The sequence below is a fragment of the Lutra lutra genome, chromosome 5, assembly GCF_902655055.1.
Source record: "Lutra lutra chromosome 5, mLutLut1.2, whole genome shotgun sequence".
NCBI lineage: Eukaryota > Metazoa > Chordata > Mammalia > Carnivora > Mustelidae > Lutra > Lutra lutra.
This window is the reverse complement of record NC_062282.1, coordinates 152,125,552-152,244,880: the sequence shown is the minus strand read 5'-3', so window position 1 is coordinate 152,244,880 and position 119,329 is coordinate 152,125,552. Positions and strand designations below refer to the sequence as shown.

The following is a 119,329-nucleotide window of genomic DNA, read 5'->3' as shown; positions in this document are numbered from 1 at the left end:
TGAACCCCCTGCCCTCACACAAGTACAGCCTGTCCACTATCAACAACTTACACCATCCTACAATTCATGAACCCAAACTGACCCATTTTTCTCCCTCCATGTCCATAGTTTACATTGGGTTCCCTCTTGGTGTTGCATATTCTATGAGATTAGACAAAAATATAATTTATCCACCATTATCATATCACACAGAGTGGTTTCACTGCTCTAAATGGCCTCTGTGCTCCACTGGGTTGTCCCTCCCTGCCCTGAACCCTTAAGAACCACTGATCTTTTTCTCATTTCTACAGTTTTGCCTTAGTTGGAATGTTACATATTTGGAATTGCACAGTATTTAGCCTTTCCAAATTGATTTCTCTCACTTGGTAATATGCGTTTCCATTTCATCCATGTCTTTTCACATCAGCTGTCACTTAAGGAGGCTTCTGAATGCTGAGTGTTGATGGAGGTCCTTCAGGTCACTAGTCCCCTGGTGACACTTCTGACATAGTCCCCAGGGATGACAACAACCGGGTGACCATTTAAGGAATGGAATGGAATTGGCATTGGGCTTTATACTGGCAACATGACATGCTAGGAGGAGATAGATCTTCAGAGTCCTAAGAGAAAATGATGTTGTTTCCTATACTCAAACTATTTATTTTTTTTCTTCTTTTTTTTAAATTTTATTTTTTTATAAACATATAATATATTTTTATCCCCAGGGGTACAGGTCTGCGAATCGCCAGGTTTACACACTTCACAGCACTCACCATAGCACATACCCTCCCCAATGTCCATAACCCCACCCCCCCTCTCCCAAACCCCCTCGACCCATCCACCCTCAGTTTGTTTTGTGAGATTAAGAGTCACTTATGGTTTGTCTCCCTCCCAATCCCATCTTGTTTCATTTACTCTTCTCCTACCCCCTCAACCCCCATGTTGCATCTCCTCTCCCTCATATCAGGGAGATCATATGATAGTTGTCTTTCTCTGATTGACTTATTTCGCTAAGCATGATACCCTCTAGTTCCATCCACGTCGTTGCAAATGGCAAGATTTCATTTCTTTTGATGGCTGCATAGTATTCCATTGTGTATATATACCACTTCTTCTTTATCCATTCGTCTGTGGATGGACATCTAGGTTCTTTCCATAGTTTGGCTATTGTAGACATTGCTGCTATAAACATTCGAGCGCACGTGCCCCTTCGGATCACTACGTTTGTATCTTTAGGGTAAATACCCAGCAGTGCAATTGCTGGGTCATAGGGTAGTTCTATTTTCAACATTTTGAGGAACCTCCATGCTGTTTTCCAGAGTGGTTGCACCAGCTTGCATTCCCACCAACAGTGTAGGAGGGTTCCCCTTTCTCCGCATCCTCGCCAGCATCTGTCATTTCCTGACTTGTTAATTTTAGCCATTCTGACTGGTGTGAGGTGATATCTCATGGTGGTTTTGATTTGTATTTCCCTGATGCCGAGGGATATGGAGCACTTTTTCATGTGTCTGTTGGCCATCTGGATGTCTTCTTTGCAGAAATGTCTGTTCATGTCCTCTGCCCATTTCTTGATTGGATTATTTGTTCTTTGGGTGTTGAGTTTGCTAAGTTCTTTATAGATTTTGGACACTAGCCCTTTATCTGATATGTCATTTGCAAATATCTTCTCCCATTCTGTCAGTTGTCTTTTGGTTTTGTTCACTGTTTCCTTTGCTGTGCAAAAGCTTTTGATCTTGATAAAATCCCAATAGTTCATTTTTGCCCTTGCTTCCCTTGCCTTTGGCGATGTTCCTAGGAAGATGTTGCTGCGGCTGAGGTCGAAGAGGTTGCTGCCTGTGTTCTCCTCAAGGATTTTGATGGATTCCTTTCTCACATTGAGATCCTTCATCCATTTTGAGTCTATTTTCGTGTGTGGTGTAAGGAAATGATCCAATTTCATTTTTCTGCATGTGGCTGTGCTACCTAAAGCAATCTACACATTTAATGCAATTCCTATCAAAGTACCATCCATTTTTTTCAAAGAAATGGAACAAATAATCCTAAAATTTTTATGGAACCAGAAAAGACCTCAAATAGCCAAAGGAATATTGAAAAAGAAAGCCAAAGTTGGTGGCATCACAATTCCGGACTTCAAGCTCTATTACAAAGCTGTCATCATCAAGACAGCATGGTACTGGCACAAAAACAGACACATAGATCAATGGAACAGAATAGAGAGCCCAGAAATAGACCCTCAACTCTATGGTCAACTCATCTTCGACAAAGCAGGAAAGAATGTCCAATGGAAAAAAGACAGCCTCTTCAATAAATGGTTTTGGGAAAATTGGACAGCCACATGCAGAAAAATATACTCAAACTATTTATTAAAAGTGACCACAAAACAAAGTCCTTAAATGGAATAGCAAAGACTCGGAAAGTACCTCAAGGGAACTTTTTTTTCTCACTTTGTTAGAGAATGGACCTAATGTGAATGAACAGGGAATCCAAGAAGCACCAGCACCACCAAGGTAATGGATGGATGTGAGCAAGGCCTGTGCTCCAGGCTGGGAGAGCAACTAGTCCAACTGAGAGTAAGAAATAGAAGAGTTGCATGGGACCCTTTCAGGGAGAAAGGATTTTCTGGAGTAATGTCATCATTACTATGCAGAGTCATCTGAGGTTAAGGGAATGGCATAGTATTATTATGAAAAAACCATATCGTGCCACTTCCTCATCCCCTTCTTACATTGTCCCCAGATTTGTTTAATTATCTTATACCTTCGGTTACAAAGATTTGGTGGCCCAAATTTTATACATTGGTCCAATTCAGATATGTCCAACAAATTTAGATTGGGTTCCATACTGGGTGTGATCTTCCCAGGTAAATAGTGTAAGGTCATGTGGTTGATGGAGAATGTTGCTAGGAAGGATGGTTGCTCTTGTGAGGAATGAATGATTCCCACAGTGGTAAGACCCAGATTATGTTACTTCTGGTATGGAGAGTGAGGTTTCAAACATCATTGAAAAAAAGCTATTATAAAAAACAATTTTTGTTATACACACACACACACACGGTAAAGGGGAAAATCTAGAACCAGGGTCTAAAATGGTTTCCAATTAGGAGAATTTCCATAGAGTCTATATATGTTGGGTTAACTGTATAGACAGTGAGGTCATAGGCAGTATTTAGTTTCCTCAATGTTGACAATCAGATTAAATTCCTTTGACCAACATAGGAGATAACTTTGGCAAAGAACACAACATAGAAGGTAACTTTAAGTAAACAAACACTTCTCTAAAGGAAACAATCTAACAGGTACTATTTCCTATGATAGGCCCACCATGAGCTGTGCATGTGAAGAGCATGAACTCGTGGAGGGGTGGCAGTCAGTGTTACTACTTACAATAGTCAGATTTGCTTATACATTCAACAGTTTTCTATTCCCGGTAACAATGGCCCTTGTGTCCATTTCCTGTATCCCTTTTTTTTTCCCCTATATAAATGTTTTTGTGCAATCAGTGAGGGGAGGTATAAGGGCAGAACTTTGCAGAATACCAGAATGGTCTTGTAAACTTCCAAAGAATAGCCAAACATACATTCTCCATCATATTTCCCCAAAGGGAACATCCCAAAGGATGTTCTCCCCTCTGCATCTGAATGCCTTTGTAAGTCCAGAGGTGAAAAGTGAAGGAACATGAGAAACCAAGAGGGTCTGGAGAATGGATGTTAATGTTAAGTGATAAGGGGATGTCAGAATGAGACTGTATGTCACAGAGCAAATCTTTTCATTCACCTTTGGATCCAGGCTCATTTAATAAGTGATCAGAAGTAGAACAAATTTTAGAGTTTCCCAACAGGGATTCAAAATGAGAAAATCAGCTCATTTGTCTTGAAGAACTTAGAGCCAATGAAAGTGGAAATATTGAGCTTGATTGAGAATTCAGGAAGGGTACAGTGTGAAAAGAGGACCCCAGATGTCCTGACTTCCCTCCAGAGGAAACCACAGCTCTTCAGATGATTGAGTCTGTGAGGATTTTCTTCATGATGGTCCTGGTGTCCTTGGCAACTATTTCAAGGAAGTGTCTGTGTTTCCACACTCTCAGGTAGTTGAGAACTGTATCACCTAAGAACGGGATGTGTCTCGGAATTGAATATAAGTAAGAAGCCATATTACAATTCATGAAAGATAATATCCTGTCCCCAGTGAGGACAGTGTGCAGATCCTGAGACTTCATAATAGCCTTGTACTCCTCCATAGGTTTCCCCATACTCTGGGCCATCAGCTGGAGAGACTCATCATCCACACCAAAAAACAAGTGGTAGGCCATCAGACACTCTGCCAGATCATCTGCATTCTGGATGCCAAGGACGTCCTGGAAAGAATTTGAAGCTATTTGCCCCCGCAAAGAGGTCACTTTGTCATTAATGACCTTCTCACAGGTGTCAGACAGTTTCTCTAGAGGACAATGATACCTGATATCAAAGATGTCCCTGTGCAAGGTATCCCTAAGCTCTGGGAAGTCATTCAATAAAGGGTCAAAGCTGGAGACCAGGAATATGATGGGTTTGTGCATTTCCTCCTTTTGGAGTGTTTTCCAAATATTCTCTCAGATATTCTGCAGGAGTCGTTCCTCTGAGAGGGTACGTGTGATGATGTCCCTGTCCAGCTTGGTCCAGACAATGTAGGACTTCTTTCCCTGTCCCTGGATGGCTTTGGCAAGCTCCACGAGATTCCTGCTGAGCTGTTCTGATGCAAAGATGATGAAGAGGTCATACAGACTAAACTGCATCTCTGTGAAATAGTTCCCCAGGGTTTGGGTACCTGCCCCTCTTCCAGGTAGGTCCCACAACTCCACATTGGGAAAGTGGGAGGAAAAGTAGCAAGTGGGAATCTGGGTGGTCCCCACCACCCCAGTGGGAGCTGAGTCCTCCTGTTCATGCCCAATTCCCCTCAGTGCATTGATGAAGGAAGACATGCCATTGCCAGAGTCCCCAGTGACAGCAATAGATGCTATCTCCAGGGTTTCCCTGGCCACAGAGACCACCCCCAGCAACTTCGCTTCTACCAGCGCCTTCTCAATGTTTGGGGCAGTTGCCTTAGGTAAGACTGTCCATCCTGTATTGTACTGCAGAGCTGGGGTGAAGGATGTAGACAATGGAGTGTGAAGGGACTGATTGGGCTGTGTCATGTCTCTGATCAGTGGAGTGACCTGTCAAAATAAGAAAAGCAGGAGAGTTAGGAGGGCCAAGTGCACAAGGTGGCTGAGGATCATCAGATTTGTTATATCAAACTGAGGGTATCAGATCCAGTCCCAACTCACTGCAAAGGTATTTAGATTAGAAACACCAAGCCTTGGGGCAACTGGCTGGCTCAGTTAGTAGAGAGTGGGACTCTTAATCTTGGGGTTGTGAGTTTGAGCCCCATGTTGGGTGTGGAGATTACTTAAAAATAAAATCTTACAAAAAAAAAAGAAAAGAAACAGCAAGCCGCTGAAAAACTGTTTAATAGTTTGTCAAAACTTTGAACATATTATTCAACCATAGAAAATGAGGAAAACCTATCATTTGTGACAACATGAATGTACCTTGAAAGCATTATGCTCAGTAAAATAAATCAGGCAGAGCGAGACAAATACTGTATGATCTAACTGACGTGTGGATCTAAAACTAAAATGAAATAATTCATTGAAAATCAGATCAGGCTTGTGAAGAGGCAGAAACAGATGATGAGAGGAGGGTGAATTGGAGGAAGTGGTCAAAAAAGTACAAGATTTCAGCTATCAGTTAGGTAAGTACTATAGGAGGAGGAGCTAAGATGGTGGTATCAGAGAAGGACCCTAAGTTGGTCCCCTCCCTCAAAGACAGCTGGATAACTGTCAAATCATTCTGAACACCCAAGAAATTGACCTGAAACTGACAGAACAGAGTCCACAACTAGAAGGAGAGAAGAGACCACATTGAGGAAGATAGGAAGCATGGAGATGTGATTTGGAGGGGAAATGGATCATGGGTTCCAGAGAGAGGAGGAAGCCCTGGTCATGGAGAAAAGCACACAGGGGAGAGATAGTTCACTCTTCTTGGAGTGCATCCTCTGTGAGAGGTGAGTTCACAGAGATGCCTCTCAGGGGATAAAAGTGTGAATGGGCCCCATTTCCCTCCCTCACCCCTCAGGACAGGCACAGAGCCACCTGCTCAGGGGGGATTCCCCCTGACCCTGGCTGCCTAGTCACCTTGCTCCAAGTCCCAAGCCCCTGCACTCTGGTATGACTGCCCATCTCAGTCAAACCTGCCTGCATCAGTCCCAGTGAGACAAAACCCTCCACTAGAGGACCAGCACAGGCTCCCAGCTGCAAAATGTCCCTAAAGTTTGGAGTTTTAAAGGTCAGCAGCCTTGGCTGGGCTAGAGTCCAGAGTACACAGTGCAGTTCCTGGAGAGAAGGCAAACAACCCAGAGACAGAGATCATGAAAACAGCAATCTGAAAAACTCCTGAGACACACAGAAGGGAGATTATTAGCACTTCTGGCAGTGTTTCCCTGCAAGCAGCAAGCAAAGAGACTCCTCCCTGTGGACAAAGTGGGGACTGAGGCCATTCCCTCCCCCACCCCTCAACAATAATACCTTCGGTAATACCTTCGGTAAACAGCACCACACCAACACTGCTTGCCTAAACTGCTTACTCCAAGCCTCACACTAATGTACTCTGCTGGTATTGCTGTTCTTTTTTTTTTTTTTTTTTTAATTTTTTTTTCAGCATAACAGTATTCCTTGTTTTTGCACCACACCCAGTGCTCCATGCAATCCGTGCTTTCTCCAATACCCACCACCTGGTTCCCCCAACCTCCCACCCCCCCCCGCCCCTTCAAAACCCTCAGATTGTTTTTCAGAGTCCATAGTCTCTCATGGTTTACCTCCCCTTCCAATTTCCCCCAACTCCCTTCTCCTTTCTAACTCCCCTTGTCCTCCATGCTATTTGTTATGCTCCACAAATAAGTGAAACCATATGAAAATTGACTCTCTCTGCTTGACTTATTTCACTCAGCATAATCTCTTCCAGTCCCGTCCAGGCTGCTACAAAAGTTGGTATTGCTGTTCTTGACCAAGTTTGCCTCAGTACCAGTGCAGTGAACCTCAGAGCATAAAAGGGCAAACCTGGCTACAAGCCAGAAAGATGGAGCTCTGGGCTGGCTCAGGCTGAGGGAAAATTTTGAAAAATGAAGATTACTTTTGGATTGAGACTACCTCCCTTTCCTTTGTACTCAAAACCTTCTTTAATACCTTTCTTGACCTTTCCCAACAATAGCCCAAGTTCTTGTTTAGGGGGGAACATGGAGGTTTCTGATGGTCTTACCAGCCACCCTGACTCCAGGGAGACAATCTCCTGGGTGAGTTCCAGGCTTACTGACTTGGTTGTATGAAGGGGTTTCTTCTGCCCTTGAGCATGTTATGTATTCTGGTTGCCTTTACGTTTGCCCCTGGTATGGGATGGGGAAGGCTGGATGTCCTGTGGGGCCCAGGCCAGTCAGAACATAGGATCTAGGCTAAAACCCTTGAATCCTTTTCCGGGTTTATGTAAATCCCATCACAACCTCCATGAGTACTAACTCACCTTGACTTCCCATGTGCTAGATCAATTGAAAAAAAAAAATCCTGTCTTTTCAAAAGGTGAAAAGGTCCCAGAAAGTATCATAAAAACACATATACAGGCCTTGGCACCTAGAGTAAATAATTCCCTAGACTCTCTCTGTGCTGGCCTTAGTGCTCAGCAGATATGGGACATATTTCTGTTAGAGGAATGAAGCACAAAGCATCATTGCATATCTTTCACTCCTTGGTTGACAAATTAATTAACTTTTCTTCCTAAATCTGTCATCTGAAATGTGGAAATGTGGAAGTTACTCCAGAGTCCACTGAAAGGCAAGTAGGGGCTAGGACAGAGTATGACACCTCCCCCTCAATGTGGGTGTGGGAGGTGAGCACAAACCTATGCTTTCCAGAACATTTCTGTGACCATGTCTGACCTAGCCATGGACTTTGCAAAGTCTGCTCATCAGATCATCTATGTTGGGCCCTACTGGAGCGGGTAACTGGGGCCCTGCAGCACCAGCCACAGCTCCATATCCTCCACTACCTTCTCATCTGGTCCCTGCCCTGAGCCTCATGCTAGACAACCCTGCACATGGGACCCTCTCGGGATCCTTTAAAACCGTACTCGCCTCATGTGACACTGCCAGGCCAGGCTGGAACAAGGGTAATTACATGAGAGGTTGCAGGGTCTTCCAGGAATCTTCAGTGTGCAATTTTTGGCATGTGTGAACCTGTAGGACCTTGTGACTCAGATTACTGGCTCAGAAGTTGAGTAGAGGACCTCAGCCCAGAAAGCAGGTGACCCATCAGCTCCCAACTTACTGATCTTACTTCTGGTCTCCCCTCTTCCCCAACAGACTTTGAGGTCTTTGAATAAGGAAACCTAGGCCTTTATGGAAAGAGTCCAGGGAGCAGATTCAACTAGAGAGGGCAGTTGAGCTTACAAGAGAACAAGAAACTGTGAGTAGATCTTTCATCTTCTGATGGACAGCAGCAGTAAAATGCACACATGCATTCACACACATGCATACACTTGAGGAAAGATTTACCAATAATTTCCCTACCCTCCATTTTGATTTCTGCATCTATTCCAATGGGTAGCTTTTCTGAACTCTTGTTATAATGTACCAGATAGATTTCATGATCTAAGAAACAGAATGAAAAACACTCATTAGTACATTTTCCATGCAGGATCCTGTTTAGTTCATGTCATGCCCAATTAATTATCTTGAGTCATGTAGCAGGACCTAGCGTTGGACCAGACTAGAGTTCTGAGGCATCAGGAATTTTTGTGAGCATGAACTCAGTGTAGACCAAACCCTACATTTCTCCCCATTTTATCACCACAAGGAAAAGGTGAGGAAAAAAAAATCAACATATTGATTTATTCTAGGGAAGTATAATAAACATCTGCATCATCAATGGGCATGAAGCTCTAAAGGACATGGTCTGGGGAAATAGTGTTTGAAAAGCCCACCTCACCAATATATCTATAAAGGATGGATTTGGTGTCCAGCAATAGGGGCAGTTTCTTCAATGCAGTTAAATATTAGCATTCTGGGTAGAAATAACTGCAAGTAAAAAATGCAAGCTTACAAACGAACTTGAAAACTAGCTGTGGATGCCAATGAACACAAACAGACAGCCAACAATAGCCCTTGGTAGTATGGTAAGAACTACCTCTGAAACTCAGGTACCCTTGCAGTGATGGGGCTGTTTGTAATGGATGATAGAAAGCTCCCACTCAGTATTTCTTGAGGGCTGGGCTGCTCCCCAGCAGTGTGTGAGTATCTGTCTGGGGCATGTGCCCTGTTTGTTTGGTTCTGGTCTGCTGTGACTATGAAAACTCTCCTAATTTGAACCATTTCACACCCTCAATCTACATTTTTCTCCTGGGTGGGTGTATATGTAATGAAAAAATTTTTAAGAGTTTTTTTCAGATAAAATTTGAAAACTCACTCTCCACCACCAGAAGTATCCTAACTTGGTTCTCACCACTGTGGGAATCATTCAGTCCTACCAAGAGCATCCCTCCTTCTCTGCATCATTCTCCATCAACCTCATCACCTTAATCTACTTACCTGGGAAGATATTCTCCAATATGGAATCCAATCTGAATTTGGTGGATGTACCTAAACTGGACCAATGTGTATAATTTTGACCCATCTTCAGGCTTCTGCTCAAAGAGGAGGGTTTTTCAGAGGTTATCATAAATACTAACTGAGATGGAAAGTGAAGTTAATATTGAATGAAAGTGAAATGAAAGAGGCATAATAAAGTGATAAAGAATCCTATGGTTAAATCCTGGCTCCAGTATACCTCTGCCATGAGACCTTGGACACATTCCACTATCTTAGTTTTCCAATAGTTAAAATGGTGATGGTAATAATATTACATCCTAGGGGGTCCATCCGAGTCCAGGTAATGTGAGGATTTAATGAGTTAAAGCACATAAAGCACTTAGAATAGGGTCACGTATGGACTTCAGTAAATGTTTGGTATTATCATTATCATTCCTTCTCTTCATGGCCAAGAAGGGACAACATAAGATCACATTAAAAGACAGTTTCACCAAAAAGTGAGTGTCCTACTCAGATTCTCCATCCAGTGGAGTGAGAAGAGTCTGCTGGAGAGTCCTGCAATCACATGGAAGCCTTCAAAGAATAGTTACATCTTATCTTATTCCCAACGAGCTTGTTAAGTTTCCTTCTTGGAGAGTTCAGGAAGCAAAAGACAGTCCCATGTAGAGCACTGTTCTGCATTGTGAGATCCTCAGAGAATGAGGGAAGAGAGAGAAAACTGAGATGAGTGGTTAAAGGGCTTTAAAGGTCAGAATGGCTATAGGTGCAGAGTTCTTGGAGTAAACCTAACCCTAGACAGCCTATCCTGGGTGATCGTGATGAGGGAGGGTAAATAAGAGGCCACACCAACTGGAACCTCCCATAGCACAGGCAAGGAGAAAACCAGGTCCCACTGAACACCAGGAAGCCTGACCACTGCAGGGGTCTACTGGAGGGGTTGAGGCCACCAAGTTTACCACACAGGAAGTCAGCTAGAAATGCACTCAGACAAAAGAAGACAGATCAACAAATGAGACAAACCAGAAGACAAGGTGATCAGAACCTCTGATTAAAGCTTCCTCCTCAGTGCCACAGGGAATCCCAGCAGGGGTAAAGCCAAAGAGGAATGGAAAATACAATCTTGACCAGCTGCAGGTCAGTGGTGAATGTTCAATGGAAGGTAGATTTAATATGGCTTCTAACAATATTTCCTATATTCATGGCTTCATTTATTCCTGTACTGTGGAATGACTAGTGAAAAATGGCATCAAGAATGGAATGTCCAAGCACCTGGGGGACTCAGTCAGTTAAGTGTTCACCTTCAGCTTGGGTTGTGGTCTCAGGGTCCTGGAATCAAGTCCCCCATCAGGCTTCTTGCTCAGCGGGAAGGCTGCTTCTCCCTCTGCCTGCTGCTCCCCCTGCTTGTACTCTCTCTCTCTAGCTCTCTCTCTCTAAAAAAAAAAAGAAAAGAAAAGAAAAGAAAGGAAAAGGAAATAAAAAGAAAGAAAGAAAGAAAGAAAGAAAGGCCCAAGATTCCAAAATTTTGTCATGAAAAGTCTCAGCTTCTGACTTACAAATCCTCTGTTCACTGGCTCATTCTTGTTCTCTTTCATGCTCTCTCTCTCTCTTTCTCTCTGTCTCTTCCACCTCTCTCTCTCTCTCTCTCTGTCTCTCAGCCTAATAAAAATAGAATATTTAAGCTAACCTGTTGGAGAGGCCCTGAAGAATTACAGGCCCTATGGAGGAGAACAGAGGCAGCCAGCATTAACTGTTAGGCATTTAAGTGTGTCATCTTGGGAGCAAACCCTCCAGCCTCAGGCACGGCATCAAAAGATGGAGCCAAGTTGATAACTTGACTGCCACCTCAGGAGAGACCCTTATTCAGAATCACACAACTAAAACTGCTCCTATATTTCTGACCCTTGGAAACTATAAGCAAATAAATGCTTGTTTTTCATTTCATTTTATTTTATTTTATTTGTTTTATTTTTTCAAATAAGTGCTTGTTTTAAGCCACTAAGTTTCAGGGTAATTTGATCCACAGCAACAGATAACAGATAATACCATCAAGAAGCTCCACACAGTACTGGCAATTGTGAATGACCTCTTCCCTCAATATAACACTCACTCCTGCATGGACCCAGCATGTAGGAGCTGCACCCTCTTCAATCACAGCCTTTCCCTCCCTGGCCCCTCGGCATGTCCTTCCCTGCTGTCTAGTGAAGGATCAGCCTCTGCTAACATTCTCAGGTCATTTCATCCAGCTTCAGGCCACATAGACTTACCCAGTTGGAGGCTCTATGTTTAAGAAGAAAAAATAGGGAGGGGCAGAAAGAAAGAATGAAAGGAAAGAAAGAAAGAAAGAAAGAAAGAAAGAAAGAAAGAAAGAAAGAAAGAAAGAAAGGCATGCTCAGTAGTGAGAGGAAGAGTAAATGTAGGTAGATAATAAATAAATTCATTCCACGGGAGGTAATAGTGAGGGGAGTAGGGAGATAAACTTTCTGAGTCTCTGCAGTTCCAATTAATGCCTTCATTTTCTGGTCACTTTTAATAAATAGTGTGACTACAGAATTCTGCTTTTTACATCATTCCATCTTAGAATTCTGAAGATCTATCTCCTTGCCATCTTAACTGGTATAAGGTTAGATTGTATCGTGGTTTTGATTTGTATTTCCCTGATGGCTAGTGATGGTGAACATTTTTTCATGTGTCTGTTAGCTATTTGTATGTCTTCTTTGGAGACATGTCTGTTCATGCCTTTTGCCCATTTATTGACTACAATATTTTTTTTTAGGAGTTGAGTTTGGTAAGATCTTTATAGATCTTGGATACCAGCTCTTTATCTATAGTGTCATTTGCAAATATCTTCTCCCATTCTATGGGTTGCCTCTTAGTTTTATTGACTCTTTCCTTTGCTGTACAAAAGCTTTCTATCTTGATGAAGTCCCAAAAGTTCATTTTTGCTTTTGTTTCCCTTGCCTTTGGAGACGCGTCTTGAAAGAAGTTTCTGTGGCCAATATCAAAAAGGTTACTGCCTATTCTGCTAAAAATATCTTACACATGTTTCTGGTACACCTGTGTAGAACCTTCTCCAGAAATAGGTGTGGAATTGCTGGGTCATAACACACAGATTCTTACACATTAATGAAAGGAAGACAAGGCATTGCCCCCTTAAAAAGTCTGAGATCTCCCATCTCTCATATATATTCTGTATTTCTATTACTATTGGTCAGTCGAGAAGTCTCTCTTACACTTATATCTCAAATGTAGACTATAGTTGTAATTTGGTGCCTGTGATGACCCATTTCTCTCTCGAGAAGGTTACATGGTATCAGACCACATCTGCATCTGAAGCAGCTTCCTGAGTCATGTCCTTTAAGCTTTGCGAATCTACTGGCTCATCCTCCTGGGTCTTCCTCTGAATGGAATTCACCAGGGGTACTGGGGTTCTCAGACTCCCCCACACTATTCTCTCATTCAACTGTAACATTACACAAGGAGTACTGCTAATAAACACTTTTTTATACCTAGGCTTCATTCTGGAATAAAGTCTACACCCACAAGTTCCTGTGTTGAGCCCTAATCCTCATTATGATTGCATTTCTAGGAGATTTTTCAAGGAGATAATGAATTTAACTGAGCTCAGATCTGTGGGACCCTGTCTAATAGGACTGATCTCCTTAGAAGATGGGGAAGAGACACCAGGGATGCACACAGAGAGAAAGGCCATGTGAGGACACAGGAGAAAGGAGCCAAGGAAAGAGGTTTCAGAAGAAGCAAAACCTACAGGCACCTTGATCTAAGATGTCCAGCCTCTGTTGTTTAAGTGTCCCAGCCCATGATATTTTTTTATGGCAACCATAGCAAACCAACCTCCAGAATCTAGGAGCAATTTCCAATATATATATATATGAAATATATATATATTTATAGAATATATTATTATATAGAATATAAATATATATTCTAGTTAATATTTATATATATGTATATACATATATATATATAAAATGTGTGTGTATGTATATATATATATACACATATATACACATTAGAATAGTATTCAGCCTGAAAAAAGAAAGAAATCTTGCCATTTTCAATGAGATGGATGGACCTGAAGACTATAATTCTATAGCTTCAGATATAGCTGAAGACTGTAATGTTATGGGAAACAAGTCAGTAAGTGATAGACAAATACCATATGATTTCACGCATATGTGGAATTTTAGAAACAAAATAAGTAAACAAAGGGAATGAAAAAGAGAAAAAACACAAAACAAGGAACAGACTCTTATCTAGAGAGAATGAACTGCTGAATATACCGAGGGGAGGTGAGTAGAGGGATAGGTGTAGTACGTGAAGGGGATTAAGGGTACATTCATCATGATGAGCCCTGAGTAATGTATACAATTGTTGGATCACCATGTTGCACACCTGAACTAATATAACACTGTATGTTAACTGTACTGGAGTTAAAAATATGATAAAACATAATAAATTAAAAATAAAATAAAAATAAAAATAGCTTGGGAGAATAATTGACTTTGATGTGTCATGTAATCTAGCCACAATTGTTAAGAACAAGGAAATTAAATAGATAATAATTTAACTTTAAAAAATTGAGGTAAACTTTTAAATCATTTCCAAAATCCTTTTGATAAACTAAAACCTTAAAATTTCACCGAGATAGATTCAGTAGTGATTTAAGTTAAATTCATTAAGTGTCTAGATTATTTCCAAATAAGATGAAATAATGAAACATTAACTACTAATCACGTTTCTCTAATTTTGGCTTCTTTATTACTGAGAAACTAAAGATAAATGTAGGCTGTTGGCAAACATTTTTTGGCATATTATATTGAAAGATCGTATATAAAGATACAACGTATATTTGTATATTTATAAATTTGTAAATTTGCCAATCTAAAGAACACTACTCTAGCAAACAGTTAACTCATGCTTACTACTTAATGTTTGCTTGAAATTAATGTTTCCATGGGTTAAGAACTCTAATGTATGTGGTCAAAGGAACTAAAAATAGAAAAAAGGAGCATCTCTAAATGAAAGTAAAATAGGACATGCATTTTTGGTAATATATATATATATATATATATATATATATATATATATATATGGGTGCCTGGTTAGCTCAGTCCAAATACCGTAAGTGTCTTGGTCTCAGGGTGGTGAGATCAGACCCCATGTTCAATATGGAATCTACTTAAAAAAACAAATATATATATATATATATATGACTAGCGATGCACTTTATTTCTTAAGGCAAAAGAAAATTGTATAAAAATTGTGAAAAGGGAAACTCTGGAAAGGAACTTTATGCATGGTCAGGACAACTCACTTTGGAATGAATACGTTTTAATAGAAATATAAACTGGTTTCCTAGATAGAATAGGTTTCTAGAATAGAATTTGGTTTCCAATCTGTTAAAAGGACAAAGTGCTGTTTATTTGTTTTTCTAACATTGATCTACTTTTGGTAATAGGTTGTGAAACTTCCCTTACCATTTAAGTGATCTTCCTAGAAAACAAAGATCCTGTGGTTTATGTTCTATTTGTATAGGTACGTAAGTATTCTAGAAATTGTGTGAAATTCCTGGAAATTTGATACATCCTAGTATGTTATTGCTTGTAATTACTCTCTTACCTTCTGAAACTGCTGTCGTCAAAACTGAGGCTCACACTAAAAGGACTGAAACTGAGTAACAGGAAAATGCCCCCAATGACTCTCATGCAAAGGCAGCCGGCAAAAGAATCTATAAAGAATGTGGCACATGTGGTTAAAATCCATTCTGCCTCTGCAAAATGTCCCCTCGTTGTGAGATTTCTGCCATTCTGACATCAGGGTAACATGGCAACATTCTGAACCAGAGAAAATAAGATGGATAAAGAATGGCTGTAAGTTGAACAGTCGGGGATTTACAAAACACAAGACAGCTGCTGGATTCTTCCTGGCTCCCTGTCAAACCCCATCCCCTGCCCCCCCCCATTCCTTCACCCATCATAGTGCATTTAAGATAACTCAGGCTTTGACTAAACATTTGAGGGGAGATTTATATAAATGTGAAAAAGCTCTGCCATCCATGTCTGACTTGTCAGACCCATTATCCCGCAAAAATTACTTTTGCCCCCAGAGGCCTCACGACTCCTCCTTTGAAAAGACTTTTGAACACCCACAGCTTGTCTTTATTCAATTGCCACAAGGTACGTGTTATCAATATGTTCTATTTACGTATGTGTGTTTTCCAGTTAGGTTGGAGCTTTCCTGTGCTGAAAGGCTGATGTCCTCGGGGTGGCAAAGGACTTGTTTGCGTTTCCCATGAGGGGTATATTTCCACGATCTTTGGTAAACTGACAGCCATTTCATTGGAGAAATGCGTTTCCCATGAAGGGTATATTTCCACGATCTTTGGTAAACTGACAGCCATTTCATTGGAGAAATCATACCAGCTTTAACAACAAACTTGCAAACTTCTTGGAATTATCTCTGGCCCTATCACCCTCAATCTTCAGGCAAGGTTGAAAGATCTAATGGAATCCTCGAACTTAAAATTTTTAAGTTAGCCAAAAATAGCAGACTTCCCTGCCCTGAGATATTGCCTTTGGACTTGCTGACTGTTTGCTGTATTGTCTTTGGGTAATGTAAACTCACCCCATGCAACACCGTCAATGGCAGACCAATGTCTATTGGTATAAAGTTTCTGCTGATCTCTTGTTGTCTCATGCTAGTATGACCAACTATGGGAAAATATCTAATGTTTTACCATCAAGCCTGTCATCAACAGGTTAAAGATATCTTCCCAGATCGCAGTTCAAAGGAGCCTGTTGTTTATAGTCTAGAACCTAGTGACCAGATATTCTGTAATCGTCATCAGAAGAATACAGCTTTTGAACCCCATTGAAAGGAATCTTACTAAATGCTGCCAACCACTGACATTATTATAAAACTAGAAGGTGCACATTTCAGAGCTAAAGAAAGCTTTACCTGACACCTGGCCCTATGCAGATGCTAGAGACCTCTAAATGAAATTGATGTGGAAGATAAGTAACTGACATCAAGGCAGACTGCTTTCACACAAGACAACAGATCAAGTCTTCACACATTAACTACATGTGAAACCCTTTCTCCTTTTTCTTTGCTTTGCTCTGGGGTAATTCTGGAAATTGAATGCCCTCAGCTGAATGCCCAAAGGGGGCATAAACTCCAGAATTCAGGCTAAGAGAAAAGTCTAATCTTGTCCCTAACATTTCCTAACCAAAATAAGAGATCTCATTTGTTGAATCCCTTGGATTTACATAAATGAATTAAAATGGACCAATTATGGTCCATTCATGACTTGGGATTTTATTCCTTTTCAGGACCAAGCTTCCCTAGTTAAGAGTAAATTTACAGGGGCACCTGGGTGGCTCAGTGGGTTAAAGCCTCTGCCTTCAGCTCAGGTCATGATCCCAGGGTCCTGGGATCAAGCAGCATCTTGCTCTCTGCTCAGCGGGAAGCCTGCTTCCTCCCTTCCTCCTCTCTCTCTGCCTGCTTCTCTGCCTACTTGTGATCTCTGTCAAGTAAATAAATTCTTTAAAAAAAAAAAGAGAGTAAATTTACATGACAATTTAATGGAGAAACTTCCTTTACTTCTGAAAGATCTTTCAGAATCCATTCCTAAAACAATAGGTGCCCAACAAATGTGCTTAGTTTCTGGCCAAAGATTCTCTTGACCATAAGACAAACTTTGATTCTCTTTCAGCCTAGCAGGAGCTGTCTATACTGTGATCAACACCACCTGGTGCATCCAGATGGACACTTCTGGGGAAGTAGAAACACAGCTACATAAAATCACTGAGCAAACCACGTGGCTTAAAAAGATGATTCCTTCAGCGGGGTCTTTCTTTGACTTATTTGATTTGGAGGGTTTGGGTTTGGGGTACCATGGCTTCAATGTGCACTCCAGCCATTGAAATTATCCTGATAATCTGCCAGGTACATTGTATGCTTTCAAAAATTTTAAATGCATGTTCACAGATGCTAACTATCAAGCAAGTAATCTCTCTGAGACTGGAACATCAGAAAAATGTACCAAAATTGTCCATCTGAAGTCATCACCTGTGACTATCATAGAGATTAAGCAAAAACATCATGACATGTGAATACCAGGAAAAGGAACAGCAAAAGCTGAGAAAACCACTGAAGAGTAGCTCGAGTTGGCACCAATGCCTTCCGTTTTGATCACATCTCTACATGAAGCTAAGAGTCTGATCAAAGTAGCAGAATTGTGAAAAAGAAGTTCCACAGGGTCACAGGGCCCTAGAAGCCACTTAAGTTAAGGCCTGACCAAGACTAACTGCAGTTTTACTCCCCTGGGCATGTATAATTTAACGAGTCAGCCTAGGAATTTTCAGGTCAGCACTAGGAAATTTTCTAATAGACCCTTTTCCTTCTCTTTAGGAAAGTGATCTTGACTAAAACAGTGCATTCTTTGCTAATGATTTTTCTTTTTTTCTTCTTCTCTTCCTTTAAAAAAGGGTTTTTTTTTGGGGGGGGGGTTTGTGTGTGTGTGTGTGTGTGTGTGTGTGTGTGTGTTTTCCGTACAGGACAATGGAGCTCTTTTCTATTTGCTAGATAAGATGTTGCCTAACTCATGAATCATTAAACAAAAAAAGAATCAGCTCTAAAATTTTCAGTTGAATTTTGTTTTTTAATAGATAATATATGCATTGTCTCCCCAGGGAAAGGTAGTTAGACATGAGGTATGGTAGGGCCAGGGGTGTCTGATCAGGAAGTTCTTGGGGAAAGACCCTATCCACTGACAGCCATGACATTCACATGATCCTTCTGCAGTTCACAGGCATAAAGTCTGTTCTCCAACTGCCCTCTGAAAAAGCCCCAAAGAGTTAAATTCTCTAACTGGCTTACAGTCATCCAGCAGAGATCCTTCCCCTCAGCCTTTCAAGTCCACAGCACCCAAAATCAAGCATCCAGGCTCTCCAAACCTCAGGCCTACAAAGCTGTAATTCTATTTTTAGATCTCAACTCAATCCATGGTGGTTTCTTGCTTACCAGCTCCTGGAGGAAAAGAAACTTCTGGTGTCAGAATTGAGTCTAAATGTGTTCCCAGCCAGCTCAGAAAATGCTGAGCCTGGTTGAAGTTTTCCCTGCAGCCTAAAACAGGAACACTCCCCTGCTCAGACTGGCCTTGCACTGGAATAGGTCCCGCGTGCTGGTGTGGTCACTGAAGAGAGAAAGAGCTGATGGTCACCCCAAATGTCTACACTGCCTGTGAGGAGCTGGCAGGACTTAAATCATCTCTGGCCTCTACTCCACCCTCATGGGAATCTGGCCAGTAGTAAAGCAGCAGCCATCACATTGCAGAGCTCTGCATTCACAAGAACAAAGAATGAAACAAAGTTCTGAGAGCTCCTTTCTGAGAAACACAGCCATTGTCAGGAAGGGAAAGTGAAAGCCACCATGGTCATTGATGTGGTGTGTTTTTTGGCATAAGAGTGAGAGGAGGACGTAAGATCCCAGGTTGGAGGCTTCTCAGTGACATCTGAGAGATCACACTAAACAAGCGTCAGGCTCCAGGCCAGTCAGAATCTGAATCTAGAATCAAAGAACACAGGCCTGAGCCCTGGAAAAATGACACTCGGGCCCCCCCCTGTTAACCTTGGACAGACCATACTTTGCGGGGAGTGAGTCTAGTAAAGAGGGTATCTAGTCCTTGTCCCTGGTTCCTGGCACGGAGCTTCAGAATCCTGGGAATTTCTTGAGTGACAGGAGCTGACTTTGTTGTGCCAACGAAGTGATTCCAGGCAGGATCCTAGATAGCTTCATGTCAGTGGCTGGTCACTAGAAAGACCAACCATGTGAATAGAGGGTGGGGTCTTTGGTTCAGTTGGATCCCTGGGGGGAGAGTGGGTGGAGGAGTTTGGAGATTGTGTTTAATCAAGTAGCCAAAGATTTGATCCATCATGTCTATGTAATAAAATCCCCATAAAAACCTAGACACCAATGCCCAAGTGGGCTTTTTAGTTGATATTTACATTGTTGTTCTGGGAGGATGGTGCACCCTGATTCCATGGGGAAAGGCATGGAAGCTGTGTCCTCCCTCCCAGACCTCACCCTATGTTTATCCCTATATCCCAAATACAATGAAACTATATTTATACATAAAAGCTTTCCTGACTTCTGTGAATCATTCTAATCAACTATCAAGCCTGAGGGGGTTATAGGAACCCTCACATTTGTAGACATTCAGCGGGAGGTCCGGGTGACCTAGGGAACCTCCCCAAGTGCAACTGGTGTCTGAAGTGATGATAGTCTTTCCAAGGACTAAACTCTTAAACCCAGAGTCTTTGTTAACTCTTGATGGCTAGTATAGGAATTTATAGACTTTATACCTCATTGGAGTGGAAACAGAATGGAGCAGCCCTGTGTCATCAGTAGCCATATTCTGCCTTTATTTGGTTTTATTTACTTTTGAAGTAGAAATCCTCTATATAGTTTACAATTCAAGAGGTGTAAGATGTATACAATAATATGTCCCTCCACACAAAATGGGCAATCATCAAGTGTCTGAACTAGAGGGACCATGCCATCCTTACAGGTCCATTTTTGAACCTATGAACCAATATGCACCCCTATTTCCTCCTTTTTACAAAAATGGCAGCATTTCGTACACAACGTCCTGCACCATGAGTTCTTCATTTGCTATTTGGTAATTGTTCTAGATGAGCACACTCAAAGCTCCTCCTGTTAAAAATATTTTTATTAATGTCTTTTGAAACGAGTGTCTGTTTTACTGACAAGTAGCTGAAGGAATAAGACCTATGTGTACTATAGCTCAAAAAAGCTGTCATTTTGGGGCACCTAGGTGGCTCAGTCAGTTAAGCATCTGCCTTCAACTCAGATCATGATCTCAGGGTTCTGGGATTGAGTCCCGAGTAGGGCTTCCTGCTCGGCGGGGAGTCTGCTTCTCCCACTCCCTTGGCCCCCCACTTGTGTTTGTGCTCTCTAGTGCTATCTCTCTCTCTCTCTCAAATAAATAAATTATTTAAAAAAAAAAACAGCTGTCATTTTTAAAAAGTGGAAAAAGAAATTGGACCTGCCATCAACCCAGTAAACTCTGGTGGTACCCTGTGAATAGCAACCCCTCCTCCAATATGGAGGTTACACCCTCACAAACACAAGTTTTTGATTGAAGAATGATTAACGTAAGACATTATATTAGTTTTAGATGCACAACATTGATTCGACAACTCTGTACATTACTCAAATCTTTCCACAAGTAAGTGCAGTCGCCATTTGTCACCTTCCAACATTGTTACAATATTATTGACTACATTCCCCATGTTATACTATTCATCTCTTTGACTTATTATTATAATTGGAAGTTTGTACCTCTTAATCTACTTATTTTACCTTCCCCCCCCACCTCTCCTCTGGCAACTGCCAGTTTCTTCTCTGTATTTAACAATCTGTTTTGTTATTTGTTTGTTTAGATTCCACATATAAGTAAAATTATATATTTGTCTTTCTCTTTCTTTTTTGACTTTGTATAATATCTTCTATTTCTATCCATTTTGTCACAAAGGGAAAGCTATCTTTTTATGGGTAAGTAATATTCTGTGTGTGTGTGTGTGTGTGTGTGTGTATATATATCCATAAATATATGTACATCCTCTATATCTATATGGAATTTGTGTGTGTGTGTATATATATATATGTAATATATATGTGTGTGTATATATATGTATATATAATATGTATTATATATATGTAATATTCCACATGTGTGTGTATATATCCATGTACATATATTCATCCTATATATCTATTCATCTAGTAATGCACACTTGAATTTTCACCATTGTAAATAATGCTGCAATAAACATAGAGGTGAAGATACCTTTTGAATTTGTATTTTTGTTTTCTTTAGGTCAATGTCCAATAATGGAATTACTAGATTTTAAAGTATTTCTATTTTTAATCTTTTGAGGAAACTCCATAAAATTTTCCACAGTGGTTGCACTAATTTACATTCCTGCAACAGGAATGTAATTCCAGTTTTTTTGTAGAGTCTTTAGGGTTTCTATATATAGTATCATGTCATCTGCATATAATGAAATCTTTACTTCTTCCAGATAATTCCCTTCATTCCACATCCTCACCAACACTTGTTTTTTATCTTTTTGATATTAGCTTTTCTGACCAATGTGAGATGATAATCTCATTGTGTTTTCTTATATACATTTCTCCCATGAGTAGTAATGTTGAAGGTATATTCACATCTGTTCATCTTCTGCATGTTTTGTTAGTCTCTATGTTTTTGAGTTATGTCTATTGAGGTCCTCTGCCCATTTTTCAATTTTGTTTTCTTTATTGGTGTTGAGGTGTATAAGTTTTTTTTTAATATTTTATTTTTTTTATTTTTTTTAATTTTTATTAATTTTATTTTTTATAAACATATAATATATTTTTATCCCCAGGGGTATAGGTCTGTGAATCACCAGGTTTACACACTTCACAACACTCACCATAGCACATACCCTCCCCAGTGTCCATAATCCCGCCCCCCTCCAAACACCCCTCCCCCCATCAACCCTCAGTTTGTTTTGTGAGATTAAGAGTCACTTATGGTTTGTCTCCTCCCAATTCCATCTTGTTTCATTTACTCTTCTCCTACCCCCTTAACCCCCCATGTTGCATCTCCTCTCCCTCATATCAGGGAGATCATATGATAGTTGTCTTTCTCTGATTGACTTATTTCGCTAAGCATGATACCCTCTAGTTCCGTCCACGTCGTCGCAAATGGCAAGATTTCATTTCTTTTGAAGGCTGAATATTATTCCATTGTGTATATATACCACTTCTTCTTTATCCATTCGTCTGTTGATGGACATCTAGGTTCTTTCCATAGTTTGGCTATTGTAGACATTGCTGCTATAAACATTCGGGTGCACGTGCCCCTTCGGATCACTACGTTTGTATCTTTAGGGTAAATACCCAGCAGTGCAATTGCTGGGTCATAGGGTAGTTCTATTTTCAACATTTTGAGGAACCTCCATGCTGTTTTCCAGAGTGGTTGCACCAGCTTGGATTCCCACCAACAGTGTAGGAGGGTTCCCCTTTCTCCGCATCCTTGCCAGCATCTGTCATTTCCTGACTTGTTCATTTTGGCCATTCTGACTGGTGTGAGGTGATATCTCATTGTGGTTTTGATTTGTATTTCCCTGATGCCTAGTGATGTGGAGCACTTTTTCATGTGTCTGTTGGCCATCTGGATGTCTTCTTTGCAGAAATGTCTGTTCATGTCCTCTGCCCATTTCTTGATTAGATTATTTGTTCTTTGGGTGTTGAGTTTGCTAAGTTCTTTATAGATTTTGGACACTAGCCCTTTATCTGATATGTCATTTGCAAATATCTTCTCCCATTCTGTCAGTTGTCTTTTGGTTTTGTTCACTGTTTCCTTTGCTGTGCAAAAGCTTTTGATCTTGATAAAATCCCAATAGTTCATTTTTGCCCTTGCTTCCCTTGCCTTTGGCGATGTTCCTAGGAAGATGTTGCTGTGGCTGAGGTCGAAGAGGTTGTTGCCTGTGTTCTCCTCAAGGATTTTGATGGATTCCTTTCTCACATTGAGATCCTTCATCCATTTTGAGTCTATTTTCGTGTGTGGTGTAAGGAAATGATCCAATTTCATTTTTCTGCATGTGGCTGTCCAATTTTCCCAAAACCATTTATTGAAGAGGCTGTCTTTTTTCCATTGGACATTCTTTCCTGCTTTGTCGAAGATGAGTTGTCCATAGAGTTGAGGGTCCATTTCTGGGCTCTCTATTCTGTTCCATTGATCTATGTGTCTGTTTTTGTGCCAGTACCATGCTGTCTTGATGATGACAGCTTTGTAATAGAGCTTGAAGTCTGGAATTGTGATGCCACCAACTTTGGCTTTCTTTTTCAATATTCCTTTGGCTATTCGAGGTCTTTTCTGGTTCCATATAAATTTTAGGATTCTTTGTTCCATTTCTTTGAAAAAAATGGATGATACTTTGATAGGAATTGCATTAAATATGTAGATTGCTTTAGGTAGCATAGACATTTTCACAATATTTATTCTTCCAACCCAGGAGCATGGAACATTTTTCCATTTCTTTGTGTCTTCCTCAATTTCTTTCATGAGTACTTTATAGTTTTCTATGTATAGATTCTTAGTCTCTTTGGTTAGGTTTATTCCTAGGTATCTTATAGTTTTGGGTGCAATTGTAAATGGGATGGACTCCTTAATTTCTCTTTCTTCTGTCTTGTTGTTGGTGTAGAGAAATGCAACTGATTTCTGTGCATTGATTTTATATCCTGACACTTTACTGAATTCCTGGACAAGTTCTAGCAGTTTTGGGGTGGAGTCTTTTGGGTTTTCCACATATAGTATCATATCATCTGCAAAGAGTGATAGTTTGACTTCTTCTTTGCCGATTTGGATGCCTTTAATTTCCTTTTGTTGTCTGATTGCTGAGGCTAGGACTTCTAGTACTATGTTGAATAGCAGTGGTGATAACAGACATCCCTGCCGTGTTCCTGACCTTAGCGGAAAAGCTTTCAGTTTTTCTCCATTGAGAATGATATTTGCAGTGGGTTTGTCAGAGATGGCTTTGATAATATTGAGGTATGTGCCCTCTATCCCTACACTTTGAAGAGTTTTGATCAGGAAGGGATGCTGTACTTTGTCAAATGCTTTTTCAGCATGTATGGAGATTATCATATGGTTCTTGTTCTTTCTTTTATTAATGTGTTGTATCACATTGATTGATTTGCAGATGTTGAACCAACATTGCAGCCCTGGATAAATCCCACTTGGTCGTGGTGAATAATCCTTTTAATGTACTGTTGAATCCTATTGGCTAGTATTTTGACGAGAATTTTTGCATCTGTGTTCATCAAGGATATTGGTCTGTAGTTCTCTTTTTTGATGGGATCCTTGTCTGGTTTGGGGATCAAGGTGATGCTGGCCGCATAAAATGAGTTTGGAAGTTTTCCTTCCATTTCTATTTTTTGGAACAGTTTCAGGAGAATAGGAATTAGTTCTTCTTTAAATGTTTGGTAGAATTCCCCCGGGAAGCCGTCTGGCCCTGGGCTTTTGTTTGTTTGGAGATTTTTGATGACTGTTTCAATCTCCTTACTGCTTGTGGGTCTGTTGAGGCTTTCTATTTCTTCCTGGTTCAGTTGTGGTAGTTTATATGTCTCTAGGAATGCATCCATTTCTTCCAGATTGTCAAATTTGTTGGCGTAGAGTTGCTCATAGTATGTTCTTATAATTGTCTGTATTTCTTTGGTGTTCATTGTGATCTCTCCTCTTTCATTCATGATTTTATGTGTTTGGGTCCTTTCTCTTTTCTTTTTGAGAAGTCTGGCCAGGGGTTTATCAATCTTATTAATTCTTTCAAAGAACCAGCTCCTAGTTTCGTTGATTTGTTCTATTGTTTTTTTGTTTGTTTGTTTCTATTTCATTGATTTCTGCTCTGATCTTTATGATTTCTCTTCTCCTGCTGGGTTTAGGGTTTCTTTCTTGTTCTTTCTCCAGCTCCTTTAGGTGTAGGGTTAGGTTGTGTACCTGAGACCTTTCTTGTTTCTTGAGAAAGGCTTGTACTGCTATATATTTTCCTCTCAGGACTGCCTTTGTTGTGTCCCACAGATTTTGAACCGATGTGTTTTCATTATCATTTGTGTCCATGAATTTTTTCAATTCTTCTTTAATTTCCTGGTTGACCCATTCATTCTTTAGAGGGATGCTGTTTAGTCTCCATATATTTGAGTTCTTTCCAAATTTCCTCTTGTGATTGAGTTCTAGCTTCAGAGCATTGTGGTCTGAAAATATGCAGGGAATGATCCCAATCTTTTGATACTGGTTGAGACCTGATTTAGGACCAAGAATGTGATCTATTCTGGAGAATGTTCCATGTGCACTAGAGAAGAATGTGTATTCTGTTGCTTTGGGATGAAATGTTCTGAATATATCTGTGATGTCCATCTGGTCCAGTGTGTCATTTAAGGCCTTGATTTCCTTGTTGATCTTTTGCTTGGATGATCTGTCCATTTTCAGTGAGGGGAGTGTTAAAATCCCTACTATTATTGTAGTATTGTGGATATGTTTCTTTGATTTTGTTACTAATTGGTTTTTATAGTTGGCTTCTCCCACGTTAGGGGCATAGATATTTAAAATTGTTAGATCTTCTTGTTGGACAGATCCTTTGAGTATGATATAGTGTCCTTCCTCATCTCTTATTATAGTCTTTGGCTTAAAATCTAATTGATCTGCTATAAGGATTGCCACCCCTGCTTTCTTCTGATGTCCATTAGCATGGTAAATTCTTTTCCACCCCCTCACTTGAAACCTGTGTCTTCAGCTTTAAGATGAGTTTCTTGTAGGCAACATATAGATGGGTTTTGTTTTTTTATCCATTCTGATACCCTGTGTCTCTTGATTGGGGCATTTAGCCCATTAACATTCAGGGTAAGTATTGAGAGATATGAATTTAGTGCCATTGTATTGCCTATAAGGTGACTGTTATTGTATATTGTCTCTGTTTCTTTCTGATCTACTTCTTTGAGGGTCTCTCTTTGCTTAGAGGACCCCTTTCAATATTTCCTGTAGAGCTGGTTTGGTATTTGCAAATTCTTTCAGTTTTTGTTTGTCCTGGAAGCTTTTAATCTCTCCTTCTATTTTCATTGATAGCCTAGCTGGATATAGTATTCTTGGCTGCATGTTTTTCTCGTTTAGTACTCTGAATATATCATGCCAGCTCCTTCTGGCCTGCCAGGTCTCTGTGGATAAGTCTGCTGCCAATCTAATATTTTTACCATTGTACGTTACAGACTTCTTTTCCCGGGCTGCTTTCAGGATCTTTTCTTTGTCACTAAGACTTGTAAATTTTACTATTAAGTGTCGGGGTGTGGGCCTATTCTTATTGATTTTGAGGGGGTTCTCTGAACCTCCTGGATTTTGATGCTTGTTCCCTTTGCCATATTGGGGAAATTCTCTCCAATAATTCTCTCCAATATACCTTCTGCTCCCCTCTCTATTTCCTCTTCTTCTGGAATCCCAATTATTCTAATGTTGTTTCGTTATGGTGTCACTTATCTTCGAATTCTGCCCTCGTGGTCCAGTAGCTGTTTGTCCCTCTTTTGCTCAGCTTCTTTATTCTCTGTCATTTGGTCTTCTATATCGCTAATTCTTCTGCCTCATTTATCCTAGCAGTGAGAGCCTCCATTCTTGATTGCACCTCATTAATAGCTTTTTTGATTTCAACTTGGTTAGATTTTAGTACTTTTATTTCTCCAGAAAGGGCTTTTATATCTCCCGAGAGGGTTGCTTTAATATCTTCCATGCCTTTTTCAAGTCCGGCTAGAACCTTGAGAATTGTCATTCTGAACTCTATATCTGACATATTACCAATGTCTGTATTGATTAGGTCCCTAGCCTTTGGTACTGCCTTTTGTTCTTTTTTTTTGTGGTGAATTTTTCTGCCTTGTCATTTTGTCCAGATAAGAGTATATGGCGAGGCAAGTAAAATACTAAAAGGGTGGCAACAACCCCAGGATAATATGCTTTAGCCAAATCAAAAGAGATCCCAAATCGTGAGTGGTGAGAAAGGGGATAAAAAGAGGTTCAGAAAGAAAAAAAAAAAAGAAACAATTAAAAAAAGAAAACCGATAAAGAAAAAATATAAAAAGGAAAATATATATAAATAAATAAATATATATATATATATATATATATATATTAGATAAACTATTTAAAAAACGTTAAAAAAGAAAACGGTAAAAGTTAAAAAAATTTAGCAGAAGAAGAGAAAAAAAATTGAAAAAGAAAAAAAATTAAATCAACTGCAAGGCTAAAGAATCATGGGGAGAAAGCCATGAGTTCCTTGCTTTGCTTTCTCCTCCTCTGGAATTCCGCTGCTCTCCTTGGTATTGAAACTGCACTCCTTGGTAGGTGAACTTGGTCCTGGCTGGCTTTCTTGTTGATCTTCTGGGTGAGGGGCCTGTTGTAGTGATTCTCAAGTGTCTTTGCCCCAGGTGGAGTTGCACCGCCCTTACCAGGGGTCGGGTTGAGTAATCCTCTCGGGTTTGCTTTCGGGAGCTTTTGTTCCCTGAGCGCTTTCCGTAGAGTTCTGGAGGGCGGGAATGAAGATGGCGGCCTCCCGGTCTCCAGCCCGGAGGAGCTGAGAGCCTGGGGTCCCACTCCTCAGTGCGCCCTCAGAGAATAGCGCCCAATTACTCCCGTCACCCTGGCCTCCGGCCGCGCTCTGAGCTGACCGAGCCTGCAACCGGTTCAAGGTAACCCCGAGCTTAGAGCTCACTACTCTGCTCTGTCTCTGTAGCCGGCTTCCCCATTCTAATACCTGTAAGCTTTGCGACACTCAGACACCCCCGATCCTTCTGTGACCCTGCGAGACCTGAGGTCGCGCTGACCCCGCCTGGGCTTCACCCCGGTTAAGCCTCTGGAGCGATGTCCCTTAGCGGAACAGACTTTTAAAAGTCCTGATTTTGTGCTCCGTTGCTCCGCCGCTTGCCGGGAGCCGGCCCCTCCCCCCAAGGTCTATCTTCCCATCGCTTTGGATTCACTTCTCCGCCAGTCCTACCTTTCAGAAAGTGGTTGATTTTCTGTTTCTAGAGTTGTTGTTCTTCTTCTCTTCGATCTCCCGTTGGATTTGTAGGTGTTTGCAATCTTTAGATAAGCTATCTATCTGATCTCCCGCTACCTGAAATAGTCTCAGCCTGCTACTTCTCCGCCATCTTGACTCCTCCCCCTACCACTCTCATGTTTTAAATTCATTAATAAAGAGTGAGCCTCCAAGCCCTAGGCATCCCACATTTGGCCCCAACAAAGACAGAACCTCAAGTCCAGCTCTCTCTCTCTCTCCCCTTAACTTCACCGTGTGGCCCCTTGCATACCGTGTGTCCTCCAACACCTGTGAGTAATACATCTTGTTTTTCAAAGTTCCCTGATGGGTTTTGCTTAGGTGTATCTTCTAATCATAATAAGAAGTACAAGGGCCAGTCCAGCCGCAGCATTGGCTCAGGCCATGGCAATATCTATGCTGGCTAGCCTCAAGTATTAGAGACCCAGGTTAATGCCCCAGTCTCTCCCAGACACTATAGCCACTGTCAATAGGCTGAGACTGACATAAAAGAATGGGTTAAAGTCACAGAAAGTATTGCCACATCTTGTGTGAAATACTTGGTATGAAAATATGCATTCAGATCTTGGTACTCTTAATCAAATAAATCTAATAGATTCCTTTTCCTGTGATCCTAGCTCCCAGCTGCTACTTGGCATATTTCTATTAGATGAAAGAAACATAATATACTTTTTTCATATCCTGAACTTATTGGTGACAAATAAATTAACTTTTCTTCCTAAATCTGTGACCTGAAGTGTTGAAGCCAGCTCATTCACACCCCTGAGGAAAGTGAGTAGGAGCTAGGATAGACCATTTCTGTGACCACATCTGACCTATTCATGGACTTTGCACCTGTCTGCTCAACTGAGTACCTCTGCTGGGTCCTGATGAAGAGGGTGCTGAGACCTCAAAGTCCCAACTCCCTGCCCCCATTGCCTGCTCATCTGTCCATAACCTGAACCCTGATGCTGATCAACCTTGTATACAGAGCTGCCCAAGCCATGGCCCAATTGCCCTTCCAGTGAAGTACTGTATCCATGTGACCCCACCAGGCCAGGGTGAGAACACATAACTTTATGAGAATTGCAGGGTCCTCCAAGAGTGGTCATTGTTGGTGTGTATGAGCCTTCAGGACATTGAGGCCCAGAGCACTGACCCAGAAGTCAAGAAAGGCCCATCAAGGATCAACCTGGGATGCAAGTGGCCCTCCATTCTCCCTTCCTTGCAGACCCTATTCATGTCGTACCTCTGGTCTCTCTCTCTCTCTCTGAAGAGGAACTGAATGTCCCCTTTAAAAAGGGACATAGGCCTTTATGGTGGGAGCCCATGAGACAGGTTCAACAGGAGAGGGCAGTGGTGCTTAGAAGGAGAACCAGAACTGTGAGCAGGTCTTCCAAAGTCTTCTGAATGAGACCAGCAGTAAGAGATGCATGTCACATAGGAACTAAGCACACATTCAACACTTGTGCACACACACACACTCATTCATCCAAAACTATGTTTCACCACACAATTGGTGTTCTACTCACATCTATTCTAATCAGTTAACCTTTTTAAAAATGCTGGTCATATTCAGCCTCCTCCAAGGCCTTGTGCATGTGCGTTGTCCTGTTCGTATGTTTTGTGTTGGTGAATAAGGTCAGGCTTATGCAAGTTTTAGTAAATGAATACATGAAAGTGAAAAATAAAATAAAATATAACGTTATTCATATTCATAAAACAGATTTCACCACCTAAGACATACAATGAGGACACTTGTTAGGTAATTTCCCATACAGGTTGCACCATGCCTGTTTATCCTGAGCACCAACAAGGGAGATTCATGGAGAAGTGGAACCCACCTTATACCAGATGAATAGCCTGAAACATCAAGGACTTTTGTCAGCTCAAAACTCATTGTGGGTCAAGCCCCAGATGTGTTCTTTATCTGATCATCACAAGGAAAGTCTAAGGGGAAACCAATATCCCAGTTTGTTCCAGGAAAGTGGAACAACTCCTCATGCTCAGTGGGCCTGTTCTTGAATAGACCAGAACTAACTTGGAAAGATGATGAGAGGTACATTGCCTCCATATGGGAGGGCTGGGTGGATCTGGGAGATCCAGAGTTTGGGTGCTGAGCTTTGTCATTGAAGAATATCAGGGGTGGGGGGACTGTTGTGAATACTCACTGAAATGGATAGGCCAGTCCCCACGCTCTCCTGCCCTGGTGTCAGGCTCCACCTTCCATGTCTTCATACTAGCAGGCTTAGTAACCAAGTTGGGTTGTAGCAGCTCTCTCAGTTATGTGTTCCAGGAAGAGGGGGCGACCATGATCAGGAAGATGTCAGTGGTCCTCCTATAAAGTTACCTCTCCTTGAGGAAGGGTCCAGCCCTCAGGCAGAGGCCATCCCCTCTGGGACTATCCAAAATACCTCCAGGCCCCATTTTCTCCAGAAGGAAGGAAGGGAATTATGTTGGGCTCAGATTTTCTAGGAAGAGCCTAGAGAGAAGGAGGGAAGAGGAGCTGGGAAGGACAGTGCAATTTTGTACATTTTTCTGCTCTAGCACCGCTCATGCTCAGAGCTCTATCATTTCTAGATAAAGCAGTTGGCAGGACCCTAGATCCAGCAAGAAGGAAGTCAGGAAAGGTCAGTTTCAGTTTCTATTCCTGGAAAGGACTCCAGTTCTCAAAAATAGAAATGCCCTAAGTCCACTTCTGTTCCAGAGGGCAGGGACAATTCAGAGGCTGCATGAACTCCATACTGGGCCCAGACCACTAAGAAGTCCACATTTAGCCCCTGTGGGGGTAGCCCCTGAGATGGGTGCACACACTGCCCATAAAATTGTTCCCTGGGAGTTCCCAACATGTCCACCTCAGGACCTCCCTGGCTTCCATCTGCTGAGAGCAGATGCAGATGCTACCTCCACCATCGAGTGTCCTTTCTGAATTCAGCTGTGGCCTCTCCTGGTGTCAATGCATCAGCCCCAACCAGTTTCAGGGCTGAGTCCCAGCGCTGCTCACTACTGACTGGGTAACTCTGGGCAGCTCTTCAACCTCTCAGTGATTGTCACTTTCTCATTCTCATGTGGAAGCAGAAAGGAAAGCTCTTCAGGGTCTTTGTGGACAGGAATGAGGCACCAGGGAGGTGTCTTATGACTGTAACAGGGTGATAGAAATGGTTTGCTTTGCAAAGTTGTCTGCCAAGATTGCAAATATTCACAACAAGCTATACAACTTTAGACAGCCAAGAGACTCTCAACATGGCGCCACAACCCTTGATCCTTCTTCTGTGTTAGAAAACCACAGCTAGGGATGCCTGCATGGATCAGTTAGTTAAGTGTCCGTTTTTGGCTCAGGTCATGATGTCAGGGTTTGGCTCTCTGCTCAGCAGAGGGAGTCTGCTTCTCCCTTTCTCGCTCTGTTCTCTCTTTCTCTCTCTCTCAAATAAATAGATAAAATCTTTTTTAAAAAAAAGGCAGGGGGACGGAAAGCACAGCTATCAAGTTGAGGATGAGAAGGCAAGCCTGTTGCAAGGGGATGTGTTTTCCTTCTGGGAAAAAAGTAAGGGCTGGGATGGTCTTCCTACCTCAGATGATCTCCAGGGAAAGAGGCTGGACTCCCATTCTTTGTCTGACACTGAGGAGGTAGGTGGCCAACAGTGTGAACGAGCCCCAGATGGCCCCACCTACCTAGGGATATTCACCACCCCAAGCCATCAGCAGAATTGCAACTGTCCCAACTATGTGTGTCTTTCTTTCACTGTGGGAAGAAAGAACTCAGAAGAAGTTGAGAGTAAGGGAATAAGATTTAGTGCTTTGGTTTTATCAGCCTTCTCCCAGGGTGAATAAGAGCTTTCACGTACCTGGCTGGCATTCATTATTTCCCTGGCAGTGAAAAGTGTAAAAGGAGGTAGGAGTTAAGAGGATAGAGAGGTGTCTGGGAGCAGGAGATGGAGCTGTGAGGTGTCTGCAAACCAAGACCTGTGGGCCCAGCTAGTCAACAATTGTGAGAGATTTTGGGTCATTATCAACTCAGCATTGAAGACTCAGCTAGAATCTGTCTGAGGGGACTTAAATTTCTCCAGGAGGTGCCATGATGGTTGGCCATCACTATGGGCATCTGGGGTGAGCCCTGTCATTCAGCAGCCCAACAATCTCATAGTGCCTTAATCTTTTTGTTCCCCACGAGGACAAAACTCCTCTCATGGCCTGACTTTGGGTATAGTGACTTGGACTACCAGAGGGTTGGTGTTGGTGAGAGGGAAACTTCCCAACCCTGATCCTTGGTGCTCCTGCCTGAAGCTTCTTCTTACAATCTTCTCACCAGTTGGGTCAGTGGTAAAACAGCCCCTCTCCTAACTTCTGTCCAGCTCAGGGGCTATGAGAATTCGGACACTGTTGGAACAGGTGATGTGAAAAGTCCAACTCCCAGGTTAGCTGGGCCTCTCTCCTACAGTAGCAGCCCTAAATCAACACAGCAAGGGACAAATGAAATCAATTCCTAGAAGTCAGCATCAAGAAAGAAAGAGGTAAACTTTAGTGATCTTTGTTGGGATGCCTTTTCTCCTGCATAATTGTGAGGTGGGATGACAGAGAACTCTAACTGAAAACTAACTGTGGTCAAGTTACTGCTATCATAGTTGACACTCTTAACGAGTAAGAGATGTGGTACTTTTATCACTCACTTCTTTCAAATGCAGGTGAGATTGTTGAGTCATTTGCCTAAGGTCACAGAGCTGGGTCAAGAGGAAAATGGGATTACACTCTAGACACTTTTTTTTTTAATGAAAGAAGATATTACTTGAAGACCACTTATGGGGCGCCTGGGTGGCTCAGCAGGTTAAAGCATCTGCCTTTGGCTCAGGTCATGATCCCAGGGTCCTGGGATCAAGCCCCGCATGGGGTTCTGTGCTCAGCAGGGAGCCTGCTTCCTCTTCTCTCTCTGCCTATCTCTACATATTTGTGATCTCTCTCTCTCTGTCAGGTGAATAGATAAAATCTTTAAAAAAATAAAATAAAGACCATTTATATACATTATAGTTTCTATGAGTTAAGCATGTGGCTATTTCCATGTGTTTCTTTTTCTTTCTTCCAAGTGTTATTTAAATCCAATTAGTAGACATAAGAGTGTAATATTACTTTCAGATGTGGGATTTTGTGATGCAAGTCTTATATACAAGACCTAGAGCTCATCACAAGGGCACTCCTTAATCTACATCAAATATTTAACACATCCTTCTACCCCGCTCCCCTATGGTAAGTACCATTTTGTTCTCTCTAGTTAAGAATCTGTTTCTTGTGGAAAGGATGTGGAGAAAGGGGAACGCTCTTACACTGTTGGTGGGAACACAAGTTGGTGCAGCCACTTTGGAAAACAGTGTGGAGATTCCTTAAGAAATTAAAAATGCAGCTTCCCTATGACCCTGCAGTTGCACTACTGGGTATTTACCCCAAAGATACAGATGTAGTGAAAAGAAGGGCCATCTGTACCCCAATGTTTATAGCAGCAATGGCCATGGTCGCCAAACTGTGGAAAGAACCAAGATGCCCTTCAACAGACGAATGGATAAAGAAGATGTGGTCCATATACACTATGGAGTATTATGCCTCCATCAGAAAGGATGAATACCCAACTTTTGTAGCAACATGGACGGGACTGGAAGAGATTATGCTGAGCAAAGTAAGTCAAGCAGAGAGAGTCAATTATCATATGGTTTCACTTATTTGTGGAGCATACCAAATAACATGGAGGACATAGGGAGATGGAGAGAAGAAGGGAGTTGAGGGAAACTGGAAGAGGAGATGAACCATGAGAGACTATGGACTCTGAAAAACAATCTGAGGGTTTTGAAGGGGCGGGGGGTGGGAGGTTGGAGGAGCCGGGTGGTGGGTATTATGGAGGGCACATATTGCATGGAGCACTGGGTATGGTGCATAAACAATGAATTCTGTTATGCTGAAAATAAATTTTTAAAAAATGAAAAAAGGGAAATAATCAAGATTAGAGCAGAGATCAATGAGGTAGAAAACAGAGATACAGTAGAACATATCAATGAAACTAGAAGTTGGTTTTTTGAAAGAATCAATAAGATCGATAAACCATTGGCCACACTAATCCAAAAGAAAAGAGAGAAAGCCAAAATTAATAAAATTATGAATGAAAAGGGAGAGATCACAACTAACACCAAGGAAGTAGAAACAATCATCAGAAGTTATTATCAACAGTTATATGCCAATAAGCTAAGCAACCTAGATGAAATGGATGCATTCCTGGAAACCATAAATTCCCCAAATTTGGTGAACCATGAGAGACTATGGACTCTGAAAAACGATCTGAGAATTTTGAAGGGGTGGGGGGTGGGAGGTTGGGGGCACCAGGTGGTGGGTATTGTAGAGGGCACGGATTGCATGGAGCACTGGGTGTGGTGCAAAAATAATGAATACTGTTATGCTGAAAAAAATAAAAAAATTTAAAAAAAAAAAAGAAGAAGAAGAATTGAAGGAAAAAAAAAAATTCCCCAAATTGAACCAGGAAGAAATTGACAACCTGAATAGACCAGTATCCTGTAACGAGAATGAAGCAGTGATCAAAAACCTCCCAAAAACAAGAGCCCGGGACCTGATGGATTCCCTGGGGAATTCTACCAAACTTTCAAAGAAGAAATAACACCTATTCTCCTGAAGCTGTTTCAAAAAATTGAAGCAGAAGGAAAACTTCCAAACTCTTTCTATGAAGCCAGCATTACCCTGATCTCCAAACCAGGCAAAGACCCTTCCAAAAAGGAGAATTTCAGACCAATATCACTGATGAATATGGATGCTAAGATTCTCAACAAGATCCTAGCAAACAGGATCCAACAGCACATTAAAAAGATTATCCACCATGACCAGGTGGGATTCATTCCTGGGCTACAAGGATGGCTCAACATTCGCAAATCAATCAATGTGATAGAACAAATCAGTAAGAGAAGAGAGAAGAACCACATGGTCCTCTCAATTGATGCAGAAAAAGCATTTGACAAAATCCAGCATCCGTTCCTGATTAAAACGCTTCAAAGTATAGGGATAGAGGGAACATTCCTGAACTTCATAAAATCTATCTATGAAATACCCACAGCAAATATCACCCTCAATGGAAAAAAGCTTGCAGCCTTCCCACTGAGATCAGGAACACGACAAGGATGCCCACTCTCACCACTCTTGTTCAACATAGTATTAGAAGTCCTAGCAACAGCAAGCAGAAAACAAAGAGAAATAAAAAGTATCCAAATTGGCAATGAAGAAGTCAAACTCTCTCTCTTCACAGACGACATGATTCTTTATATGGAAAGTCCAAAAGACTCCACCCCCAAACTACTAGAACTCATACAACAATTCAGCAACGTGGCAGGATACAAAGTCAATGTACAGAAATCAGTGACTTTCTTATACACTAACAGTGAAAATACAGAAAGGGAAATTAGAGAATCGATTCCATTTACTATAGCACCAAGAACCATAAGATACCTGGGAATAAACCTAACCAAAGAGGTAAAAGAGCTGTACTCGAGGAACTACAGAACACTCATGAAAGAAATTGAAGAAGACACAAAAAGATGGAAGACCATTCCATGCACTTGGATCGGAAGAATAAACATTGTTAAAATGTCTATACTGCCTAGAACAATCTATATTTTTAATGCCATTCCGATCAAAATTCCACCAGTATTTTTCAAAGATCTGGAGCAAATAATCCAGAAAATGTATGGAATCAGAAGAGACCCTGAATCGCTAAGGAAATGTTGAAAAACAAAATACAACTGGGGGCATCACGTTACCGGATTTCAAGCTTTACTACAAAGCTGTGATCACCAAGACAGCATGGTATTGGCATAAAAACAGACATTCAGACCAGTGGAACAGAATAGAGAGCCCAGATATGGACCCTAAACTCTATGGGCAAATAATCTTCGACAAAACAGGAAAAAATATACAGTGGAAAAAAGTCTCTTCAATAAATGGTGCTGGGAAAACTGGGCAGCTAAATGTAGAAGAATGAAACTCAACCATTCTCTTACACCATACACAAAGATAAACTCAAAATGGATAAAAGACCTCAACGTGAGACAGGAATCCATCAGAATCCTAGAGGAGAACATAGGCAGTAACCTCTTCGATATCAGCCACAGCAACTTCTTTCAAGATATGTCTCTAAAGGCAAAGGAAACAAAAGCAAAGATGAAGTTTTGGGACTTCATCAAGATCAAAAGCTTCTGCACAGCAAAGGAAACAGTCAACAAAACAAAGAGGCAACCCACGGAATGGGAGAAGATATTTGCAAATGACAGTAGAGACAAAAGGTTGATATCCAGGATCTATAAAGAACTCCTCAAACTCAACACACACAAAACAGACAATCATATCAAAAAATGGGCAGAAGATATGAACAGACACTTCTCCAATGAAGACATACAAATGGCTATCAGACACATTAAAAAATGTTCATCATCACTAGCCATGAGGGAGAGTCAAATTAAAACCACATTGAGATATCACCTTACACCACTTAGAATGGCCAAAATTAGCAAGACAGGAAACAACGTGTGTTGGAGAGGATGTGGAGAAAGGGGAACCCTCTTCCACTGTTGGTGGGACTGCAAGTTGGTACAGCCACCTGGGAGAACAGTGTGGAGATTCCTCAAGAAATTAAAAATAGAGCTTCCCTCTGACCCTGCAATTGCACTACTGGGTATTTACCCCAAAGACACAGATGTAGTGAAAGGAAGGGCCATCTGTACCCCAATGTTTATAGCAGCAATGGCCACGGTCGTCAAACTGTGGGAAGAAACAAGATGCCCTTCAACGGATGAATGGATAAGGAAGATGTGGTCCATATACACTATGGAGTATTATGCCTCCATCAGAAATAATGAATACCCAACTTTTGTAGCAACATGGACGGGACTGGAAGAGATTATGCTGAGTGAAATAAGTCAAGCAGAGAGAGTCAATTATCATATGGTTTCACTTATTTGTGGAGCATAACAAATAGCATGGAGGACAAGGGGAGATGGAGAGGAGATGGGAGTTGAGGGAAATTGGAAGGGGAGGTGAACCATGAGAGACTATGGACTCTGAAAAACAATCTGAAGTGTTTGAAGGGGCGGGGGGTGGGAGGTTGGGGGAACCAGGTGGTGGGTATTGGAGAGGGCACGGATTGCATGGAGCACTGGGTGTGGTGCAAAAACAATGAATACTGTTATGCTGAAAAGAAATAAAAAATCAAAAAAAAAAAAGACAAAGAAGGACATACGTATCATTGAGAAAACACTCCAGCAAGAAGATATAGCAATCGTACACAATTTGTATGCACCCAGCAGGGGAGCATCCAGATATTAACACACATGAAGGAAATAACCAAAAGGACTACAATATTTGCAAGGGACTTGAACAACCTATTGACATCAATAAATAGATCATCCAGACAATCAACAAGGAAACTGTGGTTTTGATGACGCACTGGACCAGAGGGACTTAATGGATATTTACAGAAGCCTGCATCCAAAACAGCGGAATACACATTCTTTTTAAGTATCCATGGAACACTTCCCTGAATAGAACATGTTAGGCCACAAACAAGTTTCAACATATTAAAAAAAATTTAAGTCATGCTACACATCTTTTCTGACCACAACACCATGAAACTAGAAATCAACTATGAGACAACTATCTAAAAAGAACACAAATACATGAAGTTTAAATAACAAGCTACAAAACAGTAGATGGGTCAACCAAGAAATCAAAGAGAAGATTTGGAGAGAAATGAGAGAGAAATGGAGACATGGAGAGAAATGAGAATGAAAACACAACGTCCAGAATCTTTGGGATGAACCAAAGCTGTTCTAAGAGGGAAGATTTAGCAATACAGGACTATATCAAGAATCAAAAAAAATCTCAAATAACATAACCTTACACATAAAAGAGCTAGAAAAAGAACAATAAACAAGACCTAACACTAGTACAAGGAAGGAAATAATGATGACTAGAAGAGAAATAAAATATAAACAAAGAAAAAAAAAACAATAGAAAAGATCAATGAAAGAAGGAGGAAAATTTTTTTAAAAGATCGACAACATTAATAGATGTTTAGTGAGACTCATCAGAGGAAGAGAGAGATACAGAGAGGATTCTAATAATCAAAATCGGAAATGAAAGAAGAGAAATAAAAATAACACCACAGTGTTAAAGGACTGTAAGACACTATTTTTTTAAAAGATTTTATTTATTTATTTGACAGACAGAGATCACAAGTAGACAGAGAGGCAGGCAGAGAGAGGGTGAGGTGGGGTGGGGGGGAAGCAGACTCCCTGCTGAGCAGAGAGCCAGATGCGGGGCTTGATCCCAGGACCCTGGGATCATGACCTGAGCTGAAGTCAGAGGCTTAACCCACTGAGCCACCCAGGCACCCCTTATATAGTAATTCTATGTTACATATAACAACCAGTGCTCCATGCAATACATGTCCTCCTCAATACCCACCACCAGGCTCAACCATCCTCAGTTTGTTTCTCAGGGTCCACAATCACTCATCATTCATCTCCCCCTCCAATTCCCCCCCATTCACTTTTCCTTTCCTTCTCCTAATGTCCTCCACGTTATTCCTTATGTTCCACATGTAAGTGAAAATGTTGGGTCTTTTTGTTATATTATAGAGTTACATATCTTTGTAAAATATTTCATGTTCCAATGTAAAATAAGTTGCATTGGGGTGCCTGGGTGGCTCAGCCATTTAAACATCTGCCTTCAGCTCAAGTCATGATCTCAGGGTCCTGAGATCCAGCCCAGTATGTGGCTACCTGCTCAGCGGGGAGTCTGCTTCTCCCCCTCCCTCTGCCCCTCCCCACCCTGTGCACATGCACGCTCTCCCTATCAAAAAAATAAAAAAAAATCTTTAAAAAATAATAAAATTGAGTAAAATCTAGCCCTTATGCTGCCTCTCCACACAGTACATTTCCCCAATAGATAATTGAATTTTATTACTGAAGTTATGTCATAGTTAACTGAAGAGTATGTGCAAATATATTCTCATATTTTACAGTCTTAGATTATCACGAACACACTATACAAATAATTCTCCACCTCACTCTTTGCATTAAACAATGAACAATACATCCTGGAGATGAGATTACAGTAATATATAGAGTATTACTCACTCCATATAATTGTGGAGTCATTTATTTTTTGGTTGTAACATTTTTTATTGAAGAACATTTCAATTTTATGTTTTACCATTTCAAATAGTGCTGCAATTAATAACTTTAATCATATATATTTTGGAATTTTTCCCAGAGTTCTTGTTTTTCTCCCCATCCCCAGCTTTATTTACGAGAAACTGGAAATAAAATCATATGTATTTAAAGTATACAATCTGGTGATTTTATATATATTTACATATGGTGGAATGACTACTGCATTCAAGTTGATTCATACATCCATCCCCTCACATATTTACCTTTTGTGTGTGTGTGTTGAGCAGGCTTAGGATCTACTGTCTTAGCAAATTTCAAGTATTGTTGTATAGTGTTATTACACAGTTTTATTAACTATAGTCACCATACTATACATTCACCTTATAACTGAAAGATGTGCTCTTTCAACGGCATTACACATTATCCCCACCTTCCAACCTTTGCCAGCCATTACTCTACTCTCAATTTTATGACCCAGATTCTTCAAAGAGAGATCACTGGGGCAAAGTGTAAATATGTGTGCAATGTTCCTAGAGATGACCTAATATGCCACATTAGACTAGATCATTTTCTGGGAATACCAGCATTGTATGACAGCAACTGTTTTTCTACAGTTTCACCCACAGAATGTCAAACTATGCAATTTCCCCAATCTAATAGGAAATAAATGATATCTTAGTATACATGACATTTCTTGACATGAATTTGCATTCGTCTTATTAGATGAGAGGTTGGATATGTTCAAGTACCTTTTGCATTTTTTTAAAATTTCTACCTAGATGCATCACAATCCACTTTTCTCTTATTCCCTAACTTCTCAAGTTCAGACAGAAAATATACTGATAGCAGCCAAGGGGTGCCTAGACTTGCAATTTGCAAACCTTGGACTATGTTCCATCTTATACATGTGTCCTTCTCACAGTGTACTCCAGATAAAGTTTTTCCTTAGCTAATGTTTCTCTTTCATTTCCTGTGACTCATGTTCAGCTCACCACCTCTTGTGTTTTTAACTGAAATAATAACCCTATAAAGGACAAGGAGGTTCTCAGTCAACATTAATTGATCTACTAATGATCACAATTTATGGATTCACAACAGAACATGAGGAACACAAAAAAACAGACTATGTATACATTGACTTAAAAAATCATTTTTGAGGACCTACTGTGTGTACAGCCATTTTATTCCTACTATATCAGTAGAAAGACCAGTGCTGAGTAAAAAGTAACCATCACACAAAGTGTTATACTCCCCACTAAGCAGAAAAATTCCAGATTCCTGTTCTTCATTTTCCCAAGAAGGATCATATGAAGGAAGGACTCTTCAGAGCTCATTGTTTTCACTGTCAAATAATAGTCACTATGTTCATTGTTTGTTCAAGAATAAATTATGGAAATATCTGTGACAATCCCTGAGAGCAGTGGGTCAGTATTGCTTCTGGGGAGCCCTAAGTCAACTTTCCAGGCATCAGTGCCATGTCAGCACTTAGAATAATTCAGGAGCTGGCTGTTTCACTTTTCCCATCATCATTCCCAACATCCTGATGTAGATAGGTTTTCCCAGAGCCCACAGAATCCTTAAAAATCTCTTCTTTTTTTAAGAAGAACTTTCGCATCATTCACCACGGTCTCAAGGAAATAATTTTGTATGTAGAAATTCTTCCTAAAGTAAATACCACTGGCAATGGGTCCTCCATTAACAGAGCAGAATTTTTTCATATAACTGAACAGTTTTTCCTCTAGTGACTCATCAACCTTCTCAACTGATAGCAAATGGGGAGACTTGAGGTTTGCCTTGAGTTTCTCCACTGACACAGGCAAGTCCTTGGCTGTAGTTTCCAGGGATGCATCATCCAGTCCAAAGTAAGATCTGTAGAGGGTTAAAGTCTCTTCCAGCTTCTCCACATCATTATCACTGACAAAACCCATGAAAGGGATTTTCTGATGCTCCAGCCTTCACAACAGCCTCCAACCATATCTTCTGTCTCAGAACATCCCTCTTCCAGTCAATATCGGCCTCGGTAACATTTGGCAGGTATTGCATAAAGATGTGGCGCTTGTGGGCAGGGAGCCCCCTCAGCATGGCGGTCTCCAGGCTTTGGAGATCATAACCAGACAACTCAAAGCTGGAAACTAAGAAGATCTGAGGATCACCCACATTGGCCTCCTGCAGATGTGTCACACAGTCATCACGGATCTGTTGCAGGATTTCATGCTTGTTAAATGTGCTCGATTTACTAATTTCTAGGTTATGTAAATCACTGTCTACTTTACTTCGGACAAAACAGAAATTCTTCTTCATTTTTCTAATTTCTGTGGCCAGAAATACATCATTTTTCCTAAAGCGTGTAGCAGAGATGATAATAAAGAAATCATATTCACCAAATTTCATTTTCTTTAGATATGTCTGTGGTGGAAAGGTAGTGGTCCCCACACCAGGAAGGTCCCATAGTGTCACATTGGGAAACTTTGGGTATTTGTATGGAGTTCTCATAAAGGTTGTCTCCACTACCCCAGTGGGGGCAGCCCCAACATCCTCATGATCCACCCTCCGCAGGGCATTGATAAAGCTTGACTTCCCTGTCCCAGACTCCCCAGTCACAGCTATGTTTACTGGGACATCCTCCATGTCTCTCAATGCATCGCTGATTACAGAAACTGCTCTCTGAAGGTCCCCGTTCACCAGATATGACTGAATCGAGGTGATGGTTTCCTGAGAGAGGATTTTTCTTTCCATCTTGAATTCCTTAAAAAAATCCTCAAAGTTGGAGGACAAATCACCACCCTTTCTATGAGAGGGTGTGGAAGAAGACACCTGACCCATGGCTGGAACCAAAGACACTACGGGGAAGAGAGAAGAAGGAGGGAAAAAGAGTTACCACAAAGAGGGGTGGCTTGAGATAAGCTATTATGGGCAGGGAGAACCTAAGTCCTGGCCATAATATTGTAGTCAGGTGCCCTTCTCTTTCTGTCCAGGCATTGTGTGAACTTCTGACCTAGATATAAAGTTTGTACTTGCTCAGTCTCTTCCCTTATCTTGGAAAGCCCTTCTTCTTTAAGATACTTTTCATTCTTCCAGAACTATTTCAAAGCCTGACTCTTCTTTCCAAACTTTCCTGCCCACATTATTCTTTCCTTATCTTGCTTCAGTTTTCTTTATCTGTAATGTTATGAAAATGATACTTCTTCTTGGAAACCTAAGGAGACAAAACCAGCATTTATGCCCACAACCCTTCCCACCTGTGGTGTGAGACCCTTTAGAAGATCCACTTCTGATCACCTCCAACTTCATGTCATAAATTTTGGTTCTCATATGGAGCTAAATAAGGATGAGTGGCTCCTTTCTTTCTCATAAAAGATACTGTACATCTACATTAGGAGGTAGGAACTTTTAATGACTGCAAATGTTTTTTCTTTTATCTAGAAAGTATGTTGGCTCATGAAACAAGGTGTTGAAAGGGTTCTTTTTATTTTCCCCAGAGCAGAAATAGCAGGTGGCATGGATTCCCATGTTCTAAAAAAATATGTTGGACTATCCACCTGGGACTTGCTATGAGCTACTCTGACTGTCCTGAGACCCCACCCATCACCTGCTTCATGCATGTGCATAAAGGGGACAGAAATCAAGTCAGGAAGATAATCCACTAGGGGACTGACTGATGTATAAAGTGTCATTGGAACAAAAGATGGTGTTAGCAAAGACTGAAGCAGGAGCTGACTAGGATGTAAGGCAGCCATGATAAAGAGGTTCCTCTGTCACCTTCTCTAATTATCAATCAAACTGAGCATGATCTGGAATCCTGAATCTATCTGATCACTGGGGTCTTATACTTTGAGATGGTGCAACAGAAGAAATCATATACCCAGGATTAAAAGTAATGTGAAAGACTTGTATACTGTCCCCTAAAGAGTTTGAGACCAGTTTTTAGGCCAGGAAGCAAGTCACCTCAAGTCACCACTGATGTCTGGGCAACATGCAGGCTAGAGAGGTGTGTTTGTGACAGATCAGGCACTTCACCTGGGGTCTCCTTGGTAGCCACAGGCTGCAACCTAGGAGAGGATGGCAAAAAAAAATGTTTGGGGAAGAAACTATTCAGAGCAAGTGTACATTGAACTGGCACCTGGTACATATATGAATGGGGCATGCAAACATTCTTCTTAGAAGAGATAACTAAGAGAGTCTAGCTTGTCAAGGGTGAAAGGGGCAGCTCTTAAGCAACTAAGAATCATGGTGCCAACACTTCTGACTACCCAGCAGGAGTATTCTTCACATACAGAAGAGTGGAAATTCTGAGCATCTGGCATGTGCAGGGACAACCTCTCATGTTTTGGAGAGCAAACAACCCCACCATCCCTTTTGAGAGCAGGGAACACACAAAGCAGAATGAGCCAGACTGAATGTGCAAGTGGCATATACAACGTGGGCCTTAAGAGGAGCCAAAAAGATGAGACTCAAACCCCATCAGGTGTAGTCTCATGCCTGTGCATTCTCAAAGGATGGGGGGAAAATACACAGAAGGTTGAAGAAATCTGACTGAAACAGGTCCTAAGGAATGGCACAAATAAAGAGAAAGGGAACCAAATGACAGGATTAGAGGGCAAGCAGATATGGACAACAAAATTCTGTGTGCTGAGCAAATTTTAACCACACACACCCATGCCCTATTGTTAAGGTTCCATACCTCACCTGATGTTGCATGTGAAGTTCTGTTATTGATTATTTTCTGCTGTAAAAGCAATGCAGGCGTAGCAGTTGCAGAGTAGTCTATGGAATCCCTGGGAACTTGTATTCCATCCTCTGGCAGTGTGTCCTCTGCAGCTGGGATAGAAATGGAAGGAGATGTGAGAAATCCATGCCAACAAAGCTTAGATGTGCACCTGTAGATATATTTCTCATGTCATTCTCTTTACAACCCTACACAGACATTATAATCATTTCCACCATGAATTGAGCATCAAATAAATGATGAGGTTGAGGGACAGACAATGAGGATCCCACCATTAGCAAAGCTCAGAGCTAGGATTCAAGGTGAGGGCCCTCTGCCAAGGGTAGAGTTCTGTCTCAGGAAGGAAAGACAGAGCACACATTATGGTGTGCAGAGGACTCAAAATGAAGTCAGTGTGATACACACAAGATTTATTTTCCATGAAGAGATATGTTAAAAAGAAAGCAACAGGACCATAATGGATCACTTAAGTTAAAGCCCCAAGTTGGTAAACCAAGACGTAGTACCTAACAGCAGAGTTAGTACCTAACCCCCAGGAATGTAATCTTTCAGCAGTCAGCATGGCCATATCCTGGTCAGCACTAAAACCTTTACTGACAGATTCCCTCCTCTTCTCTTAGAAGGACAACATTGCCTAAAGCAATGTATTCTCTGTTAATAATTTTTTTCTTATCTACTTTACCTAAAAACCTTTTCATTTTTGCAGCTCAGTGGAGATCCTTTCTATTTGCTAGCTGGGATACTACTCAATTCAAAAATTATTTAATAAAGCTAATGAAGTCTTTAGAATTTATTTGTTTCAATTTTTTAAACAAATTTGGTGGCAGTGTCTAGATCCAAAGCAAATTTCTGACTGTATTTGGAGACTATAAGAAACACAGGTGTGGAGTCCCATGAATCCTTTTGAGTTCACTGTCTTTTTCAACATTTCCAAGGACCATTGTAAGTTCATCTTGCTTTGAGCTCTGATCTCTTTTGCCTTATAGCTCCTGATTGAGTTGACTTAATGGATTAATCTATCTCTGACAGAAGGCTCTGACAGAACTCCCATCCTTCACCCTTAGTTCAATCCAGAAGTCCACATTAGAACCCCTTCCCCAGTTCCAGCCCACAGTCTGTATTTACTGATCTTTGCTGGTTTAGTATGTTCCCCCATTTCCTGCCTGCAGTCTTCATTAATGGAACCTGCTAATATTTATATATATAATGAAATACTATTCAACCATAAAGAAAGAATGAAATCTTGCCATTTGCAAGGAAGTGGATGGAGACAGTATTATAGCTCTGTGACACATATGCTATATGTGTCATTCAAAGAAAAGTACTATATTATTTCAACCTTATGTAGAATTTAGGAAACAAAACAGATGATCATGGAGGAAAAAATAGAGAAGAAAATCAGGAAGAGACTTTTAATTATAGAGAACAAATGGGTGGTTACCAGAGGGGAAGCATGGACGGGGGTGGAATAAATAGACAGTGGGGTTTATGGAGTGTACTTGTCATGATGAGCATGGGCACTGTATGTAAGTGTTGAATTACTTAATTGTACACCTGAAACTAATATTATATAGTATGGTATCTAACTGGGATTTAAGTACTTGGTGTTATGCACAACTAGTGAATCACTGAACACTACATCAAAAACTATGAAGTATTATATGTTGGCTAATTAAAATTAATGGAAAAAAGACACTTAACAAAGGGATAGATAATAAATAAATACATACATACTTGGGGAAAAAGAACTATGGTTCTGGAAGCTATAAAAATTACAAGACTTTTTTGTGGGTCCTGAAAACTTGACTTGGTTATATGAGGTTGGGAGCCACAAAATAATGCCAAACAAAAATGTGGGTTTTGATTTGATTTTCTACTAGATGTGGTTGAAGAGAAATGTGTGTTGAACTCCATTGTAATTAGGGTCCCACCAAACTGCTGCCAGGCCTCAGGGAGATTTACAACTTAGAATTATACTTACCATTTTGGTCTCTCTGGTCACAGAGAAAGGCAACAGAGAGGAACACACAGAGGGATGCACAAGGAAAACACTACCCGAAAGCCACTGGCTGATTTTTGTAAAATTTTTAATTGGTGGGGCTCAAAGACTAGAGCTTAAGATTGGTGGCTTGGTTGGGATAGAGTTGGGAGGAAACTGCATTGCTCCTGGAGGGAGGGCAGACAAATGACCCAAAAATAGAGTTAAAACAGTGATCTGGGGGTACCTGGGTGACTCAGTGGGTTGGGCCTCTGCCTTTGGCTCAGGTCATGATCCCAAGTTCCTGTGATCAAGCCTCAAGTCAGACTCTCTGCTCGGTGGGGAGCCTGCTTCCCCTTCTCTCTCTGTCTGCCTCTCTGCCTACTTGTGATCTCTCTCTCTCTCTCTCTCTTTCTCTGTCAAATAAATAAATAAAATCTTAAAAAATATAGTGATCTGAAAAATACCTAGGACACACAAATGGGAGACGTCACTCTACTGAGAGTACTTCCCTGAAAACAGTAGCATGAAGAATCCTTTCTGAGGACAATGAGCTAGATGGAACCATTTCCCTACCCCTGCCCCCCAGCATAAACAGAGAATCACTTGCATTAAACAACTGAGCACCAACACTGGCTGCCTAACCTACTTACACGAGGTCTCACAAACCCATGTTCTACCAGAACTGCCCATCTTGGTGAAGTTTGCCTTGGTCCCAATACAGCACACCACTCCCCCAGAAGACAAGCAGAAACCACCACACACACTGTATCTCTAGACCAGAGACTTTTACAAGTTCTCACTGAAGTAGCATCAGGTCTCATTTAGCAAATAGACCAGAGCACACCTAGTTAAAACTCACCACACTCTGGAAAAGGTTCAAACACTGTCCACTGTAGGAAAGGACAGCCTCTGCAGATGACAGCCTGGAAGGACAAAGTAGCCAAAACACAGTAGCTGCGTGTATGCAGCACACACCAGAGATATCAAAAAGCACCAGGCCACAGACATTACTCTCAGGAGCAGAAACATAGCAGGCTTTTCTAACACAGAGAAGAAGAACACAGTGACTTAAACAAAATACCAAGGCAGAATAATTCATCCTAACTGAAATAACAAGAGGAGGTCATATCCAGAGATCTAATCAAAACATATAAGTAATATGCCTTATGGATAATTTAAAGCAACAATCACAAATATACTGGACTTGAGAAAAGAATGGAAGACTTCAGGGAGGTCCATACCAAAGAGATAAAAGAGTTAAAAAACAGAAATGAAAAATGCAATAATTGACATTCAAAACAGACTGGATGCAGTGAATACAAGGGTAGAAGAAGGAGAGGAATGAATAAGTGATAAAGAGGATAAAACAAAATTATGGAGCATAAGGAGTAACACAGAGGACATTGGGAGATGGAGAGGAGAAGTGAGTTGGGGGAAATCAGAAGGGGAGATAAACTGTGAGACACTGATCTCTGAGAGAAAAACTGAGTGTTTTGGAGGGGAAGGGGCAGGGGTGGGGTGAGCCTGGTAGTGGGTATTGTGGAGAGCACGTATTGCATGGAACACTAGGTATGGTACATAAACAATGAATTTTGGAACAGTGAAAAAAAATAAAATAAAATAAACATTTTTTAAAAAAGAAGTGAAAATAAAAGCAAAAGATTTTTTTTAATATTTTATTTATTTATTTGACAGAGAGAGAGAGATCACAAGTAGGCAGAGAGGCAGGCGGGGGTGGGGGGAAGCAGGCTCCCCGCTGAGCAGAGAGCCCCATGCGGGGCTCAGTCCCAGGACCCTGAGATCATGACCTGAGCCGAAGGCAGAGGCTTAACCCACTGAGACACCCAGGTGCCCCAAAAGCAAAAGATTTTTAAGAGGAAGATTAAAAAAAAATGAAGTTGAACAAAAATGAAAAAAAAGAAATATGTAACACAAGAAGAGACTTAGAGAACTCAGTAACTCCATCAAACATAGTAACATTTGTATTATAAGAGTCCCAGAAGAAGAAGAGAGAGAAAACAGGACAGAAAATTTATTTGAAGAAATCATAGCTTAAAACTTCCCAAATCTAGGAAAGGAAATAGACATCCAAATTCAGGAGGCACAGAGAACTCCCACCAAATTCAACAAAAACAGATCAACACCAAGACATATTGTAATTAAATTTGCAAAATATAGCAATAAGGAAAAAATCTTAAAAGAAACAAGAAAAATATTGTTAAAAATGTCTATGCTACCCAATCAACCTACACATTCAGTGTAATTTCTATCTAAATACCACTAACATTTTCCACAGGGCTGAAACAAACAATCCAAAATTTATATGGAAACAGAAGACCCCAAGTAGCCAAAGGAATGTTGAAAAAGAAAAACAAAGCTGGGGGCATCAAAATATGGCTTCAAGCTGTGTTAGAAAGCTGCAATCATCAAAATAATATGGGACTGACACAAAAACAGACACACAGAACAATGGAACAGAATAGAGAACCCAGAAATGGACCTTCAACTCAATAGTCAATTAATATTTGACAAAGCAGGAAGGAATATCCAGTAAAAACAAGACAATGTCTTCAACAAGTGGTGTTGGGAAAAATGGACAACCACATGACGAAGAATGAAACTGGACCATGTTCTCACATTATACACAAAAATAAGCTAAAAACAAATGAAAGACCTAAATGTGAGACAGGAATCCATAATAATCCTAGAGAAAAACACAGGCAAAAACCTCTTTGACCCAGGCCACACCAACTTCTTACTAGATAAATCTCGAAAGGCAAGGGAAACAAAAGCAAAAATGAACTTTTGGGACTTCATCAATATAAAAAATCTTCTGCACAGCAAAGAAACCATCAATAAAACTAAAGGCAACTCGTGGAATTAGAGAAAATATTTGCAAATGTCTTATCAGATAATAGTCTAGTATCCAAAATCTATAAAGAACTTATCAAACTCAACACTGAAAAAAACAAAAATCCAGTCAAAAAATGGGCAGAAGACATGGACAGATACTTCTCCAAAGAAGACATGCACATGACCAACAGACACATGAAGATGCTCAACATCACTCATTATCAGGAAAACACAAATCAAAAACCATAATGAGATACCACCTCACACTGGTCAGAAAGACTAAAATGAACAACTCAGGAAACAACAGATTTTGGCAAAAATGCAGAGAAAGGGGAACTCTCTTACACTTACACTGTTGGTGGGAATACCAACCATTGCAGCCACTCTGGAGAACAGTATGGATTTTCCTCAAAAAGTTAAAAATAGAGGTGCATTATAACCAATTGAACTACTAGGTATTTATCTGAAGGATACAAACATAGTGATTTGAAAGGACACATGCACCCCAATGTTTATAGCAGCAATGTCCACAATAGCCAAACAATGGAAAGAGCCCAGGTGTTTATCAACAGAAGAATGGATAAAGAAGAGGGGAGATATAGATAGATATAGATATAGATATAGATATAGATATAGATAGATAGATATAGATATAGATATAGATATAGATATAGATATAGATATAGATATAGATATAGATAGATAGATGATAGATAGATGATAGATAGATGATAGATAGATAGATATACTGACCCATCAAAAAGAGTGAAATCTTGCCATTTGCAGCAACTTGGATGGAACTAAAAAGCATTATGCTAAGCAAAATAAGTCAGTCAGAGAAAGCAAATACCATAATGTTTCACTCATATGTGAAATTTAAGAATCAAAAGAGATGAACATAGGGGAAGGGGAGAAAAAACAAAATAAGATGAAAACAGAGAGGGAAACAAACCATAAGACACTCTTAACTCTAAGAAAGTGCAAACTGAGGGTTGCTGGAAGGGACGTGGGATGTATTGGGATGGTATAATTAGGTGATGGATATTAAGGTGGGTACTCGAAGTAATAAGCACTGGGTGTTGTATGCAACTGATGAATCACTAAATTCTAATTCTTTTTTTTTTTTAGATTTTTTTTTATTTATTTATTTGACAGAGAGAGATCACAAGTAAGCAGAGAGGCAGGCAGAGAGAGAGGAGGAAGCAGGCTCCCTGCTGAGCAGAGAGCCCGATGTGGGGCTCGATCCCAGGACCCTGAGATCATGACCTGAGCCGAAGGCAGCGGCTTAACCCACTGAGCCACCCAGGTGCCCCCACTAAATTCTAATTCTGATACTAATAATACAGTATATGTTAAATTGAATTTAAATAAAATTTTAAAAATAAAAATAAAGCCATTGTATACTTAGAAGAAGAAGAAAAAGAATAAGAGTGAGGATGAAGAAGAAGAAGAAGAAGAAGAGAAGGAGGAGGAGGAAGAAGAGGAGGAGGAGAAGGAGGAGGTAGACAAAAGAAAACTGACAAGGCTGGTTGCTGATCTTTCAAGAGAAACTTGGCAATCCCTAAGAGAGTGGCATGATATAGTCAACATGCTGAATGGGAAAAATCTGTAGTCAAGAATACTTTAACCAGGAAGGCTATCATTCAGAATAGAAGGAGAGATAAAAAATAAAAGATAATAGACATTAGTAAATTTAAAAAAAAAAAACAGAATAGAAAGAGAGATAAAAGAGTTTCCCAGACAAACAATTCTAAGGGACTTCATGACCAGTAAACCAGCCCTGCAAGAAATATAAAAGGGGACACCAAAAGTGACAAAAGCAAGAAAAGAACAGAGAAAATCTCCAGAAATAATGACAAAACAAGTAATAAAATGACACTAGATATGTATCTATCAGTAATTACTCTGAATGTAAATGGACTAAATGTTCCAATAAAAAGACATGGGGTGTCAGAATGCACTTTTTTTAAAAAGACCTATCTATATGCCTCCTAAAAGAGATTAATTTCAGACCTAGAGACACCTGCACATTGCAAGTGAAGGGTTGGAGAAATAATTATGGAAATGGACCTCAAAAGAAAGTTGGAGAAGTGATACTTGTAACAGACAAACCAGATGTTAAACCAAAGAAGGTGACAAGTGAAGAAGGGCACTATATCATAATCAAGAGAAGTATTCAACAAGGAGATCTAACAATTGTCAATATTTATACCTCCAACATGGGAGCACCCAAATATATAAAACAATAACAAACAAAAAGGTACTCATTGATAATAATACAGTAATAGCTGGGTCTTTAACACTGTACTTACATCAATGGAAAGATCATATAAGTAGAAAAGCAATACGGCCACAGTAGCTTTGAATGACACACTGGACCAAATGATCTTAACAGATATATTCAAAACATTGCACCCTATGTCACCAAAATACACACTGGACATTCTTTTGAAGTGCACATTGGATATTCTGCAGAATAGATCACAAACTGGACCAAAGAGCAATCCTCATTAAGTACAAAAAGAAAGAGATCATACCATCTATATTTTCTGAAAATAACAGTATGAAATGAGAAGTCAACCACAAGAAAAATTTGGAAAGACCAAAAATAAATGGATGTTAAACAACATACTACTAAAGAGCATTAACTCATTAGAAGTCAAAGAGGAAATAAACATTACATGAAAACAAATGAAAATGAAGACACAACAGTCTAAAAATTTGGGAGGCAGCAAAAGTGGTCATAAGATACAGGCCTGCCTAAAGAAGTAGGAAAAATCTCAAAAAAGAATATCAGCAGAAGAAGGGAAATAAAAGATTAGAGCAGATATAAATGATGTGGAGAAGGAGGAGGAGAAGGAGAAGGGAAAGAGAAAGGAGAAGGAGAAGAGGAAAAAGGAGGAGGAGGGGGAGGAGAAGAAGAAGGAAGGAAGAAGAAGAGAAGGAAGAAGAAGAAGGGAGGAAGAAGAAGAGGAGAAGGAGGAGGAGGAGGTGGAGGAGGGGAAAAAGAAAGAAGAAGAAGGAAGAAGAAGGAGGAGGAGGATAGGAGGGGGTATTAATGAAACCAGAAGCCAGTTCTTTGAAAACATTAAGAAAATTGATAACACACTAGCCAGTCTTAACAGAAGGAAAAAGGAAAAGAGCCAATTAAATGAAATCACAAATCAGAGAGGAGAAACAGCAAGGAATACCACAAAAATACAAACAATAAGAGATTATTATGAAAAACTATATGCCAACAAATTGGACAACCTACAAGAAATGGATTATTTCCTAAAAACATAAGCTACAAAAACTGAAACAGAAAGAAATAGAAAACCTTAACAGACCATAATCAGCAAAGAAATTGAATCAATAATCAAAAATCTCCCAAAAAACAAAAGTCAAGGATGAGCTAGCCTCACAGTTGAATTCTACAAACATGTGAAGAAGAATTAATACCTATTCTTCTCATATTGTTCCAAAAGAGAGAAATAGAAGGAAAACTTCCAAATTCTTTCTATGAGGACAGCATTACCCTGATTCCAAAACCACAGAGTCCACTAAAAAGGAGAACTACACACCAATATCACTGATAAACATGAATGCAAAAATTATCAATAAAATGTTAGCAAAATGAATCCAACAATACAGATTCCTTTACGGAATCATTCACCATGATCAAGTGAGATTTATTCCTGGACTTCAATGGTGGTTCAAATTTTGCAAATCAATCAATGTGATATGCCACATTAATAAAAGAAAGGATAAGGACACTATTATTCTTTCGGTAGATGTAGAAAAAGCATTTCACAAAGTACAAGATCAATTCATGATTTAAAAAAAAACTCTCAACAGAGGGGGTTAGAGGAAGCATGCCTCAAAGTAAGAAAGGCCATGTATAAAAGACGCACAGCTAATATCATCCTCAATGGGGAAAAACTGAGAGTTTTTCCTGTATGGTCAGGAACAGGACTGGGACATTCACGTTCACCACTGTTATCTAACATTATGCTGGAAGTCCTTAGCTTTGGCAATCTAAAAACAAAAAGAAATAAAAGGCATCCAAATTGGCAAGGAAGAAGTCAAATTTTTGCAGATGACCTGTTACTGTGTGTAGAAAACCTGAAAGACTCCACAAAAACTGGCTAGAACTTATACAAGAATTCAGTAAAGTCACAAGATACAAAATAAACCTATAGAAATCTGTTGCATTTGTATACATCAGTAACGAAGCAGAAGAAGGAGAAATTAAGGAATCAATACCATTTACAATTATGCCAAGAAACATAAGATACCTAGCCAAAGACTTAAAACACCTGTACACAGAAAACCTATAAAACACTGATGAACAAAACTAAAGATGACACAGAGAAATGGAAAAGAATTCCATGCTCACGGATAGGAAAGACAAATATTGTTAAAATGTCTATATTATCCTAGGCAATCTACACATTTAATGCAATCTTTATCAAATACCATAAGTATTTTTCACAGAGCTAGAAAAAATAATCTTAAAATTCACATGGAACCACAAAAGACCCCAAATAGCCAAAGCAATCTTGAAAAAGAAAAGCAAAATGAGATGCATCATAATTCTGGACTTTGAGTTATATAAAAAGTTGTAGTGACCAAAGCAGTAGAGTCCTGGCACAAAAACAGACACATAGATCAATGGAACAGAATATAAAAGCAAGAAATGGACCCCCAGTGGTTTGGTCAAGTAATCTCTGGCAAAGAAAGAAAGAATTTCCAGTGGGGGGGTGGGCAGAGAAGAAACAGTCTCTTCAACAAATGGTCTTGGGAAAACTGGACACCAACATGCAGAACAATGAAACTGGACCACTTTCTTATACCATATACAAAAGTAAATTCAAAATGATTTAAAGATCTAGATGTGAGACAGGAAACCATTAAAGTCCTAAAATCAAAGTAACTTCTTTAACATTAGCTGAAGCAACTTCTAACTCAACATGTCTCTTGAGGCAAGGGGAGGAAAGGAAAAATAAATTACCAGGACTTCATCAAAATTAAAAGCTTCTTTAGAGCAAAAGAAACAATCAATAAAACTAAAAGGCAGCCTATGGAATGGGAGAAGATATTTGCAAATGACATATCTGATAACAAGATTAGTGTCCAGATACAAAAGGAATTTATAAGCTCAACACCAAAACCAACTAATCCAATTAAAAAATAGAAGACATGAATAGACATGACCCCAACGAGGACATACAGATGGCTAACAGAACATGAAAAGATGTTCAACATTACTCATCATCAGGGAAATACAAATCAGAACTACAATGTGCTATTACCTCACACCTGTCAAATGGCTAAAATTAACAACACAAGAAACAACAGGTGTTGGTGAGGATGCAGAGAAGTGGTAACCTTCTTACACTGTTGGCAGATGCAAACTGGTACAGCCACTCCGGAACAGTATGGAGAGTCCTCAAAAAGTTAAAATAGAACTACCTTAGGATCCAGCCATTTTACTACTAAGTATTTACCCAAAGGAGACAAAAATACTGATTCAAAGGGATTCATGCATCCTGATGTCTATAGCAGCATTACCAACAATAGCCAAATTATGGAAAGAGCCCAAATATCCATTGACTGGTGAATAGATAAAGAAGATGTGAGATATATATATATATCTCTATATATATATACAGAAGATGTGAGAGATATATATGGATATAGATATAGATATATAGGTATCTTACAATGGAATATTGTTCTGCCATAAGAAAGAATAAAATCTTGCCATTTGAAATGTGGATGGAGCTAGAGAATATTGTGCTAAGAAAATAATTCAATGAGAGAAATATAAATACCATATCATTTCACTCATATGTGGAATTTAAGAATCAAAAAAATGAACATGGAGTGACAGGTAAACCAAGGTAAAACCAAGAAACAGGTTCTTAGCTTTGAGAACAAACCAATGACTACTGGAGGGAAGGTGGGCAGGGTACATGGCTTAAACATGTGATGGGTATTATGCAGGACACTTGTGATGAGTACTGGGTGATGTATGTAAGTGCTGAATCACTGAAGTCTGCACTTGAATCTAATATTACACTGTATAATTAACTAACTGGAATTTAAATAAAAACTTGGAGGGAAAATGTATTTTAAAAATAGCTTGAGAAAAAAAATCAAGTGGGATTTATTCTCAGGGTAAAAGTGTGGTCCAATGTTTGCAAAATAATCAATGGGACACATCGATAAGGAAAAGAATGAAAACCATGTGATTACTTAAATAGATGAAGAAAAAGCATTGACAATGTATAACATCCACTTATGATAAAAACTTTACACAAAGTAGGTCTAGAGGTAACATACTTCAACATAATAAAGGCCATATATGAAAAACCCTCAGTGAACATCATACTCTGTTGAGAAAAACTGGGAGAATTTCACCTAAGGTCAGGAACAAGAGAAGGATGTCCACTCTTACCACTTGTATTCAACATAGGTTAGAAGTCCTAGCCATAGTAATTAGACTACATAAAGTCACAGAAAGTATTCAAATTGACAAGCAGGAAGTAAAAGTTATTATTTGCAGATGACATGTATGATATACACAAAACACTATAGACTCCATCAAATAACTCCTAGAACTAGTAAATAAATTCAGTAAAGTCACAGGATATGAAATCAATGTATAGAGATCTGTTGTATTACTATATGCTAACAATAAAGCAGCAGAAAGAGAAACTAGAAAAACAATCCCATTTATAATTCCACCAAAAAACACTAAAATATCTAGGAATAAACTTAACCAAAGAGGTGGAAGAACTGTTCTCTGAAAACTATAAAACACTGATGAAAGAAAATCAAGGCAATGCAAAGAAATTGAAAGACATTCCATGCTTGAGTGGGAAGAACAAATATTGTTAAAACGTCTTTATTACCTAAAGAAATCTACAGTTCCAATGCAAGCTCTACAGACATACCAAGAGCAATTTTCACAGGCACGGAATGAATAATCCTAAAATTTCTATGGGGGAAAAAAAAAGACCTTAAATAGCCAAAGGAACCTTGAGAGAGAAAAACAAAACTGAAGGTATCACAATTCCAGGGTTCAAGTTATATTACAAAACTGTAATCATAAAAGCAGTATGGCACTGACATAAAAATAGACACTTCTATCAATGCAAAAGAATAGAAAACCCTGAAATAAACCCACAATTATATGGTCAATTAATCTTTGACAAAGCAGGAAAGAATATGCAATGGGCAAGAGATAGAGTCTTCAACAAATGGTGTTGGGAAAACTGGAGAGCTACATGCCAAAGGATGGAACTGGACCACACAAAAATTAATTCAAAAATTAATCCAAAATGAATTAAAGACCTAAATATGAGACCTGAAACCATAAAAATCCTAGAAGAGAACACAGGAAGTAAAGTCTTTGACATTGGCCAAAGCAACATTTTCTAGACCACTCTCCTGAGGCAGAGAAATAAAAGCAAAAATAAACTATTAGGACTTCATCAAAATAAAAATCTTGTGCATATCAAAGAAAACTATTAACTAAGAAACAACCTACTGAACTGGATCAGATATTTGTAAATGATATATGAGATAAAGAGTTAGTGTCCAAAATATGCAAGGAATTGATACATCAAAACACAAAAATAATCCAATTTAAAAATGGACATTAAAGAGGGCATATGATATGATGAACACTGACTGTTATACTAAATTAATGAATCAGTGAACAATATATTAAAAACTAATGATGTATTATACTTTGGCTAATTGAATTTAAATTTTTTTTTAAAGGGGAAAATTGGGTACAAGACAAGGACAGACATTTCACCAAAGAAGACATCCAGATGGCCGACGGACACATGGAAAGATGCTCAAAATCACATTAGGGAAATGCCAAACAAAACCACAATAAGATAACCAAAAGGTTAAAATGAAAAACACAAGGAAAAAAAGTGTAAGGGAGGATGTGTAGAAAAAGGAATCCTGGTACACTGTTGGTGGGAATGCAAGCTAAGACAGGCACAGTAGAAAACAGTATAGAAGTTTCTCAAAAAGCTAAAAATAGGACTACCCTATGATCCAGTAATCACACTACTGGAAATACAAGAAACTACTATAAAAAAGCACATTTCCATAAATCATGATATGTATTTATAAATGTACAATCTAAAGAATATTGGTATGACATACACTTAACAAGTACTTACCCTTTACTTTTCTTAGACATTAAAGTTTCTAAATGTTAAGAACTCTAATTAATGTGTGTGGCTAGAGCTACTAAAAATTTTTTAAAAAGGAAACTTCTCTAAATGAAAAAAAAGTAGGGCATGTGCTTTTGGTTAAAAAAAAAGTATGTGGATGAGAGATGACTTTTTTTGATGCAAAAGAAATTTGTATTAAGACTGTGAAAAAGGAGTCTTTGAAAAGGAATTTATTCATGGTCAGGACTGACTAACATTGCAATGAATATGTTCTCACATATAAGTAAGCTGGTACAAAATTAGAATTTGGTTTCTTATCTGTTAAAAGGACAAAGAGTTGTCTGTTTTAAACATTTGATCTACCTTTACTAATACATTGTAAAAGTTCCCTTACCATTTAAGTGATCTTCCTAGAAAACAAAGATCCTGAGTTTTACGTTTTATTTGTACAGGTATATAAGTGTTGTAGAAATTATGTGTAATTCCTGGAAATTTGATATGTCCTAGTATAATGTTATCTCTTAAAATTACCCTTTTACCTTCTGAAACTGCTGTCATCAAAACTGATGCTCACACTAAAAGGACTGAACCAGAATATCAGGAGAATGCCCCAGCTGACTCTTATGTAAAGGCAGGCAGCAAAAGCATCTATAAAGAATGTGGCACATGTGGATAAAATCCATTCTGCCGCTGCAAAAACGTCCCCTCATTGTGAGATTTCTGCCATTCTGATGTCAGTGTAACATGGCAACCCTCTGCTTTTGAATCAGATGAAACATGATGGGTAACCAACAGCTGTAAATTAAATAGTCAGGGCTTGGGAAACCCAAGGCAGTTGCTTGATTCTTTCCCTGGTAAACTCCATTGTTTCTTTGTTTGTTGTTTTGTTTTGCTTTTTTTCATTCCTTTACCCATCATGGTCCATTTAAGATGACTCAAACTATGACTGGACATTAGTGGGGAAATTTCTATAAAATTGTGGAAACAGTCTACAATCAATGTCTGATTTCTCAGGTCCATTATCCTGGAGAAATTATTTTAGCCCCCAGAGGCCTCACATCTTAGTCCCTCTAGACTTATGAAGACCTGCAGCTGTGGGTTATCAATATGTTCTTGATATTGTATATATATTTTCCAGTAAGGTTGAAAATTTCACCTGCTACAAAGTTAAAGCCTTCACAGTGCCAAAGGTACTGTTAGAAAATGTGTTTCCCACGTGCAGTATAGCTTCCACAATCTCCAGTGATTGAGGCAGCCTCTTCATTGGACAAATCATATCAGCCTTAACAAAAACCATTCAAACTTCTTGGAATCATCACTAGTCCTATCACCCTCAATCATTAGGTAAGGTTGAGAGATCAAACTTAAAATTTTTAAACTAGCCAAAACTACTGGATTTCCCTGCCCTAAGGTATATTGCCTTTGGACTTACTGACTGTTTGCAGTACCCATTTGGGGCATGTAAACTCACCCCACACAACATAGTCACTGGAAGACCAACGTCTATTGGAAATACAACTTTCTGCTGATCCCTTGATGTCGCCTGCTAGTATGACCAACTAAAGCAAAATCTCTAATGTTTTACCATAAAACCTATCATCAGTAGATTAGAGAAGTCATCCCACCTCCCAATTCAAAGAATCCTATCAGACACAGTCTAGAACCTGGTGACTGAGTATTCTAGAAACATAAGAGGAATACAGCTTTTGACTCCATTGAAAGGGATCTTACCAAGTGCTCTCAATCAGACATTGCTAGAAAATTATAAGGTGTTGAGTCTTGGGTTCACATTGCACAGCTAAAGAAGGTTTTCCCTGCACCTTGTCCTGCACAGATTCTAGATACCTCTAAATAAAATTGATGAGGAAGATAAGTACCTGACATCGAGGTAGACTGCTTTCATCGTGACAACGGATCAAGTCTTCATACTTTAACTAAAGGAGAAGCACTTTCTTCTTTCCCTTTCCTTTACTCTGGCATAATCCTGGAAAAATAATGCCTTCAGCTGTTATGTCTGAGCTCATTGCTCACAAGGGGAATAAACTGTAAAACAACCTTTTATTTTAGGCTAAGAGAAAATCTAATTGTGTTCCTAACCCTTCACAATCAAAATAAGACCTCTCATTGATCGGCTCTCTTAGGTTTACATCATTGAGTTTAAAAAAAGACCAACCAGAAGGTGCCTGGGTGGCTCTCTCAGGTTTACATCATTGAATTTAAAAAAAAAAAAAAAAAAGACGAACCAGAGGGTGCCTGGGTGACTCAGTTGGTAAGCGGCTGCCTTTGGCTCAGGTCATGATCCTGGAGTCCCTGGATCTAGTCCCACATTGGGCTCCCTGCTTGGCAGGGAGTCTACTTCTCCCACTGAACCTGTCCTCTCACGTTCTCTCTCCCTCATTCATTCTCTCTCTCTCTCTCTCTCAAATAAATAAATAAAATCTTAAAAAAAAAAAAAAGGGGGCGCCTGGGTGGCTCAGTGGGTTAAGCTGCTGCCTTCGGCTCAGGTCATGATCTCAGGGTCCTGGGATCGAGCCCCGCATCGGGCTCTCTGCTCAGCAGGGAGCCTGCTTCCTTTCCTCTCTCTCTGCCTGTCTTTCTGCCTACTTGTGATCTCTCTCTGTCAAATAAATAAATAAAATCTTTAAAAAAAAAAAAAAGAAAGAAAGAAAAGAGACCAACCAGAGGCATTCATGACTCTGGGTTTGCATCCTTTGGCAAGATCATGCTTCTCTGGTTAAGAGTAAATTTATATGCCAGTTTGATCCAGAACTTTTCCTTAACTCTGAAAGATATTACGAAATCCATGGCTAACACAATAGCTGCCCAAAAAAACTGCTTAGACTCTCTAGCCAAAAATCCTCTTGACAATAAGATATCCCCCCTTATTATCTTTTCTCCAAACAAGAGCTGTTTATATTGTGACCAACACCACCTGGTGCATCTGGATTAACACTTCTGGGGAAGTTGAAACACAGCTACGTAAGATCACTGAGCAAGCTGCTTGGCTTAAAAAGACTCCTTTGGTGGGATCTCTCTTTGACTTACATTTGATTGTTGGGGTCTTGGGAACCATGGCTTCAATGTGCACTCTAACCATTAAAAAATATCCTGCTCATAAAAATCATAATAATCTGACAAGTAGATAGTACTCTCTCAGAAGTTGTAAATGCATGTTCACAGATGGTAACCATCAAGTAAGTAATCTCCCTGAGACTGGACCATCAGAAAAAGGATGTAGATGGATAATTCAAAAATTATGAATATGAAGTCATAACCTGGGAATATCACAGAGATTAAGCAAAAACATGATGACAGGTGAATACCATGCAAAGATCAGCAAAAACAGCAAGAACACTGAACAGTACCTGAAAGTGACACCAGTATCGTACATTTTGATCACACCTATAACTTAAGCTGAGTCTGATCAAAAGCAGGTAATTGTGAAAAAGGGCTACAGGGTCACATGGCCACAGGGCCATAGGAAGACAGTTAAATTAAGGCCTCAACTCAGTAACCAAAACCTAATGCCTAACTACAGTTTAAATACCAAAGGAATGAGCCCTTTAAACAGTGAACTTTGTATTTCCTGGTCAGCACTAGGAAATTTGCTGATAGACCCTTTCATTTCCCCTTAGGAGAGTAATTTTGACTAAAATAATAGATTCTTAGCTAATAATTTCTTTCCTTTACCCTTCCTTTTCTACCTTTAAAAACATGTCCTTTCCTACAGCTCTGTGGAGTTCCTTGCTATTTGCTAGGTAAGATGATTCCTAACTCATGAGTCACTTAATAAAGCTAACTAGCTCTTTAAAATTTTTAGTTGAATTTTGTTTCTTAACACATAAGATGCATTGTCTCTTTAGTGAAAGGTATTTAGGCATGAGATGGGGGTGTCTGATCCAGAAGTTCTTGGGGAAATCCCCAACCCACTGACACCCCTGACATTCACATAATCCCTCTGTGTTCATAGGAATAAAGTTTGTTCTCCAGCTGCCCTCTGAAAATGTCCCAAATAGTTAAATGCTCTAAGTGGTTTACAGCCATCCATACCCATCCACCCCTCAAATCCACAGCCCCCAAAATCGAACATCCAGTCTCTCTCAACCTTAGGCCTACAGATCTGTAATTCCAATTTTAGACGTGGCCTCAATCCAAAATAATTTCTTGCTTACCAGCTCCTGGAGGAAAAGAGACTTCTGCTGTCAGTGTTGAGCTCTGAACGTGTCTCTGGGCAGCTCAGGAAATGCTGAGACTGGCTGAAGTGCTCCCTACAGCCCACAGCAGGAGCGCTGCTCTCCTCAGACTGGCCTTGCACTGGAACAGGTCCTGTGTGCTGGTGTGGTCACCACAGAGATAAAGAGCTGACAGTGAAGAGTTGGCCAAACTTAAAACACCTGTGGCCTCAGCTCCACCCTCACAGGAACCTGCACAAAGGCAAGAAGCCCATCACATTGCAGAGCTCTGCATTTCCCAGAATAGAAAGTGAAATCAAAGTTGAGGGCTCCTTTTCTGAGAAACACAGCCATTGTCAGGAAGGAAACTGAAAGGCATCAGGACCATTCATTCATATGGTGTGTTTTTGGCTTCATGAGTGAGAGGAGGACACTGGATCCCAAGCAGGAGGCTTCTCAGTGACCCCCAAAGGAAACCATAACCAGGCCCCAGGCTCCAGGCCAGTCAGAATCTGAATCTAGAATCAGAAAACTCAGGCCTGAGTCCTGGTGAAATAGCACTCATGGCCCCCCTGTTAACGTTGGACAGCCCAAACTCTATGGGGAATGAAACTTAATAAAGAGGGTATCTAGTCCTTGTCCCTAATTCCTGGCACAGAGCTTCAAAAGCCCTAGGAATTCCCTAAGTGATAGGAGTTGACTTTCTTATGCTAATGAAGTCATTCTTGGCAGGATCCTAGATAGCTTCCGGTTAGTGGTTGGTGACAGACCAACCATGTGAAGTGGGGGCAGGGGAGACATGGACAGCTGGATCTGTGGAGGAGAACGGGGTTTGGAAACTGAGTTCAATCGAGGGCTAATGATTTGATTAATCATGTCTATGCAATTTAATCCCCATCAAAACTCTGGAATTCAAGGCTCAGTGGTGTGGGCTTCTTGGTTGATGTTTGCATTGATGTTCTAGGAAAGTGATGAATCATGATTCCATGTGGAGAGGCATGGAAAAGTATACTCACTCCCAGACCTCACCTTATGTATATCCTTTCAAATAAAGCTGTATTTGTAAGTATAAAACTTTCCTAACTTTTGTTGATCATTCTGGTTAATTATCAAGGGGGATTATAGGAACCATCAAATTGGTAGACAGCTGGAGGTCCAGGTGACCCAGGTAATCCCCCAAGTGCAGCTAGTGTCTGAAGTGAGGGACTGTCAAAGACTGAGCCCTGAAACCCAGGAAGTTTTTGTTAACTTTGAGTGGTTAGTGCAGGAACTAAAAGGCACTATTTCCAGTTGGAGTGCAAACTGAATAGGGAGTAAACTTGTGTCCTTGGTAGCCATGTTCTGGCTTTAACTTTTATTTATTTATTTTATTTACTTGTTAAGTGGAAATCCACTGTATAGTTTATAATTCAAGAGGTGTAAGACATATATGTATATAATAATATGTCCCTCCACATAAAATGGTCATTCGTGAAGTGTCTGTACCAGAGAGACCATGTCATTCTTACAAGTCCATTTAATGAACATATGAGCAAACATGCACATCTATTTTTTTTTTTTGCCTTTTTACAAAAATGGCAGCATTGCCTACACAATGTCCTATACCCTGGGTTCTTCATTTGTTATTTGGTTATTGTTCTAGATGAGCACACTCAAAGCTCCTCCTGTTAAAAATATTTTTATTAATGTCTTTCCAAGCAAATATCTGTTTCAGAAACAAATAGGTCAAGAAATAATACCTTTGTGAGGAGCACCTGGGTGACTGAGTTGGTTAAGCTTTTGACTGATTTCTGCTCAGATCATGATCTCAGGATCATGATCTCAAGCCTGGCATGGAGCCTTGTGTTCAGCCTTGAGCCTGCTGAAGAGCCTGTCCCTCTCCATTTTCCCCTCCTTCCTTCCCCTGCTTGCAGACACTGCTCTCCTTCCCTCTCTTTCCCTCTAAAAAAATGTGCTCTCTCTCTATCTAAAAAAAAAAAAAGAAAGAAAGAAAGACATAATACCTTCAGTATTCAAACTATAGCTGAATGAAGGTGTAATTTTAAAAAAGAAGAAAAAGAACTAAGACCTGCCATCATCCTAGTAAACACTGGTGAACATCTGCTAATAGCAACTCCTTCCTCCAACCTGGAGTTTATCCCCCCACAACACATTTTTTGATTGAAGAGTAATTAACATAAAATATTATCTTAGTTTTAGGTGCACAACATTGATTCAACAACTCTATACATTACTCAAATCTCTCCACAGTAAGTACAGTCACCATCTGTCACCATTCAACATTGTTACAATCTTATTGACTACATTCCCCATGTTGTACTATTCATCTCTTTGACTTATTTACTTTATAACTGTACCTCTTAATTTCCTTTATTTTATCTTTCCCTCCACCCAACTCCCCTTTGGCAACCACCAATTTGTTCTCTACATTTAACAGTCTGTTTTCTTGTTGTTTGTTTGTTTAGACTCCACATACAATTAAAATTATATGGTATTTCTCTTTTTCTTTTTTACTTATTTCAGTTAATATAATATCTTCTAATATATAATATATATAATAATATATAATATAATATCTTCTGCCATCTATGTTGTGGCAAATGGAAAGCACTCATTTCTTAAACTGAATAAATTCCTTTGTATATATTTATATACTACATCTTCTGTATCTATTGGTCTATCAATGCACACTTGGATTGCTTCCATTATCTTGATTATTGTAAATAATGCTGCAGTAAACATAGAGGTGCAGACATCTTTTTGAATTAGTGTTTTTGTTTTCCTTGGGTAAATGCACAGTAGTGGAATGACTAGATTATTTGGTATTTCTGTTTTTGATCTTTTGAGGAAACTCCATATAGCATTCCAAAGTGGTTGCAGCAATTCATATTCCTGCAAGAGTGCATGATTTTTCCCTTCATCCACATCCTCACCAACACTTGTCATTTTTTATTTTTAAATATATTTTTATTAGTTTCAGAGGTAAAATTTAGTAGTTCATCTGTTGCACATAATTACATTCATTCATTAAGTGCCTTCCTTAAAATCCACCATACAATTATCCCTTCCCCCCAACCCACTTCTGTTCCATCTATTTTCATCTTATTTTGTTTTTCCTTCACTTCCCTTATGCTCACTTCTTTTGTTTCTTAAATTCCACATATGAGTGAAATTATATTTTTCTTTCTTTAACCAACTTATTTTGTGTAGAATAATACTCTCTTGTTCCATCCAATTCCTTGCAACAGCAAGATTTCATTCTTTTTGTTGGCTGAGTAATATTCCATTGCATATTCTTTATCCATTCATCCATTGATGGACATCTGGGCTTTTTCCAATAGTTGGCTCTTGTGGATATTACTGATATAAACATTGGGGTGCTTTTGCCCCATCAAATCACTATATTTGTATCCTTTGGATAAATACCTCATACCTACCTGAATTGCTGAGTCATAGAGTACCTTTGTTTTTAACTTTTTAAGGGAAATCCATACTGTTCTCCAGAGTAGCTACACCAGTTTGCATTCCCACCAACAATGTAAGAAGATTCCTCTCTTTCTCCACAACCTTGCCAACAGCTGTTGTTTCCTGAGTTGTTCATTTTAGCCATTCTGACCAGTGTGAAGTGATATCTCATTGCGATTCTGATTTGTATTTTTTCCCTGATGCCAAGTGATATGGAGCATTTTTTCATATGTCTGTTGGTCATGTGTATGTCTTCTTTGGAGAAATGTCTGTTCGTGTCCTCTGCCTATTTCTTGACTGCATTTTTTGTTTTGGGAATGATGAATTTAAGTTCTTCATAGATTTTAGATACTAGCTCTTTATCTGATAAGACATTTGCAAATATCTTCTCCCATTCCATGGATTGTCTTTAAGTTTTGTTGACTATTCCTTTCCTGTGCAAAATTTTTTATCTTGAAGTCCCAATTGTTCATTTTTGCTTTTGTTTCCCTTGCCTTTGGAGATGTGGCTAGCAAGAAGTTGCTGTGGCCCAGGTTAAAGAGGTTGTTACAGCCCAGGTCAAAGAAGTTGTTTCCTGTGTTCTTCTCTAGGGTATTGATGGATTCCAATCTCACATTTAGGTCTTTCATTCATTTTGAGTTTATTTTTATGTATGGTATAAAAGAGTGGTTAGTTTCTTTCCTCTGCAATACCTTTTGTGGAACACACTTTTTTCCACTGGACATTCTTTCCTGCTGTGTCAAAGATTAGTTGGCCATAGAGTTAAGGGTCCATTTCTGGGTTCTCTATTTTATTCCATTTTTCTATCTGTTTGTTTTTGTGCCAGTACTACTATCTTCATGATTGGAGCTTTGTAATACAATTTGAAGTCCAGAATTGTGATGCTACCAACTTTGGCTGTCTTTTTCAACATTACCTTGACCATTCAGGGTGTTTTCTGGTTCCACACAAATTTTAGGATTGGTTGTTCTAGCTCTGTGAAAAATGCTGGTGGTATTTTGATAGGGATTGTGTTTAATGTGTAGATTGCTTTGAGTAGGATAGAAATTTTAACAATATTTGTTCTTCTAATCCATGAGCATGGAATGTTTTTCCATTTCTTCATGCCTTCCTTAACTTCTTTCATAAATGTTCTACAGTTTTCAGAGTACAGATCCTTTACCTCTTTGGTTAGGTTTCTTCCTAGCTATAGGTATCTTATGGGTTTTGGTGTAATTGTAAATGGGATCAAATCCTTAATTTCTCTTTCTTCTGTCTCATTATTAGTGCATAGATATGAAACTAACTTCTGAGCATTGATTTTATATTCTGCCATTTTGCTGAATTCCTGTATCTGTTCTACCAATTTTTAGGTGGAGTATTTTGGGTGTTCCACATAGAGTATCATATCTCTGCAAAGAGTAAGAGTTTGACTTCTTTGTCAATTTGGATGCCTTTTATTTCTTTTGTTGTCTGATTGCTGAGGCTAGGACTTCCAGTACTAAACTGAACAGCAGTGGTGAGGTAGACATCCCAGTCAGGTTCTGGACCTTAGGGTAAAAAATCTGTTTTTCCCCATTGAAGATTATATTAACTGTAGGTTTTTGTATATGACTTTTTTGACGTTGAGGTATGCTCCTTCTATCCCTACACTAAAACACTGAAAGTTTTTAATCAAGCTGTATTTTGTCAAAAACTTTTACTGCATCTGTTGAGATGATTATACGGTTCTTGTCCTTTCTTTTGTTAGTGTGGTGTATCACATTGATTGTGGATTTGTGGATGCTGAACCACTCTTGCAGCCCAGGAATAAATCCTACTTGGTCTTGGTGAATAATCCTTTTAATGTACTGTTGGATCCTAATAGCTAGTATCTTGGTAAGAATTTTTAAGTTCATGTTCATCAGGGATATTGGTCTGTAATTTTCCTTTTTGGTGAGGTCATTGTCTGGTTTGGGGATCAAAGTAATGCTGGCTTCATGAAATGAGTTTGGAAGTTTTCCTTTCATATCTTTTTTTTTTTTTAATAGCTTCAGAAAAGTAGGTATTAACTCTTCTTTAAATGTTTGCTAGAATCTGCAGGGAAGCCATCTGGCCCTGCAATCTTATTTGTTGGGGGTTTTTTGAATACTGGTTCAATTTCTTTGCTGATTATGGGTCTGTTCTTGTGTTCTATTTCTTCCTGTTTTAGTTTTGGTAGTTTATATGTTTCTGGGAATGCATCCATTTCTTCCATATTGCCTAATTTGTTGGCATATAATTGCTCATAATATCCTCTTGTAATTGTTTGTCTTTCTTTGGTGTTGGTTGTGATCTCTCATTTTTCACTCATGATTTTATTTATTTGGGTCCTTTCTCTTCTTTTTGATAAATCTTATTAAGGGTTTATTGATCTTGTCAATTCTTTTAATCAACAAGCTCATAGTTTTGTTGATCTGTTCTACTGTGTTTTTTATTTCTATGTCATTTATTTCTGCTCTAATCTTTATTATTTATATTCTCCTATTCGAAGGCTTATTTGCTGTTCTTTCTCCAGCTCCTTTAGGTGTAAGGTGAGCTTGTGAATTAAAGACTTTTCTTGTTTCTTGAGAAAGGCCTGCATTGCTCTAAAATTCCCTCTTAGGACTGCTTTGGCTTCATCCCAAAGATTTTGAACAGCTGTGTTTTCATTTCATTAGTTTCCATGAATCTTTTAAAAATTCTTCTTTAATATCCTGGTTGACCCATTCATTCTTTATTAGGATTCTATTTAACCTCCATGTATTTGTGGTCCTTCCAAATTTTCTCTTATGATGGAGTTCTAATTTTAAAGCATGTGGTCTAAAAATATACAGGGAATATTGACTATCTTTTGATACTGGTTGAGACCTGATTTGTGACCAGTATATGATATAGTCTGGAGAACATTCCACGTGCATTCAAGAAGAATGTATATTCTGTTGCTTTAGGATGGCATACTCTGAATATATCTGTGAGGTCATCTGGTCCAATGTGTCATTCAAAGTGCTTGCTTCCACATTCTCTGCTTAGATGATCTGTCCATTGCTGTGAGTGGGGTGTTAAAGTCCCCTACTGTTACTGTATTATCAATGGGTTTCTTTAATTTTGTTATTAATTGGTTTATATATTTGGCTACTCCCAAGTTAGAGGCACAAATATTTATAATTATTAGATCTTCTTATTGAATAGGTCCCTTAGTCATGATATATTGTCCTTCCTCATCTCGTATTATAATCTCTGGTTTAAAATTTGGTTTGATTCAAGGATTGCTACTCCAGGTTTCTTTTCATATCCATTAGCATGATAAATGTTTCTCCACCCTCTCACTTTCAATCTGGTGGTGTCTTTGGGTCTAAAATGAGTGTCTTCTAGACAGAATATCAATGGATCTTTTTTTCTTCCTTTTTTAATCCAACCTGATACCCTATGTCCTTTGATTGGAGTTCTAAATCCATTTATATTCAGAGTAATTATTGAAAGATATGAAGTTAATGTCATTGTATTACCTGTAAAGTTATTATTTCTGTAGATTGTCTCTGTTCCTTTCTGGTCTTTGTTACTTTGGGTCTCTCTTTGCTCAAAGGATCCCCTTGAATATTTCTTGCAGGGTTGGTTTAATGTTCACAAATTCCTCTGGTTTCTGTCCCGGAAACTCCTTTTGGTTTCTCTCATTCTATTCTGACTGACAGCCTTGCTTGACAAAGTATTCTTGGCTGCATATTTTTCCTGCTTAGCACATTGAATATATCATGTCAGTCTTTTCTGGCCTGCCAGCTCTCTGTGGACAGGCCTGTTGCCATCCTTATGTTTCTACAATTGTAGGTTAAAAACCTCCTGTTTTGAGCTGCTTTCAGGATTTTTTCTTTATCTCTGAAATTCGCAAGCTTCACTTTATGTTGGAGTGTTAACCTATTTTCATTGATTTTGAGAGGGGTTCTCTGTGTCTCCTGGATCTGAATGACTATTTCCATCCCCAGATTAGGGATGTTCTCATCTACAATTTGTTCAAATAAACCTTCTCCCCCTGTCTTTATCTTCTGGGATCCATATTATCCAGATATGATTTTCCCTTAAAGAATAAATTATTTATCAAAATCTGCTTTATGATCCAGTAGTTGTCTTTCTCTCTTCTTCTTGGCTTCTTTATTTTCCATCATTTTGCCTTCTATATCACTCACTTGCCATTCTGCCTCATTTGTCCTCGATGTTAGAGCCTCCATTTTTTACTGCATCCCAGTAATAGTATTTTTAATTTCAGCCTGTTTAGATTTTAGTTCTTTTATTTCTGCATTAAGGGATTCTCTATGTCTTCTACCCTTTTCTCAAGCCCCATGAGCATCTTTACAATCATTACTTTATTTTTTTTTAAGATTTTATTTATTTATTTGTCAGAGAGAGAGAGAGAGAGAGAGAGCGAGCACAGGCAGACAGAATGGCAGGCAGAGGCAGAGGGAGAAGCAGGCTCCCTGAAGAGCAAGGAGCCCGATGTGGGACTCGATCCCAGGATGCTGGGATCATGACCTGAGCTAAAGGCAGCTGCTTAACCAACTGAGCCACCCAGGCATCCCACAATCATTACTTTAAATTCTAGTTCAGACATCCTACTTATATCCATATTGATTAAATCCATGGCAGAGAGTACTACCTTCTGTTCCTTCTTTTGCAGTGAATGTCTCTATCTAATTGTTGTGTCCAGAAAAGAAAGAGGAAGGGGGAAAAAAGAAAAGAAAGAAAAAACAGTGATAATAACAACAACAAAAAGAGAACTTCAGGAAGTATTTCCAGTGTCACTGGTGTCAGGAAGTATTTCAGCTGTGCACACTCTGCTGTTGTGTCTTGGCTCCTTTTTCTCACTGGTTCATCCTCTACAGAGTTCCTCCTTGCTTATAGTGGGGAGTGTTTGGATCCTTAAGTCAGTATGCTTTGATTTGTCAAGTCAAGCCTGCAGAAGAAGAAAGAAAAGGAAAGAAAAGAAAAGAAAGGAAAAGAAAAGAAAAGGAAAAAGAAAAAGCCAGATCCAAGATAAGAGAAAAAGAAATGGAACAAAAATGCAAACAGAGGGGAGGAGGGGAAAGACGGTGGAGGAGTGGGAGACCAACCCTGAATTGAGCTAGATATCTACCAGGGTACTTTGAACACCCATGAAATCAGCCTGAGACATAAAATTACACACTTCTGGATCTCTACCAGGGCAGAGGATCATCAGTGGAGAGATACAGAGGAGTTGGGAGTCTGTGGACAAATATCAGAGGATAAACAGAAGGGGGAGGGAGCCATCAGAAGCAAGCCATTGGAATGTAATACCCCAATGCAAAAGTGCCTGTACATGAGGACCAATACAGGAGACTCGGGCAACCACAGAGACAATGGCTAAGGGTGCGCACCCCCTGTAGAAGGCTGCAGTGTTCAACAGATTTTGCAGAGAAGGGGAGTCTGTGTGTTCTGGACCATTCAGAGAGGAGCAGACTGTGGCTTCTGCCTGAGGCAGAGGTCCAGGTATGCACATTTTACATTGCTCTAACCTTCTAAAAAGGCACAAAAAGCTGCCAGAGAATGGAAGCCTCCAGAGAGCAGAAGCCCCCCAAACTGGTTTCCATGGAGCTCAGCCCCTTGATAGGGGCATGACAACTCTGCCCAAGCAGGATTGACTAAAAAACAACAAGGCAGGCCACTCCCCCAGAAGACAAGCCAAAGAAACAAGAGGACATCAACCCCAGGGTCCCCATAAAACTGTAAAAGCCCAGAATCAAGGGAAATCAATATACTAAGCTCCTGGTATTGCCTCAGAGCCTGTATATTTCTTAGATATAACTTTTTTCTTTTTTTTTTTTATTCATTCTCATGGTTCTTGTTCTTTTTTTTTTTACTTACTTACATTTCAACTAGATGTTTAATACAACATATTCCAAAGTAACTTTTTAACTTGAACTTTTTTCATACATATACATTTTTTTCTTTTAGATAGATGTAGATATATAGATATATATAGATATGCACTTCAATGTAGTCTTTTTTCCCTATTCAATACTACCTCTCTCTCTCTTTCTCTATACATATGTATTATATATATAATATATATAAATATTATATATAATTTCATTGTGTCATTTATTTCTCTAATTCTGTTTTATATATATATTTATATGTATATAATAATATATACATATAAATATATATAAATATAAATACATATACATACATATATGTATATAATAATATATACATATAAAATATAATTATATATATAAAACAGAATTAGAGAAATAAATGACACCATGAAATGTTCCAATGTCAGAATTATTGGGATCCCTGAGGGTGTGGAGAAAGAGGTCTAGAAGATAAAGTTGAGCAAATCCTAGATGAGAATTTCCCTAATCTGGGGAATGGAACAAGTATTCATGTCCTAGAGACAGAGAGGACACCCCCCCAAGATCAACAAGGACAGAAAGACCTCCAGACATGTGATTATGAAATTTGCAAATTGTAAATTCAGAGAAATTATCTTAAGGGCAGCTAGGGGGAAGAGATTCCTAAAATACAGAGGGAGGAACACCAGAATAACATCAGACCTGTCCACAGAAACCTGGCAAGCCAGAAAGGGCTGACAATAAATATTCAAGACACTAAATAAGAGGAACATGCAGCCAAGAGTATTTTCTCTGGCAGGGCTGACATTTAGAATGGATGGAGAGATAAAGAGCTTCCAAGACTGGTAAAGACTAAAAGATTCTGTGACTACCAAGCTGGCACTACAATAAATATCAAGGAAGGCTCTATAAAAGAAGAAAGACCCCCAAGAGCGATATAGAACAGAAATTTACAGAGACAATCTATAAAAACAATGTCCTCACAGAGAACATGATGATAATAAAAATATCTTTCAATAGTCACTCTCAATGTGAATGGCCTAAATGCTCCCATAAAATGGCACAGGGTTGCAGATTGGATAATAAGACAGGACCCACCCATATGCTATCTACAAGAGATGTATTTTGAACCTAAAGATACAAGCAGACTGAAAGTGAAGGGATGGAGAACCATCTTTCATTCCAACAGGCCTCAAAAGAAAGCTGGGGTAGCGATTCTTATATCAGACAGATAAGATTTTAAGCTAAAGGCTGTAGTCAGAGATACAAAAGGACATTGCATCATTCTTAAAGGGTCTATCCACCAAAAGATCTAACAATTGTAAATATTTATGCCCCCAAGATGGGAGCAGCCAACTACATAAGCCAACTGTTAACTAAAATAAAGAAACATATTGATAATAATACATTAATAGGAGATTAATAATTAATTATACATTAGTAGGAGACCTTAACACTCCACTCTCAGCAATGGACAGATCATCTCAGCAGAAAATCAACAAAGGAACGAGAGCTTTGAATGACACACTGGACCAGATAGACTTCATAGATATGTGCAGAACATTCCACCTTAAAACAACAAAATACTCATTCCTCTCAAGCCCCCCTGAAACTTTCTCTAGAATAGAACACATACTGGGTCACAAATCAGGCATCAACCAATATCAAAAGACTGAAATTATTCCCTACATATTCTCAGACCACAATGCTTTGAAACTGGAACTCAATCACAAGAAAAAGTTTGGAAGAAATTCAAATACTTAGAAGTTAAAGACAATCCTGCCCAAGAATATTTGGTTCAACCAGGAAATCAAAGAAGAACTTAAACAAATTGTGGAAACCAATGAGAATGAAAACACATAGGATATGGCAAAGGAAGTCCTAAAAGGTAAATACATAGTCATCCAAGCCTCACTCTTAAAAATAGAAAAATCCTGAATATGCAAACTCTCTTTATATCTTGAAGAACTGGGGAATCAACAACTTAAGCCTAACCCCTGCATGAGAAGGGAAATAATAAATATTAGGGCAGACATTAATGAATTAGAAACCAGAAATACAATAGAAGACATCAGCAAAACTAGATGCTGGTTCTTTGAAAGAATTAATAAGATCAATAAACCACTAGCCAGATTTATCCAAAAGGACAGAGAAAAGACTCAAATTAATAAAATTATGAAGGAAAGGAGAGAGATCACAACTAACACCAATAAAATAGAAACAATCATCAGAAATTAATATCAACAGCCATATGCCAATAAGTTAAGAAACCTAGAAGAATGGATACATTTCTAGAAGCCTACAAACTTCCAAGACTAAAAAAGGAAGAAATTGACAACCTAAATAGACCAATAACTAGGAATGAGATTGAAGCAGTGATCAAAAACCTCCCAAAAAACAAGAGTCCAGGACCTGATGGATTCCCTGGGGAATTCTACCAAAAATTCAAAGAAGAAATAATACTTATTCTCCTGAAGCTGTTTCAAAAATTGGAAACAGAGGGAAAACTTCCAGAATCTTTATATGAGTCCAGCACTAACTTGATCCTCAAACCAGGAAAAGACCCCACCAGAAAGGATAATTTCAGACCAATATCCCTGATGAATATGGATGCCAAGATTCTCAACAAGATCTTAGATAACAGAATCCAACAGTACATTAAAAGAATTATCCACCACAATCAGGTGGGATTTGTCCTGGCAATGCAAGTGTAGTTCAACATTCACAAATCAATGTGATAGAACACATTAATAAATAAAGAGAGAAGAACCACATGGTCCTTTGAATTGATGCAGAAAATCATTTGACAAAATATAGCATCCTTTCCTGATTAAACCTCTTCAAAGTATAGGCATAGAGGAAACATACCTCAATATCATAAAAGCCACCTATGAAAATCTTGCAGTGAATATCATTCTCAATGGGGAAAAGCTGAGAGCCTTTCTGATAAAATCAGGAACACGACAAAGGATGCCCACTACCACCACTATTGTTCAACATAGTGCTAGAAGTCCCAGCAACAGCAATCAGACAACAAAAAGAAATTAAAAGTATTCAAATTGGCAAAGAAGTAGTCAAACTCTTTCTTCAGACGACATGATACTTTCTGTGGAAAACCCCAAATTACTACAACTCATACATCAATTCAGTAATGTGGCAGGATACAAAAGCAATGCACAGAAATCAGTTACTTTCTTATACATTGACAGTGAAACTGTAGAAAGAGAAATTAGAGAATTGATTCCATTTACAATAGCACCAAAAACCATAAGATACCTTGGAATAAACCTAACCAAAGAGATAAAGGATCTATACCCTAGGAACTACAAAACACTCATGAAAGAAACTGAAGAAGACACAAAAAGATGAAAAAATTTTCCATGCTCATGGATCAGAAGAATAAAGATTGTTAAAATGTCTATGCTGCCTAGAACAATCTATACTTTTAATGCCATCCCAATCAAAATACCAATGGCATTTTTCAAAGTGCTGGAACAAAGAATCTTAAAATTTGTATGGAACCAGGAACGATCCCAAATCACCAAGGAGAGGTTGAAAAAGAAAAACAATGCTGGGGCCATCCTTTTGCTTAATTTCACACTATATTACAAAACTTGATGACCAAGACAGCATGGTACTGGCACAAAGCAGATATATAGTTCAATGGAACAGAAGAGAGAGCACAGATATGGACCCACAATTCTATGGTCAAATAACCTTCGACAAAGCAAGAAAAAATATCCAGTGGAAAAAAAACAGTCTTTTCAAAGAAAGGTGCTGGGAAAATTAGGCAGCTATGTATAGAAGAATAAAACTCAATCATTCTCTTACACCATAAACAAAAGTAAACTCTAAATGTTTGAAATACCTCAATGTGAGACAGGAATCTATCAATATCCTAGAAGAGAACATAGGCAGTAACCTCTTCGACATCAGCCACAGCAACTTCCCTGAAGTCAGGTCTACAAAGGCAAGGGAAACAAAAGCAAAAATGAACTTTTGGAGGAGGAGTCACGATGGCGGAGAAATAGCAGGCTGAGACTACTTCAGGTAGCAGGAGATCAGCTAGATAGCTTATCTAAAGATTGAAAACACCTACAAATCCAACGGGAGAATGAAGAGAAGAAGAACAGCAATTCTAGAAACAGAAAATCAACCACTTTCTGAAAGGTAGGCCTGGCGGAGAAGTGAATCCAAAGCGACGGGAAGATAGACCTTGGGGGGAGGGGCAGGCTCCCGGCAAGCGGCGGAGCAACAGAGCACAAAATCAGGACATTTAAAAGTCTGTTCCGCTGAGGGACACTGCTCTAGAGGCTTAACCGGGGTGAAGCCCACACGGGGTCAGCATGGCCTCAGGTCCCACAGGGTCACAGAGGGATCAGGGGTATCTGAGTGTCGCAGAGCTTACAGGTATGAGAACGTGGAAGCTGGCTACAGAGACAGCCAAGGAGTGAGCTCTAAGCTCGGGGTTACCTTGAACCGGTTGCAGGCTCGGTCAGCTCGGAGCGCAGCCAGAGGCCAGGGTGATGGGAGTAATTGGGCGCTGTTCTCTGAGGGCGCTCTGAGGATAGGGGCCCCCGGCTCTCGGCTCCTCTGGGCCAGAGACTGGGAGGCCGCCATCTTCATTCCCGTCCTATGGAACTCTACGGAAAGTGCTCAGGGAACAAAAGCTCCCAAAAGCAAACCCGAGCGGATTACTCAGCCCGACCCCTGGTAAGGGCGGTGCAACTCTGCCTGGGGCAAAGACACTTGAGAATCACTACACCAGGCCCCTCACCCAGAAGATCAACAAGAAAGCCAGCCAGGACCAAGTTCACCTACCAAGGAGTGCAGTTTCAATACCAAGGAGAGCAGCGGAATTCCAGAGGAGGAAAAAACAAAGCACGGAACTCATGGCTTTCTCCCCATGATTCTTTAGCCTTGCAGTTGATTTAATTGTTTTTTCTTTTTCAATTTTTTTTTCTCTTCTTCTGCTAAATGTTTTTTATCTTTACCCTTTTCGTTTTTAACGTTTTTTAACTACTTTATCTAATATATATTTTTTTTCTTTTTATATTTTTAATTTATTGGTTTTCTTTTTTTAATTGTTTCTTTTTTTTTTTCAGAACCTCTTTTTATACCCTTTCTCCCCCCTCATGATTTGGGATCTCTTCTGATTTGGCTAAAGCATATTTTCCTGGGGTTGTTGCCAGCCTTTTAGTATTTTACTTGCTCCTTCATATACTCTTATCTGGACAAAATGACAAGGCGGAAAAATTCACCACAAAAAAAAAGAACAAGAGGCTGTACCGAAGGCTAGGGACCTAATCAATACAGACATTGGTAATATGTCAGATCTAGAGTTCAGAATGACGATTCTCAAGGTTCTAGGAGGGCTCAAAAAAGGCATGGAAGATATTAGAGAAACCCTCTCGGGAGATATAACAGCCCTTTCTGGAGAAATAAAAGAACTAAAATCTAACCAAGTTGAAATCAAAAAAGTTATTAATGAGGTGCAATCAAAAATGGAGGCTCTCACTGCTAGGATAAATGAGGCAGAAGAAAGAATTAGCGATATAGAAGACCAAATGACAGAGAATAAAGAAGCTGAGCAAAAGAGGGACAAACAGCTACTGGAACACGAGGGCAGAATTCGAGAGATAAGTGACACCATAAGACGAAACAACATTAGAATAAATGGGATTCCAGAAGAAGAAGAGAGAGAGAGGGGAGCAGAAGGTATATTGCAGAGAATTATTGGAGAGAATTTCCCCAATATGGCAAAGGGAACAAGCATCAAAATCCAGGAGGTTCAGAGAACCCCCCTCAAAATCAATAAGAATAGGTCCACAACCCATCACCTAGTAATAAATTTACAAGTCTTAGTGACAAAGAAAAGATCCTGAAAGCAGCCCGGGAAAAGAAGTCTGTAACGTACAATGGTAAAAATAGTAGATTGGCAGCAGACTTATCCACAGAGACCGGGAAGGCCAGAAAGAGCTGGCATGATATATTCAGAGCACTAAACAAGAAAAACATGCAGCCAAGAATACTATATCCAGCTAGGCTATCATTGGAAATAGAAGGAGAGATTAAAAGCTTCCAGGACAAACAAAAAATGAAAGAATTTGCAAATACCAAACCAGCTCTACAGGAAATATTGAAAGGGGTCCTCTAAGCAAAGAGAGACCCTAAAAGTAGTAGATCAGAAAGGAACAGAGACAATATACAATAACAGTCACCTTACAGGCAATACAATGGCACTAAATTCATATCTCTCAATACTTACCCTGAATGTTAATGGGCTAAATGCCCCAATCAAAAGACACAGGGTAACAATATGGATAAAAAAACAAAACCCATCTATATGTTGCCTACAAGAAACTCACTTGAAACCCGAAGACACCTCCAGATTTAAAGTGAGGGGGTGGAAAAGAATTTACCATGCTAATGGACATCAGAAGAAAGCAGGAGTGGCAATCCTTATATCAGATCAATTAGATTTTAAGCCAAAGACTATAATAAGAGATGAGGACGGACACTATATCATACTCAAAGGATCTGTCCAACAAGAAGATCTAACAATTTTAAATATCTGTGCCCCTAACATGGGAGCAGCCAACTATATAAACCAATTAGTAACAAAATCAAAGAAACACATCGACAATACTACAATAATAGTAGGGATTTTAACACTCCCCTCACTGAAAATGGACAGATCATCCAAGCAAAAGATCAACAAGGAAATAAAGGCCTTAAATGACACACTGGACCAGATGGACATCACAGATATATTCAGAACATTTCATCCCAAAGCAACAGAATACACATTCTTCTCTAGTGCACATGGAACATTCTCCAGAATAGATCACATTCTTGGTCCTAAATCAGGTCTCAACCAGTATCAAAAGATTGGGATCATTCCCTGCATATTTTCAGACCACAATGCTCTGAAGCTAGAACTCAATCACAAGAGGAAATTTGGAAAGAACTCAAATATATGGAGACTAAGCAGCATCCCTCTAAAGAATGAATGGGTCAACCAGGAAATTAAAGAAGAATTGAAAAAATTCATGGAAACAAATGATAATGAAAACACAACGGTTCAGAATCTGTGGGACACAACAAAGGCAGCCCTGAGAGGAAAATATATAGCGGTACAAGCCTTTCTCAAGAAACCAGAAAGGTCTCAGGTACACAACCTAACCCTACACCTAAAGGACCTGGAGAAAGAACAAGAAAGAAACCCTAAACCCAGCAGGAGAAGAGAAATCATAAAGATCAGAGCAGAAATCAATGAAATAGAAACCAAAAAAACAGTAGAACAAATCAATGAAACTAGGAGCTGGTTCTTTGAAAGAATTAATAAGATTGATAAAACCCTGGCCAGACTTATCAAAAAGAAAAGAGAAAGGACCCAAATAAATAAAATCATGAATGAAAGAGGAGAGATCACAACGAACACCAAAAAAATACAGACAATTATAAGAACATACTATGAGCAACTCTACGCCAACAAATTTGACAATCTGGAAGAAATGGATGCATTCCTAGAGACATATAAACTACCACAACTGAACCAGGAAGAAATGGAAAGCCTGAACAGACCCATAAGCAGTAAGGAGATTGAAACAGTCATCAAAAATCTCCAAACAAACAAAAGCCCAGAGCCAGATGGCTTCCCAGGGGAATTCTACCAAACATTTAAAGAAGAACTAATTCCTATTCTCCTGAAACTGTTCCAAAAAATAGAAATAGAAGGAAAACTTCCAAACTCATTTTATGAGGCGAACATCACCTTGATCCCAAAACCAGACAAGGATCCCATCAAAAAAGAGAACTACAGACCAATATCCTTGATGAACACAGATGCAAAAATTCTCGCCAAAATACTAGCCAATAGGATTCAACAGTACATTAAAAGGATTATTCACCACGACCAAGTGGGATATATTCCAGGGCTGCAAGGTTGGTTCAACATCCGCAAATCAATCAATGTGATACAACACATTAATAAAAGAAAGAACAAGAATCATATGATACTCTCCATAGATGCTGAAAAAGCATTTGACAAAGTACAGCATCCCTTCCTGATCAAAACTCTTCAAAGTGTAGGGATAGAGGGCACATACCTCAATATTATCAAAGCCATCTCTGACAAACCCACCGCAAATATCATTCTCAATGGAGAAAAACTGAAAGCTTTTCCGCTAAGGTCAGGAACACGGCAGGGATGTCCGTTATCACCACTGCTATTCAACATAGTACTAGAAGTCCTAGCCTCAGCAATCAGACAACAAAAGGAAATTAAAGGCATCCAAATCAGCAAAGAAGAAGTCAAACAATCACTCTTCGCAGATGATATGATACTGTATGTGGAAAACCCAAAAGACTCCACCCCAAAACTGCTAGAACTTGTCCAGGAATTCAGTAAAGTGTCAGGATATAAAATCAATGCACAGAAATCAGTTGCATTTCTCTACACCAACAACAAGACAGAAGAAAGAGAAATTAAGGAGTCCATCCCATTTACAATTGCACCCAAAACTATAAGATACCTAGGAATAAACCTAACCAAAGAGACTAAGAATCTATACACAGAAAACTATAAAGTATTCATGAAAGAAATTGAGGAAGACACAAAGAAATGGAAAAATGTTCCATGCTCCTGGGTTGGAAGAATAAATATTGTGAAAATGTCTATGCTACCTAAAGCAATCTACACATTTAATGCAATTCCTATCAAAGTACCATCCATTTTTTTCAAAGAAATGGAACAAAGAATCCTAAAATTTATATGGAACCAGAAAAGACCTCGAATAGCCAAAGGAATATTGAAAAAGAAAGCCAAAGTTGGTGGCATCACAATTCCGGACTTCAAGCTCTATTACAAAGCTGTCATCATCAAGACAGCATGGTACTGGCACAAAAACAGACACATAGATCAATGGAACAGAATAGAGAGCCCAGAAATAGACCCTCAACTCTATGGTCAACTCATCTTCGACAAAGCAGGAAAGAATGTCCACTGGAAAAAAGACAGCCTCTTCAATAAATGGTGTTGGGAAAATTGGACAGCCACATGCGGAAAAATGAAATTGGATCATTTCCTTACACCACACACAAAAATAGACTCAAAATGGATGAAGGATCTCAATGTGAGAAAGGAATCCATCAAAATCCTTGAGGAGAACACAGGCAACAACCTCTTCGACCTCAGCCACAGCAACATCTTCCTAGGAACATTGCCAAAGGCAAGGGAAGCAAGGGCAAAAATGAACTATTGGGATTTTATCAAGATCAAAAGCTTTTGCACAGCAAAGGAAACAGTTAACAAAACCAAAAGACAACTGACAGAATGGGAGAAGATATTTGCAAATGACATATCAGATAAAGGGCTAGTGTCCAAAATCTATAAAGAACTTAGCAAACTCAACACCCAAAGAACAAATAATCCAATCAAGAAATGGGCAGAGGACATGAACAGACATTTCTGTGAAGAAGACATCCAGATGGCCAACAGACACATGAAAAAGTGCTCCATATCACTCGGCATCAGGGAAATACAAATCAAAACCACAATGAGATATCACCTCACACCTGTCAGAATGGCTAAAATTAACAAGTCAGGAAATGACAGATGCTGGCGAGGATGCGGAGAAAGGGGAACCCTCCTACGCTGTTGGTGGGAATGCAAGCTGGTGCAACCACTCCTGAAAACAGCATGGAGGTTCCTCAAAATGTTGGAAATAGAACTACCTTATGACCCTGCAATTGCACTGCTGGGCATTTACCCTAAAGATACAAACATAGTGATCCGAAGGGGCACGTGCACCCGAATGTTTATAGCAGCAATGTCTACAATAGCCAAACTATGGAAAGAACCTAGATGTCCATCAACAGACGAATGGATAAAGAAGAAGTGGTATATATACACAATGGAATACTATGCAGCCATCAAAAGAAATGAAATCTTGCCATTTGCGACGACGTGGATGGAACTAGAGGGTATCATGCTTAGCGAAATAAGTCAATCGGAGAAAGACAGCTATCATATGATCTCCCTGATATGAGGGAGAGGAGATACAACATGGGGGGTTAAGGGGGTAGGAGAAGAATAAATGAAACAAGATGGAATTGGGAGGGAGACAAACCGTAAGTGACTCTTAATCTCACAAAACAAACTGAGGGTTGATAAGGGGAGGGGGGTTGGAATAGGGGGGGTGGGGTTATGGATATTGGGGAGGATATGTGCTATGGTGAGTGCTGTGAAGTGTGTAAACCTGGCGATTCGCAGACCTGTACCCCTGGGGATAAAAATATATGTTTATAAAATAAAATAAAAAAAAAAGAAATGGAAAAACATTTCATGCCCACAGATGAGAAGAACAAATATTGTTAAAATGTCTATGCTACTCAATCAATCCACACATTCAATGCAATCCCTATCAAAATACAATGAACATTTTTCACTGAGCTGGAACAAACAATCCTAAAACTTGTATGGAATCGAAAAAAGACCCCAAATAGCCAAAGGAATGTTGAAAAAGAAAATCAAAGCTGGTGGCATCACAATGCCCGACTTCAAGCTCTATTACAAAGCTATAAAAATCAAGACAGTATGATACTGGCACAAAAAGCAGATCATAGATCAATGGAACAGAATAGAGACCCCAGAAATGGACCCTCAACTCTATGGCCAACTAATCTTCAACAAATCAGGAAAGAATACCCAATGGGAAAAAGACAGTCTTTTCAACAAATGGGGTTGGGAAAATTGGACAGCCACATGCAGAAAAACAAAACTATATCACGTTTTTTGACCACACACAAAGATAAATTAAAAGTGGATGAAAGACCAAAATGTGACACAGGAATCCATCACAATCCTAGAGGAGAATGCAGACCTCAGCTGCAGTAACGTCGTGCAAGACGTGTCTCCAAAGGCCAGGGAAACAAAAGCAAAAATTAACTATTGGGACTTTATCAGGATCAAAAACTTTTTCACAACAAAGGAAACGGTTGACAAAACTAAAAAAAATATTTGCAGGCATCTCATCAGACAAAGGGCTAGTATCCAAAATCGATAAACAGCTTACTAACTCAACAGCCAAAAACAAATATTCCAGTCAAGAAATGGGCAGAAGACATGAACAGACACTTCTCCAAACAAGACATTCAAATGGCTAACAGACACATGAAAAAATGTTCAGCATCACTAGCCATCAGGGAAATACAGATCAAAACCACAATGAGATACCATCCTACACCAGTTAGAATGGCAAAAATTAAGAAGACGGGGAACAACAAATGTTGGTGAGAATGTGGAGAAAGGGGAACCCTCTTACACTGTTCATGGGAAAGCAAGCTGATACATCCACTCTGGAAAACAGTATGGAGGTCCCTTAAGATGCTAAAAATAGAGCTACCCTATGACCCAGCAATTGAACTACTACGTATTTACCCCAAAGATGCAGATGTAGTAAAAAGAGGGGCACATGCACCCCAATGTTCATAGCAGCAATGTCCATAATATCTAAAATATGGAAAGAGTCCAGATATCCATAGTCAAATGAATGGACAAAGAAAATGTGATAAATATATATTATATATATGATATATGTAATATATAATATAATATATAAATATATAATATAAAATAATATATTATATATGATAATTTTATATATATATATATATATATGAATGTTACTCAGGTATCAAAAAGAATGAAATCTGCCATTTGCAATGATGTGGCTGGAACTAGAGGGTATTATGCTAAGTGAAATAAGTCAGTCAGAGAAAGACAAATATAATATGATATTTGTTAGTTTCCAAATACATTTATTGCCCTTCCCTCATCTAGTCATTTTGAGGGAGTACAATGAGGCGCTAATGACCCTGCAGGCTGCATCTTCTTGGTTCCTATATCCACAGAATATTAGAGGACAGAATGAAGGGATAAGACGAGCTAGTAATGTCTCCCATATTGTTTCAGGTGTCACCTCAGGGAGTAGCAGCAGACAACTGCTCGAGTTCCTGCAAGACCAGTCTGCCATTCTGGCTGCCATTTCTTCCAGATAACCCTACTCCTTGGGTTCTACTAACACCAACTTCTTTTATCTCAAGTATAGAGATGTTAGCAGCTTCATACTGTTACAAATCTCAGGGTTTCTTCAATATCTCCTGTTTGGATTTGCAACCCATTTATCACTTGGGACACCAATGCTCTGCATCCAATAGCCTCCCTTATAAATAATAATAAGTTGTTTCTATTTTCATAGTTAGATCCTTTCTGACACAGGGTAATCAAGGACTTCATAAAAATCCAGATAATATCAATTTATTTCACTGTCATGATTATTGTTGCCTTCATAAATGTTATACCTTTGATCAGAACATCCATAATATTTTATTTCTCTAATTCAGGGCTTCCAGCCCTAGCACTGTTGACATTTTGGGCTGGATAATCCTTTGTTAAAGGAGACTATACTGTACATTATATAATATTTAGAAAATCCCTGGCCCCTCTACTTACTAGATGCCAGTAATCCCTCTCTCCTAGGCTATGATCACCAAAACTGTCTCCAGACATTGCCAAGTGTCTCCCGCAGTGAGTGTATGGGGCAAAACTGCCTCATGTTGAGAACCACTGCTTTAATCAAAAAGCTGATGAAAAACACTGCAGTTATTTCTTTTTCTCCTTTAAAGCAATGATTTATACTTTGACTAATGCCTGACTATTGTGTTTTAGTGTGGTTATTACAGTAGAGTTCGATAGACATGGCTGTAGCCCATTATATGTGTGATAATTTTATTTTTTCAGTCTGCACCTTCAGTCACTTGCCAATACAAAGTGTTCATCCTATAGAATGAAATGTTGCATATAGCTCCACAAAGATGTCTCAGAGATATCCTGAACTGTGCTGCCATCTTGTATGGACACCTTGCCATGTACATTCATTCATTCAACCCATATTTATTGATTATTTAGAGTGTTAGGCTCCTTCCTAAGCACATAGATGAGCAATTTAAGAAGTCCAGAAGTAATGCTTTCAGTCTGTCCTAGCAGGGCATAATTGCATGTCATCAAGAGCTACCATGTAAGAAGAGACCGCTCTTCTGGGAGTCAGAGGTTGTTTTTCTCAAGTCCTGCTTTAATTAATGGAGACTTCCTCTTACAAGGATATGTCATTATAGGCTGAGCCAAATGTCAGAAAATAGGATGCACTTGGGTCCCATATTGGGCCACAGAATGAATGACTGAGCAACCTTTTAATGACGATGTGGATTAGAAACCATGGGATCATGATCATGTGAAAACCATGTAGATGTAGCAATGCAGATCAAGTCCCCTGACTCCCTTTGTGGTCACTTGGATTTTCCTCTTCTATCTATGAAGGTAAGCAGAGATTCCCTTTAGAATATCATTGAAATCAGTTAACTTGTCTCCATTTAATAAATAATAATAGTCCCCTTGTTCAGTTATCATTTTTGTAATTTTGAAATTTATTGACTGTCTATATATCCAGCAAGCAAATGTGTTTATTCCTATTATTCAAACATCTTTAAAACTGTCCTAAACTGGATGGAATTTGACATGTTCTACAACCTGGCCTTGAATAGTCATGGTATTCCTTCCAGTTCTGAGAAACAGGAATCCTTGGTACACTGTGTAAACTCTGTCTACTCATCTTTTATTCTTTTGTTCTTGTTCTCATATATTTATTCATGATGGACAAGTATCGCACTGTATGTTACTGACTAAATCATATGCCTGACTGTTTTGATAATGGTGCAGTGAAGGTGGTGATGGAGAAAATTAAGAAGCTTCTATGGCCATGTAGCAGCTTAATAAATGTAGTAGAATTATCATTGTTATTATTATAATATCTAAATGTATATTTGGTGGCATTTGAATAAGTTAGTGACTATACATTGAAAATAGGAAATCATCAACAATGGGTCACAGAATTACTTGCCAGTGAGGATTGCCTTGGCCAGAGGTTACTTTAAGGAACGGTCAAGTTTCCTTCTGGTGAGTGCCCACCCTATAAGGATCCCAGGAATAGCTAGTGGTTAGAACACAGCAGATTTTCCAACCCCCTCAAAGGAAGATGAAGCAAGTGCAGTTAAAACAGGTACACCCGACATATGTCTCCAGTGGTTGCCTCACCTGTTCTTTCCACTCTTTATCTCCCTATACCCGCTCCTTCCCTATCAACCTCCTGACTGCTTTCTTCACATCCTTATTCCTCAGTGTGTAGATCAGAGGGTTGAGTGTGGGAGCAAGGATCATGTATAGCACCACCAGTGCTTTGCTCTGGTCCTGGGAGTAGTTGTCCTTGGGCTGCAGATACAAAAACATAATGGTCCCATAGAAGAGTGAGACTACCATTAGGTGGGAGGCACAGGTCCCAAAGGCCTTTTTCCTTCCTTCTGCTGAGCGCATTTTTACTACTGCTCTGGCGATGCACACATAAGTGGTCAGGATGATGGAGACAGGCATGCCTAGGATGATTAGCCGGGCTATAAACATTTTAGATTCTGTCGGGCCAGTATCCACACAGGAGAGTTTAACAATGATCAACAGTTCACAAAAGAAATGGTCCACACGCCGGTTTCCACATCGAGGCAGCACCATGGCCATTGAGGACTGTAGAAAGAAGTTGGCAAAACCAGAACACCAGGAAGCTGCTGCCAGGAGGTGGCACAGTCTGGGGTGCATGATAGAGGCATAGGGCAGAGGCCAGCAAACTGCAACATAGCGGTCTATTGCCATCACTGCAAGGAGAACACACTCAGTGGAGCCAAGTGCCAAGGCCACCCAGTACTGGACCATGCAGCCAGCATAACTAATCTTCTTGTTGCCACCCCACATGTTCACCAGCATCTGAGGGACAATGCTGGTAGTGAAGCACAGGTCAAGAACAGAGAGGTTTCTAAGGAAGAAGTACATGGGTGTGTGGAGTCCAGTGTCCAGGATCGAGAGCAAGATGATGGCCACGTTGCCCACAAGGGTTATTGTGTAGAATGTCAGGACAAAGAGGGAGAGAATCAGCTCTAACTCAGGCCGCTCAGAGAAGCCCACTAAGATGAAATCCCCACCTATGCTGTCATTAACTGTTTCCATCTCCTCTTCAGCCCTATCACTGCAGGAGATCCCACACCCTCTGCAGTGGGATTTAAGAATAAGTGGGTAATTAATACACATAATGGATTTAAGCATGGTCCTTAGATGTGACCTGAATACTACATTTTTGCTTCTTATTTTCCTTTCTATCTTATTTCTCCTGGCAATTGGATGAAAACTCCTATAGGTACATGACTTCCACAGTAATAAATGTATCACAACCAATTTCAGTTATAAACATAAACAGCATCTAAGTTCACTAATTTGAAAGCCCGATCCCATGAATACTAAAAATTCATAATCTGATTAACATTCAGTCTTATCCTCTCCCCGGGTAGGACTCCTTCCTGGTGACCCCCTTGTGCTTGAGGGAAAGGATTTGGGCAGTTTCTCTCTCCCCCTGCCCCTTTCCCTGCCCCTGACCATAGATAGGGTCCTCCTGTTTGGGCAGTGCATAGGGGAAGGGAAGGAGTTACAAAACAGTTCTTACTCTCCCAATCTGAGCCTGGGAGGTGTTTAACCTGGGAGGTCTTCTCTCATGGGAAAAGTTCAGGTTCTTAGAAGCTTCCTTACTGGGACAACAGGTTGGCAGGTTCCCAGCCTGGGCTGGTGCATCTCCTCCTATGAAGCTTCCATCAACTTTTGCAGCCTCTGGAGATCCAGCATTCTCTCCCAGCATCATACTATTTGATCCCTTTGTCCCATTGATGGTGCTATTGGATTAGACTTGGGACAACCCTGCACTAGCTCTCCCTTTTTCTGTGGCCCTCCTCCAAAACAGAGGAAGGTCCTTTTCATCATTTGTCTCAAAACCATTGCAGCAGCTAAGTTGTTTCTGAATCCACACTGTAGTAGCTATTGGCTCTTTTCTCATCCCCCAGAATTTCTGACCTGGACCACTCTGCTCTCTCCCAACTAAAATATGCACTTACTGAAATCCCCAAGCAGCTCTTTTGAAGTCTCCCACCAAGTACTTCAAAATACCCTTTCCTATTTGAAGGGGATGGTTTCAGACTCAGACTATTGTTCATTCCAAACGAATCTTCACAAATTCTCTAATTCTCTACTCTCAGTTTTAAAAATGACTTTATTTATTTATTTATTTTAGAGATAGAACAAGTAGGGGAGAGGGGCAGACAGAAAGGGAGAAGAAGACTCCCTGCTGTGCAGAGACCAACGCAGGGTTCCATCCCAGGACCCTGAGATCATGATCTGAGCCGAAGGCAGACGCTTAACTGACTGAGCCACCCAGGTCACCCCTCCTCCTACGCTCTTGACTTATTTAATTTTTCATGTGGATGAAACTACTCTGGATGACTAGTCTGAGAATCATAAAATCACTTAAAAAATCATTTTCTTATAAATTATACATATGATTGTATGTTTCACACCCTTTTTAATTTGAGTCAAATATAAGGCAACCAGATTCATTTTATTCTTATGTATCAGAGGCAATGGGACACTCAGTTTTGTGGGACAAAATTTTGTGGGACACCCACTTTCTTGGAGTAGCTCCTGTCAATGATAGTAAGGCAACAGATCTCAAATAAATGAGCTAGAAGGTAAAGTAATTTAAGTACTTTAAATAAGAATTAGTTAAAAAGGTACAAAGAAAGAACGCAAAATTAGATAACAAATTCACTCTATTGGAACAGAAGTTAAAGGAGAAATCAGACAGTGAAGCAAAAGGTCATCTCCATCTGTATCATTAAAAATGTCTACCTCGATTCTTTCTCTGACTTTTCCAATTATCCCTCTTCTGTTAAACAGAAATACTTCATAGAATTGTCTTGGAGATAGAGTGCCACTGACTTCAATAAGTTTTGAGATATTCAGGTCTTTCAAACTGTATTTTCCCCTTTACTACTCTTATTGAATTAAGAAAGACTTTTTCTTAGAGCTTCTGGCCTCCCTCCTTGCAACAGTATCTTATCTCTCTATTGGTATGCAGGTTATTAACTGTACTCTTCATGCCTTTGGACTGAGCATATTGAGATGGTAAGGGTGGGGCAATGGTGTATATAAAATATTCTTTGTGTCTTTGTCCACAGTTTGCTTCATTAGAACTAATGATTAAACAAATTTAACAAGGAAGATTTTACATACTGTAAGAGTGAATAATTTTCTACTAATTTATGCATAAATTTAAAAACTCACAATGAATTAAAACAAAGTGAGGAGACAGGGGAAGGAAAATTGACTGGGAGTAATTTGGGATTGCACAGAAGCAAGGGGGATACATACAGGGGGATGTAATGGTAGAGCCAGTTTATAAGTGAAAAATTGAGTTCTCAGACACCCTGGGGACAGAGCTCAGAGATGTGACAATGGCAAAACAGGAGTGTCTCTTTTGTTCATTATTAAATCTCCATCAGTTTTGTTCATTAATAAATCTCCATCCGTTGTCAAATGTCTGGCAAGTGACAAGTGTATAGTCAGTTAATATCTGTTTAAAGATCTCAAGTGTGTGACCTTTGAACCAAAACGGGAAACTCATATTTTGTTTGACTCACATAAAACTTTTAAAATTGGGGGATTTTATTTTTTAATTATAATTTCTAGTATCTTGTTTAAAAATTGGTCACCAGTAGCACCAAGCCAATATTCATCTACGATGCTAATTTGTTGGGGGTAAACTTCAAACAGACATTCCTCTCTTGTTCCCAGTCTTCACTACTGTCTATCTCCCCACCCCACCCTGCCTCACACATCCACCTTGCCCCATCTACTGTCTTTGGCCATTTGAGATTAAACTCCATACATCCATTGCCTAAATCAAGTCTTGCCAACATGTGACTCTGTGGCTCCATCAACCCCAGGCCCTATGAAGACTCTGAAGTTTTCTATGCATTTGATTGCAAATTATTTCATGTTCTTCCTGTGGAAGTGGGCTTGGTGTATATTATATATCTGAGTAATATGAACTTGGCAAACTGAAACAAGAGGTAAAACCCTATGTACAGGTAGAGAAAATTCAATTCTTCATTTCTTTGGACTACTTTGAAGTCTTTAAATTTTACAAAAGCCAGCTATAATAAAAATAATCTGACAGCTGCTTTTTGCTTTTTTATACCATGATAATTGAACCACAAAATGAACTACCACACGACATTTTTCCTAGAGAAAACTGTTCAGATTCTCCATGGGGAGAATAAGGAGACAAGGAAAGTGGTGACGGTGAAGAGAAAAGGTTTAATCGGAATAAGAGGAATGAGTTCATCAAAGAGTTATACAGGTTTGCTAAAATTTGATAAAGAACTAAGGATATTAAACTCATCATAATCAATGATAGATGAGTTCACTAAGTGATTCTTGTTTGAACTGATTCAGAGAACTTGAAAAGGCTATAATGTAGAGCTTAGAGTATTAAACATGAAATCAAGAGGACTCTGTCTGGCTCAACCATTTACTACATATGTGAACTTGGGAAGGTCTTTAACCTTTGTGGGTCTTGGTTTAAAAAATGACAATATTGGGGCCCCTGGGTGGCTTAAAACAAGGTGAGGAGACGGGAGAAGGAAAATTGATTGGGACTAATTTGGGATTGCACAGAAGCAAGGGGGATACATACAGGATATAACGGGAGAGCCAGTTTGTAAGTGAAGTTAAGCCTCTGACTTCCACTCAGGTCAGGATCTCAGGGTCCTGGGATAGAGCGCCACATTGGGCTCTCTGCTCAATGGGGAGCCTGCTTCCCCTCTCTCTCTGCCTGCCTCTCTGCCTACTTGTGATCTCTCTCTGTCAAATAAATAAATAAAATCTTATTAAAAAAATTTTTAAGTGACAATATCATAATATTTTTTCATAGAGTTATCTTGAAAATTATAGAAGATTATACACATGAACGTTAAACTGTTAACTGGTTCCAAAGTTCATGATCACTAAACTGTAATACAATAGTGCCTGTATTATTGTAGGTGGCTATGCATATAATCCCCTTGTAGTTATCGCTCCTAGTGCCTGGCACATACCAGGCAATTGGTAAATGTTTATTGAGTAAAGGGTGAAGAGTAGAGGGGGAGCTGCCAGTTATTCAACAAAAACCATTGCCAATCCTGACCACTCAGGATTGTAAAAAGAAGGGAAGAAAGATCAAGCGTTCGACCCCAGATGTCATCTTTATTATAGAGAAGTGTCCTTTTAATTAAAAAAAAAAAAAACTTTGTAGAACCTTAAAGGCATTAATGACCCAGTTTTATGCCAATGTGGAAAGTCTAATTTGGGCACTCATGAGAACTCTGTCTTGGCTTTTCAGTCCCTCCCAGCTACAACCCTGCATCTAGAGAGATTGAGGGTAAAGAAACAATACTCACCTTCGCACACATTTTTCAGTCTGATGTGTTAAAAGTCATGTTCCTGTCACACTCTTTATCATCCACGTAAAGTCCTAGTGTGGGTAGAGAAATCTGAATACTTGGGTAGAGAAGGGAAGCTATGCTAGGGCTCTCTCAGACACACGGGTTTCATCTCCCTACCACAACCAAAGTAATTGCCCAAGCAGCAAGATGCAGAACTGAGTTTTCTCCTTGCCAAGGCTATCAAGCCTGCATTTCAGAGTGAGTAAAACTTATCCGCCACAACAGCATAGTGGGACCAAGGACACAAGGTGGAATTTAGCAAAACCTGCCAGCACCTCCTTTTGCTTCTCTTCTTATCATCCTTTTCTACTTTAGCCCACAAACTATTTGGCTGTGTCCCACTCTCAGAAATGATTATATGCCCCCAAATCATGTCCTCATCCTCTTCTCATTTCCCTCCCAGAAGTGGGCAAAGATATGATCCTGGGTCTTTAAAAAAAAAAAAAAGAGTTTGTAATGGATCAAGGGTAATATCTAGTACACCTAGGTTTCTATAAGCTAGTCAATTTCTGGCACCTGTCAGCTGAGAGCCTGTCCATTGTGCTCAACAACCCCCAAGATGTTGATTTAACCTGGTTGCTGGGAGTTCTTTCTTCCCCTCCAAAAGACTTAGTTCATGGTTGCAGGCAACTTTTTTTTTTTTTTCCTGGATGACTCTACTTCTAATTTTAATTTTTTTAATTTTTTTATTTTTTCAGCATAACAGTATTCATACAGGCAACTTTTATAGTAAGTGCCCAGGGAGCTTTGAGAAGTGTGATGACCCCATGTTTCACATCCACTGCAACCTTCACTTGTTTACTCTGTAAAAACATCTCTGAAGGAAGAGCCCCTAAGTGATCAATTATTGTGAAATGGTGAGGGGCCTGGGGAGAGGGAATAAGTAGCAAGGAGGATGAACTTACTGAGGCACCGAAGCCTGTTTCTCCACATCTCCTCTGAAGCCTAAAAATATCTAAGTTAATAAATGTGTTATTAAATGCTTAGGAGTATTTATATAGTCCCCAGCATTTTATTGGTCTGAATATAAAGAAGAATAAACTAGATACTCTTGGGGAACATAATAAAAGGAAGAACCAAAAAAACAAAGGAGCAGACTCCCTATTCATAATATCTCATCATTTTTTTACTACTATGATTAAGGTGTATGGTATTTATAGCAGTGATTTTGGCTGAATTTACACCAGTAAGACAGTTTGAGAGATAAACAATAAAATAAAGCTAGGCTACAAAATGTTTTCTGTTACATCCTTCAATTTACCCAATAAAAACTAGCATACTCTCATTCCCATACAGTAACTTCCTCTGGATTGAGACTAGGGACATAGTTTTCACTCACTATGTAGACATCTGGTTTTTAAAAATTCAGTTGAATTGAGTAAATTAATATTTTGAGTTTAAAACATAAAAAGCCCAGCTAAACATTGCCTTACTATATGACCCAGCAATCATAAGTACTAGGTATTGACCTGACGGGTTTCAAACTTTATGCCCCACACAAAAACTTGGATGTGATTGTTGATACCAGCTTTATTTTTTTAATATTTTATTTATTCATTTGACAGAAAGAGAGCACAAGCAGGGGGAGCAGCAGGTAGAAGGAGAAGCAGGCTCCTTCTAGCAAGGGGCCTGTTGTAGGACTCGATCCCAGGACCCTGGGATCATGACCTGAGCCAAAGGCAGTTGTTTAACTGACTGAGCCACCCAGGCATTCCCTGTTGCTACCAGCTTTATGGACAACCATCCAAAATGAGAAGTGCACAAGATGTCCTTCAATAGATGAATAATAAATAAAGTGGTACATCCATACAGTGGAATACTGTTCAGCAATTTTTTTAAAGGGCTATCAACCCATACAAAGAAATGGATGAAGCTTAAGTTCATATTTTTTAAGTAAAAGAAGCCAGTCTACATTAAATTCTCAAAGCAGGCTCTCACGTTGAAGTGGAAGTCTTCTCCTCATGGAATATTCAGATGCAACAAAAACTCTGGGGATGGCATCCAAAATTGCTTTATAAGCAGAGAGGTTCTAATCTGAGTAAGAGCAGCTCAGAAATTAGGAATGATCCTGATACTGTGGATCAGCATCAAAGCATCAGCAGAGGGTTGGGTAACTGCAGAGAAGACGCTGATGCCCTGCCAAGTAAGATTCTTGTGTAAATACCAAGAGTTCAATGAAGAAAGAATTGCCTAAAGAAATAAAAGAGAACCACAAGGCAGAGGATAGTTTGGGAGGCTTTCTACTTTGAGGGGGATATCTGTGTGTGCTTGTTCTTGCTCATGTCTAGAATTTTCTTTCAGTGTTTGTACAAAAGAATCATCCTGTAGAAACTGGCCCAGACCATGAAGAACACAAAGAGGAAATTACAAATAACTATGCTTCTCATAATTGAACATTATTCCCTGCTGGTGTATAATATTTCCTAGGTAACTACACCCAACAAGAGATGTTTATATCCATGCTATTTTGTATGTCTGGGATATTATTTAGCATGTTGATAATCCAAAACAAGAGAAACAAGGGGAAAATAAAAATAAACACAGATGCTTTGGTTTGATCTGTGCTCAATGGGAGTTGCTGGGATTGGAATATGTTCAATAAATATATTGGGCAGATAGAAAGTTCTTTTGCCTCTTGGGAAATTTACATTATAGCCACCATCCAGAAAATTTTTTAGTCTAAAAGAATACTTCATCTGTGTGTTCTCCTAAAAATTTTAATTAACATATTAGCCAAAGTTCACATAATCTCACCTGTGGAGTTCTTTATTAAACACAAATTAATAAGATATCAGTATAGGTCATAAGCCACAATGAGTGACCCCAAAACCAAAACTATGTAATTTTAGAAGAAAATTCTGAATATCACATCACTGAAAATCATTTTTGTTGTGCTATTATTAGAAAGGAAGTAAAAAACTGAAAAATAACAAAATACCTAAAACAGAATAAGTATTTGTTCATCAGAAATAATGAATACAGGTTTCTGCTTCTGGCTTAAGAGAAATTTTAGAAGAACAAAACTATAACCCAGGAAAGCTAAAATTTAAGGAAAACAAAACAAATCTTTGAGGAAACTGTTCATGACGAGGATTTGAAAAACCGAGGTCATAGGGTAGGAAAAACTGCATGTAGTGGCCTAATAATTTATAAGAAAATTTCCCCATGGGAATTATTCCAACCATTGACATGAAACAAAAACTATGGATGCACTGAAAACATTTTTCCAAGGAATAGAGAAACCAGGAGAGCTTTTGGTGACTTCATAGGACCGAAGAGACAAAGTGGAGGTCAAGCTCCTAAGAAATTCAGGATTTTAGTGCCAGGTTCCAAAGAGTAGGAAGGCCATGAAAAGTAATTTATATTTCTCCTAAGGAATCAAGCAGTCCTTGCAATGCTTAAGGAAAGAGACTAGGAAGCTAAGTAGAAAGTAACCAAACAATTGAGAATAATGTTTGCCATTTCTATGGTACTTCAGGAATCAGGTTTTCAGTTCAGTATTTGTTAAAGAGAAGGGGCTTACTTTAAGAGTCTGATTTTTTGGTTGTCCCTCTCTTTGCTCATTTGTTCTCTTTCTTAAATTCCACATATGAGGGAAGACATATGGTATTCACCTCTCTCTGACTGACTTATTTCACTTACACTATCGAGGTCCATCCATGTTGTTAAAAAAAAACACGTAGTTTCAAACCTAGGAATGGGAAAACCTTGTTGATCTGGTTTTAACTAGTTTACCCAAAGCATATTGAACTATGATGGTCAAAGGTAATTAACAAATTTTTGGAGAATAAAATATATCATGTTCTCTGCATTTGCAAAACACCTTATTTTGATTGTTATAACTTTAAACAACTTAGTTACCCCAACTGATTCAGTAAGTAAACATCTGTAATTTTACCTTACTTGAAGGTTCTCCACAATACTTGACCATAGAAAGCCCTTTAATTGTACTACTTACTAAGGCAAGATGGTATAAAATTTGGAAAATCTACACATAAAAAAATGAATTAAAAATTTTGTCCTATTAAAAAAGAATATGGGAATTTCATTAAATGTGTAGATTGCTTTGGGTAAAATAGGCATTTTAACAGTTTGTTCTTCAGAAAAACCATCGGAGACCCCCCTTTTTTTTAAGGTTTTATTTATTTATTTGTCAGAGAGAGAAGCAGGCTCTCCTCTGAGCAAGGAACCCAATGTGGGACTTGATCCCAGGAACCTACTGACTGAGCCACCCAGGCATCCCACCATAAGAGACTCTTAATCTCAGGAAACAGAGTTTTGCTGGAGGGGAAGGGTGTGGGAGGGATGGGTGGCTGGGTGATGGGCATTGGGGAGGGTATGTGCTATGCTGAGTGCTGTGAACTGTGTAAGACTGATGAATCACAGACTTATACTCCTGAAACAAATAATATATTATATGTTAATTAAAAAATACAATTTTATGCTAATATATTTTAAAATGACAAAAAAAAACAATGTTTTATATTTTTCAGAATACATGCTTGTCACCTCTTTAGTTAAGCTTATTTTGTAAGTATCTTATTGTATTTGGTGCAATTGTAAATGGGATTGATTCCTTAATTTCTTTTCTACTCCTTCATTATTGTTTTATAGAAAGGCAAGAGATTTCCGTATGCTGATTTTGTATCCTGTGATTTCACTAAATTTGTGTATAATTTCTAGCAAAATTTTGGTGGAGTTTTTCAGGTTTTCTATATAGAGTATCATGTCATCTGGAAATAGTGAAAGTTTTACTTCTCCCTTGCCATTTTGGATGCCTTTTATCTCTTTGTGTTGTCTGGTTTCTGAGGTTAGGACTTCCAGTACTGTGCTAAATAACAGTGGTGAGAGTGGACATCCCTGTCTTTTTTCTGACCATAGAGGAAAAGCTCTGTTTTTCCCTATTGAGTTTGATGTTACTGAGTGCTTTCCATAGATGGCCTTTATTATGTTGAAATATGTTCCCTTTAGCCCTACTTTATTGAAGACTTTTATCAAGAATAGATGTTGTCCTTTGTCAAATGCTTTTTTTGCATCTGTTAAAATCTCTACTGCCCAAAAGCAATCTGCATATTTATGCAATCCCTATCAAAATACCAACAACATTTTTTTTAGAGCTAGAACAAACAATCCTAAAATTTGTATGGAACCCCAAAAGACCCTAAAAAGCCAAAGCAACCTGGAAAAAAAAAGAAAGCAAAGCTTTTCTTTTCTTCCAGATTTCATGTTACAAAGCTGTAGTGATGAAAACAGTATGGTACTGGCACCAAAACAGACACATAGATCAATGGAATCAAATAGAAAACCCAAAAATGAACCCACAACTATATGGTCAAATAATCTTCAACAAAGCAGGAAAGAATATCCAGTGGTGGTGGGGGGGGGGGATGTCTCTTCAACAAATGGTGTTGGAAAACTGGACAATAATATGCAAAAGAATGAAAATGGACCACATTCTGACACCATACACAAAAGTATATTCAAAGTTGACTAAAGACCTAAATGTGAGGCCTGAAACTATAAAAACCCTAGAAAATAAAATAGGCAGTAACTTCTCTGACATCAGACAAAGTCACTTCTTTATAGCTAGGTCTCCTGAGGCAAGGGAAACAAAAGCAAAAATAAACTATTGCAACAGCATCAAAATAAAAAGCTTCTCCACAGCAAAAGAAAAAATCAAAAAAACCAAAAGCAACCTATGGAATGGGCAAAGACTTTTACAAATGGCATATCTGATAAAGAGTTAGTATCCAAAATTTATTTAAAAATCTTATAAAATCCAACCCCCAAAATGAATAATCCAACTTAAAAAGGGCATAAGACACGAATAGACAGTTTTCCAAATCAACAGCACAAGAAACATCAGGTGTTGGCAAGGATGTGGAGAAAAAGGAACTCTTCTTGCACTATGCTAGGAATGCAAACTAGTGCAGTCACTCTGGAAAACATTATGGAAGTCTCTCAAAAAGTTAAAAATAGAACTACCTTATGCTCCAGAAATTGTATTACTGGTATTTACCCAAAGAATACAAAAATACTAATTCAAAGGGATACATGCACCCCAATGTTTATAGCAGCATTATCTACAATAGCCAAACTATGGAAATAGCCTAAGTGCCCATCAACGGATGAAAGGATAAAGAAGATGTGAGATGTATGTATGTGTGTATACACACACACACACACACACACACACACACACACATATATATATATATAGTGGAATATTACTAAGCCATGAAAAGTGAATGGAATCTGGACGTTTGCCATGATGTGGATGCCATGATGTGGGTGGATCTGGAGAGTGTTACGCTAAGTGAAAGAAATCAGACAGAGAAAGACAAATACCACATGATTTCACTCATATGTGGGATTTAAGAAACAAAACAAATGAGCAAAAGGGGAAAATGAGAGAAGCAAACCAAGAAATAGACTCTTACTTACAGAAAACAAACTGATGGTTATCAGAAGGGAGGTGGGTCAGGAGATGGGTTAAATAGTTGATAAGGATTAAGGAATTCATTTATTGTAATCAGTAACTTGTGTTGTATGGAAGTGCTGAATCACTGAATTGTACACCTAAGCTAATATCACATGTGAACTATCAAGAATTTAAGTAATTCTTAAATAAAAAGGAAGAACCTTATTATCATTTCAATAGATGCAGAAAAAGCATTTGACCAAGCATAGTATCCATTCTTAATAAAAAGCCTCGACAAAATAGGGATAGAGGGAACATACCTCAACATAATAAAGGCCATATACAAAAATACCACAGTTAATATGATCCCCAATTGGGAAAAACTGAGAGCTTTTCCTCTATGGTCACAAACAGGACAGCCTCACCATTGTTAGGTAACATAGACCTGGAAGTCCTAGCCTCAGAAATCTGACAACAGAAAGAAATAAAAGGCATCCAAATGAGCAAGGAAGAAGTAAAACTTTCACTGTTTGCAGATGACATGATATTCTATGTAGAAAACCCAGTAGACTCCACCAAAACAAACAAACAAACAAAAACTGCTAGAACTGATAAACAAATTTGGTAAAGTTGTAGAATACAAAGTCAATGTACAGAAATCTTGCATTTCTATACATGAATAATGAAGCACTAAAGAAGTCTCGTTTTCTTTTCCCAAGGTTTAGTTACTTCTAACTTTTCATTTTAAATTATATTTGTATGATTTTTTAGGTTGTGCTGCCTGCATTCTAAAGATCTAAGGAAGCCATGAGGACAATGTTTTCAATGGATGTGTTTCTGAAGATTTTTTCCATCTCTAAAATTGGATTTGGGTTCCTGGGAAACTCATTGCACTTCTTGTTATACATATAAACGTTTGTTAAGTCAGCCATACAAAGCAGGCCTGCAGACATGATCTCAGCCACTAACTTTGTCAGACAGACAAATGCCATGACATTTCTGTCATGACAGAAAGAATGTCAGTCTTAAAAATTAGACACATTTTTAATAATTTCAGTTATGAGGTTGTCATGTTCTTTCCATTTCCTGGGGTCTTTTCCTATGAACAACTTATTTTCTAAGTAGCTTTCAGGCCATTGGTATCAGTCCCAGTAACTGTAAGTGGGGATAGCTCAAACTGAAAATCTTAACATGGATTCAGCCCTTTTCCCTTTTCTTCTGAATCATCAACAGGCTGATCTATATCAAGATGAATAAAACAACAGTAACTATAGCAACACCACTAATATTGCTCCTGGATATCACAGTACTTATAATACCAAGTAGTTTGGACCTGACCATGCAATGCATTCCTAAATGCCATATTCCTATGAGATTTCCTATGTGTGTTCTTCATGTTTTAGATCAATGTCTACATGCCAATTCTCTTTTACAGACAGCACAAGGTAGTCCAGCATAGAAAAGCCTGAGACTAGAGAATATCACTGTTTTTCTCTCATATTGCTACCCAAATATCTGCCCTTGGACAGATGATCAAAACTGCTTGATGATCAAAACTTGCTGATCAAAACTGAAAAGTAGGATCTCCATCTATGCCCATTCAAAAGTCAGAATTCCCCTTTTGAAGGGACATCTTTCTTCTGCACCTAAAGAATCTTGGCAATAATTTATAGGAAAAAAAAGAACAAATTATTGGAAATGTTTTGAGTTTATTTATGACCCCTATTTTACTAGAATAACATTCTGAAATCAACATAGAAGCAATCTATAAACTTTTTGAAGGCATAGAACAATAGACAAAAAAGAATACCGGGACACCTGGGTGGCTCAGTTGGTTAAGCAGCTGCCTTCGGCTCAGGTCGTGATCCCAGCGTCCTGGGATCGAGTCCCACATCGGGCTCCTTGCTCGCCAGGGAGCCTGCTTCTCCCTCTGCCTCTGCCTGCCATTCTGTCTGCCTGTGCTGGCTCTCTCTCCCTCTCTCTCTCTGACAAATAAATAAAATCTTTAAAAAAAAAGAATACATATAGTACAACATATTTATAAAATTTAAGGTATAAAATATACTTTTGTAAAATATGGAAACATAAGCTATCACAAAAATAAATATAATAAAACTACCCTATGATTTAGTAATTGTACTACTAGGTATTTCCCCAAAGGATACAAAAATTCTGATTCAAAGGGACATATGTATCCCAATGTTTACAGCAGCATTTTCAGCAATAGCCAAATTAAGTGTCCATTAACTGATGAATGGATAAAGAAGATGTGGTGTATATATATATATATATATATATATATATGATACACATATATACCTAATCATAAAAAGGAATGAAATCTTGCCATTTGCGATGATGTAGATGGAGCTAGAGAGTATTATGCAAGGGAAATAAATTAGTCACAGAAAGACAAATACCATATGATTTCAGTCATATCTGGAACTTAAGAAACATAACAGATGAACATAGGGGGGAAAAAAAACAGAAAAACCATAAAGCTGACTCTTAACTATAAAGAACAAACTGAGGGTTGCTAGAGGGGAGGTGGGTCGGGGTGTTGGGAGGAAGGGTTAGATGTTTGAGGTATACAGTAAGGAGTGCACTTGTGATAAGCACTGGGTGTTTTATGTTAAGTGATGAATCACTAAATCCTACACATGAAACTAGCTGTGTATTAACTAATGAATTTAAATAAAAACTTGGAAGAAAAAGAAAAATTAAAAATAAAGAAAAACATAGGTAAGATAAACACAAAATTCAGGAGAGTGGTTGCTTTTGGGAGTGGGTTTTAGAGTTGGGATGGAAAGAGGATATGATCAGGAAGGATAATAATGGGTATTTCATCTGGAACTGCGTGTTTTTCATCTAAATAGATCATGATGTCGAGTTGTCTCATTAGTTAGAGTTCTCTAGAGAAACAGAATTTATAGGATATTTATTGTATGTGTGTGTACATTCCTATATAAAAAGATTATAAGGTATAATATCAAATGATTATGGAGGCTGAGAAGTCCCATGATCTACTGTCTGCAAGCTAGAGACCTAGGAAACTAGGGGTATAGTTTGAAGACCTGAAAGACTGAGAGTTAATAGCGTAGGTATCTGTCCAAGTCTGAAGGCAAGAGAATCAGGAGAACTAAGTGCAAAAAAAAAAAAAAAAACGATATCCCAGCTCAGTAGTCAGGCAGAGCAAATTCAACATTTTCAACCTTTTTGTTCTATTCAGGGTTTCAGTGTATTGGATGATATCCACCCACCCTGGGAAGGGCTATCAACTTTACAACCAATTTAAATGCTAATCTTTTCCAGGAATACCCTCATGAACACAATCAGAAATATTTAACCAGATATCTGGGCATCCCTAATTCCACTTAAGTTGTTACATAAAATTAACCGTCACAGGTGTTTCCTCCTTATAACTTTTGTCAGTCTGAAATATTTTGTGATTAATAAACATTAAAATAAAATATTTCCTTCAATTTATCTACATTTTCAGAATATTCATTTTTTATTAACCCATTTATTTTTATTGAAATATAACTGACATATAACATGGTACTTTTTCTGTGTTTTATCCATCTTTTTCTACTAACAACACTTTACCAAAAGGGGTATTACTATTCTTATTACAAATAAAACTGATAAGGTTCAGAAGTTGAAAAGGACAGCTGATGAAGACCCAGGTGCCTCTTGTAATATCAGATGGTGTCTGAAGAAGCTTGGATCTGCCATCCCCTGGTTGTAACTCAGGTGGGGAGACTGAGTTCTACAGAGGGAGAAGCCCTACCTGGAACCCAGGTTGTTGGCTCCCAGGCCATGTTGATCGAACTTAAGCATCATGGAATATCCCACCTACACTCCAATGATGGGGCAGTGTGGCTTTGGCCAAAGGTGGAGTCACGGGGCGTGGGCAGAGGGCACCGATGAGGGTCCCTGGAGACATAAAGACCCCACCTGGAGAGACGAGTCACTACCTGAGCCCTTTGAATCCAGGACTTCTTGCTTCAAACCTGGCCTCTCTATATTTTGAAGACAGAGCTCAAAGTGCGGCAGGACCATTCTCCCAGTGCTGACTCACCATTAGCTCACAGACTCTTGTTTTGTCACCTGCTTTTAGCTACCAGCAAAAGGTCTGCTGATCTCCCAGACACAGCATTGTATCTGACCAGCCCACTTTGGCCATAGCCTGCATCTTCCCATTATCTTACAGCATCTTTTCGTATAACTATTACTTATAACCTATTAACTCCAGCACAGTGTCTGCTATACCCAATAGCTTAGCACTCTGGTAGACCTTGGTTCCTGAATACTGTGCCCAGAGTCCTGACCTCCTTGGCCTGTGACCAAGGTCCCACCCTGTGGACAATGCCCTCAGCAATGGCTCAGCAACTCGCTTTATCCCAATCAGACCGGTGTGCTTGGTGCAACTGAACACTTCTTTTAGATAAAAATTTAGCATCTGCCATGCCTGAAATTATATTTCTGTAACATCTTGATTACAGGCCTAATTCTGGCCTTTGTCCAAGCATGTTGGAGAGGCAGAAGGTAAGAAAATATGCCTGTCAGGGCTTTCTTCCTCTGACCACATCAGCTATAAGAACTCTCAGCAGGGGCACCTGGGTGTCTCATTCAGTTAAGCTTCTGACTCTGGTTTTGGCTCAGGTCATGATCTTAGGGTTGTGGGATCTAGCCCGGCATTGGACTCCATGATCAGTGGGAAGTCCACTTAAGATTCTCTCCCTCTGCCCTTCTCCCTTCCCCTACTCTCTCATAAATAAATAAATTTTTAAAAATTTTTAAAAAGAACTCCCAGCATTCATCCTCAGCAGACCGCCAATCACCACTCACTGGCTTCTGTGAGTCTCCTCCTGGGAACACAGGAGACCACACCTGAAGCCCCCTGCAGCCAGCCTGACCATGTGACTAATTTTGGCCAATGGGCTTTAATATAGTGTTGGGTATTTCTCCTGGGCCACCACTTAGGTAAATAAGGATGATGAGTGACACCATGGCAGTGTGAGTCGCTTTTTGTGTCTTTCTTCTTCAATTTATGACTACTAAGTCATACATAACCCAACAAAGATTCTTCTGCATAACATGCCAGGACCTTGGAGATATCTACACATCTGTACATTAGAAGGTCGGGGAGGGGAGGAGAATGGGGAGATGGGGTAGCTGAGTGATAGGCATTAAGGAGGGCACTTGATATATTGAGTGATGTAAGAAAGACATTAGGGTTCAAAGCCCATGACCAAAAAAGAATTCCTGAGACGTCTTTGGTGCAAACAGGTGGTTTTATTAAAGCACGGGGACAGGACCCATGGGCAGAAAGAGCTGCACTGGGGTCATGAGGAATGGCCCATTATATACTTTCAAGTTGGGACAGGGTTAGAGAGAGATGGCATAAGTTTCTAAGGAATTTTGGAAGCAAGGTTTCCAGGACCTTGAGGGGCCTAGCTATTGTTAAGAAAAGGTCATTAATTACTGCTAATAAAACCTTAGGCATGAGACCCTTTAGATGTTTATCAGTGGGCCATATGCTTGGGGGATGACTGCCAACACATATCTTCCCGGGTTTAGAGATAAAGGAAATTTCTAAAAGAATTTTTATATGTTAAAGTAGACTCACAGGAAGAAGGGAGGGGTTCAGGCTAGGAATGCCTTTTGCCCTTACCTCAGTGTCAACATCTAGATAGTTGAATACCTAAAGGAATGTCACTCTGCTTCTTTCGAGAACTTGTCAGTGAGCTGTAAGTAGTAAGGAAATTTAATAATTTTTCTTCTGCTTTTGTTTCCCACATCATACCTACCAGGAGAAGTAGAAGGGGGCTACCCTTTTGAGAAACAATCCTAAAATATGTGTGGAACCACAAAAAAATTAAAAATAGCCACAACAGGGGCACCTGGGTGGCTCAGTGGGTTAAGCTGCTGCCTTCGGCTCAGGTCATGATCCCAGGTCCTGGGTTCGAGCCCCACATCGGGCTTTCTGCTCAGCAGGGAGCCTGCTTCCTCCTCTCTCTCTGCCTGCCTCTCTGCCTACTTGTGATTTCTCTCTGTCAAATAAATAAATAAAATCTTTAAAAAAAATAAAAAAATAAAATAAAAAATAAAATAAAAATAGCCACAACAATTCTAAAAAAAAAAAAAAAAAAAAAGAATGGGGAAGAAGCCAAGACAGTGAGTGAGTAGGAGGACCCTCGGTTCCTCTCCTCACTCAAACACAAATAGATAACTATCAAATCATTCTAAATACCCCAGAAATCAAGAAGACTGAAATTCTAAACTAAAGGGAGAGAAGTCGTCACATCCAAGATGTTAAGGGCAGAGCCTTGGTTTGGGGGACAATTGGATCCCTGGTGCTGTGGAGGGGAGAAAGTCAAAGCTGCAGAGACAGGAGAGAGAGAGAAACAGAGAGACAGAAGCACACGGTGGAATGCACAGAGAATGTTCCCGCGGACCCACTGGCTGGGAAAATATGAAGGGCTAATTTCCATGAGTTCTTACAACCACCAGGACTTAAACACTGGAGTGTTAAAGGTCAGTTGGCTTTGCCGGGATAGAGCCTTAAGAGTGCTATCCTGCTCCTGGAGTGAAGGCAGGCAGACATAGGCAGACGGCTTGGAAACAATATGAAGAATGCCTGGGGCACACAGAGAAGAGACTGTTCGCTTGTCTTGGAGTGCCTCCCAGAGTCAAGTTTCACAGAGATGCGTCTCTGGGGACAAAAGAGCCAGCAGCCATCACGTCCCTCCCCAACCATTCAGCATAAACACAGAGACACCTACTGGAAATAGCTCAGCATGACACTGGCTGCTTACTGGCCCAAGAGTGCCTTTCTCAGACAAGCTTGCCTAAAGCTCAGCACAGTGGGCCCCTCCCCCAGAAGTCCAGTACAGACTCTCCGCAACACCACATCCTAAAACCTGGAGTTTTAAAAGTCAGCGTTCCTGGGGACAGTCAGGCAAACAACCCAGAGGCAGGCAGTGTGGAAACAGCAATCTGAAAAACACCTGGGACACACAGAGGGAAGGAAGATTATTTACTTAGCTCAGAGTGCTTCCCAGAGGGAAAACAATCAGGGAGATTCCTCTCCAGGGACAAAGGAGCCAGCTGGTGCCATTTCCCTCCCGTGCCACTCAGCAAAAACACAGAGCTCCCACATGTAAGCAGTGCAGTGCCAACACTGGCTGCCTAACCTGCTTACACCAAGTCCCACACACCTTAGCTGTTGTGGGAATGCCCCTCTCAATCAAGCTCTCGACAGTCCTAGAACCACAGGCCCTTCCCCAGAAGACAAGCCAAAACCCTGCCCACACCACATCTCCCAACCACAGAGTTCTGCAGGGCTTCAGTGTCTCATTTCACAAGCAGACCAAAACAACCCACTTAACACCAAATTCTGGCAGAGGACCAGACATTGTGCACTTCAGGCAAGGAGATCCTCTACAGACAGTGGGGTCTGAAGGACAGAGCAGCCAAAACACAATAGCAAAAGGCACTCAGCACACACCAGAGACCCTTCCTTAAGTGCCAGACCCTGGACACTATATGGCCTGTTCTTCAGGAAGCCATCATTCTAAGATCAGGAAACATAATGAGCTTTTCTAACACAGAGAAGGCTGAGAATTAGACAAAATGCCAAGACAGAGGAATTCAACCCAAATGAAAGAACAAGATAAGGACACAGTCAGAGCTCTAAGGGGAACAGATTTAAATAATATGCCTGATAGAGAATTTAAAGCATCAATCATAAGGATACTCACTGGGCTTAAGAAAAGAGTAGAAGACATCAGGGAGACCCTTATCACAGAGATAAAAGAGTTAAAAAACAGATGAAAAATGCAGTAACTGAGATTGGAAACAGGCTTGATGCATGAATAAAAAGCTGGAAGAAACAAAAGAATAAGTGATACAGAACATAAAATAATGGAAAATAGAAAGCTGAACAAAATTATGGAACATGTCATGAATAGACTTAGGAAAATCAGTGATGTTTTATTATCCAATGTAATAACATTCATATCATAGAAAACTCTGGAAAAGAAGAGAGGAAAAAGGTGGCAGAATATTGATTTGAGGAAATCCTAGCTGAAAATTCCCTAATCGGGAAATAAACCTACATTCAGGTCCAAGAAGCGGAGAACTCCCATCAAAATCAACAAACCCAGGCCAATACTAAAACATATTGTAATTAAATTTGCAAACTATAGTGATAATGAAAAACATCTTAAAAGCAACAAGACAAAAGAAGTCCTTAATTTACAAGGGAAGACCCAGATTTCTCAACAGAAACTTGGCAAGCCAGAAGAGAATGGCAAGATATATTGAGCATGCTGAAATGGGAAAAATCTGCAGCCAAGAACACTCTATCCAGCAAGGCTATCATTCAGAACAGAAAGAGAGAGTTTCCCAGACAAAAAAAAACTAAAGGAGTTCATGACACTAAAACAGTTAGGCAAGAAATACTAAAGGGGACTTTGAGTGGAAAGGAAAGACCAAAAGCGAAAATATCCAGAAACAAACACAAAATAAGTAACAAAATGTCAATAAATATATATGTATCAGTAATTACTCTGAATGTAAATTGATTAAATGCTCCCATCAAAAGACATAGGGCGTCAAAATGGATGAAAAAAAAGATCATTTAGATGCTGCCTACAAGAGGCTCGTTTTAGACCTAAAGACATCTGCACATTGCAAGTGAGAGGATGGAGAAACATTTATCATACAAAAGGACATCAAAAGAAAGCTGGTGTTGCCATACTTATATCACACAAACTAGACTTTAAAACAAAGACTGTAACAAGAGATGAAAAGGGGTACTATAGCATAATTAAAGGGACTATACAACAGAAGATCTAACAATTGTAAATATTTATGCACCAAACATGGAAGCACCCAAATATATAAAATAATTGAACAGAAAGGAACTCACTGATAATAATATAATAATAGTAGGGGCCCTTAACACTCCCACTTACATCAATGGACAGATCATCTAAGCAGAAAATCAACAAAGAAACAATGGCTTTGAATGACACACTGGGCCAGTTGACATAAGAGATATATTCAGTGCATTTCATCCTAAGACAACAGAATATACATTCTTTTCCACTACATATGGAACATTCTCCAGAATAGTTCACATACTAGGTCACAAATCAGACCTCAGGAAATACAAACAGAATGAAATCACACCATGCATCTTTTCTAACCATAATGCTTGAAACTCGAAATCAATCTCAAGAAAAAATTTGGAAAAAACACAAATACATGGCGGTTAAATATTATGCTACTAAACAATGAAACCTTCAATCAGGAAATCAAAGAAATCTTCAAATTACATGGAAACAAATGAAAATGAAAACACACTGTCCAAAACCTTTGGAATACAGCAAAAGTGCTTCTAAGGGGTAAGTTTATAGCAATATAGGCCCACCTCGAGAAGCAAGAAAAATCTCAAATAAATAATTTAACTTTACACCTAAAGGAGCTAGAGAAAGAACAAACAAAGCCTAAAGCCAGCATAAGGAGAGAAATAGTAAAGACTATAACAGAAATAAATAATATAGAAAGAAAAAAACAAATGAAAAACATATCAATGGAAGCAGGAGCTGGTTCTTTGAAAAAAAAAATCAATAAAATTGATCATCTTTACTCAGACTTATCAAGAAAAAAAGAGAAAGGACCCAAATAAATAAAATCACAAAGGAGAGAGGAGAAATAACAATCAACAAAAACACAAACAATTATAAAAGAATATATGAGGAACTGTATGCCAACAAATTGGACAACCTAGAAGAAATGGGTAAATTCCTAGAAACATAGAAACTACCAGAACTGAAACAGAAAGACACAGAAAGCTTAAACAGACTGATAACCAGCAAAGAAACTGAATCCAAAGTCAAAAATCTCCCAACAAACAAAAGTCCAGGGCCAGATGGTTTCACAGGTGAATTTTACCAAACATTTAAAGAATTAATACTTATACTTCTCAAACTATTCCAAAAAGAAAAGAAAAGAAAATGAAGGAAAACTTACAACTTCATTCTATGAGGCCAGCATTACCCTGTTAGCAAAACCAGATAAAGACTCCACTAAAAAAAGAGAACTGCAGGCCAATATCCCTGATGAACATGGATGCAAAAATTCTCAATAAAACACTACCAAAAAAATTAAAAAAAAAAAAGCAACAAAATCCAACAGTACATTAAAAGAGTCATCCACCACAATCAAGTGGGATTTATTCCTAGACTGCAAGGGTGGTTCAATATTCGCAAATCAACTGATGTGATACACCACATTAATAAAAGAAAGAATAAGAAACATATGATCCTCTCAGTAAATGCAGAAAAAGCATTTGACAAAGTACAACATCCATTCCTGATTTAAAAACAAACAACAATAACAACAAAAAAAAAAATACCCTCAACAAAGTAGAGTTAGAGGGAACATACCTCAGCAAAATAAAGGCCGTACATGAAAACCCCACAGCTAATACCATCCTCAGTGGGGAAAAACTTGGAGCTTTCCTCTATAGTCGGGAGCAAGACAGGGATGTCCATTCTCACCATTGTTATTTAGCATAGTAGTAGAAGTCCTAGCCACAGCAACCAGACAAGAAAAAGGTAAAAGGCAGCCAAATTAACAAGGAAGAGGTGAAATTTTCACTATTTGCAGAGGACATGATACTCTACATAGAAAACCTGAAAGACTCCACCAAAAATTTGCTAGCACTGATATAAAAATTCAGTAAACTCACAGGATATAAAATCAATATACAGAAATCTGTTGCATTTCTATACACCAATAATGAAGCAGGACAAAGAGAAATTAAAGAATCAGTACCATTTACAATTGCACGAAAACCCATAAGATACCTAGGAATAAACCCAACCAAAGAAGTGAAAGACCTATTCTCTAAGAACTACAGAACACTTATGAAAGAAATTGAAGGGGCGCCTGGGTGGCTCAGTGGGTTAAGCCACTGCCTTTGGCTCAGGTCATGATCTCAGGGTCCTGGGATTGAGCCCCGCATTGGGCTCTCTGCTTGGCAGGGAGCCTGCCTCCCCCTCTCTCTCTGCCCACCTCTCTGCCTACTTGTGATCTCTCTCTGTCAAATGAATAAATGAAATCTCGAAAAAAAAAAAAAGAAAGAAAGAAGGAAAGAAAGAAAGAAAGAAAGAAAGAAAGAGAAAGAAAGAAAGAAAAAGAAAGAAAGAAATTAATTGAAGAGGACACAAAGAAATGGAAAAGCATTCCAGGCTCTTGGATTGGAAGAACAAACATTGTTTGAATGTCTATACCACCCAAAGCAACTCCCCCTCTCTCTCTGCCCACCTCTCTGCCTACTTGTGATCTCTCTCTGTCAAATGAATAAATGAAATCTCGAAAAAAAAAAAAAAGAAAGAAAGAAGGAAAGAAAGAAAGAAAGAAAGAAAGAAAGAAAGAAAGAAAGAAAGAAAGAAAAAGAAAGAAAGAAATTAATTGAAGAGGACACAAAGAAATGGAAAAGCATTCCAGGCTCTTGGATTGGAAGAACAAACATTGTTTGAATGTCTATACTACCCAAAGCAATATACACATTTAATGCAATCCCTATCAAAATATCATCAGCATTTTTCACAGAGCTAGAGCAAACAATCCTAAAATTTGTATGGAACCACAAAATTCCCAGAATACCCAAAGCAACCTTGAAAAAGAAAAGCAAAGTTGGAGGCATCCCAATTCCAGGCTTCAAGTTACATTACAAAACTGTAGTAATCAAAACAGCATGGTATTGTCACACAGACAGACACATGCTTCACATCACAGGTGGGCCTGGGAATGCAGCCACCTGGAAGGAGTGGGAGAAGGGCTGGGGGCGATGATGGAGGAACCCTATGCAAGGGCCACAGGTTTGGGGAACCATATTCTGGAAGGCTTTTGTCCTTTGAATGGTCTTCTTTCCTGCAGATCACCTAAGGCTCCAAATTCCAAATGGGCCATTGCATGGCCCAAGAAGTCAAGGACTAACAAAGCCAGTCTAACTACTATTTGGAGCAAAAAAGACACTAGAGGACCATAAATACATATCTTAGAGTGGGCTGTTGGGATCTTCCCTCCCAACAAGCCATTCTTTCCAGGAAGGCAGGAGGCTGAGAAGCTGGCCTATGGAAGAGACACATGGTACTAGCCCCAGGATTGTCACTGGCTTTCTAGACTCTAGGCTGGAAATCTCCAAGTGAAAGCTTGGGGAAAGTGAGGAGTTTGGGGGAACACAAGGGATGAATGGTGTCAGAATACCTACAACAGAATGATAAGGCCCTTCAAATCTTCTAGACTAGTTAGGACTAGGCACCGTGAAACACAGCCTTCTTGGATGTGCTACAGAGAGTAGAATCCATTCTCTTTGTGGCTCCAGGAATTCAAGGTTTATTATTAATAATAAGAGTTAACACTCTTTGAGGACTTACTATACACCAAAGACTGTTCAGTTGCTGTATGAGTCTTGCCTCATCTAGGCCTCTCCACTGCTCTTTTTATCATCCAATCTCCTTACAGATGAAGAAACCAAGCCACAGTAAGGCCAAGTGTCTTGTTCAAAATAGCCAGACTAGAAAATGGCTTAACCTGGCTTTAAATTCTGGCTGTAGAAGTTCATGCACTTAACCAGTCAGCCTAGCTGTAAGCCAGTCAAGTGAGGTTGGGGGCTTAGATACAGCACCATTGGCCATGAGTCGGTAAGTGTGGGAACTAGGAGATAGATTCACAAGGGTACCTTGCATTATTTTCTCTACTAAAGTGAATGCTTGAATTTTTTCCATAATATAAATAAAGTTCAGAGGCACCTGGCTGGTTCAGTGGGTAGAGCACACCATTCTTGATCTCAGAGTTGGGAATTCAAGCCCCAAGATGGGTGTGGAGCCTACTTTAAAAAAAAAAAAAAAAAAAAAAAAAAAACAGTCATAATATAAAGTTCAAAATAAAGGTCCCAAAGCCTAAGGTCCACCAGAGATGCCTCTATCAGTGAATTAGGTGTCAGCTAACAGCCACCAGGGGCTGTGACAAAGACACCTAGACCCCAGTGGCTCCCACGGTATACCTCCCCCACCCACCCACCCCTGAATTCACAGTCCTCAGTCCCAACCCTGAAAGTAGCCAATTAACACCCACTGTCTAAAAGGGAATCAGGCAAACAAAACTGGTCACTGGGATTTCCAGCCAAACCCAAAGACATCTGAACCAAGCCAATATTCCCCACCGGAAGCAAAGAGTAGGACAGCAAACCTGTAGAAGATACGTTGCCCTAACCACCCAAAAACACACTACATACTCCCCACCGACTCCCACCCTAACCCATTCACACCTGGGAATGTTTCGCAGTTTTTCTAAGCCACCGCCCCAACCCCAACGGCAGCCTCTCTTGACTCTCCTCCACCCCCACGTCGCTCACGCCCCACGCCTGAAGGACAGTGGGCAGCACCCTTCACGGACCCGCTAACAGAGACACCGGGACTACAGTCCCCAGAATCCTTGGAGGCTACGCCTCCTGAACTACAGCCCCTGGTGGCTCACTCGCGGTTTTCTCAAAACGAAGCCGCCCGGTGAGCTCTCAAGGGAAGCCCATCCTCTTCTGACTCCTTCATCGCAAAGACTACACTCCCGAGAGGCCTTTGCGGCCAGCCCTTCTGGCTGAAGCACGTAGCGCGCTTGCGCAGCGTTTTCCTCGGTGGTGGTGGGTTCTGTAGGTCTAGGCTCAGGCCGTAGGGGGCTTGGTTCTTCAGCTTAGCTCCGCTGCCTTCCACAGTACGTTTGGAAGCTGGGGTTGGAAGAGGTAAAGCCACCTCGCCAAGGTCAGCCATGGCAAGGTAGACCCAGGACACAGAGCCTGCAGTCTGGGGGCGCGTAGCCTCTTTTGCAGAGACCCATAGTTAGTGCCGAACACTCAGCCCAACTTTTGGGAGTGGGTCTCAGTCTTCCTGAGAATTGGGCTACGCCGGCGCCCTCTGCCACCTTGTCCCCGATTCCGGGGCTGGAGATTGGGCTGCTCTTCGGTGCATGGGGAGGGCGACCTATCCAGGCACCCAGGGTCCTCCCTCTCCAGGGGAGAGCAGGGTAATGGCCGTAGGGCCTCCGAGGGCCAACGCCCCGAAACGCCTTCGCATCACGTCTGCCTCACAATAGGCCCATTGCGTCCTCTTAGCCTGGGGGCAGCCCTGCTGGGCCTGGGCGAAGACAGCCCTGGAGGGGTCACCTGTCTTCTCTGGGGCCTCCCTGGACCACCTGCTCTAATCCCCACGTGACACACCCAGCAGCCCCAGCCCACTCAAAGACAGGTTAGATGAAGGTCAGGGGACATCATAAGGTCATGGGACATCATCCGTGCCTGGATTCCCTGGGTTAAAGGCAGTGCAGAGTCGGCGGTAGCCTGCGAGCAGGAGAAGCTCTCGGGCAGGGAACCCACGGTCCCAGTAGGGGGTGGGCCCTGGCCACGAAGTGGGTTTGTTTTAAAGATTTTATTTATTTGACAGAGATCAATCAGTAGGCAGACAGGGGTGGGAAGCAGGCTCCCTGCTGAGCGGAGAGCCCCGATGGGGGGCTCCATCCCAGAACCCGGAGATCGTGACCTGAGCCCAAGGCAGGGGCTTAACCCACCTGAGCCACCCAGGCGCCCCCAAAGCGGGGGTTTGTAATGCCCAAAGTCCTTTCTGTGTGTGTGTGTGTGTGTGTGTGTCACGGAGGATGCTGACCCTCTCCACCGGGTTTGGCCTGTGTTTTGTATTTGAATGTTCAGTATTTAATCACGGGAAGTGTCCACTTGGAGCTGCGGTTGGCCCGCTTCTGCGAAGACCTCTCTCCAGACAGCTGTTCCCATACTCTCATCTTGATTATTCCCTCCCTTCTGCTGGTTTTAGGCTGTTGTTCTTTGAGCTGGAGTGTAGTTCTGTGGTTCCCGTGAGGTTTGCACAAAATGTTCCATAGATAAAAAATACTTTTTCTGCCGATGGCAATTTATCTGTAGTTGCTGCTCCTCGTTCTGCCTCCTACACACGACCCCGGGGGCGCTCCCGCATCTGGCGGGTGCGGTACTGGGGTTCTCCCTTAGAGGCTTGTCTACGCGTGCCCTAGGGATCCTGAGCAGGAGACGCGCACACACTCCTTCTGCGGGCTCAGGGTCCCCGCCGGAGCTGCAACTGACTGGAATTGAAAACAAGTTGCGGGAAAACGACGTTTAAGAGGCCGGAGTCCCCGCTTTCTGGGATCAAGGCTGTTTTCTTACTCTCTGTAAACCCTGCTTGGAACTTAGCATTCCTGGCCCGGAAAGGCAGCTGTAGAGTGTGCCGCCCCAGGACATGGACAGGGGAGCAGCGCCCCTTTGTGGTCAATGTTTGGTGGCTTCGAGGATGATGGGAAACCCTCCCAAGTCAGAGAGACTGCGGGGGGCCTAGGAGTACCTTATGAGTGAATTCGAGCCGCGGAACATTGTTTCTCCCACCAGACTGGGAAACGTTACAAGAAGAGGTTATGGCTGTCGTAAACTGGCCAGGTGGGAATTAAAAATGAGATGCTCTCCCCGGAAGCCTTTAGGATCAAGGAATCCAAAGGCTTTCTTAAAAGTGCATCTGCTTTGATCTAGCTGTTCCTTTTTTTAGGGATTAATCTTGAAGTAGGAAAAGGGGTAGTGAGTTAAAGGATTACACAGAAGCATTGCTTATCATAGCAAAATTAAGAAAAATATGCAATTGTTTAGACCACTGTGCAGTTATTAAAAATGATACTGTGACTATTTTGTCATTGAATTGACTACAAACGTTGCTAAATTAACTGAAAACAGGGTTTAAAACAATACATACACCCTTGTCACAGGTCGGGTCCTTCAGAGCAGATGGTGGAGAGACCGTGGGTTGGAGAAGCGGCAATTAGGGATCCACATCTATGAAAGAAGTCAGCAGAAGCAGGCTTGGGCAGAGGGGGATGTGATACCGTAATGCTGGCTCAGCAGTGCTCAGCGGGCGGACAGGGATTCTGGAACAAGCATGACCCATGAGAGCTGGCTAGTCAACACGCGGGGGCCAGTTCTTTACACCCACACCTCTCCCAGGCACAGGAAGGGGCTGCCAGGGAAGGGTCTGACCTCAAGAGGCATCTCTGTGCCTCTGAAGGTGACTGCTGGAGCTGATAGCCAAGGGCTGTGCCCTAAACAAACTCCTCGCAGGTGAGCCAGCAAGTCCCCCCTTCCAAGTAGCACATCTCTGTATCCACCACACCTTATGTGTATGTACATATATATGTGTTTTCAGAAAATAAGAAAATAAGTTTGTGCCCCTGGGAAAAAAAATCCGAAGGAAGACAAAACAGGAACTCCAGTAGAACAACTCTGAAAACGTGAAGAGGTCTGTGATGGTTAATTTTATGTGTCACCTTGACTGGCCATGGTGATAGAGTTTTGGAATGCGTTGGTGAGGTCCAGAGCAGTCAGCCGAGAAAGAATTCTTGAGACATCTTTGGTGCAGAAAAGGCAATTTTATTAAAGCAGGGGGACAGGAGCCGTGGGCAGAAAGAGCTGCTGCACTGGGGCTGTGCGGAGTGGCTGATTATATACTTGGGTGCTGGGGGAGGTAAGGAAAAAGGAAGGTGTCCAAAAGGACTTTCATATGCTGAAGAAGACTCAGTTACAGAGGTGTTGCTCTTGCCAAATTAAGGTTGTTTTTCCTTCTATAAGACATTAATAGGACAGCTGGGAGATGCCTGAGGAATGCTATACTCTATTACAAGTCCTTGTCAATAGGCTGCAGGATATAAAGAAATTTAATTTTGTTTACATTCCCTTTGACTCTGTTTTCCACATCCCCACCGGTGGAGGGGAGGGTGATGTTAGGGCTCCAGGAAATTGAGTTATGGGTCTCTGGAAGTTAGGTAATTGGTTAAGAAATCTTTTTCCTTGTAAATCTCTAAGACATTGGTAAACTGATGACTCGGGTCCTCTAATTTTTATCAGTTCACCGTTTATTTTTCCTTTCCCTTAGCTTTCTGGCAGCCAGAAGTGCCTGAGGAATGCCAGCCACACACAGCCAACCTGGGGGTGGGTATGGGTGGGGGGGGCAGTGGAGTGAGGTGTCAGCTTGTGCTCTGCCTTCAGCTTGCCTTCTGCTCCCTGGTCAGTGGGGTAGCCAGATCAAACATTGTTTCTGGGTGTGGCTGTGAACGTGTGTGTTTCTGGATGAGATTAACATTGAAATCAGAGGACTCAGTAAAGTAGATTGCTCTCCCCAGTGTGGGTATCATCCAGTCCCTTGAGGGCCTGGATAGAACAAACGGTGAGGGAAGGTAGAATTCACCCCTTTTCCACCTCATTGCTTAAGCTAGGACATCTGTCTTCTGCTCCCCATCCCTGGGACTTCTGGGTCACAGACCTTCAGACCTAGACTAGACTCTGCACCACTGGATTCCCTGGTTCTCTGGCCTTGAGACTCGAATTCAATAACACCACCAGCTTTTCCTGGTCTCCCATTTGCAGATGGTAGATGGTGGGATTTCTCAAACTCCATAATGATGTGAGCCAGTTCCTTGTAATAAACACCAGCTATACACACAACACACCATTGGTTCTGTTTCTCTGGAGAATCCTAATACAAGACCCCAGGCATCCACGGAGGAACTATTATTACTCATCCTTCAGTGAGGCACCCATAAGGTACCTGCTAGCTGCAGCATTTTGCTCCCAGGAGGTTAAACCTAGTGAGAAGGCCAAGGACTGGAAGAGACTGAGGAGGGATAGACTCAAAGCCAAGTCAAGCCTGAAACCAAGCCTCCCATTACAGGCTGATCTGTCCCACTGAGTAGAGCTCCAGCAAGGCTTAAGAGAGGCACCCTTTGTCTTCCAGGCAGCCCCTGGTATCCATAGCCTGGAGGACCATCCCACCAGAGTGGTCCTGAATACCTGCCCCACACAGAAGTCTCATCTCCAGGCAATGCTCTCTCTGTTCAAGGCCTTTGCTCTTGCTGCCTGAGCAGGTCCAATGCTCCCTCCCTTTCCTCTGCCCCAAGCAGAAAGTCTCCTGTGACTACCCAGAATAAAGGGATCCACAGACATCTCAGGAAAGGGTGTCCTGCAGAACACTGCCAAGGGCCATGAGATCCCCACCCCCTGCCTCAGTTTCCCCATGCCTCTAATGGGGTCCTCAAGGCACTGTGGATACAAAAGTCAATGAGTCGGAGCCCATGCCCTCAAGGCAGTGGGAGAAGGACTCCAATGTGCAAACCCAATAGTGATGCTGCAGGAGAAGAGACTAAAGGTATAGGAGGGGACATGGTAGTTCTACCTGGTGTCATATGGGGACTATTGACTGGGCCCACACCTGACCCCAGATGGAGATTCAAGATCCCAGGGCCTGAGTGTGTCTGTGTGGTGCTTGAAAGAAAAGGAAGCAAAAGCAGGGTGTCTGGCTTGGGGGTAAGAGTGGCAAAAGTTCCTCCTGCGGACCTGGAGCCCAAGAGCCTTCCGTCCTCCCCCTGGGACTTGGATCTCCCTGGTTTCGCTCCTGGTAGCAGAAGCAGGTAGGGGCCTTAGATAGAGGTGGGACCAGGAGCAGGATCAGGGCCTCAGGGGAGGGAGAAGATGAGAAAGTCCAGATGGGAATGTCTAGGAGGGGAAGAGAAGAGGAAGAAGTGGAGATGGGAAAGGAGGGAGTGGGGGGAGCTACGTTCCTGCCCTCTCTCTCGCTGGGGGTAGGAACGTGCAGCCTGTGAGTGCAGTCAAATACTGGAGCCCCAGCTAACTGCCCTCTTCCTGGGAAGAAAAAGAGTCCATGAGCCCAGCGCTGGCCAGGGGACTGTCAACTGCCGTTCTGTTAACCTGTGCCCCTGTGAGACATCTCTGCCTTGTGCCCTCTGCCCCCTGGTCTCCTTGGTTGCAAAGGCTGCTTTCCACAGGACTCATTACAGGGAACCCCACCCCACCCCCAGAGCACCAGCCAGCAGGACCTCAGGATCTCATGGTTTCCTGAGATGGGGAAGCTCAGCAAGCCTTCGTAAAGCTAAATGATGTGTGTTGTTTGAAGCCACTAAGCTGGTGGCACTTTGGTCCAGTGGCAACAGGAAACACACGTTCCCCCAGGGGAGCAATGTTCTTCCCCTCGAGGTGCCCGGATGCCAGTCCCTCTGATCTGCCCTAAAGCTCCCTGTTCCTGGCAGCTGGGCTCAGGTTCCCTTTTGGCCAGGGGAGGAGTGGTCAGTGCTCTTCTCTCTCAACTCCGACCCAGCAGAGCCCCAGGCCTTGGCAAACTGGCCAGGCCCTGCCAGCTGGTCTGCAGCTGCCTCGCCAGTGGGACACCCGGCTGGACTTGAGGTGGTGGAGGGAATCAGAGATGCATTCAAACCGCCAGGAAACCAGGGTCTCCTGATGAGGGTGTTGGTTTAAAGATGGGTAAGACAGTGTTCAGCTTCCAAACCTTAGAAACACCTTGGAATCTGCTATGGACAGCAGGAGAGAATCTCTGTACCATGGTGCAGGACTGGCCAATACATTAGAACTATTTAGCCTTCCAGAGGAGAGAAAGGCTGCAGTGAAGGACCAGGGAGGGAGTTGGGGAGTATTCCTGAGGGGTTGTGCCTTCCTCTCCAGGATCTCCCTCCAGGGTTGACTGGTTACATTCTGGACAGGCAGAGCTAGACAAGAGTCCCCTCGGGTCCACCTCCTGGAACTTCCCCTAGTCTGCTTCCTGAGCTCTCTTCAGCCCTTAGAGCTGAGCGCAACCTCTTAAAACCCCCAGTGCTGCCTCCTTTTGGATGCTGTGAGCACTAAACGGCCCTCTGTCCCAGACCCCAACTCACTGTTGTCCTTGACTTCCTTTCTCACAAGAGAGCACCACCAATGAGCTGGCCAAGCCTCCCAACCCCTCCCCCCAGGTCTGTTACTGCACCCTGGGCAGGGACCTTTATTTTTTTCCCCCTGCCCTGTTCACAATCCCACCCTCCTTTTATCCTATTCCCCCCATCTTCTCTAGAAATTCTCCACTTTTCTCCATTTTCACAGTGCTTTTTAAATGGGTTTGCTCTGTGCCTTAATGCAAGGAACGTTGCTCTCCTGGGTCGGCCCTGTTGGGGTCCTTGGATCCTTCTGGGAGAGCACCTCAGACTGGGAGCTCCGCTTTCGCTATAGCAGGAAATTCCCCAACTACAGTTCAGTTAGCACAGAGGTGGTGCCCCCAGGAATCACCCCCGGCCCCAGTGGTCAATGTGTATGCAAATGAGCTCAGAACCGGCCTGCCTGATTGGTGCCTCTCGGTCCCCATGTCCAGCCAGAGAGGAGCTCCCGCAGGCAGACTGGTGGCTCCAGATTGAATGCGGACCTGGCTTGGGGCGCTCTGCCAGCCACCTTCCTTCCTTCTGTGTCTGTCTCATTCCTCTCTCCTGTAATCCCCATTAGCACTCTCTGAGTCCCCTTCCATGCTCCCTTTGGTTTCTTTCCAGCTTTGCCTGTTCTGCACCCTCTGCCCCCCACCCTCCCATTCTTAGTTGCCAAATTCTCCCATCTTGGCTTTCCCACCCCCAATGAAACAGATCTGTCCCAATGTTTAAGAAACAGGGCAGCAGACAGCACCCCAGACCTGGATATTTCCAACTCACATTGCGGAGATCACAGGGTGTATATCAGTGAGCACTTCCTGGCCTGGGTGACCAGGACACCATCACTCTCCCTTAATGATCCCACAGTCTGTCCCAGTCTGATGCTCTTCTAGGCCCTCACTCATTTCCGGGGGAGTGGGGGGCGGCCCTGGGATGCTCTGAGAACGTTAGTATGTTCTCTTCCCAAGTCTGCTTCTCCTCTTCCAAAGCAGACCAGAGGGATAGGAGGGAGCAGAGTCCTGGGCACCTCCAGGCCTTTTAGGTTTAGGAATGAATGAGTGCGATCTGTTTTCCCACCCAGCTCCCCTAGTCAATGGCTATTTCAAATGCGAAGAAGTTGGAAGTGATGAATCCTATATCTGGTTGGTGATGAGGAAAAATGGGTCCTTTCACACATCACAGGAGGAAACATTTTCAGACCCTTGTAAACAATTTGACAATGCCTCATAGCATTAGAATATATCTACCCTTGGGCCCTCTAATCTCATTTCTGGATATCTATTCTGAAGAAATCACTAATTAAGATCACATACAAGGAAGTTATTGCAAAAATCCTGGTGAGGGGGTACATTGCAGTTTCTCTCCCCCCTGGATTAGCACCATTAGGGTTGGTAGGATTAGGGTGTGGGGATTAGGGTTCTGGTGAGGACCTTAATGTTAGGATTGGAGTTAGGGCCTTAAATTTAAGACCTAAAGGTTAGGACTTGGGTTGGTCCTTTAGGGTTAAGGTGACCCTCAGGATTAGGGTCTTAAAAGGAAAGTGCTAGATCCCTATTAACTGATTCGTGCAGATCTCTTAGGTGTGTTAAGAGGCAGAGAAATATATATATTATAATCCCATTTTTGTAAAACAGGTGGTGACCAACTTTTTCTGTGTTCCATTTATGTATATACATATACATTCATTTGAGAATGTTAACATTGGATAAATGCAGGGGAAGAAGGGGGGAAAGAAGATTTTTTTTTGAAAGCTGCATTATAAAAGAAGGCATACCTACCTCTTTTGACACCACTGACTTAACAGGGAAATAAGCACTGGTCTACCATATTATACCCACCCACTTGTCCATGGACTCCTTGGTTTATAAGATGTGGGGTAGCCACATCCTTCAGGAAAGATCCAGGCCCTGCCTCTCAGGCAAAATGCAGCATCTCAGATAATAAACCTAAGGCCTCTGAGAGAGTGTCTCACCTGCAGAAGCCAGAGCATTGTGTTTTTCCAGGAGACCATTCAGAAGTGGAAGCAAGGGAGACTCCTGCCTCAGGTCAGCCTCTGCCCCTCCAGGAACCCAGGATCTCTCAAGCTGTGCTAGACACTGCCCTTTGCACATAAGCCATGTGGCATTTGGCATGTCCTCTGAATCATCCATTATATCTGGAGGCCCTGAGCTGAGGGCCAGCCTGTTGTGTATCTCTCTGATCACTGCTAGGGGAAGGATCAGGAGTTCTGGACACAGTCAACTTTCCCAGTCCCCTGGTACAGCCACACCCTGGGACTCAGCACCGGTTGTAGTAAACAAATGCAGTAAGGGTCTTACTGTGCCTGTCACATGTCTGTCATTTCACAGTGAACAGCCCAAGAGATGCTGCTATAGGACCTCTCCCTCCTTAATACCCTCGAAAGGCACTTGCGGGATCATTCCTCTCTCTAACACTAAGCTCTCCTCCCAGCAGATCTGTCTCTGTCCAGTCTAGAACAATGTAGCCCTCCTCTGGCACTGCCTTCACAGAGCCCTCTGCTCTGGGGTTGGTGGCACAGCTTGCCTCAACCAACCCCTTGTCCTTCAGGAATTACCTCTGATTCAGGTCTCAGGCACCTTGTTCTCCTTTATTTTGAACTGCTGAAGCTCTGCCCTGTGTCTCTCATCCTCGAGCAGGAAACCAAGTTTGATTCAAAAAAGCTAGCAATGGAGATGATGAGTGGCTGGGAGTGGGACAATGGGAAAGAAGACAATGGAAATTTGGAGGAGGGGGCACAGGCAAGAGAGGAGGAGGGTGTCTGGGAACAAAAGACTGACCTCTTTCCTCAACTCGGTCCCATATACTGATCTGAGCACCTATGGAGATGCTGATGGTATTACTGAAGAGAGATTTTATGATGCTC

The 119,329-nt window shown here is 40.3% G+C and overlaps 2 protein-coding genes and 1 pseudogene across 2 annotated transcripts; all 3 read right to left on the bottom strand.

Moving 5' to 3' along the window:
- Window positions 1–3,356: 3,356 nt before the first annotated feature.
- On the bottom strand, window positions 3,357–18,916 carry LOC125100153 (immunity-related GTPase family M protein 1-like). The gene is given in 2 exon segments (XM_047730094.1): window positions 3,357–5,169; window positions 18,672–18,916. A coding segment is annotated over 1 exon segment (1,179 nt). The 5' UTR covers window positions 5,149–5,169; window positions 18,672–18,916; the 3' UTR covers window positions 3,357–3,969.
- Window positions 18,917–39,174: 20,258 nt separating this feature from the next.
- LOC125100142 (T-cell-specific guanine nucleotide triphosphate-binding protein 2-like) lies at window positions 39,175–61,599 on the bottom strand (annotated as a pseudogene).
- Window positions 61,600–84,900: 23,301 nt separating this feature from the next.
- On the bottom strand, window positions 84,901–85,833 carry LOC125099759 (putative olfactory receptor 2W6). Its single transcript, XM_047729141.1, has one exon. The coding sequence runs from the start codon at window positions 85,831–85,833 to the stop codon at window positions 84,901–84,903; it is 933 nt and encodes a 310-aa protein (XP_047585097.1).
- Window positions 85,834–119,329: the final 33,496 nt, after the last annotated feature.

Excerpts from the sequence above, each read along its gene's own strand:
- LOC125099759 (XM_047729141.1), bottom strand. The coding sequence starts at position 85,833 with ATGGAAACAGTTAATGACAGCATAGGTGGGGATTTCATCTTAGTGGGC.